At 42.5% G+C, this 130,213-nt stretch overlaps 1 protein-coding gene across 1 annotated transcript; it reads right to left on the bottom strand.

Annotated features, from left to right (window-relative positions):
- Positions 1–29,800: 29,800 nt before the first annotated feature.
- On the bottom strand, positions 29,801–79,807 carry LOC126456333 (mite allergen Der f 3-like). The gene is made up of 6 exons (XM_050092087.1): positions 79,667–79,807; positions 76,802–76,890; positions 72,985–73,120; positions 49,619–49,735; positions 35,903–36,058; positions 29,801–29,962 (listed from the first exon to the last, which is right to left on the bottom strand). Exons 1-6 carry the CDS (start codon positions 79,805–79,807, stop codon positions 29,801–29,803), a joined length of 801 nt encoding a protein of 266 aa, XP_049948044.1.
- Positions 79,808–130,213: the final 50,406 nt, after the last annotated feature.

Here is a 130,213-nt window from a genome sequence, read left to right as displayed (position 1 = left end):
AAACCAATTGAGAAAAGTTTTGACATCGTCAATGTCAGTAAACGTAAGACCAGGTGAATGAAAGAAACACGACAGGACCTACAACAATTGAAAGTTTCAGAAGAAGAAATTGAGGACAGAAAACAATCAGCCATAAAATCAAACACAAAAACCTTGAACAAGTGTGAACAAGAGTAACAACAGGGAAAAAATGGACAGACGACATGAAGAAAAAAAGACAATGAATTGATGAACAGGTTTTTGGAAGAAAAGGAAAAACAAGGAAAGGAAATGAATCTATGATTGGCGTAAGTTCAAGCTTCTCCTAAAGAAGGATAATCGAGAGTAATATATCAATCAAATGACAGGTCTTCTGAGATTAAACTGTTCTGGAAGGAACTACTAAAGTCTTGAAATGTACTAATTTATGTATTAGCATCTGCATGCTCGGTTATTCTGTGAGACTAAGAGGTTGGTACGGAATATGGAGTAACAAGAACCCCTTTAATAATGCATTAAGACTAAATTAATACACTGGAGGCTAATTCTAAGTTTTAGAAAGACAAAAGGATGCAACCGTTGCACAACTGATGTCAGTGTCTTGAGTCTGTGGGATGAGAGCTTACAGGAGTATGAGTCATTAGCAGCACTCTAAAGCACAGACTTTAAGAGCAGCTCTCCAGGTGAGAGAAACGGGCTTGTCCAGATTTACCAGAGTCTGGCGACGAGCGACGCGGAGTTGGTGGCCAAGCAATCTGACTGACAACTCCTCTGAATACAAAAAAAAAAAAAAAAAAAAAACATGGGATTTTAAAGGACTGTACCGACGCACTGTTTCTCCCTATCTATAACTGGTCCGCCAGTCCATCGGCAATTTACAGTCATTGGCTAATGTGACGTGGGTCTCTGCACCTCTCGGTGGCCTCCGGCCAACCACGTTCAGGCCCATTCCCTCCTACTACACTGTAGGTGACGATGCTTCTGATCTTTACGTTAATGAACTCCAGTTTGGTAGAAACAGCCTTCACCTGAAAGCTAAACGTCACTGCCCTTCCTACTGTGGCGTACAATACCTGTTTTCTGCTTCACTTGCCTCCCCCGGCCCCTCGCCATAACAACGCTCCTTCTCCCCCTTCGAGACCTCTAATGAGTGGTAGCCGCGGTTGCTGCACTCTTGTAACCCCACTGTCGTCTCTGTTCTCAGGATCATATATCAGGCTTGCTACCTACACTAAAACGTGCCTGTTTTGACTGTCTTTTACTGTGACTCTTTACGTCAGCGTCTAGGCGGTGAATATAGTTGCCAGTTAATTCTCTGAAGCCAAATTTCTACGGCTGTCTGGATTGTCTCCCTCATTTACCATCTTGGAGTGCTCTCGATGGCTTCCAACAGCCTTAAGGTTAACGATGTATGAGTAAATACATCGTCAGTTTGTAACAAGACACTGCGCCATCTTCAGTAAACTTCCAGACTTTCGCGGCCACTTCTTGACAGATTGCCTGAGTGCGCCTCTTTCACGTTCTTCGACCGGGGGCTGTTTGACTGACAATCTGACATTTCTCCTGGGCCAGTGACTCGCGTTCTCAAAGAATTATCCTCCGTTGCTGGACGTGGACTGCATTGTCTGTTGGTAACAGCTGTAACACAGATAAGTATTACGTGAATGAGACACTGTATCTTAGTTAAACGAGGGCAGTGATGGATGGATTTGGTAGCAACACAAATTGCTGAACGCAGTTTTCGACTCATGGATATTGATATGTTACCCGATGATGACCTATTGAGAACTTAATTATTAGAGCATATAATCAGACATTAACTTGTTCGACAGAAGCTTTCTCACGCTCTTTTAACAGTCGCTTTAGAGTGATAAGACTCCTTTTTGGAAGCAATATCGTCATCGGCTGATATCTGGCTGCAATGGTTCCCAACATTAAAGACGTTGTGTGTGCTGTAGACGCTTTGAGAACATCATGCCGAGAACACCATGCCGCTGACAGCATTGCTGGTGTTCCTCGTACTGTTGTCCGTGCAGTGCGCCCCAGCTGAAATATGCATGTGTTCACTTGTGTATCGACACTGCATTTCCCTCTTAATGTGAGAGGAAAGGGATAGTTTCAGTATTATTCTGTACATTAAAGTTATGGTGAATAAACAACTAGTCTCTGATCCAAGAGCGCAGGGGGGCTTGGTTTCTTGGGGGTCATAATCCCATCATCAATCCCCTCTTGCCACCTCAAAAATTTTACTAAATGTGTTTATATTTCTGCTTAAGCTATCTGATCAAAACTGTCCGAAAACCCCTACTTGTGGATTATTGTGTCATGGGTTGGTCAGAAGAGTTCGGCCACCTTGAACATGTGAACTAGTCATTGGATGTCTTCTGACTAGGTAATCCGGCATGAAGATTTCAACCCTTCTAAAATTTCTCGAGTGGACTGCTGTTGGTGTGATTGTGAAGTGGAAACGCGAAATCACGACAACAAATAAAGCATGACCACGCAAACCTGATGAACTGACAGACAGAGACCGTCGAACAGTGTGGAAGGTGGTTGTGACAGTTGCATGAAATCGCTGGAAGGCATCACTCTTGAGTTCCATACTGTTACTTCCAGTCCAGCAAACACAATGACTGAGCGTGAGAAATTAGAAATACGGGGTATAATGGTCGAACGTCTTCTGCAGTTAGTGATAAACTGCGCTTGAGGTGATGTGAAGAGCTACGTGACTCGCCGACAATAGGTAATTGGAAACGAGTCCTTTGGAGCGATGAATCATTCTGTACCAAGTGATAACCCAATGGAAGGGTTAAGGTTCGCGGTTAGTGTGTAATCCCCTTATTAAACTCCACAAAACGCTAAATTAAGAAGACTATGTTCACATACTGTGTACTGAGTTCAGCGGAAGAACAGTTCGGAGACGATGGTTGTACCAGCATTACAATGCACCCTGTTATAAAGCAGCATCACTGAGGCAATGATTTGTCAACAAAAACACTGCTGAAATGAACTGGCCTTCCCAGAGTCTTGAGCACAACCCAATGGAACATCTTTGGTATGAGATACGACGTCGACTTCGCTCCAGACCCCAGAATCCCTCTTCATTACAGTCTCTGTTTCGGCTCCTCCGGAAGAATGGGCAGCCACTTGTCCACAGACATTCAGACACTTTAATGAAAGTATCCCCGGCAGAGGTGAAACCACCATAAAGATGAAAGGTGGACAAACTCGTAATAATATCCACTAATATATTGCTGTCCAGACATTTTTCATCAGTGTACTATGTGAAATAAGAGGAAAAACTTAGAACATAAAAGAAATAATTGTTGGAGATAGAAATGTAAGAAAGAGACGGAAGAACCAGAATGTAAGGGCAATAAAATAAAATAGCCATTTGGATTTGTATGTATATGATAAGCTGCATGCAGTACAAAATGGAAATAGAATCACCATCGCAAAGTAACAGTTCATGGGAGATGAAAGACACTGCTTTAAATCTGCTATAATCGAAAGTATTCTCTTGGTCTGTATAAACCACTGTAGACATATCACTAGTATAAGAATGACGTTTACAATGTCATAAATAGTAGGCATCATAAATCACTAATAACGTCGTGTTCATTAGAAACTCGCTTTACTTAAGGAAGTGAGGAATGGAAGGGAAACGTATGATTGCTGGGAAAGACATACAGACATTCGACCTTAGTGATCTGAGGGATTACCTAAACCATCATGGTCGAAGTCGTTTGGTCTACATACTCCACAGAATACGGTGAATGCATCGTAGTGTGAAGATATTGCTCATTACCAGAGATTACTTTTACGTTTTTTGTGGATAAATAGGTGGGAAAGGAATTCATCATTTCATAGTACCATCAAAAAAGGTATCAGACGAAAAGAGTCAATTGTATAAAGGTTAAGAGTTAGAGAAGGGACAGGTCGAGTGAATTTCAAAGGTAGAGGTCATTACAGAGGGCGACAGCCCCAGATGGAAAATGGAGCCCCACGACAGAGAGGGCATGTGCATTCAGAAGCTAAGAGAGTGTGTACTTTTCAACAATGTGGTACAAAGGGCGAAGGACCATATCACAACATGCATAAATGTCAAAGATCCGAAGTTGTCAACCAAATGTGCAACCGTTCCATGCAAAATGTTAACATCTACATCTACATTTATAGTCCACAAGCCACCCAACGGTGTGTGGCGGAGGGCACTTTACGTGCCACTGTCATTACCCCCCCTTTCCTGTTCTAGTCGCGTATGGTTCGCGGGAAGAACGACTGCCGAAAAACCTCCGTGCGCGCTCGAATCTCTCTAATTTTACATTAGTGATCTCCACGGGAGGTATAAGTAGGGGGAACCAATATATTCGATACCTCATCCAGAAACGCACCCTCTCGATACCTGGACAGCAAGCTACACCGCGATGCAGAGTGCCTCTCTTGCAGAGTCTGCTACTTGAGTTTGCTAAACATCTCCGTAACGCTATCGCGCTTACCAAATAACCCTGTGACGAAACGCGCCGCTCTTCTTTGGATCTTCTCTATCTCCTCCGTCAACCCTATCTGATACTGATCCCACACTGATGAGCAATACTCAAGTACAGGTCGAATGAGTGTTTTGTAAGCCACCTCCTTTGTTGATGGACTACATTTTCTAAGGACTCTCCCAATGAATCTCAACCTGGTACCCGCCTTACCACCAATTAATTTTATATGATCAGTCCACTTCAAATCGTTCCGCACGCATAGTCCCAGATATTTTACAGAAGTAACTGCTACCAGTGTTTGTTCCGCTATCATATAATCATACAATAAAGGATCCTTCTTTCTATGTATTCGCAATACATTACATTTGTCTATGTTAAGGGTCAGTTGCCACTCCCTGCACCAAGTGCCTATCCGCTGAAGATCTTCCTGCATTTCGCTACAATTTTCTAGTGCTGTAACTTCTCTGTATACTACAGCATCATCCGCGAAAAGCCGCATGGAACTTCCGACACTATCTACTAGGTCATTTATATATATTGTGAAAAGCAATGGCCCCATAACACTCCCCTGTGGCACGCTAGAGGTTACTTTAACGTCTATAGACGTCTCTCCAATAAACTTAATGATTTGATAGAATTGTCAGCCATGGATTTCTATAGCCCTTTGCCAAAGATAAAAGGAGGTTCTGATTTATTTGGAGGTGTAATGGAAAGGCAACTTAGTGCATGATGTGAGAAGTTTGATAACATAATGAGACATTTAACTAGTAACTTCAGTGATCAGATTTGAGTTTTTATAGCACACTATGGAACAGTAACCTCTAAGACATATAAGTTAATGAAGATGCACGCAATGTCAGATTGTAAAGGAATTTACTGTTTCATTAGGTTAAAGTGCATTCGAGAACTTACCATAATTGGGCTGAATAGTTTTAGAGTCATATACAGACAAATTATAAAGACATTTGAAAGTTGGTAATGAAAAGTGTTATTTACTGTAGATAGAAACTATTAAAATATAGATGAAGGTTTCTCGGGTCTCCAGCCGGGTTGTAGCGTTGATATCGCGAGATATCGCGAGATATCAACGCTACCACCCGGCTGGAGACCCGGGAAACCTTCATCAATAGTTTACGCCGGGAAAGCCTACAGTCACATATCAAAATAGGGTTCAATTTAAGAGTGTAAATGTATTGTAATTACTTGTTTTTTTTCTAGATTTTTTAAACTGGAGCACATGGTACAATACTTATCGCTAATTTTGAAAACATAAAATTATTTCCTCATTTGTGGAATTCTTGAGCATAATTTCTCAGTAAGGTATTGTTTTCATTATTGTTGGGTAAATTTCATATTAATGCATGATATATTTGACAACTAACGTGTCTTGTCATGAATCGTATTTTCAGTATTCAAAATGGATGCACATAAAAAATATATGAATAAAAATAAAGTAAAATAGTATTGTCGTTCACTTGGGACTTTCTATTTATACAGCAACGATTACGTCCTACCGATCTGTGGCCAGAAGAACGCAAAGGAGGGTAATATTACTATCTACAGAAGCCTACACTAAGCAGGAGGACGTACACATGGCAATTTTATGACTAATGGAAATAAGGCAATTACGCCGCCAACATTAGCAAATCGCCTCTGTCGTCACTGCGCAACTGTCAGGGACACAAACAAGCTGCAATCGGTCTTCGCCCTGTAAAGACTTGAAGCATTTCACGTAGATACAAATGAAATTTATTTTTGCTTTGCGACGAACTTTTCTGAATATCTGCTTTTCTTAAATAAAATTAATTTTTGCAATTTGTATTTACAACTAGTGTTGACGTTGTCCCACCATAAACAGAAGTCAAAACTATTTCCAGCTTTCTTCACATTTTATTGTAGCTGTTATTGCGTGTTTTTTACGTATTCTTTAGGAGGCATTTGTTTTCAGGCATGTGTGTAGTGTTTTTATCAGACGCATTTACGTGTTTGTTGTGGCATTTGTTAGCTCGTGTAAATTGAGGGGTCCGCCATTATTTATTGAATTCCGCTCGTCCACCGTTGGTGCAAGGCACGCTATAGGTTGGAATTTTGAATCTAAAAAATGGTTCAAATGGCTCTGAGCACTATGGGACTCAACATCTTAGGTCATAAGTCCCCTAGAACTTAGAACTACTTAAACCTAACTAACCTAAGGACATCACACACACCCATGCCCGAGGCAGGATTCGAACCTGCGACCGTAGCAGTCCCGCGGTTCCGGACTGCAGCGCCAGAACCGCTAGACCACCGCGGCCGGCTTGAATCTAACACCTGTCAACTACGTAAACTGTTTTTACATTCAATAACACGACACATTACGACATTCGCATGACCAAGTGCTAGTTTATTTGGCTCTTACAGTTATAGCTGAAAAAAAATCATAGCCACTTTCTTAATTGTTTACGAATTTACTTACGGAAATTACATGTGTTAAATTTTTATGGTGTTTATTGCCAGAATCTGATTTGGTTACTTTCGTTAAGTTTGGAAGTAAAGTGAGTACTTTTTGAGTCTAAACAATAGGAATTTAAGGTCAAAATTACGCAAAGTAGATATCGGAGGAGTTTTCGTGAAATGTCACTCGGTTTGTGTCAAGACTAAGTAACACAGCAGGTTAAGGGGCATATGGCTTAATTTCGTCCCACTACTGAGTCATTTTCACAATACACACCAAAGGAGGATTTGCAAAAAAGGCGGATTCTGATGATTATGGATTATAGTGTGGAGCACTTGCAACAGTTTCGGGGAAATATTTTAAAAAAGCAGTATCCTGAGCACGACATAATTATCACTGCATAAATGGAAATTCACATAATAGAGTTGTGGTTGTTGTTGTGGTTATAAAGGCACATTTGCATGCCGAGCGTGAGTTTCCTCGGAAACGCGAGATATTAATTAAATAAATAATCAGTGACAAATAAATAAAGCCTATGGCACACAACTGCAGCGCTGTGTCGCTGATAAAACAAAAGCACAATTACGTTACTCGTATGTTTGATTAAGAGGAGAGAACTCTGGTAGAAGTGGTGCGAGAAGCACGTATTTTAGTTTATTGTCTGGCACACCGCCATATTTCATGTTATAGAAAATTACTGCGAGTTGCAACCATACTAGGCACTCGATTCTGAAAAGAATTTATATTTATAAAAGTAAGTAGGATTATGAACTGTAGGCTTATTCATTGAATATATCTGATTTAACTAACTGTGTAATTTTTTGTTTAGTAGACAATCACCTCTGTACGACGTTTTGGCATGGCTGGCAAATTATTGTAATATTGAGATTTAGATTATGAGTCCGCACCTACTGCAGCAGTCTTTGGAAACGATTTAATTACGAAGTCCGATTATTTCAGTTTTATTTCACGGTCAACTACGAGTAACATTGCCTTTACGAAAAAGCCATTGTCAAGCGTCTGATACCGAATGATTAAAACCTGGCGACTCATAGGAGAGACAATCATACAGATAAAATAATTAATATTTTATTTTATTTTATTTTATTTATTTTATTAATTTTATATGGTCTTCAGTCCTGAGACTGGTTTGATGCAGCTCTCCATGCTAATATATCCTGTGCAAGCTCCTTCATCTTCCAGTACCTACTGCAACCTACATCCTTCTGAATCTGCTTATGTATTCATCTCTTGGCCTCCCTCTACGATTTTTACCCTCCACGCTGCCCTCCAATGCTAAATTTGTGATCCCTTGATGCCTCAGGACATGTTCTACCAACCAATCCCTTCTTGTAGTCAAGTTGTGCCACAAACTTCTAAAAATGGCTTTGAGCACTAAGGGACTCAACTTCTGAGGTCATTAGTCCCCTAGAACTTAGAACTAGTTAAACCTAACTAACCTAAGGACATCACAAACATCCATGCCCGAGGCAGGATTCGAACCTGCGACCGTAGCGGTCTTGCGGTTCCAGACTGCAGCGCCTTTAACCGCATGGCCACTTCAGCCGGCCACAAACTTCTCTTCTCCCCAATCCTATTCAATACCTCCTCATTAGTTACGTGATCTACCCATCTAATCTTCAACATTCTTCTGTAGCACCACATTTCGAAAGCTTCTATTCTCTTCTTGTCCAAACTATTTATTGTCCATGTTTCACTTCCATACATGGCTACACTCCATACAAATACTTTCAGAAACGACTTCCTGACACTTAAATCTATACTCGATGTTAACAAATTTCTCTTCTTCAGAAACGCTTTCCTTGCCATCGCCAGTCTACATTTTATATCCTTTCTACTTCGACCATCATCAGTAATTTTGCTCCCCAAATAGCAAAACTCTTTCACTACTTTAAGTCTCTCAATTCCTAATCTAGTACCCTCAGCATCTCCCGACTTAATTCGACTACATTCCATTATCCTCGTTTTGCTTTTGTTGATGTTCATCTTATACCCTCCTTTCAAGACACTGTCCATTCCGTTCAACTGCTCTCCCAAGTCCTTTGCTGTCTCTGACATAATACAGAACAAATGCAAAATCTTTGTAATGAACTATGGTGCCTGTCATTGTCAGTAATACCTGTACGTTCATTATACGAAGCACACACTGTGAAACCTCGTTGGAACTCCGGTTATCTACTACAGCCTCTACAAACACTAACTTGCAGCAACCATGTCCTTCAATTTCACTTCAAGATAAGCTACTTGTAACATTAAAAAGCACGACGCCACTAACAGAATTTAATCTCTCCTTTCGGAACACCGTCAGGACCTTGGCAAAGACTTCGTCTGAACTTATCTATGGCTTTAGCCAGCTTTCAGTGCCTATAACGAAGCATCAGTGCTTTCTATTAGAGCTTGGAGCTCCAGTTCTTTCACAACACAGCTACGACAATTTGCAAATATAACACTTAGATCTACATTTGTTCTCTGTTTAATCTGCATCCTTTGAGACTGTACCCTTGTTTTTACACTTTCACAACTGTCTATCCCATCCCTTTCTTCATTGTATCTTTTTGAGCTGTAATATAGATAAAGTTGTAGCGAAAAATATATTAGTAGTGAGACGATACTCACTGGCCGATACCAGCGGCATCCTGAAGAGGGACATTAACGAACTGACATCATCAGTAACCTCAGCTAAAGCTGCTACCTGATTTAATCACTACCGTGAGAACAGCAACAGTGTAATTATTTAGCCGGCCGAAGTGGCCGTGCGGTTAAAGGCGCTGCAGTCTGGAACCGCAAGACCGCTACGGTCGCAGGTTCGAATCCTGCCTCGGGCATGGATGTTTGTGTTGTCCTTAGGTTAGTTAGGTTTAACTAATTCTAAGTTCTAGGGGACTAATGACCTCAGAAGTTGAGTCCCATAGTGCTCAGAGCCATTTGAACCACTTTTGTAATTATTTTGCAGTGGGATTGAAGTGGGCTACATTAAGTCTTTAGACCCCGCCAACAAGAGAAAGTTTTGTTATTGTTAATTTGCGGAAGACTTCGTAGTCAGGGACGCCACAGCATGGCTATATCATTCTGAAGGTAAAAAACCGCTCAGCTTTTTTATTTTTTGTCATGAGCACGTAAAGGTACAATACGCAGACTAATATAGATACAAAAACAAGGCAAAGAGATACAAAACTTACAGCTAACAAAAATACTGCACAAGTTTATAAGACATAGAAACACAGACAACATTAGAACAGGTCGTGCGTTTACGTTCTCCGTTATTAGTTGACTAGTTAAACACGTCGAGGCTAGTGGTCATCATAGAAGATACGCTACAGTTTGCAGTTCGCCGCTATCTCACACATCACAGCCGTGAATGGGAAGGAATCCTCGTTTTGTTATGAGCCACACCCGATCTGACTCTGCTGACACACTTCGATGCCTTCCATCCCTTCTCCGCGCCTCCTAGTAGCTTTTCTTAAGGTGAGATCCATCCCTGGAGGTCGTCCGAGCGTGCAGAGCGTACGTATTTGCTCCGCTGCTGTCCTGCGAATGGTGCTGGTTTCACTGACAGTACATGGAAAGCCATTTCTAGGCTCATGGCACTGCGTTACTGGCTGTTTCATTTAAGCAGATAATTTGAGCTGTATCATGCTTCTACATATTCCACGTCTAAGGCAGTGTCTCTGTGGCTAGCTGGTGGACCTGTTCCAGCCAGTACACATACACTGTCTCCAGGAGTGGCCCGTTGGCAGCTTGCCACCATGGAACAGTTAGAGTTGAGTGCTTCGTCTACTTCTTCGCTAACTGCAGAGTGACTACAGACTGGGACTGCGAATTCCGCTTCCGAATAGCATGATAGAGTGGCCGTGGTGGAGGTTTTTACAATAGTTTAAGGGGACGTGTACGTCATGGCCTCTACTTTTTACTAGTATTTTGAAAATTTAATAAATAAAAAGTTTAATAGATATTGGAATGATGCTTCAACCAAGTAGTGAGTATATTGTGGCCTCTAAGTAAAAATTTGAAAACTGTGGAGTATCTACAGGAGTGAATATTGATTTTTATCTTACGAACTAAATTAGGTGTAATTTTGGTTTTAGGTAGACGATACTTCGACGCTATTGAAAACAAAGGCCAAAACAAATTTTATTCTTTTAATCATTAACTTGTTGATACAGTAAATCAAGAGCGTTTACCAATTTGTTGTTTTGTGCATTAAAAAATGTTTTTTAGAAATCGTTTTTCTCCTAATAATTTAAGAAATTATGACATGCACCATTTCAAAACATGTAAAATATTATTGATAATGTAATTCTTTGTGCAGGCAAGCACTATATTATTCTTTGTGCATTTTTTTTGCAGCTTTAATATTGCACGTCATTTATGTCTCAATGATAACAAGTCAAAACATTCCAGCCCCATAATCTTGTTGATTCTGAGTGTTCTTTCCACCCTTTTGGTTTTCTTTTTTTCTTTGTTATTCTGGCCTCCGCTGTCAGGCTTTCAGCGTCTTTTTCAGCTACAGCGACACGCTTCCTGTCCACTCGTAGCAGCTCACTTCTCATGTTGCCCCCAGTTTTGATGCCTAGTCTTCTTAAGGTTTTTAATCTGCTTGTTACTGCACCACTAAAACACATATGATGTCCACCGCACCAACCTGAAAACCTGATATGCCAACCAAAACTCTTTTTGGCAAGCATTCCCAAATGCAACTACTGAAGCTTTCATTCGGCTTCTGTGTTTTATTGCGTAAACATTTTTCAATGAGTTTAGACTCTGAAAGATCTCTATTTACTGGATTTAGTTCTACCATAACATTTTCTGGCACGGGGTGTGCATATGTATGTTTTTGTACATTTGCTTCGCAACTACTGTGCTTGCACCACGAAGTGTTTCCTTTTGGGCAGAGGTCATGCTCTGGATCCCCGTCATTAGATATTCTGTGGAACAGGGTTACCCAAATTGCTTTTATCATCTGACTGACATTTTCGCTGTTTCTCCTGATGGCTAGACCATAACATTCTATGAGGTTTTCTATTTCTAATTTCTGATATGGTGAGTCTGTCTTGTCCACTAATTGCTTTCCCAGCAGAGAGTTTTTTTCTGTCATATCCTTGCAGAGTTTCCTAGATCTTGCCCCCCTTCTTTTCTATATATGTCCTACACATTCCATTTTTTACATTTCAGTTTACTGTTAGCAGATAACAACACTATTGAAGCCTTTAGAGCCACCATCACCAGGATAGTAAGCATATGCACACTACGTCTAATAACTGATCTACCAACAACATAGAGACTGCTCCCTTGCTTTCCATATCACCACTGAAACCTTCAAAGTTTTTGTCACAATTGTGTTCATTTACCTAATTGGACTAATCCTGGCAGTGTTTTATCAGACATTAACTGTCCAGCACCTCGCCTGTATCTACAAAGGTATCTGTGACAATAAATTCAGCGATGTACGGCCCTCTTCTGCTAGGTACCGTCCAATGCAGCAACAACATCAGTAGACTGACAAATATCTACAGATTCTTTCCCTGCCGTCTCCACAGATGCTTCTCTGACGTCTGTTAAGACATTATGCAAACGTTTACAAAACCTCTGAAATTTGACAGGTGAAGGTGGGAGATCCATCATAGCACAGAAAATATGACTGCTTTTCTTTCCTTCCCAATAAACTTTTGTGGCATAAGCAAGACGAATATTCACTTCACTTATTTTGTACATTTTACTGGAAATATTATTGTACATTTCATTATGTTACACGCTTGACATACCACTACAATTTTGTTGCATAGGCCTCTTCTGTTACTTATGTCCTCACTAAAGATATCGGATTTTTCACTATTACAATATTTACATTTAGCAACAGCCAAAGCTGCTATGAAAGCTTTCAGTTTCGAAGAGGATGAGAATTTACCCGCAATAGGAGACTGAAATGCAGTCTTTAACGGTACCACCGGCCACATTAAAATCGACGTTAACGTTATACCTCTGCGGGGAATTTTTGAGAAAGTTTGCCGTGAGATGACCTAAGGAAAACAAATCAATCAAACTGGCATTCGCTTCTGAAACAGTCCAGCATAGTACAACCAACAGTAAACGGTGGGCCAGGAACAGACTTTCTCCCATCACAAACGCATGTAGTGACATTACATATTAAAAATGGTCGCCAGCCTAATTAGGCATTCTTGTATCAAGTAAAATGATGTAGCAGAAGGCAGTGCTAAGGCTTCCTTGAGCGACACACTGAACTCTTTCCACATATCTGTTCTTACTATAACACAGTAACCTAACCATGCAGATATTTGTGCTACTAACAAACAAATGGCCAATGATATAATAAACAGTAGCATATGCCTCTCAACAACACGTACCTTAAATCAATTAGGTGTAACAGTTTATAAAACAATTACCGACGCACATGAAACTAGTAGCAATACTGAACAAGTAAAAGCTTGAAATGATTCTAAATTTGAATCAGGGGGTCTGATAATGATCTTAATCTATATCTTCATTCCATAGTACAGGGTCTCTAGGCCCGAGCATTAACCAACTTGAATTAGAATAGATGAGGCAGAAAATAGTTCTTTCTTAACTCCGTTTGAACCAACTAAACAGAATGCAAATCTAACTACACAGGCTCTGAAGGAGCCTTTGCATTGCTTCATTAATTAACTAGCCTAGTACTTGAGGCCCTTAAACTTTCATGGTTTGAAGAACCATGCTCATTAACAAAACTACAGCAGTATGTATGATAAATGGTAAGTTGCAGCTCGTGGTCGTGCGGTAGCGTTCTCGCTTCCCGCGCCCGGATTCCCGGGTTCGATTCCCGGCGGGGTCAGGGATTTTCTCTGCCTCGTGATGACTGGGTGTTGTGTGATGTGTTTACGTTAGTTAGGTTTAAGTAGTTCTAAGTTCTAGGGGACTGATGACGATAGATGTTAAGTCCCATAGTGCTCAGAGCCATTTGAACCATTTGAACCATTTGGTAAGTATTCTTACCTTTAATTATTAGTTAAGTAAAGCACAACAAACTATAACTCTTTAATATAACAAATGTGCTTTCATAAGCAGCCTTTTCACCTATTCAAAAGCATAATTGGCTGTGAAAATGACTACACAACATTAAATTCAAGTTCAAACACTTTCTCATAATAAATTAGGACACTCGGAATTAAATTTCCGAGGATAGGATTCCTGTACGGGTTTGTGAAGTGCGATAATTACGAGTGTATGATAGAGCTTTTAGCAACACCACGATTATTATTATAATCAACCAAATTTCACAAATACCTGGTCCATTTACAGAGTGTCAAAGATAAACAATTTAGTGGAAGGCTGGTGATACTGGTGGCGTCATTTGCAGAAGCTGTTAACACGATGGTGATGCAGTCATGGCAACACTAGTGGCCTCGCTCTATTACTGATCTTCTTGGCGTCGGAATTACAATTTTATAGGACCAAAAACAATGTCATGATAATAGTATCATCAAATGCAGCATCCGAGGCCCATAAATACTGTTCTCAAGCTCTTCTGTCTTCAAAACTCCAAGAATATGAGCCACAATGATCCGCTACTGCTAGCGAGTTGTTAACCAGCACTCCCCAGTCCACACAAACGTTCATTAATCAAGTTAAACCCTGCAATTGCTATCCAGGTGCTGATATTGATGTTTTGTAATCAATACTAATGAAAGAACGGTTGCAGTTCAGGAAGTCACAGGGAAAGTAGCTGACGCTTTGAAACTAAACAAGTCGAAGGGACTACAAATGTAGACTAACTTGAAAGAATATAAAACAAAGGAAATAATAGCGCTTCAAAGGATTACTGATCCGGAAAATCGATGGAATAGCTTAAAATACAGTGGAAAGAGCACTAGGATGCAAGCGGCGAAAAAGAGGTAGTGCTGAATAGCACGTGAGATACAGACGTTACTAAATTAACCTCTTAAATGTATGTTATAAGTGATAAGGAACAATATAATTCTCTTATAAAATAAATTATCGACAAATGCAGAACTGAAGGTGGAAAATTGCCATGAGATAGATACAAACTGAAAGTTGGTACCTGTAACACAGATGCTGCAGGCAGATAAATAAACAATCACTTGAGGGAACATAGAATGAGGAATGCAATGATCAGAGCTGAAAAAGTTAATTGGATGAAGGATGCAGAAAATATTATTAGAAAATGGAAACAATACTTGGAAACATCATAGCTGCTCAGGAGAAATTAGGCGTGTTGAAAATGTGGGCAAAAAGATTCGTTTTTTTTAATTTCAAATACCTTTGCACAAACTAGAAAGGAACAAATGCCTACGCATTGATAAAATTCCAGCCCAACTCTTGTGGGCATCAAATGTGTGATTCCATTTTGGTTCCGTGTTTAGCCGTAGTACTTCCATTAGGGAAAGGAAGGCAGGAAGATTAGAATTTAACGTCCTCTCGACAGCACGGTCATTAGAGGCGGAACACAAGGTCGCTTTAAGAAAGGATGGGAAAGGAAACCGGCTGTGGCATTCTCAAAGGAACCACCCCACCATTTACGTGGATAGATTTGGGCAAATCACGGAGAACCCAGATTTGGATGGCCAGATGGGTATGTAACCCGTCATCCTTCCGAATGCGAGTCCAGTGTGCTAACCACTGTGCCACCTCACGCGGCCCTTAGGAAGAGTGTGCTGATAGCTTATTGCTAAAACTAAAATTTTTCTGACATAAACGAATTTAAATTCATATGTTGAATACTCCTATGAATGTGGATTTGTGTGGGTTATCTGGATTTTTATATACGTACTGTGGGAAAGTGGTCAATTTTACATATGACAGAGGATTTCTTCAGAGAAATGTAATTATTGAGGGGCTGAGAGTATAAGTGGTACAAGTGCTTGCCGATGCAAACAGAATAAATGACTGCCGAAGTTAAACAGCTATATATGAACTACTTGAATTTCTATCGAAACATCAGACGTTTTTCCTAATGGTCAGCTAGTCCGTGTATATCTGTAGTTGTTGTGCGGGACTGTATCACTTCTCTATTCATTTTTATACTACATTGACAATACTTATGCTCCTTGCGTCTTGCAACTCTTTAGAGTAAAACAGGTGCAAGTGCTTTCTTCCGATGATTTTTTTGGTATAACGCAAATGATACTTATAGTGCAATACATGTTCGTTATGAAACAGGAATACGTGCGTAATTAATGCAAAATTAATATAACAAGCTGAAAAACAAATGTTAAATTGCAAATAAAATAAAAATACCAAAACGAAAATATATTGGTGTGATTCCAACACGTACAAGAGATTATTCACTGTCACTTTCTATAATCTCCCAACAGTCAGTACCTTAATGCAGTATCTCATGGAGAATGTCCTTCCTGGGGCAGCACTCGTCATGCAGTACTACTGTGTAGTGTATTTTTCAGTTGTCCTCGTCTTCTTCTTTGACCACGTCCTCTTCTTTCTCGACGTCCTCTTCTTGCTTTCAGGGAAACTGCTGTCTGGGAATGGGATATATTGTTGTAGAACTCATGATAAATTGGAGGGATGTCGTTCTTTACTTCCTGAAGATTTTTTCACTTCGCAATCTGTATTTCATACTCATCTTGATGCCAATGGCTGCAGAGGAGGTATTGATGGGCGGCAGTATTGTGCCTCCTAAAAGCTGCTTCAATAAACTCAAGGTCACATTGTAGTGAATACTTGAACTGCGTTGTGAGAGGATTTTATTTGCTTATTCCGAGCCTACTAACACTGCTCCATTTTATTTTATTTCCTTGAGAGCCTTCAGCAACTTGGTACTTTTTAATTGAAAGAAAGTTTTCTGTTTTCATTTCCACTACGAGAAAATTTAGTCTGACATTCTTCACTGCTTCATCCTGTCTAGGGGAAAATACATATTCCAAGTGTTTATTTTCGTGAACACATTCCACGTACGCATGGCCAGGTTCAAGGAACTATTATGTCAAAATGCCTAGTTTGCCTAACAATGTACAATCACTATTTCAAAACAGGGCTTACCTAAACTTGTATTACATATAACTATAAATAAACTTAAAAACGCCCTATTCTAGCACTTTCAAAAAAATGTGTATCTGAACTTTCATTAAAGATAGCAGCAATTGTTGTTCTGTCCACCATTTCACTTGTAGTAGTTATGTTTTAAATGGAGACCACGCATTGGTTTAGAGCCCAAACTTCATCATCACTGAGTGCAGGAAATCATTTATAATTCTGTTACTGTGAAGGAATCCTCACTTTAGGTTAAAAAATGCAAACGTAGATCATTTTCTTGTGAAACTTCTTGTACTCTCAGCCCCTTAATTGTTTGCTTGTAAACTTTTGCGCCTTGAATGAATGTCTACAAGCTTTTCTTAGTTTCTGACCGTGTCACGTTGTAAAATGATGAACCAACATAGTAGCCATTGCTGCAGCTGCCCTTCACCAGGCTATGTAATACTGCTGGGGCAATGCAACTTTGTATTTGTAGCATTACATACCCTGATGAATATCAGGGGTGGCAGAAACACTGGTACATCATTTTACTGAGTGATGTGATGTACAACCAAGGATACTATTAAGGATTTATTTATTTATTTTTACATATGCTGCGAACTCGGCAGTGTCTGCTACAGATTGTATATCTCTTACTAAAGTTATTATTGCACTTTATTATTCACATCAACTATTCTAGTGAGGCACTGAATCTTGAGAGGTCATTAAATTATGAAGTTTACTTGCAAACCTGATAATAACAGATCACTATCCCAGACCAGTATTTTCGGTACTGATGCAAACGTACCTTGTAAGATAAAGCAACAGTTACTATTTTCACACTTTCTCGTATGGTTAAGACTTTGTTGACTGAACAATGAGATTCGTGGTTTGTGGCGAAACAAGTGCTGTATCATTTGAGAGGTGCAGAGGCAAGCGAGTGTGCCGGCACTTATCACAGTTCACTGCTGCTAGCGCCAAGTCACCGTAACGTGTCCGTGCGTGGCACACAGGTATTGCACTAGAATTTAAGAATGAAATTAAAAGTTAAAGTTGCTTTTCCTCATTTTATCAGCATGTGCTTTAGTGTATTAATGTTTAAATTGTCAAATCTCAGATTGATCAGATGAATATCTTTCCCGAAATACACCATTTTAAGAAAAAAATAAATGGCGCTAAATAACAACGCTAGGAACCCAAAAATTGGTCAGAATGTGCAAAAGTATGTCAAAATTAAGTTTCAGCTTGATTAGAGCAATATTTTGGACAGAATACATGTTTTTAAGAAAAAAATTGAAGGCGCTGAATATTAGACTTAGAAATATGAAACTTTGTATGACGCTTCAGTTCAACATAAAAATAGTAACTACGTGATCCCATTAAGCGACCTCTAGTAGTTTTCTAGTAATTTACTGAAAACTACACTTGGAACTAAAACTTCCTTATTTGTAATAGATTAAGTATCTGTTATATTGATGCTTGGAAGTTCTGACTACAGCTCGTGATGAAACCTATTAAATAAGAGATCTATAACAAATTTCAAGTCCTTGGTGTTAATAACAAGAAATAAGAGATCTATAACAAATTTCAAGTCCTTGGTGTTAATAACAAGAAATAAAAGGTGTCTTAAGGTTGTAGTTCAGAGGTCATGTTCTACTGTCAGTTCCGTTCTAAAAGTTCTAGGCGGCAAAGTTTAAATGCAGGCGAGCTAAAACTTTGTCTGTGATTTTAACCAAGTCGACTATATCCATACATAAATTACAAGGATTTTAAATTGATTCATGACATTGTTATAAAATACTGTGTGTCCGAGAGAGCGGCCGTTTAGAGGCTACCACCGGGGGCATAAAGGGGATGAGAGCAGTTGTTTCCTTGGCCGTCCACTGAACCCGTATACAAATGCGGCGTGAGAGGCAAGACTAGACTTCACTTCTCACCAAGCTACCGTACGGTCCACGTCTGTCAAACGCCGGAGTACGCGTTGCCTCGGATGACGTCACACCAAGACCGGAACTAAACTTTTGTTTAAAGTACAAAAAGGAAGTGAAATCGCGAGGACTGTACACCGTCCTGGATCACTTAGTTTTCGCAGAAGTAACTGTTAGTGTGCCGCCCACAATGTTAAGAAATCCGCGTGGCAAGTGGTGCTAATTATTTTCCATTTTTGTGCTGAGAAATTATTTTGATTATCAGAAGGCAGGGCGAAAGACCATTTAATGAGAACTTACCGTAGAGTTCGCCTCTGAACTGCTCATCGTGCTGTTTAGGATAGAGACTTGATTATTAGCCTTATCGTCAGGGGTATTACTTTGTTGTGCTTGATCCCGCTGAGTAAATAGAGAATATAAACATTTCTTTCAGTGGGCTGGACAAGAATGTGGACTTGCAGACTGGAAACTGTGGTCAGTATGTTCTCGATCGCTTTCTGGCTGACCACAAAAATAGTTTCCAGGCGCTCGTAAAAGACAGCGAACAATATTCTGATATTTCCTATTACTTATGACTAATTATTATTATTAACACGCTGCCCCACAGTTTGTTTGTTTTGAGCACGCTGACAGCGAGGGAGTCGTTGAATCCGGACCTCAAATGTGGTGACTTGGTAACAGATGGTCAGAAAAAGCATACAAATCGTAGACGAACATTGTACTGTATTTTACGGTCGCGTGTCGGACGAAGCTATGCAAGATTTAATCATTCGTATACGTTGCCATTTATTTCTAATACCCCGGCATAGTTTATCTGTAATTCAATAATAGATTCAACAAATGATTAATACACCAATACTGATATCCCAGTCAACTGCACTTAATGAACTCGACCCAACTGATAATCATATTATGGTAACTAAGAAACAATCAGTAATGAACAAGGAGACAAGTAATTATAAGAATAATCAAGAGACGGGGAGCTTGCAAAGCATATTCACGATTTGGACCCTAACCAGAAACAGCGCAACGAACACTTGTAAGACAACAAAGACCCATAAGGAGTGCCTGGAAGCCCAAACAAAAGTTAGATTTTTTGAAAATTTGGCAAGTTCCTGAATTCCTACACGATGATATAATCATTGCTCAAGTAATATTAGAATTCAGTCCCTCTAAGATAAACTCGAAAGTGTTGCAATGTTGTTCTAATGCTGATATTTTCTTTCGGTTTGAATTAAAATTTAATAACTTTTACGCTCCCCATTCTGCACAAAATTTGTTGAGCAAAAGAAACGTGTGTTACTATTACAAATTTCACAGAAAGAGTTAAATGTTTCTAAACGACCTGCATGTAACTCAGAGATGATTGAGTTCACCAATCCAAATCCATCGTGCAAAAATATCTGAGTATTTTGTTCAAATTTTGGCTCACTTTATTCCATTGTATGTTTCTTGCTGCTTAAAGAATTAGAATGGTGTAATTACGTATCCATTCCACTGGATGTATGCACCGCCTTCTTACAGTCAACTCTGTTTGGAAATACAAATTTTTTGTGGTGTTCTTTCCCCGTCGAAGTCTCATACTAAATGACAGTACAGAAACAACAAATAAAACCAACAGGACGTAATTATGAAAGAAACAATAGAAACAGTTTGAGCTTTACAAGTTGTTCAGCTGCTTCAAAAATCTATTGGCTTTGGTTATTCATTAATTTCTTCTAGCTTACAGTAAAAGGGCATACATAATAATTATTATTATTATTATTACTATTATGCTGCCCGCAACATTTCAGAAGAAGAACTTTCACGCAATGAAAATAAATGGGAAAGATTTTATTTTTCTCTATTTTTTTTCTGATGATTCGTCGTAACGTTGTCTTTTTTTCTGACTATTCGTCGTAGCGTTACTAAAATCGCTGGAGAATTTTGCAGAAGGAAGTGTCAAAGTGTTTTTTTTTTCAATGCGTATGCTGGCACCACATTTGAGCTATTGATGTTCATTGTAAGCACCCATCAAGTACCGTGAAGTATGTGGCTGGTACAGCGTTAGCCAGCTCAGACTGAAGAAATCCAACTGTAAAAATTTTGTTATATTCGACAAAGGCTGTTGCAGATCTTGAAGACAATGCATTAAACTGGTACAATTGATCACTGGAATAAATATAAAGAACAGTAGTTATTTCAGGAACGAAGGTACTTCTGATACGAAGATTAGTCATAAAGATTCAATTATCATCTTGAACAGAATAAAGTTACTTAATTATGCTCTGCTCTTTGCTCTGTTCCAAAACGATGTGTAATTCATACTCTCTTCCCCTACCACCTATCCCATTGTCATTTCCACTTAAGCCTTGACCATAAGCTCCTTTATACCGGGTTTCCTTCCCCCTCCCCCCCCCCCTTCCCCCATTTCCTCTCCTCAAACCTCTCCATTTCCGATAGTCTCGTAGTAATATTTTGTTCTCCGGGTTGATCGTCATGTACTGAGTTCAGTTTCCTGCTTTTTCATCCATCTGACTCGCCCGCAACTCATGCATACACCCTCTTCCTCCTCCTATCCTCCCCCCCCCCCCCCCCCCCCGGCCCCATCGTCCCTTCCACGTTCCTTTCCTCATTTTATAAAAATAAGCTGCCCACTTTACCGTCTGTAGTTCGGTTCTAGCAATTACCATTGGTTTGTCATGAGCTACCCATCATAATTTATTGTCTTTTGTTGCCGATATACAGAGGAGCACAGATATTGATTTAAGTATGCACTGTTGCCTGTGGTGCATATGATTCCTGCTGATTGGGTAATTAGGTTTCAGTGTCTGTTATGCCTTTACGCTGCATATGTTACATTATTGCCTTGAGTGCCCACTTGACCCCTTTTTTTCGTGCTTCTTCATCTTCATGGTTTCCGTGCCCTCCATCCTCCCACTGTCTCTTCCCCTTCCCACATCCTCCCTCTACAACCCCACCACTATTCCACACACACAAGCGTGTGTATTTGCTACATCTTCCCCCAAGGATGATAAGTACATTTTTGGTGCTTTGTGGTTCAATATCTAGTCTTACCTGAGAGAAGTAAAAAAAAATTGTTTCATCTTCATGTAATTTAGTAAAGTCTGCTGTGGTAAAGATTTTATTCTTGTAAAGGACTGAAAGTGATGAAGATTTTTTAAATGTTTTATTTTAATACTAATGTTGTGGTTCACATTTAATGTTTTTTATTTGCCAATAAGGCATACAGCTTTGTCATATACGCCGTATGCGACACTGTTGTACTTTATTGTTCAATGATTTTAAGTATCTGACGCGTTTTTGGTAAAGATTTTAAAGTAGTAATTTCATTGTAGACTTCTACTGTTGTGGGATTAATTCTTGTATTTTTTGTAGTGTTGGCAGAAGAGCCAACACTGTTTTTCTAGAGGAGGCCGAAATGCACGCGTTTAATTACACGCTGACTGGCGTGAGGTCTGGAACAGGTCAGAGAAATAAGACTAGCAAAACAGGAGGTAACTGGTAGAATACTTAACTTTAATCCACAATTGTAGAACATCTCTCGTTACGGTACATGCTTCATAATATTAATTATCAAGTGAATACGGCGCCTTGCTAGGTCGTAGCAAATGTAGCTGAAGGCTATGCTAACTTGGCAAATGAGAGCGTATTTGTCAGTGAACCTTTCCTTGCAAAGTCGGCTGTACAACTGGGGCGAGTGCCAGTACGTCTCTCTAGACCTGCCGTGTGGTGGCGCTCGGCCTGCTATCACTGACAGTGGCGACACGCGGGTCCGACGTATACTAATGGACCGCGGCCGATTTAAAGGCTACAACCTAGCAAGTGTGGTGTCTGGCGGTGACACCACATTCCTCACCCGCAAATCGGCGAACGGTTGTGTTATAAGGCTTCCGCCCGCCGTGGGGTAGACCCCATGTTGACGTACGCGACGAGGTGGGGAGCCTAACAACAGGCGAGGCTGTGCCACCCGCACCCGGCCATTCGGTCCGAGGGGAGCTAGGACTGAAAACCTAGTCCAGGGTGCACGCCAACATGCGGTGTATGCGCCCGTAGAGAGACAGGAGGGGCCGAAGGGTCGACCTCCATCGCGTCGGGGTACCCGACGGGCGTAGACGACAGATGGTCCGGAGCGGGCAAGAGTTCCATGTCGGAGGGCAGCTGGTCACGGGAAGCGATCGGCAGCGCGTGACCCAGGGAGACGCCTGGCGGTTGCAGCGAAGCGTCCACTACGGGCGTCGCCGGCGGGAGAACAGGCGGCGGCGGCGGCGCGTCGCCATAGGGCAAAATGGAAGGCAGCGTCGGTAACACCTGAGGATGAGGCGAGCCAGTAGATGGGTCCCCAGGGCGCTGACCGGACGGCACCGTCGATGAAAGCAGACGGGGAGCAGCAGAACCCGTGCGACGACAGAGGCCCCCAACACCAAATACATAGCGCGGCCGAGGCAGCGAATAATGCGCCCTGCGAGCCAACGCCGTGAACCTCGATAGCTAAGATAGTGTACAACGTCGCCTGGAGCAAAAGCAGGCGTCTGCCGCTGCACAGGAACCTGATGCGGCGGATGCAGCAAAGACAGCAAGGTTCGATGAGGACGACCGTGGAGCAACTCAGCCGGCGAGCGACCATCTCGGGGCTGAGAGCGATACGAGGACAAGAAGAGCAATAACGCGTCCTCCCGAGAATGCGACTCTTTCAACTTCAACATCTGCGACTTGAAAGTCCGGACCAATCGTTCAGCGGCACCGTTTGACTGAGGCGAAAACGGCGCGGATATCAGATGTTGAATACCATTGGCCTTGCAGAATGACTAAAATTCTACGGACATGAATTGTGGGCCATTGTCGGAAACAATAGTCTGTGGAAGAGCTTCTATGCAAAAGATAGCGGATAACGCTTGGATGGTGGCTGAAGACGTCGTGGAAGACATCCTGACAACAAAAGGAAAATTACTGAAAGAATCGACCACAACCAACCATCGAGCATTCCAGAATGGACCAGCAAAATCTATGTGCAAGCGTTGCCAAGGGGAAGTGGTCTTCGGCCATGCAAAGAATTTCCGCGGTGGTGCGGATTGTTGTTCGGCACACGCCATGCAAGAAGAGCACATTTTCGTAATCGCAGCATCGATTCCGAACCAAGCACAGTGCTGACGAGCAAGTTGTTTCGTGCGCACTATACCCCAATGTCCTTGGTGGAGAAGCCATAAGACAGAGGACTGTAACGAACGTGGGACCACGACCCTGGACTGATCATTATCAGAACGCAACAGCAAAACACCACGTCGTACAAAAAGTCTCTCCTTGTGAGCAAAAAATCGGCGAACCAACGGATCCTCGATCCGTGACTTTGACAAGGGCCATTGCGTAGCAACAAAACGCAAAACGGTAGCAAGGACAGGGTCAGCAGCTGTGGCTGTAGCTACACGACGAAAATCAATCGGAAACGATTCAACCACGTCATCGGTTTCCGCATCAATGAACATGCAAGCAAGGTCGGAAGAATCGAATGCTCTATCCTCAGCAAAAGGCAAACGGGACAACGCATCGGCGCTTCCGTGCTTAGCAGTGGACCGATACAAGATATCGTAGCGGTACTGCGAGAGGAAAATAGACCAGCGAATGAATTTCTGCGCTGTACGTGGAGGTACAGGCTTGTTCGGATGAAAAAGCGGTGTCAAAGGTTTGTGGTCCGTGATGATGGTAAAGTGACGACCATACAAGAAATCATGAAACTTTGTAACACCAAATACGAGAGCCAAAGCTTCTTTCTCTATCTGGGAATAATTTCTTTGCGCAGACGAGAGCAATTTGGACGCAAAGGCAATCGGGCGATCATGCGATTCATCTTTGTGCGCAAGCACAGCACCGATCCCGAAATCTGATGCATCTACCATCAACAAAAGCGGTTTCTGGGGATCGAATGGCGTCAGGCAAGTATTGGAAAGCAACGCCGATGTCAACTGGCGAAAGGCGCGTTCGCATTCCGTCGTCCAGACGAACGGAACACATTTACGGCGTAAGGGATGAAGCGGAGCTGAAATGGAAGAGGCATTGCGCACATAGCGATGGTAGTAATTTATTTTACCCAGCACACTCTGTAGCTGCTTCAAATTCTGCGGCGAAGGCAAGTCTTGTATGGCACGGAGGTGCTCTGGACTAGGATGTATGCCTTGGGCATTGATTACATGCCCCAAATATGGTAAGTCACGAGCAAAAAACACACATTTGTCCTTCCGCAAGCGAAGACCATTTTGGCGCAAGACCTGAAATAATGTCCTGAGATTGGCTAAATGTTCTTCTTCCGTCTTTCCGGAGATCACAATATCGTCCAGATAGTTTGCTGCAGTAGGGACCGAGGCACAAACGGTTTGCAGATATTGCTGAAACAATGCAGGGGCGGATGCACACCCGAATGGCAGTTTTTTGAATCGATACAAACCAAGATGCGTGTTAACCACTAAAACTCGCTGGGATTCTTCGTCCACCGGTATTTGCAAGTACGCATCTGCTAGGTCCAACTTCGAAAAATATTTACCCGGGCACAGTTAGTCAAAAAGATCGTCCGGGCGGAGTAAAGGATAAGTTAGTTTCCGGAAGGTTTTGGCAAAATTACTAAGGGTGATGCCCAGAGAGAAGCCTGCACAAGTTCAATTACACCTTGTGATTCCAAATCGTGTAATGTTTTTGCGACCTCATCACGCAATGCGTGGGGAACATTGCGCGCTCTGAAAAATTTCGGTTGCGCGTGTACTTTCAGTTCCAAATGTGCTTTATAGTTCTTAGCGCAACCTAGGCCCGGTGCAAAAATGACTGCAAATTTTTCACATAGACGAGAAACACTGGCTGAAGGCACAGTCTGGTTCACTGAGAGGACCTGATTTACTATAGAAAAGTTAAACAGCTGAAATAAATCTAAACCAAACAAGTTTCCTGCAGAAGAAGAACGAAGGACGTAAAAAGACACAAATTTTGTTTGTCCCTTGTATGTTGCAAGAAGGCTGCACTGTCCTAACACAGGGATATTCTGACCGGAATAACGATTTAACCTAACATTTGCGGCACGCAACGGAGGTGTGCCCAGTTGTTTGTACGTGTCGTTTATTGATCAATGAAACTGCAGCTCCGGTATCGGCTTGGATTAGGATCACGTTGCCTTGAATGTCCAAGTCTACAAAAAGTTTATTGTCCTGCTGACGACAAGAGCGACTGTCTCGTGCAATGGGAACCGACACCGGTAGAGAATCACTTGCGACTTTACGTGATTTCCGTCGACGTCGACGCACACTATTTGTGGGACAAACAGAGTCACTGTTAGAGAGAGTGGCACTGGGCGGAGTGGAATGAACTACATGAATATCCATGGGCGAAGGTTCACGAGCCTGAGCATTCTTGGTTCGATTCCGGCGCGAAGCAAAGGGCCTGGAATGGTTGTGAATGTCCGATCTGAGTTTTTTCTGGCAAACACTCTGAACATGTCCTTTTTTATTACAGAAAAAGCAAATAGCTTGGCGTGACGGGAAATTTTCACGCGAATGTCTAGTAGCACACCGCGGGCATGATTTAAGCACTGCATTTGCCTGCTTACGCGGCACACGCGGCTGCGCGGATGGGCGCGAGGGCTGTTTACAGTTCCATGCAGCTCGCCCGGCGGGCCGGTTAATGTGACACACAGCTGGCGAAGTTGCAAATGATTCCTGAGCAAAGTCAAGTGTGTCTTGCCTATCCAATATGTCTATCACTTGTTGAAGGGTGGGATTGACTAGTTTCAAAATTTGCTCCCGTATACGAACATCAGAAACGTTCTGTGCAATTGCATCACACACCACAGTAACTGAATAAGGGAGTCCACATTCACACTCAAAAGCACAATCCCTAGTAAGGCCTTGCCAAGTTGCAACCCACTCCCTATTAGTTTGACCGGCCTTACGTTTTGTACAAAAGAACGTATACCTTTTTGCAACTACATTGACTGATTCTTTGAAATATGCATCTAATGCAGACAAAATTTCTTCGTAGGACAGTATTCCTGCTAAGTCGCGTCGGGGAAACAATTTCACTATCATGTGTCTGGACGCCGACACATGATAATAAGTGAGGCTGCCGCTCATTACCTTGAATTCTGTAGGCGGCGAGATGGAATCCAAATTGGCGTGACCACTCCGTCCAACTTTCCAGTGCCGCATCAACCTGACGAAAAGGTGGTGCAACTGCATGTTGTGGCCGCTGTAGCGGTGGAGCGGCGGCTGCCGCATCGGTTTGCATTGCACGTTGACCCTGGATGAGCTGTTCAAGGGCATCCAATAACGCCTGCGTCTGCTGATTCTGCAAGCGATAAAATTCGGACAGTACATCTGGAGATTGTGGCGAAGCCATGACACAAGTAATTTAGGCAAGATCAATTGGTACAAACGCGATTTAGCTCGTCGCCAATTTGTAGTGTTGGCAGAAGAGCCAACACTGTTTTTCTAGAGGAGGCCAAAATGCACACGTTTAATTACACGCTGACTGGCGTGAGGTCTGGAACAGGTCAGAGAAATAAGACTAGCAAAACAGGAGGTAACTGGTAGAATACTTAACTTTAATCCACAATTGTAGAACATCTCTCGTTACGGTACATGCTTCATAATATTAATTATCAAGTGAATACGGCGCCTTGCTAGGTCGTAGCAAATGTAGCTGAAGGCTATGCTAACTATCGTCTTGGCAAATGAGAGCGTATTTGTCAGTGAACCTTTCCTTGCAAAGTCGGCTGTACAACTGGGGCGAGTGCCAGTACGTCTCTCTAGACCTGCCGTGTGGTGGCGCTCGGCCTGCTATCACTGACAGTGGCGACACGCGGGTCCGACGTATACTAATGGACCGCGGCCGATTTAAAGGCTACAACCTAGCAAGTGTGGTGTCTGGCGGTGACACCACATTTTTTATGATGGAGAATACTGTAATAAGTACAGAAGGTTTCCTATATCTTGATAGGGCGCCCACTTCTCGAGGTTTTCTTATGGCAGTGAGAGGAGTTCTCTGCCAGTTATGCGTATGCGCCGCAACTGTGCATTTGCACTTCATAACAGGTATACATTTATCTTGAGATGGTTATTGTATTTTTGGTAGTACCGTTTTAAATGTCTGGTACTTCACTGAGGCTTTTTGCAGATGATGCTGTGGTGTATCGAGAGGTTGTAACAATGGAAAATTGTACTGAAATGCAGGAGGATCTGCAGCGAATTGACGCATGGTGCAGGGAATGGCAATTGAATCTCAATGTAGACAAGTGTAATGTGCTGCGAATACACAGAAAGATAGATCCTTTATCATTTAGCTACAAAATAGCAGGTCAGCAACTGGAAGCAGTTAATACCATAAATTATCTGGGAGTACGCATTAGGAGTGATTTAAAATTGAATGATCATATAATGTTGATCATTGGTAAAGCAGATGCCAGACTGAGATTCATTGGAAGAATCCTAACGAAATGCAATCCGAAAACAAAGGAAGTAGGTTACAGTACGCTTGTTCGCCCACTGCTTGAATACTGCTCAGCAGTGTGGGATCTGTACCAGATAGGGGTTGATAGAAGATATAGAGAAGATCCAACGGAGAGCAGCGCGCTTCGTTACAGGATCATTTAGTAATCGCGAAAGCGTTACGGAGATGATAGATAAACTCCAGTGGAAGACTCTGCAGGAGAGACGCTCAGTAGCTCGGTACGGGCTTTTGTCAAAGTTTCGAGAACATACCTTCACCGAAGAGTCAAGCAGTATATTGCTCCCTCCTACGTATATCTCGCGAAGAGACCATGAGGAAAAAATCAGAGAGATTAGAGCCCACACAGAGGCATACCGACAATCCTTCTTTCCACGAACAATACGAGACTGGAATAGAAGGGAGAACCGATAGAGGTACTCAAGGTACCCTCTGCCACACACCGTCAGGTGGCTTGCGGAGTATGGATGTAGATGAAGATGCAGATGTACTTAAATCTTGAAACGATACGTTCTGTATTTTTGGCGTGCGCTTAAAAAATTTGGTAATAGCTGTGCTGTACATGACTGTAAATTTGGTTTTCTGTCCTGTAGGGTGATTTGAATATGGTTCCCAGCCAGAAACTGGTCATCAAGTAAGTAAAATAGTGAAATTTGCAACTTTGACTGGTTTACCGTTGTACTGATTAACAGAAGGTGCTGCCCTGCAGTCATTCCAGAATGCTAGAAGTTCGTAATTTTTTAGGCACATGTCGGCAGTTGTGGTACGCATTGGAATTCCTGCGTCAAAATACCGCGTTATGATGCTAGAGGGGCCAGAACAAAATGGCGTATCCTGTTGATGAAGTCAGTTGCGGTTTGGGAAACCTCTTTCTGTATTTCAAGGTGAACAGCGCTGATTCAGTCCATGTTGAGTTGGTGGAAGTATCCAGTCATCGTACTGTTTCTTGCGGCTATCAAATTTTGCCTCAGCCTCTTCTCGGTATTCTCCCAACATGGTATCAACATGGTATTTCCCTCACTCCTCAGACGAAGAAACAGTTGTGAGACAGGTATTTTCACCGACACAATGTGTATGATTTTCAAGGAAGAATATTTCAGGTACAGTCCAAGTGTACACTTCAACAACCAAGTTCTCTTCCACGTCATCTAACGTTCGGAAAAATTGAATGGTAAATAAGTACACAGGAACTGGTGTCTTCACCATGTGTCATGATCGCAGCTTGATTTTTCGAGGTGATGACAAAGCAGACGACAGACCCTAGTAATTGGATATTTCCCAGTGTTGTGTATGTTTAGCTTTGAATGACAAATATTGTAATGCAGGGTTACGATTTCAGAATGAAAGCATCACAGACTACAAGACTGCCGACGAACAGAATTTTATTATCAGTTGTAGACATATATTGACATTGATAACTTATCGTAATAACAGTAATTTTGATCAGCATTTGAAAACTGTATTCAAATACATTTACAACGGTACTAGTGCGGCACCACTGATCCACTGGTGGTCTCGGTGATCCAGTTGACGTAGCTGGAGACTCGGGTGTTAATCGAGGGGTAGGGAGGGGTGGCACACCTGTAGCCCCACGACACCAGCCCCACAAGCTTTCCCTCGTAGACCAGCGGACCGCCTGAATCACCCTGCACAGACCGTTGGCTAAAATCAGTTGTGGTGCGTGTAGAAACTCGTATTTTAAAGGGCATAGTTCCCCCCTTTCTTATCACAACACACACTTGTTTTCCAGTTACTTAAAAATGTTCGTGATCAGACTCAACTCTAATTCGTATCCTTAAATATAAACTCTCAGTATTTTAATCTTCATTTTGAATAGGTCTACATTTTACACAACGATATTTATGGAAATAGCGTATAATGACATAATTATAAGAAACTGGCAGTTCAGTTAATACTGCAGACCAATACAGACTCACATGTAAGCTACCTTTGCTACAACACATTTTTCCAATAACATGTATTGCATTTTCTCCAACTCATCATTATTCTACTTTGTGTAGCTTGCAGATGTCCACAGTGGTCTAGGGGTAGCGTCTTTGATTATTAATCAAAACGTCGTCGGTCCTGGGTTCCAGTCCCGCCACCATATCGTGGATAAAAATCATCAGCAGTAGTGGCCGAAGACTTCCGGGGTAAGAAGTCACCCTCATTCTGTCAACGGCTTTGTCAAAGAGGGCAGAGAAGCGGACAGAGGGTCAAGGTACTCTCTTGCCCTTGGGATGGGATACTGCACCTACATCGCGGAAGAATTTACATCTACATCCATACTCCACAAGCCACCTGATGGCGTGTGGTGGAGGGTACCTTGAGTACCTCTATCGGTTCTCCCCAGCAATGATCAACAGCACCAGGATGCAGAAGTCAACGGAAACCACTGCATTTAAGGCACATAATGTATATCCACAGGACAAGTCGTCTGTAATTGAAAAGGTGCCATGATGATTTCTCCATTGGTAAAAGATTCCGGAATAGTCCACCCTTCGGATATCCGGAAGAGGACCGCCAGGGAAGAAATCGAAATGAGAAAAAGATTGAATAACCAACAAGAGGATAACGTTCTACGAGTCGCGGCGTGGAATGTCAGAAATATGGTCATGGTAGGGAACTTAGAAAATCTGAAAAGGGAAATGCAAAAACTCAATCTATATACAGTAAGGGTGAGTGAAGAGAAGTAGAAAGAAGACAAGCATTTCTGATAAGACGAGAATAGAGTAATATCAACAGCAGAAGAAAGTGGTATAACAGGAGTAGGATTCGTTATGGATAGTAAAGTTACTTAAAGGCTGAAATGTTTGCTTCAATGTGTGAAAGAATTTAAGAAGTAAAAATGTAGTTAAGTAGAAGATGCACTCATATAGACTGAAGGAAAAACAATTACAAAATCAAGACGGAGTTGTGCGGCATATACAAAAGCTGGTAGATGTCTTTCCACATGTAAAATGTGATGTCTAGTCAAATTTCGTGCCAGTCGCATACGAGTGGCGCTAGTAGAGCTACTATGAGGTTGAAAATCCTCTAAATCCTCGCGCGAACGAAAGAATGGCTGACATCGAAATAAGTGTCCAAGGAACAGAAAACCAACTGAAGTCACTCAGCAGAGGAAAGTCCACTGGACCTGACGGTATACCAATTCGATTCTACACGGAATACGCGAAAGAACTTGCCCCCCTTCTAACAGCCGTGTACCGCAAGTCTCTAGAGGAACGGAAGGTTCCAAATGATTGGAAAAGAGCGCAGGTAGTTCCAGTTTTCAAGAACGGACGTCGAGCAGATGCACATAACTATATACCCATATCTCTGACATCGATCTGTTGTAGAATTTTAGAACATGTTTTTGCTCGCATATCATGTCATTTCTGGAAACCCAGCATCTACTCTGTAGGAATCAACATGGATTCCAGAAACAGCGATCGTGTGAGAGCCAACTCGCTTTATTTGTTCATGAGACCCAGAAAATATTAGATACAGGCTCCCAGGTAAATGCCATTTTCCTTGACTTCCGGAAGGCGTACGATACAGTTCCGCACTCTCGCCTGATAAACAAAGTAAGAGCCTACGGAATATCAGACGAGCTGTGTGGCTGGATTGAAGAGTTTTTAGCAAACAGAATACAGCATGTTGTCCTCAATAGAGAGACGTCTACAGACGTTAAAGTAAACTCTGGTGTGCCACAGGGGAGTGTTATGGGACCATTGCTTTCCACAATATATATAAATGACCTAGTAGATAGTGTCGGAAGTTCCATGCGGCTTTTCGCGGATGATGCTGTAGTATGCAGAGAAGTTGCAGCATTAGAAAATTGCAGCGAAATGAAGGAAGATCTGCAGTGGATAGGCACTTGGTGCAGGGAGTGGCAACTGACCCTTAACATAGACAAATGTAATGTATTGCGAATACATAGAAAGAAGGATCCTTCATTGTATGATTATATGATAGCGGAACAGACACTGGTAGCAGTTACTTCTGTAAAATATCTGGGAGTATGCGTACGGAACGATTTGAAGTGGAATGATCATATAAAATTAATTGTTGGTAAGGCATGTGCGAGGCTGAGATTCATTGGGAGAGTCCTTAGAAAATGTAGTCCATCAACAAAGGAGGTGGCTTACAAAACACTCGCTCGATCTGTACTTGAGTATTGCTCATCAGTGTGGTATCCGTACCAGATCGGGTTGACGGAGGAGATAGAGAAGATCCAAAGAAGAGCGGCGCCTTTCGTCACAGGGTTATTTGGTAACCGTGATAGCGTTACGGAGATGTTTAACAAACTCGAGTGGCAGACTCTGCAAGAGAGGCGCTCTGCATCGCGGTGTCCAGGTTTCGAGAGGGTGCGTTTCTGGAGGAGGTATCGAATATATTGCTTCCCCCTACTTATACCTCCCGTGGAGATCACGAATGTAAAATTAGAGAGATTCGAGCGCGCATCGAGGCTTTTCGGCAGTCGTTCTTCCCGCGAACCATACGCGACTGGAACAGGAAAGGGAGGTAATGACAGTGGCACGTAAAGTGCCCTCCGCCACACACCGTTGGGTGGCTTGCGGAGCATAAATGTAGATGTAGATGAAATCAAGTTTGTTTCAAATAAACGTTGTAAAGCACGTGAGCTTTGGTTACCTTTGAGATTGGACGTCGTGAGTTGATGTTACTCAAAGAAGCCATTATCAACATCTCACTGAGTTTGAACAAGGTCGCCTAACAGGGCTACAAACGGTGGTCACGAGAACGTACGGCGAGAAGAAGAGCGGGCTCCGGACGACCACGTGGCACTACCAAGAGGGAAGACCACCGTGCTCGCCATATGGCTCTGTGGCTCTGGCGCATTGTATTGCATCTGCACCAGCAACTGAAGCAGCAGTTGGTACCAGAGTGACACAAAGAACTGTTACAAATCGGTTACTTCAAGGACAGCTCCGAGCCAGACGCCTTGTAGCGTGCATTCCATTGACCCCAAACCACCGCCATTTAGACTGAACTGGTGTCAAGAGAGAGCTCATTGGAGAGTAGGCTGGAGATCTATTGTGTTTTTTGATGAAATCTGGTTCTTCCTCTGTGGCAGTGACGGCCGTGTGTTGGTTAGAAGGAGACCAGTTGAAGGCCTGCAACCAACCAGTCTGCCTGATAGACACACTGGAGTTATGGTCTGGGGTGCGATTTCGCATGACACAAGGAGCACTCACGTGGCTATCCCACGCACCCTGACCGCATATTTGTACGACAGTCTGGTGATGCAGCCTGTTGTGCTGCCATTCATGAACAGCATTCTACGGAGTGTTTTCCACCAGGAGACCACTGGACCACATACCGCTGTTGTAACCCAACATGTCTTATAGGGTATCGACATGTTGCCTGGGCTTGCTCGTTCATCAGATCTGTCTGCAGTCGAGCACATATGAGACATCATAGGACGAGAACTCCTGCGTCATCCTAAAACAGCATTAACCTCCCCTGTATTGACCAAAAAGTGCAAACCGCGTGGAAACCCATCCCACAAACAGACAACCGTCACCTGTACAACACATTGCATGCACGTCTGCATGCTTGCATTCAACATATTGGCCTTTACACCGGTTATTAACGTTCCAGCATTTCACATTTGCAACAGATTATCTCACGATTACATTAACTTGTAATCTTTTAATGTTAATCGGTTACCTAGACAAATGAATTCCCAAAATTTCATTACTCTACATTAATTATTTTTTGGTGTTCTGACTTTTTCCGTCTTTGTATTACAATATTTTTTGGGTATTTATTAAAATCATATAACAAAATTCATAAAAAATGAAGGTCTCTTTATGTCCTAGAAAAAGTGTCAAACTAAAGGGGGCTATCCATCTTGTAGACGCAGGAGAAAGGGCAATACTTCTTCACCGAGAATATTTATAAAAAGTCCTGGCTGATGTTGACAGTAAACTGAATGAATGGACGCACTTAATGGTACGAAAAATACTCCCGAAACATCACACAGCCATCCCTCCGCACAATGCGGCTTAAGTGCGTCATCAGGTTGTTGGACACGCTTGTCAATTAGCATCTTTTTAGAATCATTGTTCCTTCCAAATACGATAGCTAATTTCTGCCATTCTGTCACGTCTCCACTTCACTAACGTGATTTACGTTAGCAGAGGAATGTCACACGACATTCTGGTACGGCCTAAACCATTTACAGTGGTCCTAATCAACCACGGTGCTCTTACAAGGATAGAGACTATTGTACTGTCCACTCACACTCAGCTTATTTAAACGTTGCGACCTAATTTAACGGTATAATCAGTAAGAAGTCAATCGTCACAGACAAAAAGGCACACACTGAGGAGACGAAAGTCATGCGATGCCTCCTGATATCGCGTCGGATCTCCTTTTGCCAGGAGTACCGCGGCAACTCGACGTAGCATGGACTCAACAAGTCGTTGGAAGCCCCCTGCAGAAATACTCAGCCCTGCTGCCTCTACGGCTGTTCATAATTGCCAAAGTGTTGCCGGTGCAGGATTTTGTACGCGAGTTGGCCTCTCGATTACGTCCCATAAGTGTTCCATGGGATTCGCGTAGGGCGATCTGGGTAGCCAAATAATTCACTGGAATTGTTCAGAATTATCGTCAAACCAACGTCGAATAGTTGTGATTCGGCGACTTGACATCTTTGTTTGGCAACAGGAAGTCCACGAAAGGCTGCGAATACTCTCCAAGTAGCCGAACATAATCAGTTCTGGTCAATGATCAGTTCAGATGGACCAAAGGGCACAGTTCATTCCATGTAAAAACAGCCCACACAATTATCGAACCATCACCAGCTTACACAATGACTTGTTGACAACTTGGATCCTTGGCTTCGTAGGGTCTGCGCCGCACTGGAACCGAACCATCAGCTCTTACCAACTGAAATCGAGACGCATCTGATCAGACCACGGTTTTCCGGTCGACTAGGTTCTAGCCGATATGGTCACGAGCCCAGGCGATGCCGTGCTGTTAGTAAAGGCCCTTGCGTAGTCGTTTACTGCCGTTGCCATTAAGGCGAAATTTTGCCGCACTGTCCTAAAGGATACGTTCGTCATATGTCCCACATTGATTTCTGCGGTTATGTCAAGCGCGGTTGCTTGTCTGTTAGCACTGACAACTACACAAGCGCCATTAACTTTGATTATCAGGTGAAAGCCGTCAATCACTGCGCTGTCGGTGGCGAGAGGTAATGCCTGAAATTTCTAGCTCGGCACACTCCTGACACTGTGGATTTCGCAATATTGAATTCCCTAACGATTTCCGAAGTGGAAGGTCTCATGCTTCTAGCTCCAACTACTATTCCACCTGCAAAATCTGTTAATTCTCGTCGTGAGGCCATAATCAGGTCGGAAACCTTATCACATGAATCACCTGAGTACAAATGATAGCTCTGTCAGTTCACTGTCCTTTTATACCTTGTATACGCGATGCTACTTCCATCTGTATATTACATACCGCTATCCCGTGACTTTTGTCACCTCCGCGTATTTCTGCATCGGACCTAGCGCTGTGCAATGTGTGCTCCTCTCCCAGACAGTCTTTTCACCACCAGCTTGCTCTGTACTTACGGTGCAGGAGTCGTAGTTTATGTCTTCAAAACGAGCAACGCATAACTGCGTATCGTAGATGGGGTCGTTCTCTGTGGCCCACACCGCCTGGCACTCCTCTTGGTTGACTGTTGTTAAGTCCACTTTTCGCAGGGAATATGGATGCGGCCCTCCAGCCTGCGAAAAAAAAAAAATCATTTCCTTATACCAAAGCAATGCTAACATGTTCCAGTTTTCAAAACCTCTGATTTAACAAATGGAAAAGCAGGGATTAGACAAAAATATAGACACACCGAGAACACAACACACTGCCGTGCCTTGTACGGTATAGGAAAACCATTGCCATTCAAAAAGAATTTCCAGTCGTTTAGGAATGGAAAATTACAAGTCCTGGATGGTTTTGAAAGGAATCTTGTATCATCCTTCTCGCAATATAATGTCAAATCAAGGTAGCGACAACCTTCTGCCCAAAGTAGACTGCAAAGGTTCGTTGGTACTGAGATCTTGTGACTGTGGTAGCCAGAAGATACGATAAAATTCATCATTGTGCTCATAAAGCCAGTCCTGGTTGATGTAAACTGTGTAAAAGGGGCCCTGTCTTCTTGGACACAGAATCACCATTGGTTAACAAACGTTGTACCATGGCATTTTGGAATTTTACCGGTATTTTATCACACGGGGTGTTCAAAAAGTCTCCCCACAGTGCCGTAAGATAGTTAGCCGCGCGTGCCGTATGCCGCAGTAAATATACCGAAATTAAACTCAGCGAAATACAAGTTATTAATTTATTGAATATTCATTTTTACTTAAAAATTTTCACATTGAATGTTGAAAGTGTCCCCCCTGTGGTTGAATACACAATTCAATTCGTCTAATCATGTTTCCAAACACAAGCTGAAACATTTCTTCTGTAACAGAAGCACTGAAAGTGGATACTGCAATTTTCAATTCATCGATGGATTTTGGACGGTTTTTATAGACAGTTACTTTCGCTGCACCCCAGGAGAAAAAGTCAAGAGGTGTTGGGTCAGGCGATCGTAGAGGCCAAAGTACATGTGAAATTATGCGGTCACCAAAAACATACGAGCTGTATGCGCGGTTGCACCATCTTGTTGAAAATAGCCGTTCAGTATTTCACTTAACACAAGTTCTCCTATGAATGGGTGCAGAATATCACTGCAGTATCGTTGTGCGTTTATTGTTTCGTTGAAAAATATTGGACCCACAATCCGACGTCTAGAAATTGCGATCCAAACTCCTATTTTCACAGAATGAAGTGGTTTCTCATGAACACGCAATGGATTTGCAGTACTCCACATACGATAATTTTGCGAGTTCATGTACCCGGATAAATGAAACCACGCTTCATCAGTGAGAAACGTTTCATTAAGACTATCCCTTCCATTTGGTTGAACGAAATTTTTGAACCATTGACAGTAATGTAGTCTCTTTCCCTGATCAGTATTTTTCAGTTCTTGCACGACTGTCGCTTTGTATGGGAAAAGTTCTAATTTTTTCCTTACAGCTGTGTGGGCCGTACCGACACTATCATCGATTTCCTGGGCGATTTTTCATACTGACTTGTTCGGACTCATGGACATTTTATCGGAAAAAACGAGTAGTTTATCCTCAGACAGACCGCTAGGACGACCACTTCTCGGTGCATCTGTCACTGAACCCGTACTTCGAAATTTGTTAGATCTCGCACAGTATCGCGATGTGGGAGTGTTGTCTCCGGGAAAACTGAATTAAATGTCTGACGAACTCCCAGCTTTGAACACTTCTTCGACGAAAAACACACGTTCTTTAATGGTTAGCATTTTAACAGTGACAAAAACGAAACAAACGAACAAAGGAATCAAATTTAAACGTTCACGTCAACACGTAACGACACACACCAACGATACTACTAACGCTGGCTGAGATAAACCAAACAGTGGAATGTTGGTAGAGTCCACTTGAAGGGAATTAACCCAGGCAGGCGAACAATCATACGGCACGCGCGGCTAACAATCATACGGCACTGCGGAGAGACTTTTTGAACACCCCGTATATGTGTTTCCAAATGTTATTGCACAATCTTTGTATATGACGTGAGTCACCTGTAACGACCACTCTTTTACACGTGCCACAAATTTTAACACAGTATAGACAGAAATAATATATAATATCATGAATTACAGTCTATTTTAAATCAGATATCATCTGACATTCAAGGTCTGAATTTGGAACGTTGTCGCAGTGAGTATCATCTGCAGGCAACCACTTCTGAACTCAGTTCTACAAGCGACAGAAAGTAGATTTTCAGGTTCCACAAATATAAATTGAAAAATCTGTAATTCAAATATGGAATACTTGCCTATAATGCCTCTAAGCGTGCCAGATACCTATTACTAGTTAGTTATATTAATGTTTTTGAAACACATGGAAATTTTCCTATCTGGATACCATTAAAAAATTATAACGTCAGAATCTCGAAAACTAGTGAAATAACTGAAATAGTTAGTTTCATTGAGTACCAAATACCTCACTCGACGACAGATTTATCCGGGATTACAGATTGCATTCCCTTTGCTGTGTATAAGCTTCGGAAAATGGACTTTTTCCAATGTTTTCAATTTTCTCGTACATGTATGAATTTTGAGATCTGTATCTCCTACAGTAATATCGTAGAAATTATGCAATTGACATATCGTGTGTGTCTCTAGGCGTATCAAATGTCTGTTCCTAGCAGAAAGAGCTAAGTTTTATTCTTGAAACATGGGAACTTTTCGCGCCTGGAAAGTGTACTATACGCAATCTGACAGGCACAATGATTTGCACAGAGGACGTGGCAACACGGTGGCAGTCAACAATGCCATTGGTACACTGTGGCGGGAGGAGTTCATTCCGCTCGCTGTCAAATGCCAGTTACTTTAAATAGGACTGTTAAGCAATTGAGGACAAGCGTATCGTAATACTACCTGGGAGTTCACCAGTGGTCTTCAATAATAATCATAGGTCGTCAAATATTCGTCGTTGTGTGAACTTCCTCTACGTTGTTCCCGTGGAGCACGTATCAGAACAGTAAAACAGCGCTTGTCAAGACCATCTGTATGATGTTAGAAGTAGATTGACAAAATTAAACCGTGTAACTCAATACCCAGCTGCCCCTACTGATCTTCTAGATACATCAGTATCTGTTGCTATTAAGTTCCATTTTCTGCAATACGCTACAAGTTACCCGCGATTAAACACTCATGTTTTTTTTTAAAAAAAAAGAGAGAGAGAGTTTTAGAACTACTAGAGTTAGGACGTTCGGATCAACGGGACATGTACATTAATATGTCCTGCAGAAATGGTATGAACGATGTCAGCCGGCGAGTTCGAGAGCAACACCGATATCGTGGAGCAACACCACCTAACTGTAAAATATGGCTGAGGCTCTCGTTGTCGCTGTAAATCAAAGGTAATGAATCAGTGTGACTTGAGCAGACGAGCAGGATACTTCGTATGCGCGAACCGTATCGTCAAATCACTGAGTTTGAAAGAGGGCGCTTTATTAACGTGTGAGACATCCATCGGGGGTGTGCTACTCGTCTGGGATGAAGTGTTTCGGCAGTGCAACGGCTGTATGCATAATGGTTCATTGAAGACCATAGAACACGACGAGATGGGTCAAGTCGCACCGCCGGCCGGGGTGGCCGAGCGGTTCTAGGCGCTACAGTCTGGAACCGCGCGACCGCTACGGTCCTGCCTCGGGTATGGATATGTGTGTGATGTCCTTAGGATAGGTTTAAGTAGTTATAAGTTCTAGGGGACTGATGACCTTAGAGGTTAAGTTCCATAGTGCTGAGAGCCATTTGAGCCAAGTCGCACCACCAAGACCACACGCCAATAAGATCGACACCTCATCCGAATGGCATTGCTGGAGATATCTGCATCCTCCTCGGCTCCGGCGGAACAGTGGAATAGCTTAACACACCGTTCAGGGGTGAAGTCCGTCGCCGTTTACTACGGCATGGGCTACGTCCGCGTCATCCACTTGTCCGCCTACCTTTGACGAATGTGTAGCAACATATTAGACGGAGCAATGGTACATGGAACGACTTTAATGTGGACAAGAAAGTGATAGCCTCATTTCGGTTCGGCGCAGCCAGGGTGAGCGGCACCACTGTGAGCGCATTCGCACAAGACATACAGCGCCAGCTCAACGCCTTATGGTGTGGTGTGCTATTGGTTACAACCACAATGACAACTGGTGCCTGTGACCAGTGTGACCTATGTGAATGACATTCTGCGATGCTTTCTGCACGACATCCGAGACCCCATTTTTCAGCAAGACAATGCACGACGACATGTTACTGCACGAGCACGTACCTTCTTGGTGTCACAGGATATTAGCCTATTATGAAACTTCCTGGCAGATTAAAACTGTGTGGCGGACCGAGACTCGAGCTCGGGACCTTTGCCTTTCGCGGGCAAGTGCTCTACCAACTGAGCTACCCAAGCACGACTCACGCCCCGTCCTCACAGCTTTACTTCTGCCAGTACCTCGTCTCCTACCTTCCAAACTTTACAGAAGCTCTCCTGCGAGCCTTGCAGTTTTAATCTGCCAGGAAGTTTCGTATCAGCGCACACTCCGCTGCAGAGTGAAAATCTCATTCTGAAAACATCCCCCAGGCTGTGGCGAAGCCATGTCTCCGCAGTATCCTTTCTTTCAGGAGTGCTAGTTCTGCAAGGTTCGCAGGAGAGTTTCTGTAAAGTTTGGAAGGTAGGAGACGAGGTACTGGCAGAAGTAAAGCTGTGAGGACGGGGCGTGAGTCGTGCTTGGGTAGCTCAGTTGGTAGAGCACTTGCCCGCGAAAGACAAAGGTCCCGAGTTCGAGTCTCGGTCCGGCACACAGTTTTAACCTGCCAGGAAGTTTCATATCAGCGCACACTCCGCTGCAGAGTGAAAATCTCATTATGTTAGCCTTTTGCCCTGGCCCGCTAGATCACCAGACTCGCCACCAATCGAAAGTGTGTGGGACATGGCGAAATGCCGGGTGCCGTCCTGTGACTTAATGCCTGTCGCCACAGATTAATTGTGGAAACAGGTGAAAGGAGCATGGATGGCTATACTACAGAGGACGCCATTCGCGCCTTATACGCGTCGATGCCATCAGGTAAGGAACAAGTTACCAGGGCGAAATGGCAGACCGTGTCCTACCATGCAACGGGACACATACCGAACCGAGGTGACTGAAATGCTAACCATTGCTGCAGAACGTACTAATGTACACGTCCTGTGAATATGAACGCCGTATCTCTAGTCGGTCAGGGTGTTCTATTTTATCTGAGCATGAGTGTACTTCAATAGCAGTTGCTTCTGAGATTGCCAGCTGCTCTATTTTTCGCGGAGAGTAAGTTCACAATATTGAAGTTCCTGAAAGAGTTGTGAATATCTAACTCCTTGTCATTACTCATAGTTACCTCATTCGTCTGCTTAGGTTGTATATCTTGACAGCAACATCTGAACACTTGTTTCTTCCCACTTTTTCTGTAACAATGGTCCCCAATCATTGTGCTATAATGTTCCAGCCATTATCGAAGTAGTTTCAGTATACAGCCTTTCTAGATTTCTGCTCATGGAGGCGACCAAATAATTTTTCTCTATCTCAAATACCTTCTGCTGCGCACCTCACGTGGTTTGCAAAGTATAGATGTAGATGTATACGGTGACCGAAACAAGGATGCAAAGAAATAAAGGAGAATGATAAAAAAAAGTGAAATGATGGTGTGGCCCCTATCCGGGGATGTTCGGCTACCGAGTGCGAATCTTATTACAGTCGACGCCACACTGGGCGATTTGCCTGCCGGTGAAGGGGATGAGGACTACACAGCACTCAGTCCACGAGCGGAGAAAATCTCCAACCCGGCCGGGAATCGGACCCGGGCCCGCTGCATGGTAGGCAAGCACGTAAGTACCTTTTTTAATCTCATTTTGTTTCTTATTGTTCGTTGCATTTGTACGGAGCGGACGTCCCATGACATCCGTTGAAGTTCATCGTTGATCCATCTACTCGGTCTTTTGTTGCAGAGGGCGACTAACCCTCTGACAGAACACGCTGAGCTACTGTGCCGGCACCACTCAGCTAAGCAGGCCGACAGGAAGGCTTTTGACACTGCGCCACACAAGCGGCTCGTAGTGAAATTGCGTACTTACGGAATATCGTCTCAGTTATGTGACTGGATTTGTAATTTCTTGTCAGAGAGGTCACTTTTCATAATACACTCCTGGAAATGGAAAAAAGAACACATTGACACCGGTGTGTCAGACCCACCATACTTGCTCCGGACACTGCGAGAGGGCTGTACAAGCAATGATCACACGCACGGCACAGCGGACACACCAGGAACCGCGGTGTTGGCCGTCGAATGGCGCTAGCTGCGCGGCATTTGTGCACCGCCGCCGTCAGTGTCAGCCAGTTTGCCGTGGCATACGGAGCTCCATCGCAGTCTTTAACACTGGTAGCATGCCGCGACAGCGTGGACGTGAACCGTATGTGCAGTTGACGGACTTTGAGCGAGGGCGTATAGTGGGCATGCGGGAGGCCGGGTGGACGTACCGCCGAATTGCTCAACACGTGGGGCGTGAGGTCTCCACAGTACATCGATGTTGTCGCCAGTGGTCGGCGGAAGGTGCACGTGCCCGTCGACCTGGGACCGGACCGCAACGACGCACGGATGCACGCCAAGACCGTAGGATCCTACGCAGTGCCGTAGGGGACCGCACCGCCACTTCCCAGCAAATTAGGGACACTGTTGCTCCTGGGGTATCGGCGAGGACCATTCGCAACCGTCTCCATGAAGCTGGGCTACGGTCCCGCACACCGTTAGGCCGTCTTCCGCTCACGCCCCAACATCGTGCAGCCCGCCTCCAGTGGTGTCGCGACAGGCGTGAATGGAGGGACGAATGGAGACGTGTCGTCTTCAGCAATGAGAGTCGCTTCTGCCTTGGTGCCAATGATGGTCGTATGCGTGTTTGGCGCCGTGCAGGTGAGCGCCACAATCAGGACTGCATACGACCGAGGCACACAGGGCCAACACCCGGCATCATGGTGTGGGGAGCGATCTCCTACACTGGCCGTACACCACTGGTGATCGTCGAGGACACACTGAATAGTGCACGGTACATCCAAACCGTCATCGAACCCATCGTTCTACCATTCCTAGACCGGCAAGGGAACTTGCTGTTCCAACAGGACAATGCACGTCCGCATGTATCCCGTGCCACCCAACGTGCTCTAGAAGGTGTAAGTCAACTACCCTGGCCAGCAAGATCTCCGGATCTGTCCCCCATTGAGCATGTTTGGGACTGGATGAAGCGTCGTCTCACGCGGTCTGCACGTCCAGCACGAACGCTGGTCCAACTGAGGCGCCAGGTGGAAATGGCATGGCAAGCCGTTCCACAGGACTACATCCAGCATCTCCACGATTGTCTCCATGGGAGAATAGCAGCCTGCATTGCTGCGAAAGGTGGATATACACTGTACTAGTGCCGACATTGTGCACGCTCTGTTGCCTGTGTCTATGTGCCTGTGGTTCTGTCACTGTGTTCATGTGATGTATCTGACCCCAGGAATGTGTCAATAAAGTTTCCCCTTCCTGGGACAATGAATTCACGGTGTTCTTATTTCACTTTCCAGGAGTGTAATTGACGGAAAGTCATCGAGTAAAACAGATGTGATTTCTGACGTTGCCCAACGTAGGCTCTTTGCTGTTCCTTCTCAATATAAACGATTTGGGAGACAATCTGAGCAGACGTCTTGCGTTGTTTGCAGATGACGCTGTCGTTTACCGACTAATAAAGTCATCAGAAGATCAAAACAAACTGCAAAATGATTTAGAAAAAAATATCTGAATGGTGCGGAAAGTGGCAGTTGACCCTAAATAACGAAACGTTTGAGGTCATCCACATGAGTGCTAAAAGAAACTCGTTAAACTTCGGTTACACAATAAATCAGTCTAATCTAAAAGCCGTAAATTCAACTAAATACCTAGGTATTACAATTACGAACAACTTAAATTGGAAGGAACACATAGAAAATGTTATGGGCACGGCTAACCAAAGACTACGGTTTATTGGCAGGACACTTAAAAATGTAATAGACTTACTAAGGAGACTGCCTACACTACGCTTGTCCGTCCTCGTTTAGAATACTGCTGCGCGGTGTGGGATCCTTACCAGATACGACTGACGGAGTACATCGAAAAAGTTCAAGGAAAGGCAGCACGTTTTGTATTATCGCGAAATATGGGACAGAGTGTCACAGTAATGATACAAGATTTGGGCTGGACATCATTAAAAGAAGGGCGTTTTTCGTTGCGACGGAATCTTCTCACGAAATTCCAATCACCAACTTCCTCGTCCGAAAGCGAAAATATTTTGTTGACTCCAACCTACATAGGGAGGAACGATCACCACGATAAAATAAGGGAAATCAGAGCTCGTACGGAAAGATATAGGTGTTCATTCTTTCCGCGCGCTATACGAGATTGGAATAATAGGGACTTGTGAAGGTGGTTCGATGAACCCTCTGCCAGGCACTTAAATGTGATTTGCAGGGATGTAGATGTAGCTATACGAACACGTACAATAGTGACAGAAATATTCGTTTTCCTAATAGAACATAATAAATATGTGTGTGACATCAGAACGGCAATAGCGGAAGAGATAAGTGTTCCACTGTGTAAAAATAAAGGAACCGATTGAACAGCATAAAAGTCCGTAGGCAACACACTAATTAGCGGGATATTATATAAAGGTTTCCAGTCTCAAGTGGACGAAGAGCAGAAAAATAGAATATGTTTCATTGTATGCAGATGACAAATCGTTAAAGGAGTCGTAAATATTAAACTACCGGCATAAATATCTAACAGTGTTACATGGGTTATGTAAACAACTGTATAGCTATTTTTTTTCGAAATTAGCATTGTAGGCCTAATTTTCAATGGAGCATAGCTGTATAACATATACTGAGGCAACTCTTGACAAGTGTCTTTAGTAAAATGTGTAACTACCATAACATTTGACGTCTAGTTATCGGTCCTTTGTATATGTAAATAGCTTTAAGCCAAAATTCATATAATCTCCACAAAATGTTAATGTGTAATAATAATTCAGGTCTATTTCTATCAGAAAACTGCATGCCGCACGAGAGCATTTATGAGGTCCAAAATAGGACGAATTTTTTTCTCTCTCGCTCAGTAAGCGAATGGAGCCAGACAGAAGATCACTAAATTGACCTGCCATTCTCGCCAGTGGTTCGCGAAGTGTATTTATAGATATAGATATAACTATGAAGGTCTAGTTGCTTAATCAAACCATGTCGTTGGAAACACATGTATTTCCACATCCGCCAAATTTTAAGCAACAGGAAAAGCAGCAGATATAGTGTGCAACATTAGAGAAAAATTCCACCGTTTTATTATTATTTTTTTACCCAAACACTTTTCACTGATTTCTGTGCTTTCGTCAGCTGATTTCGATTATTTTCATTCATTTTTAATCTTTTATTGCTGGTCGTTTTCAACTAGGTCGTTTCCAACTACTGTGTAGCTATCTTCAGAGCACTTATATCCGAAATCATTGTGACTCACTGTAAATACAATCGCACGTGGAACCACATTGCCATTACAAATAACAAACGGTTGAGTTTAACTGTGAGTTTAACTGTGAGTTTAAATGTTTGTTATAATCGGCCGACAGCCTGGTCATAGTGCATCCGATCTCCTTCGTCCGTTTATGGCGGGATCAAGGAGGTTAGGTTAGCTTAGGTTAGAATCTATTCCATGTATAAAGTAGGTTCGATTTTAACCTCTTAGGATGGGATGCATACCACTAAGTCTGTGTGCTTAGAAACGAGTGTTGCACATCGGCTTTTGATATTAAAAAGAAGCGGACTGCGTGTGAATCAGCTTTTCTGCCTCGAAGAAAACATGGCGAGTACTGTACACTCTGTCCTCAGTTGCCGGAATAACCAGATGGGTTTTACGAATATATGAGATGACGGGAGAAACGTTCTGTTACATACTCGAGATAGTTCTTGGTGACCTTGAAATGCAGGTTACAAACACTCTGCTTCGCTGTATTTATTGAAGGTTGTGAAGACATACGTCAAGTTAACTTGAATGATTGTCAGTCAGCATACGTGTGAAAGGCAAGCATAAGGTATCCTGAACTCCTAAACTCAACAGAACTAGCGCCAGTAAGCATTACTAATAATCTGTAGACAACTAAAGCCAATCTACCACCAAAAAAAAAAAAAAAAAAAAAAAAATCCAGTTTAGTAGCTGTAAGCATATAACATACACCATCAGTCTCACTTCAACAAATTATTTTTTGAATTTGTAATCTCTGTCTAAGATTTCCAATAAAGATTTTGCCTGCTTGTGGTTTTCAGCAAACCTGTGATTTTAGTCCATAGATTCCGAAGTATGTCCCGGTTATGATATTTTCGTTCTCAAGATGCCACAAATACACTCTTTCTTCGACTAAACTTATCAGTTTCTCACACTCCATATTTTTCGTGTTACAACGTCGGTCGATTTGAATGGGCTCTAGGCACTATGGGACTTAACATCTGAGGTCATCAGTGCCCTAGACTTGGAACTACGTAAACCTAACTAACCTAAGCACATCACACACATCCATGCCCGAGGCAGGATTCGAACCTGCGACCGTAGCAACTGCGTGGTTCCAGACTGAAGCGCCTGGAACCGCTCGACCACGGCGGCCGGCCCTCGGTGGATTTGAACGAAGAAAACAAACTGATATGAATTTCACCGATTGTTGTCCGCAGTCTGTATGTTCTGACTATAAGATCGGTTACAGTGTGGCTGCGGAAGTAATGGAGTACTGATTCGAAAAGATCGGCGGTCTTCGACCGATGTCGGTCGTCGCCGGAATCCAGCGATATCGGTGCTACTGCGACAGCAGCCTTAAGCTACCAGCGAAACATTCGTCGCATCGTCGCTCTGTCGAGTTTATGGCGGACTTGTGTTTTCAGTGCGTTCAGTTGTGTGTAACGGAGAGTGTTTGTAGTAAATGCACTTAAACCTCTCGAGTGCAAGACCTACAGGTATGCCTTAACATACAGCTCAGAGTCTTCGATTGCTTCTGTGTTTACATTGGAAATAAAGAGTTATACTGGTACAAAATTCCAGGGTCACAGCAGGGGACAGCTCTAAAGATATGTGTCATTAAGAACTAAATAAAGACTTGTTTTATCTGACTGTGGTTGTTAATCGAGTGTTCTCCTTTCCACCTGGGTATTGTAATGAATCCTGCCTCCTCATAACTTCCGTACTTCAATTGAAATGTTCGATTCCGTATAAATTTCGGCCTGACTAAATGAGTCAAAAGGCACTTTACACAGAAACTAATATTATTGTGCTTTATTTTTCATGTAAAAATTTCTCTTTTCATTTCTATTTTGTCTAATTTTATTGTCGATAGTTCAATCAACTATTATACAAGGACTGAAAGCTGATAATCATATAAATAATTATTTCCAGACAACATTATGCAAATTTTACCTGAAAAGTAATTTCAGATAAGACTTTCATCTGGAACGCATGTACTTAATACTTACAGAAATTTTAGGAGCCATAATACACTCCTGGAAATTGAAATAAGAACACCGTGAATTCATTGTCCCAGGAAAGGGAAATTTTATTGACACATTCCTGGGGTCAGATACATCACATGATCACACTGACAGAACCACAAGCACATAGACACAGGCAACAGAGCATGCACAATGTCGGCACTAGTACAGTGTATATCCACCTTTCGCAGCAATGCAGGCTGCTATTCTCCCATGGAGACGATCGTAGAGATGCTGGATGTAGTCCTGTGGAACGGCTTGCCATGCCATTTCCACCTGGCGCCTCAGTTGGACCAGCGTTCGTGCTGGACGTGCAGACCGCGTGAGACGACGCTTCATCCAGTCCCAAACATGCTCAATGGGGGACAGATCCGGAGATCTTGCTGGCCAGGGTAGTTGACTTACACCTTCTAGAGCACGTTGGGTGGCACGGGATACATGCGGACGTGCATTGTCCTGTTGGAACAGCAAGTTCCCTTGCCGGTCTAGGAATGGTAGAACGATGGGTTCGATGACGGTTTGGATGTACCGTGCACTATTCAGTGTCCCCTCGACGATCACCAGTGGTGTACGGCCAGTGTAGGAGATCGCTCCCCACACCATGATGCCGGGTGTTGGCCCTGTGTGCCTCGGTCGTATGCAGTCCTGATTGTGGCGCTCACGTGCACGGCGCCAAACACGCATACGACCATCATTGGCACCAAGGCAGAAGCGACTCTCATCGCTGAAGACGACACGTCTCCATTCGTCCCTCCATTCACGCCTGTCGCGACACCACTGGAGGCGGGCTGCACGATGTTGGGACGTGAGCGGAAGACGGCCTAACGGTGTGCGGGACCGTAGCCCAGCTTCATGGAGACGGTTGCGAATGGTCCTCGCCGATACCCCAGGAGCAACAGTGTCCCTAATTTGCTGGGAAGTGGCGGTGCGGTCCCCTACGGCACTGCGTAGGATCCTACGGTCTTGGCGTGCATCCGTGCGTCGCTGCGGTCCGGTCCCAGGTCGACGGGCACGTGCACCTTCCGCCGACCACTGGCGACAGCATCGATGTACTGTGTAGACCTCACGCCCCACGTGTTGAGCAATTCGGCGGTACGTCCACCCGGCCTCCCGCATGCCCACTATACGCCCTCGCTCAAAGTCCGTCAACTGCACATACGGTTCACGTCCACGCTGTCGCGGCATGCTACCAGTGTTAAAGACTGCGATGGAGCTCCGTATGCCACGGCAAACTGGCTGACACTGACGGCGGCGGTGCACAAATGCTGCGCAGCTAGCGCCATTCGACGGCCAACACCGCGGTTCCTGGTGTGTCCGCTGTGCCGTGCGTGTGATCATTGCTTGTACAGCCCTCTCGCAGTGTCCGGAGCAAGTATGGTGGGTCTGACACACCGGTATCAATGTGTTCTTTTTTCCATTTCCAGGAGTGTAGTTTCAGTTAGTGTCGCCATTGGTCAACGTAACTGTCAAGTTCCTTGTGTTGTGTTGTAATGTTGCAAAATTCATTCTCTTAACAGGCGCTGTTGTAGAAAGTGGCTGGCCGCGGTGGCCAAGCGGTTCTAGGCGCTGCAGTCCGGAACCGCGCGACTGGTGCGGTCGTAGGTTCCAATCCTGCCTCGGGCATGGATGTGTTCTTAGGTTAGTTAGGTTTAAGTAGTTCTACGTTCTAGGGGACTGATGACCTCCGATGTTTAGTCCCATAGTGCTCAGAGCCGTTTGAACCATTGTAGAAAGTGTCAAGAATTTATGATGACGTGAAAAATCAATAATTTACGTGGGGCTTTTACTGAGACAAAAACCTCCTACCGAATTGTTTGGAAATCATCAACAGAAACCGGTAACATAGACAACAAGGCAGCCGTAGGAAGATAAGTAACATTTGTCTGCTAATATGTGTAATGTTTCTGCCCTTATGAAAGTATATGAACGTTGAAAACACTAGAGTAGTTAGTTCAATGCAGGATATTTACTTTCTGTACTGCTACGAACATTTTGATAGTAAGGGATACGTAATATTATAGCATGTAAAGGAGAAGACAACAGAAAATATTGGATATTATGAGAAGTTGATAGCAGAAAATATAGATTTGGTAGACGGTACTTACCCAGAGATCTCCCCAGCCCATGACAGTGATGTTGACGCCATCTGGAAGCAGTTCCCCCTGCTCTGGCAGCGGTATTGGCGCCACTGTCTCGCCATCAAATTGAAAATCTGGCGTCACCTGCAAAAGCATGAACAATAATACTTAGTTGAAAAGGGATTTTTGTAAATAAACGTAACGAAATGCACTTGTATTAAATCAGGCAATTAGTTTAGAAAAGAAGACACTAGGAACAGTAGACGAGTTTTACTATTTGGGCAGCAAAATTACTGGCTGTAGCGGTGTAAGTAGGCTGTTTATGTTTTCTCTATGTAAGTAGGCTGTTTATGTTTTCTCTATGTAAGTAGGCTGTTTATGTTTTCTCTATGTAAGTAGGCTGTTTAGGTTTTTTATTGGTAACGCCACCTCTGTATGAAAATCACTGGCTGTGTTGTGTGCAGTCTGTGGCTAGTTTGCATTGTTGTCTGCCATTGTAGTGTTGGGCAGCGGCAGCTGGGCTGTTAACAGCGCGTAGCGTTGCACAGTTGGAGGTGAGCCGCCAGCAGTGGTGGATGTGGGGAGAGAGATGGCGGAGGTTTCTAATTTGTCATGAACTGATATATATATTATGACTTGTGATGATATTAAGGTAAATACATTGTTTGCTCTCTATTAATATCTTTCATTTGCTAACTATCCCTATCAGTAGTTAGTGCCTTCAGTAGTTTGAATCTTCTATTTAGCTGGCAGTAGTGGCGCTCGCTGTATTGCAGTAGCTTGAGCAGCGAAGATTTTTGTGAGGTAAGTGATTTGTGAAAGGTATAGTTTAATGTTTGTCAGGCCCATTCTTTAGTAGGGAATTTTGAAAGTCAGATTGCGTTGCGCTAAAAATATTGTGTGTCAGGTTAAGCACAGTCATGTATAATTGTTCAAAAGGGGACGTTTCATATGGCGACCCTGCCAGGATTCGAACCTGGAATCTTCTGATTTTTCTTGTAGTTTGTGTATTTAGTGTAGCTTTTGTTTATTGCTAGCGCGTAATTGTAGAGAGAATCTCCTTTGTAGTTGTAGCCTTTCATTGTTGTACAGTAAAACAGTTGTGGCATGCATATACACTCCTGGAAATTGAAATAAGAACACCGTGAATTCATTGTCCCAGGAAGGGGAAACTTTATTGACACATTCCTGGGGTCAGATACATCACATGATCACACTGACAGAATCACAGGCACATAGACACAGGCAACAGACCATGCACAATGTCGGCACTAGTACAGTGTATATCCACCTTTCGCAGCAATGCAGGCTGCTATTCTCCCATGGAGACGATCGTAGAGATGCTGGATGTAGTCCTGTGGAACGGCTTGCCATGCCATTTCCACCTGGCGCCTCAGTTGGACCAGCGTTCGTGCTGGACGTGCAGACCGCGTGAGACGACGCTTCATCCAGTCCCAAACATGCTCAATGGGGGACAGATCCGGAGATCTTGCTGGCCAGGGTAGTTGACTTACACCTTCTAGAGCACGTTGGGTGGCACGGGATACATGCGGACGTGCATTGTCCTGTTGGAACAGCAAGTTCCCTTGCCGGTCTAGGAATGGTAGAACGATGGGTTCGATGACGGTTTGGATGTACCGTGCACTATTCAGTGTCCCCTCGACGATCACCAGTGGTGTACGGCCAGTGTAGGAGATCGCTCCCCACACCATGATGCCGGGTGTTGGCCCTGTGTGCCTCGGTCGTATGCAGTCCTGATTGTGGCGCTCACCTGCACGGCGCCAAACACGCATACGACCATCATTGGCACCAAGGCAGAAGCGACTCTCATTGCTGAAGACGACACGTCTCCATTCGTCCCTCCATTCACGCCTGTTGCGACACCACTGGAGGCGGGCTGCACGATGTTGGGGCGTGAGCGGAAGACGGCCTAACGGTGTGCGGGACCGTAGCCCAGCTTCATGGAGACGGTTGCGAATGGTCCTCGCCGATACCCCAGGAGCAACAGTGTCCCTAATTTGCTGGGAAGTGGCGGTGCGGTCCCCTACGGCACTGCGTAGGATCCTACGGTCTTGGCGTGCATCCGTGCATCGCTGCGGTCCAGTCCCAGGTCGACGGGCACGTGCACCTTCCGCCGACCACTGGCGACAACATCGATGTACTGTGGAGACCTCACGCCCCACGTGTTGAGCAATTCGGCGGTACGTCCACCCGGCCTCCCGCATGCCCACTATACGCCCTCGCTCAAAGTCCGTCAACTGCACATACAGTTCACGTCCACGCTGTCGCGGCATGCTACCAGTGTTAAAGACTGCGATGGAGCTCCGTATGCCATGGCAAACTGGCTGACACTGACAGCGGCGGTGCACAAATGCTGCGCAGCTAGCGCCATTCGATGGCCAACACCGCGGTTCCTGGTGTGTCCACTGTGCCGTGCGTGTGATCATTGCTTGTACAGCCCTCTCGCAGTGTCCGGAGCAACTATGGTGGGTCTGACACACCGGTGTCAATGTGTTCTGTTTTCCATTTCCAGGAGTGTAGATTTGCACCAAGTATTTCGCAGCTGAAATTAACTAGATATTATTTTCAGTGTTATGTTAATGTGTTCTCTTATTTTTGCTCTTCAAATTGTGTTTTTCTGTGTTGTCGTGTGAAATACTGTGACAATAATGGCGTGTGAAAAACGTAACACTAGGCTCCAAAGTAAACTGAGAAATGACAGTGAAAATGAAAGCAGTGTGTTAGCGCCACCGAGTAATGAATTAACTGATGTTCAAAGTAGTAATTTGGTAATCGTGCATAGGGAAATGGAGCGGGCTGCAAACAATGGTGTAGACAGTGAAACAGGTAGTGAACAGGGAAGCATTATCGATCGATCGGTCGGCAACAGCTCGCCTCAGGAATCCGAAATGACAGGACACAATTTCGCAAATACTGTAGATTCAGGTTTTGGGTCATCACCGTTTTCTCAAATAAGTCAAGACACATTTTCTGCTTGTCAAAATGTGAATGTTGCCGGTGCAAATGCACTGCCGAAAAGCGTAGAGAAACAGATTCCAGACACTAATACATTATTATTGCAATTAATGCAACAAATGGAACAAAATCAGAGACAAACACAGCAAAAGCTTGAAAAGTTAGACACAATGGAACAAAATCTTCAAAAGTTAGACGCAATGGAACAACACCAGAGACAAACACAGCAACAGTTAGACACAATGGAACAAAATCTTCAAAAGTTAGACACCACACTTGAACAAACACGTGAAGATTTAACTATTGAGTTGCATAAAATCGAATCGAAATGTCAAAAAGTCTGTAACGACGTAAAAACACAAATTTGTGAGCATTTTCAACCTATTTTTTCGCGGCATGAAAATGCATTACAGAATCACGAAGCAGCCATAAAAGAACTGCAAATTATTGTTCATGAAAATCATGAGACCTTGCAAGCTAAAATTGACTCAGTTGCATCTACCGATTCGGTTACGCAACTTGCAAAAACTCAGGAAAACTTAAAGGACACAGTAGAAAGACACATGGAGGAAATTAGTTCATTATCAGAGAAAGTAGTTGAACTTTCGGATCAGCTAAATAATTTATCTACGAAGGTAGATGATAATCTGAATGACACAAAACCGGTAGTCTTTAATAACACAGAAGAGAGCGAACAAATTAGGAAACTGAAACAAAATCTGAATCAAATTGATACGCAACACCAAAGAGAAATCCGGGAAGTACAAGATCAGCTAACACAGGTAATACAAGAATTACGTATTTCAGAGGACACTCGCGCTCCAACACGGGAAGAGGGACTTAGAAACACGGAAAAGCTGCAAAATAATAACACAGGGCATTTCGGAAGTAATGAAAGAAATTGGGAATGTGCACCGAATTTTGAGATGGAACCGCCGAAGCGACGTAACAATGACCGACATGCGACTCGCCGACATGATGATTTTGACTATAAGCTGTTCATTACTACACGTAAATTCAAAACGTTTAAGAATTCTGCCAACGACATTCATCCACAAGCATGGCTCCATCAATTCTCTCATTGTTTTCCTCCCAACTGGTCGTTGGAACACAGATTAGAATTTATGTGTGGCTACTTAGAGAATGAACCAGCTGTAAGAATGCGATCGGTAATTCACGATTGCCACAGTGAAGGAGAGTTTTACCATGCCTTCCTCTCAGCATATTGGTCTCAAGCCACACAAGACCGTGTAAAACATAGCATCATAATGATGAAACGTTTCGAACAATCTGAATTTTCCAGTCTTATGAAATATTTTGAAGACATGTTGCATAAGAATCAGTATCTTTCAAACCCATACAGCCCCTCAGAACTCATCCGCATTTGCTTAATCAAACTGCCTGAACATTTACGACATATTATTTTGGCAGGACGTTGCAAAGACGACATTGAAGCATTTCAGGGACTGTTACAAGAATTAGAAATTGACACTGACAATCGCGGAACGCGAAACCAGGAACACAGCAATTACAGGTCACATCCGTCGCAATTCCGCGATGAAAGAAGTAATAACTTTACACGACAAGGCTATTCTCACAACACAAATCGTGACCAAAACAGACACCACCCGTATGACAACCGTTGGCAGAGTAGTAATAACTACAGGGAAAGATCACCTCTCCGTGGTAATGACTATCACAGAGACAATAAGATAAACAGACAATACGGGAACCAAAATAAATACTATCAAGGGAGACAGAATAACTTTAGACGCAACGGACCAGCGCGCAGTTACGATTCAGGGAGAGATTCTCCACCATGTGACCGACAAGAAAGAAACTATGGAATCTACCGACATGACGACAGACGATATGATCGTAACGACAGACCTGAATTGCATCAGAACTGGCGGGATTCAAACAGAGCAGGGCCCTCTCGTCACGGTGAATTTGTAGACGTTAGGTCTCCAAATCCCAATAACGACGCGCGCCAACAAAGAGACAATAGGCAATGACTCATACCGCAGGCAGCCACAAAACGCACGTATGAAACTAACGACGCAGCTGCCGTAGCTAGTAATTACGTAAAAATGGAAGACATTAGGGACATTTTACTCCAAGAACACGACGTAAAACATAACAACATTGCATATCCTGTGATTCACATTACAGTAAATGACGTAAAATTTACGGCAGTACTTGACTCTGGCAGTCCCATTTCAGTAATCAGTGAAACAGCCTTTAGCAAATGCAACAAATCGAACGATTGCCCCACACTTCCGTTACGTAAGATTAAATTACAAGGTGCAATCTTTGGAAAAAGTGTAGATGTACGCCAACAAACCAATTTAGAATTCTTTTGTCAAAGCCACAGCTTCTCTATGAACTTTCTCATTGTTCCATTATTGTCGACGGAAATTATATTGGGAGTAGACTTTTTGAATGAATACAAAGCAATCTTAAACTTTCACGATGCTGAAATAAGTTTAGAGAAAGAAGGTAAGTCAATAGCTTTGAAATTTGAAGATTGGCTCTCAAACCATGACGAGGAAATTAATCGGCTTTACGTTCTGTTAGACAACAGTTCGGACTTTTCTACGGAACTAGACACTAACAATCACTCTGCAAGTACTGACAGGGACGATATCGACGGCGCATTTGACACTAATAAGTTAATTCAGAATAAAATTCAAACAATTGAGAATTGTAATGACAATGATAGGCAAGACCTTTTTGAGATTTTACAAGCACATTCCACAGTTTTTACTCACAAAACAGGAACAATCAAGGGATTTCAATACCAATTTCGTGTTCGTGAGCATACTAAATTTTGTGTTAGACCATACGTAATTCCGGCGCATTATAGGGACCGTGTTAGAACAGAAATACAATCTATGCTTAATGAGGGCATTATTGAGCCTGCAGTAAGCTCATACAACAATCCATTACATGTTGTTGAGAAGAAAAATGGATCGATCAGGCTTGTCTTAGATTCGAGACAAATCAATACGATCATTATTCCTGAAACAGACAGGCCGCAAACGTTAGAAGAACTTCTTCAAAATTTTAATGGTGTAAAAGTGTTGTCTTCCATTGATCTCAGATCCAGCTTTTATCAGATCGAACTTCATCCAGAATGTAGAAAATACACAGCTTTCCTTTGTTTCGGCGTTTGTTATCAGTTTCGGAAACTTCCCTTTGGTTTGAACATTTCTTCGGCAGCATTCATTCGCGGGCTAAATTCCATATTACCTGAGTTCTTAAAACGTCACATCACCTTATATGTAGACGATATTCTGATAGCAGAAGCCTCATGGGAACAACACAATCGCATCCTCAACAGCGTGTTACATATTTTTGCAGAATCTGGAATTACAGTTAACTTGGAAAAGTCTGAATTCGGTAGGTCAAAGGTGAGGTTTTTGGGACATATTATTTCTTCTGAAGGCATTCAGCCGGATCCTGAAAAGTTAGAAGCAATCAGAGCCATTCCAGTGCCATCCACAAAAAGACAAGTCCGCAGTTTTCTAGGTCTCGTAAATTTTTACCGTCGTTTTCTGAATATGCAAATTCTAGCTACACCAAAACTTTGTTCTCTCACTGGAAAAAATACTATTTGGAACTGGGACGAACAAGCACAGTTGGAATTCAATTCTTTGAAAGAAGCGTTACTTCACGCGCCAATCTTAGCTCATCCAGATCTGTCACAAGATTTCTGCCTTAGCACGGATTCTTCTAAAGTCGGTCTTGGTGCCCATTTATTTCAAGAAGCCATAGAAAATGACACTACCATTCAGAAAACCATTGCTTTTGCTAGCCGAGTGCTAACAAAATCTGAAAAAAATTATTCCGTTACTGAATTAGAAGCTTTAGCTATCGTTTGGGCATTTCACAAATTCCGTTTCTTTCTTTCTGGTAAGCACGTAAAAGTATACAGTGATCATCGTGCATTACAATTTCTTATGTCTTCAAAATTAAATCATGACAGGTTAAAACGTTGGGCATTGTTTCTGCAAGAATTCCGCTTCACAATAGTCTACATTCCCGGCAAGGAGAACATTGTTGCGGACGCACTGTCACGCGCACCGGCTGGGCTTGAGAAAAGTACCACAGAAGGCAACCTCCAGAAAAATTTCAGTATTCTTTACATTCAGAAAGTCGCCTTTGAAAACTTCATCACCACATCTTTAAAGGACATTGCTCATGAACAAGATAAAGATCCGATTTGGAAGGACATCAAGAGCAAATGGCATGAAAAGACACACACACAGATTCGGCATTATTACCTGGTTAGAAACAACATACTCTTCAAACGCTGCACTGTTGATGACAAGCTATGGGTACTTTGCATTCCAGACGACTTTGTTAATAAGCTCATTTGGTACATTCATTTCAGCTACGCACATTTTGGTCCACGAAAATGTTATCATATTCTTCGAACGACTTGTTATTTTAACAATATGGAAAAAAGAATTCGAAGAGTCTTGTCTATTTGTAAACTTTGTCAAAAGGCGAAGCCATCTACTGTCTCACAACGTGCTCCGTTGTTTCCTATTATTCCTGCTAAATTAAAAGAATTTGCTGCTGTTGATCTCTTGGGACCGCTTGTCAGAACATCCAATGGATTTTCGTACGTTCTAGTCGCTGTTGAACTTACTTCAAAATTTGTTTCTTTCACTCCGTTACGTAAAGCCACTGGACGGTCTGTATCCAACGCCTTTGTTAAAAATTTCTTACGTGAAGTTGGACACGTTAGTAAAGTCATTTCAGATAACGGACCGCAATTCAGATCTGCTGTTTGGTCACGCATGCTTCGCAACCATAAAATCAAACCTGTTTTTATTTCATTGTACTCACCACATTGCAACCCGTCTGAACGGATTATGAAAGAAATCAATAAGCTTTGCAGACTTTATTGTCACAGAAAGCATCAGCATTGGGACAGATATTTACACTTATTTCAAAACGTGCTGAATGAAATGCCTCACGACTCCACTGCTTTACCACCTACTCTTGTACTGAAGAATGAAGAACCACCGAACAGAATCAGAGAGCTTGTACCTTTCCCGAATACACGTAAACTTCGACACAAAGACATAATTGATTTGGCTCTTAAAAATATAAAATCTGCAGCAGACAAAAGGAGAAAACTACACGGTAAAGCAAATGCAAAGAAATTGTATATTGGTCAGAAAGTTCTCATTAAAGCTCATTCATTGTCACATAAGAAGAAACACTTGAGTCACAAATTCTTTCTAGTTTACAATGGACCTTACAGAATCCGACGTATACCACATGATAATTGCGTTGAAGTTGAAACTCTGCGTACTAGGAAGAGTAAAGGTTTACACCACATTTCTCATGTAAAACCATTTATTGACAGATAATCTGCCTTTTAACTTTGTCTTTGCCATAAAACTATTCGCTTCACATTACTTAAATGCTTTGTCAGACTTAAGAAACTGTTAACATACAACAATGTTTGAAGTACAATATCCAGTCTAGAACCTAGGGAACATTTTAAACAGAAATTACGAATGCATTGTTATAGTGAACAGACGACACAGTATTGTATTTGTACATTCTTGCTTGTTTGTTGCACGATTACGTAACGACTATAAGGCTCACATACTTAGAACATTTACCAGTACTGCTAATGAGATTTTAAGGCAACATTTTGGTTGACCTGAAAATGTATTCTGGATTTAAAGTACTTTCTGTGAGATACCAGATGACACAGTGTTAGTTTATGTAACAGTTACACGATTTTATCACGACGCTACTAATGAGTGACAATTTACAATGTTGCTTTTGCAGTGTTTCTGTTTTATATCCGCACAGTTTTTCTGAATTTCTTCTGGAAAGCAAAACATGTTTTAGTAGTAAGCTACAATGTGAGGCCCTTTTCTTAGCACAACAATACTTTACAGTATAGTATTTTCTTGATCACAGTAATGTGCATAATAATTATGATATCTATACACAAAGCATTTCACTTTCGTTTCTGATGGGGTAAGTACATTGACTTCTGCAGAACTTAGCTTTCGGAGGACGATAATTACGACACTTCCACAGAATTATCTTACAGCAAGACGCACATTTAGCGCTACAGGACACGCATTTGAGAGATTTTGTACTTAAAACATTTATTTTTAAAGATTTTTTAATTACAAAGAAAGTTTTCCGTGATATATTTCATTTCATTGCTGTAATCTGTAACACCTGAGGGTATAATTACATAAATCCTCAGGGGGGTACACGCCTACTTTGTGTACCATGTGTATGGCAACCACAAGGAACCCTAGCTAATATGGTATTTGCTTATACAACTTTACACATCGGTACCATATTTCTCTAACACACAAATTACACAGCTATCTGATCATTTAACTGAGAGATAAACATTTTTTTATTACATCAGTGACAGATGTTTACGCAATACACAGTTGGGTAACTTTATACTTATGAAACTGTATTTTGTCTGTGCATTGTAAACTGTTCATATTTTTTCGGAACCATTGTGATACTATGAGAGCTTTGAATGATGTATTTGGTAAAGGGATTATGATTTTTAAAGTACGTTTGAGGCAGATGACACTTTTGACATGAGCAGAGAATTTTTTTAATTATTGGAGGAAGTTACGACGATTTTAAGATTTGACTGAAGTGTTATGAGGTTATTTTTACGACGACGATGTGAATTATGCTGCTGAGGTATGTTTATGATTAATAGGCTGAGGCTATACGAGTTATTTGAATATGCTTCATATTTATAATGACGAAATATTGACGAGTGTCGATGGATACGTATATGTGTAATAAGGTAAGGAGTAATGAATAGTGGGTAGGGACTCTTGACTTGTGAAACAGGATGTTGGAAACCAAAGTCACCACCTGCACATAATGCGTCGCGGGCACCCAGCTGTGTCAGACGCCTGGAGAAAAAGCCATTATTGCGAGCCCTTTTCAGCGGCACAGGTAGAAAAAAAAAAGAAAGGGAAGGCCATTGTCCGCGCTACTGACATCTCCTTGTTGAAAGCATACTGTGGAGCTCGTAATTTATGATATTTACTGAAATGCCTAATGAAACGATGAGAAACATCTCACAGCTATTGCCTTGCTAGTTAAGAAAAATGCCATATGGCTTGCTTAATGTATTTATTTACACATTTTGTTTAATATCAAGTTTCTAGCTGCACTGCAGCATTGGTTAAAATAAAATTTAATATATGTACTAATATAAATATTTTATGCCTACAGATCCAGTAAATAATTTTATGATCTATCCAAAACAAATGAGGGAGCACAAAAAAAAAAAAAACATTTCCCTTCACAGGAATTGCATAAATAATTTTTTTACGATTTGGTAACTTATCTACTAGCGTAAGTTTTTGTGATGCATCACTCTAATGTTAAGATGTGACATAGGTATTAGACATGGCCATTTTAGTGTAATATTTTTTCTGCTTGCGCTATGTCATGTTTAGGTATAAGTTGCTGCTGTTTGCCAGGCATAGTGTTATTGAATTTGACTTTTGCTCATTTATGCTGCTAGCTTTGCCAATTTGCATTTTTTGCATTGCTGTTGGTGTTGATTTGTTATGTGATGCTGCATTGCCTCGTCCCTTAGTTTAGCATCTGAGCTCAGTAGATTTAAGTTAGCTTAAGAGGGGGTAGCCTCTAAGAGAATGAGTTGCGATGAATTGGAAGAAATGCATTGAGAAAACAGGTTTAGGTAGGATTTTCTTGGAAATAAATGATGAGGTAAGATAATGGAAAATAAAAATGAGGTAAGAAATGTGTGAACATATAAACACAGAAAGCATGCTTAGTTAGAATTTTTTTTGGTGGAAACAAAGGATGAAATAAGAGGAAAGATATATGAAGTTTTGGGTTGGACTGCAGTACCAAATGTTACACTGAAAACAAACCCTGTCCTTTCCTATTGGTGTTATCCCACTATGTGTGTGTGTACCCTTGTGTATTTGTTTTCTTCCTGTCTCTGTGTAGTTTCATAGAATTTTTTCTTCTTTTAATATTAAGCTACATTCACTATGATGAGGAATACTGTTATCCTCGAATATAATTGGCATTAATAATATGTTATTTACTTTGTAAAGATGTTAGACATTAATTCCGTTCTGTTTAATGCTCATGTGTGAAGTTGATGTTTCGAAAGTTATTCTGATCTTTTATGTATTTACTAATGTCATAATTCCTGGAACACTGATGTATATGTTATATCGATTCTTTTGTAAAGCCTGTAATACAATTGTTATCAATATTGTTATGTTCTTTAATGATGAATTTTGTACCTTTGTTATTGTATTCTTCTGTTATAAAATTGTAATTGTCACCAGTTCATGATATCAGTAACTTGTAAGTTCCATTTCACTGCACACATTTCTGTTGGTCATAGTATATGGACAATATGTGAGAAGTAGGGACTGATAGTGTTTGCACGTGTGTTGGTAATTCAGCAAGGGACTGGATAACGGCATTGCTGGTTCTAAGGACAATTCCAAAAACTTTGTGAGTGCACAAGTGGTGGTTATGGACTTGCTATATTATCCGCAAGACTCTTCAATGGTGATTGTGCACCTGCACAGTCACAACAGATGGCTGCTGGCTATCTCTACAAGGACTACAGTGGGTCTGCATCTTTGATGGCCCACCATTACCATTATCTCTACAAGGACTACAGTGGGTCTGCACCTCTGGTGGCCCACCAATACCGTAATCTCTACCAGGACTACAGTGGGTCTGCTCTGTGATGACCTACCTACCAATATTCTTCCAAACTTCGAATGACTCTGCTGTGGGTTTGCTCTGTTGTGGCCCATTACCTGTCTGCATGTCGAGAGTCAGCACTGTCTTTCCGTTGGAAGGTCAACACTACTTCTTCAAGACTGCATGGAAATCCACTACTTCTATGTGCATTTTCTTTTACTGCTTGGACTTTGAGAAAAGCTCTGCATTTTTGCTGTGATGAACAATGTGGACTGTCTTTATGGACTGTGAGAAATTTTGATCTTTTGACCAACATAATATTAATAAGTGTGTGCATTTTATATCTTTGTTACTGTAATTGTGAAAAATTTTTGTCAAATCTGTATTGGCCAGTGCCCAACACCATTTGTAAAAATTTTTGTGGGGAGCATGGGGGCTATGTAAGTAGGCTGTTTATGTTTTCTCTATGTAAGTAGGCTGTTTATGTTTTCTCTATGTAAGTAGGCTGTTTATGTTTTCTCTATGTAAGTAGGCTGTTTAGGTTTTTTATTGGTAACGCCACCTCTGTATGAAAATCACTGGCTGTGTTGTGTGCAGTCTGTGGCTAGTTTGCATTGTTGTCTGCCATTGTAGTGTTGGGCAGCGGCAGCTGGGCTGTTAACAGCGCGTAGCGTTGCACAGTTGGAGGTGAGCCGCCAGCAGTGGTGGATGTGGGGAGAGAGATGGCGGAGGTTTCTAATTTGTCATGAACTGATATATATATTATGACTTGTGATGATATTAAGGTAAATACATTGTTTGCTCTCTATTAATATCTTTCATTTGCTAACTATCCCTATCAGTAGTTAGTGCCTTCAGTAGTTTGAATCTTCTATTTAGCTGGCAGTAGTGGCGCTCGCTGTATTGCAGTAGCTTGAGCAGCGAAGATTTTTGTGAGGTAAGTGATTTGTGAAAGGTATAGTTTAATGTTTGTCAGGCCCATTCTTTAGTAGGGAATTTTGAAAGTCAGATTGCGTTGCGCTAAAAATATTGTGTGTCAGGTTAAGCACAGTCATGTATAATTGTTCAAAAGGGGACGTTTCAGCGGAAGTGGAGAGGATATAAGGTGTATATTGACAATAGCAAAAAAGAAGTTTTTGATTAAAAAAGAAAATATCTTGTTAATGTAAGAGAAATGTAAATGTTCGGAAGTGAATTCTGAAAGTATTTGTCTTGTGCAGAGATGCCCATAACATTCGTTATTGTAATTGTTTTATTTCGTTCCCTCCCAGAAAGAAGAGGATGGGTCCTTGTAGAACTTAGTTCTTTTGAGAATGCAGTGTTTCAGCTGTATGTGTGGAAAAAAGTGAATATTTCGGAAACAAATAATTCGAAGTAATTGTACACTACTTCCCTCACATAGTCATAGTAAGGGCTTTGCGGCCCTTTGTACCAGCTAGTCTATACTGTAGCAGTTCTGGTACTTAAATGTAACTGGGTTTTCTCTTTTGATGCTAGTCAATTGTCAGGTTAAGCATTACTGCAATGGGCATTTAATTCTAAAGCATTATGTAAGGGTGAAAATACTAAATTAATTACTTTTCTCTCTTAACAACATGTGGGCAGTGTGGTTTCTTCCTTGGCTCGGGTATGAGGTCGAATGAAACATCATTTTTACATAAGATAACTTTTATTGAAGATTTGTACAACTGTTTCCTTACTCGATGTTCTGGCTCGGAGAGCGGCAGCTGTGTCGTTTGCGAAGCCTTCTGCTGCAGCATCGGCGGCGTCTGATTACGCGTGGCAGTGTGTATCTCGTGTCGCCGTCTTGCCAAGCTGACTGGAGACGCGCAGCGCGAGGTGGCCCGTTTAATTATTGCGAGAGAAGTCGTGCATCGGATGGTGATACCTTGGATGTGGCGTCCCAGTGTTTCTTTTCTCTAAGTGGCCGCGTGTGTTGTGCGTCGGCCAGCGGAGCGGCGCGGCGGGGCAAGGCCAGTGTCCCGGACTCGAACAACGGACTCCCGCTTGCCAGTCTTCGGCTGTCAGATCTTCATCCCAGCTCACAGGTGACCCGTCCTCACAAGTCACCCGGGTACATAAAAATCAGACTTCAAATACCTTTTAGCTTCTGTCTTCTGGCGCCGAGGCTGCTGATTGCTATTCCATTACAGCGGCGGACTTGGTGCGTCTGTGCATGATGTAGTCTCTTCTTGCATGACGGTCTTCAGCACCGAAACTGACTGAAAACTACTGCTACTCTTCTCTTCTTTCTTCGTCTTCTTCGTCTGTCGGGCCCACTGCGTCTCGCGTATTTACTCACTTCAGTTTACTGGAGGTGAACGACTTCACGGTCATTGCCTCTTCTCTCACGTTGAAAAGCTTCTCGAAGAATCTTCTAAACGTCGGTCATTGGCTCTTGGAATGTAGGCAAGGGCCTTTGATCACATGTGACGACTGAGAAACACGTGAGCCGGTCATTGCCTCTTCTGTCACGTTGAAAAGCTTCTCGAAGAATCTTCTTAACGTCGGTCATTGGCTCTTCGAATGTAGGCGAGGGCCTTTGCTCACTCATACGTGAAAACTGAGAAACACGTGAGCCGGTCAGGCGATGCCCTGACAGCTGAATCGACAGCGTCCACTTATGTGGAACTTGCTGACTTCATGGTCATTGTCTCTTCTGCTCTGCTGTTCTGCCTGCTATTTGCCAGTATGTAACTCTCTAAACTAAACCAAGTTTTTCATTTGTGTTCTAATTTCTCTAATTTTTTTACTTATCTTAAGTACCACTCAACAATACGGCCCTGTCTAGAGTATAGTGTTATATGGAAGTGAAAATTGGACGGTAAAAGCATAGACAGTAGTAAAATATAAGCTTGTGATATATGATGCCACAGCAAAGTGCTCAAGATTAGATGGGTAGGTCGGGTAACTCATGAACAGGTACTGAATACAGAAAATAAGCGGGAGAACTTGAATAAAAGGAAGGATTGCTTGATGAGACACATTCTGAGACATTAAGAAATGTCGAGGCAAAAATTGTAGGCATCATTAAGTGGTCGATTGTTGTGAGGTGTCTCATGAATGGAGATGCAGGGGTGCTTGAGAAATATCATGAAAAGCCAGGATCACCAACAAATCGGACACTGTCATTGTAGTAACAGCAATTTTATTCCGTTTCTCAAAAACAAATAAATATAATTTTTTGGAAATTTGTGGTAAGGACTATGGGACCAAACTGCTGACCTCATCGGTCCCTTGACTTACGCACTACTTATACTAACTTAAACTAGCTTACGCTAAGGGCGACACGCACACCCATGCCCGAGGGAGGACTCGAACCTCCGACGAGGGGGAGTCGCGCGAACGGTGGTAAGACGCCTCAGATCGCACAGCTACCCCGCGCAGCGAAATAAATAAAAGAAGTAGTGTAGTCACATGAAGATAGAGAAAAAAGGGCAATACTGCATCATTTAGAATGTTGATAGAAACAGCAAACTTCATGTTAACGGTACTCTGAGTGAGCGAAGTCATAGTCCAAAAGATCACAGACCGCATCCAGTGTGAACAACATCATCCACACACTGCGCGTTAATTGATGAACTCGCCGCCCAATCCGAACTTGCACTTTACACTAAACTATTATGATTGGAGCCTATGCAGTTAGTGAAGATGAACCAGATGATATCAAATATACCTTCTTCAACAAATTTAATGACATAGTAGAAGACATAGGAAACAACAGAGAAATTTTATTGTTGATTTAAATAGTAGAGCAGGCAGGTAAGTATGAAACAGTCAACGGCCGTGCTGGGGTGGGCAGTAGGGTTTCCGTCAGTTCACCGACATTAAGCATCATCGAGCGTCGCCAGTACTTGGATGGTGACCCTCCAGGTATGCCACGTCCTGTTGCCATTTGCCCCTTTTCCATTGTGGTAGAGGTGGCAGGAGGGGTTGTGGCGTGGAATCCCTGATTTGCGCCAGATGTCCTGGATTAAATTCCAAACCTCTCCACAGAGATTCATGAAGTGAGAGTATGCGATCTGTTGACGATGATCCGTCTGTTGGATGGGGAAGTTAATCTCTGTGAACCCCTTGGTGCTATTCGAGAGGAGTAGGTCAAGTCCCAGCAGTGGGTTTCACCTTCTCCCTTCTCCCATCGCCTCCAGTATGAACATGACACTAGATTACACACACACACACACACACACACACACACACACACACACACACACACACACACACACAAACCTGCCATAATCACCTACCCTTACCAGATATGTACGTAGCTCTCATGTTTCATGAAGAAAGGTGTCTACAAATGTGAAGGATAGGGAAAAACTTTCCAAATAGACGGCTTAATCTGCCCTTCACGGTCTTCCAGTCATTCACGCCATATGACTTCCCTTTACTTTAGATGGAAATAAAACAGAAAGACCTCATAGAGAAAATACGAGGGCTATTCGGAAAATAAGTTTCGATCGGTCGCGTGATGGATACCTCAGATAAATCTGATGAAACTTTGCACAGATGTGTTGGGCAGTGTCTCCAGTATGCTCATTGATCACGTCAAATCGCTCTTTTCAGTTCGGAGCCTACAGTGAGCACGTAAAGATGCTTAGAACAGTAGTGTCTCCCGCCAAGTACGAGGGGATGCTGAGAAATTTCGGTGGAAGCTATGCAGCCCACATAACGTAACTGTCATGCGTTTCCTTCTTCAAGACGATTCTCAGCCGCATTCTGCAGGGGAAGTGAAGATGCTCCTGCAGCGTTCTCGATGGGAAGTGTTTCATCACTCACATTACAGTCCCTAAATGGCTCCATCCACACCTCGTCTGTGTTCACATGAGCCGCTGGCTATGAAGACAACATTTTGGCACAGGCAACGAACTGTAGACCAGCGTAGAGAACTGGCAGAAAGCACAAGCGGCCGCCGTGACGAGGGTGTTGAAAGTTGGTACAACGCTACGAAAAATGGCTAAGGCAGATCAGCGACTATGTAAATAAGTAGCTGGAAGTTGTAGCTAACTGTTGGAAATAAAACATTTTTCACAGTGGTTTTCATTTCGCGGCCGATCGGAATTTACTATCCGAATACTCCTTGTATAATAAATGTAATGGCGTTGGATCAATTAATATAAATGAACAAAGCAGACCATTATTGTTAAATCCCTATAAATATCAGTAATAACCTCTATAGAAAATGAATGAAATGTGGATTTTCGAGGTTACATGTTTTTAGTTTCAACAAAATTGTTATGTACAGAAAGTAGTCAGGTGACGATCGCTGATTTGGTATTTTAGTGACAAGTGTGCAGCGAATTGGAATATTGTTGCTGCTAGACACAGAAAAATCGCTAGCATGTGTGATAGGAATAAATTTGAGACTTTGTGGCAGATTAAAACTGTGTGCCGGATCGAGACTCGAACTCGGGAGCTTTACCTTTCGCGTGCAAGTTCTCTACCATCTGAGATACCAAAGCACGACGACGTACTGGCAGAATTAATAGCAGTGAGAAGAGGTCGTGAGTCGTGCTTGGGTATCTCAGATGGTAGAGCACTTGCCAGCAAAAGGTAAAGGTCCCGAGTTCGAGTCTCGGTCCGGCAAACAGTTTTAATCTGTCAGGAAGTTTCATATCAGCGCACACTCCTCTGTAGAGTGAAAATCGCATTCAGGAATAAAATTATTTGATACATTTACATCGACGATTAAGGAGATAACTGGCCAGTAGTCTTTAATAACCATCAGCATTTAGGTCCCGTGACATGTTTATGTAATATATCGAATAAATATTTACTGTGGTAGTAACATTCTCTTAGCAGGTAAGGACACAAAGCTTTGCTGTTGTGGCATGTTGAGTTCACTTTGCTTACAGCTTGTGCGAGATAACCTGGCCCCTGCACAGAAACACACTCTCGTTCTCAGCGGTCGTTGAGTCCACCCCTCTTTTCTGAAGGGGTGGCAGCTTAAGTTTGCCGTCGCCTTCTGATATGTCTACTTCATCTGCTAAGACCCAGACAGTCCCTTTCTGCCTTGGCTACAGTGTGGGAACGGAGGGGTGTGCACAGCGGCTACAGTGCAGCATTTCTTACACGGTTTCAAGAAACTATTCAGTATGAAATTTTGACTCTCTCACATATCATAGCCTCATTCACCAGCTTCAGGAGGAACCACGTATCACTTCGTTAATGGTCATATTTACTGTGATATTTCTATATTAAGCAAGGCACTGCGCGACATTCGAGTAGTTTGCAGTGAAAAATTGGGGCTGCTATGATTTTACGCTTGATAGATAATAAGTAATACATTTCAGCATACGGAGTGTAGATAACCTATTAAATTTCTCTTTGAACTTGAGACGAGATCTATATCTATCTTCAGTCTTGAGAAACTGGATCATATGTAGTGCACTCACTTGAAATCCCTTACGCAGACGATACAGTGAGAGTAAAATGTATGTAACATTCTTCATGTCCAAAAGAACACATACCATTTTGATTCAGCAGTCACTATGAGTTAAGACAAAAATGAATTACACACATTAGCTACGAGCTCACATTGATTTAAATCAGTGAGGAAAGTTGAAGATTTGTGCCGGACGGTATTCGAATCCAGGTCTCCTGTATGCAGATGCGCTGACTAATGGGCCATCTGAACACAGTGACCATCCCAACTGCACGGACTATCCTGGCGCCCCTAACGTCAGACCCAAAGTCTAAACTTATCCACACAATACTAATGTAGGGCCCTTCTCCACTATTATCATTACTCGTCGCATTTGACCAATCCCCCTAAGAGTTCGATGTTCGATCCGGATGAACATCTGCTCTGGAGAGATCATTGACTCCAGGCTTTATATATATATATATATATATATATATATATATATATATATATATGTGTGTGTGTGTGTGTGTGTTGTGTATGGCGGTGGGAAAGTTGAAAATCTGTGATCAGTAGTGTGTGGATAAGGTGAGAATTTGGGTCTGATAGGAGGCGTGCTACAATAGTTCGTGCAGATGCGATGATAACTGTATCCCACAGTGGTCGTGAATCTGCCCAGTAAGCAGGAGACCTGGGTTCGAATCTCGGTCTGGCAGAAATTTTCAACTTCCTTCGCTGACTTAAGCCAATATCTGTATTTCCTTTATGTCATATTTTATATCTCGCAAATGGTTAGAGGTACCGAAACGAGTTTTTGTCAACTGATAGCATGTAAAGTGGAGAGTATTTTTCCATGTAATTAATATGCAGAACTTTCATACCTACTGTGATACACAACGAATTACAATTGTCTCAATGAAATAATGTCATTATTTTAAAGGTCATCGACAGGTAGGGGAATGAAAGTTAGTATGGATTTGTAATAATGTAAGTGAATGAATTATACTTTTATTTTTATACCGAGCATGTGATTTTCATAAGCTATTGACTTGACTTCTCCTCTATAGTCTATTTAATATTTGGCTGTTCCAGGAGTCTGTCACAATTCCAGTTGCTTTAGCAAGCTACCTGGCTGAAATTGAGTAATCCCCACAATACCTTTTTTTTTTTTTTTTTTTTTTTTTTTTTTTTTTTTTTTTTTGCAAGGCAAGCAAATTTAACATGGCAACAAAAGGAAAAAAGTTTGCAAATCAGGAGAAAAAAATTGCTCCTTCTCTCCCGTTTCAGAGTAATTAAATTAGCCATTGCGTTTTCAATAACACACAGTTGACTAGTCGATTTGCCCACCGGAGTGACCGTGCGGTTCTAGGCGCTGCAGTCTGCAGTCTGGAACCGAGCGACCGCTACGGTCGCAGGTTCGAATCCTGCCTCGGGCATGGATGTGTTTGATGTCCTTAGGTTAGTTAGGTTTAAGTAGTTCTAAGTTCTAGGGGACTGATGACCTCAGAAGTTAAGTCGCATAGTGCTCAGAGCATTTGAACCATTTGAACATTTGAACTTGTCGAATTATTGGTCATTTTGCCGTAACCTGTTAATATTATCGTTTGCAGACTCGCTAGCTGTAGCTTAGAAGGCGTTTGTGTGAGGGCTCAAGATATAGAACTACACCTCCCCAACCGCGCTGTTCTGTCGGCAAGGGCGCCCGCAGTACTTCCGTTGTCCGCTCCCCTACCGCGCCACCTTCGCAACTAGGCGCCAGGTAATATACATGCACTCTACTAGAAGTTCTTTTTTAGAGTCAGCAGTCTTCTGACTGGTTTCATGGGGCCGCCACGAATTCCTCTTCTGTGTCAATCTCTTAATCTCTGTGTAGGACTTGAAGCCTACGTCCTAAGTTATTCGCTGGATGTATTCTAGTTTCTATCTTCTTCTACATTTACCCTCTAAAGCTCCCTCTAGTACAATGAAAGTTAGTCCCTCATGTCTTAGCAGATGTCTTGGTGTCCTGTCCCTTCTTCTTGTCAGTCTTTTCCATATATTCCTTTCCTCACCGACTCTCTGGAGAACCTCCTCATTCTTTACCTTATCAGTCCACCTTTTTCACACTGCTTGGAACTGGCATCCAAACTCTCGCCTTCCTCGTGTGGATGGGTAGACGCTAACACATTCGCAACAAGTGATCTTTGCAAACGCGAAACCACCGTGAAACAACAAGACAACTTCCAACAACTGCCGGGCGCTCAAGTGCAGCGCATCAATACAAAGGGCTCGAGGACCACCGTCAATCTAACTGGAAAGGAACTGGACGAAGCAGCAACATCTGTGCTGTCAAAAGCATTAAATGACATTACCTAAATGGGAGGTCATCAGTAGCGTCGACCACGCCACCAGCGGGTTTCCCTCTGACACCACCAAAGACGTCAGAAGGGAGACATGCAGACTCATGGAAAAAGCAAAAACGCGGGAAACCAACACCTCCATAGTAGAACGCAGGGCAATGCACAACCTACGACAAGACGAAGATACGGTCGCCCTAGTGGCGGACAAAGGCAGAGCGACGATACTGTTGTGATCAGTTGACTACTGGCAGAAGATAGATGCCTTTCTAAGATCCAAATGAAATACGATCCTACATCAGCTGTGACGAGTAAGACCATCTCACTGCTAAAGAACTCAGGAATGGACAAGGATATTGTTCGAATGCTGAACCCCAGAGCACTGATACCACCAAACTTTCATGGACATCCGAAGTCACGCAAGAAGGGAGTTTCATTACATGCAATAGAGGACGCAAAACATTTGTCAACTTATGGAGTAGTCAGACACCTGGTGCAGCTATTGAACCTCTCGTGGGTCATTGTCCTCACCCTGTGAAAAACAGTACGGACTTTGTGAAGATACTTCGAGGGACATCTTTGATGTTACGTCCTTCTTCACACAGCTACCTTCTGAGGACTCCTTGAATTTACTAAGGGACCACTTCGACGAAGAAACAGCGGAACTCTTCCGCCACGCAGTGACTACCACTTACTTCCAATGTGGTAGTAAATTCTACCGAGTGGTAGACGGAGTTACCACGAAGAAGTTTGACAGAAGAGAGGAATTCATGGCAGACTGCAATGAACCACTCATATGATTCATGACTCAAAGAAAAGCAACCTAAAGTTTCATCAGTCAATTTTATTTCTGTTTTCCCTGTAGTTCCTTTCTCCTGCAGCGCTTCTCATTAGTCAATTTTTTGTCAGTATGGATTTCTGGTTGACATATCTGAGGAATTTGTCTTGGAACTTAACTGATTTGTTTTATTTATGGAAAATATATTTCAGTCGTTCCGTGTATGTTAAAAATTTTTGTTGAAGTCTTGTTGATGGAAGTCTCTGGAGATGTCCATAAAATTTAAATATAATAATGTCTAATTTAAATATAATAATGTCTAACAAGAGGTGGGAAAATTTTTCTGTTGTTTCTAGGGTTTTAGTTTGCAGCCATCTTCTGTTCTATTTGAACCAAAAATCTTTCTCATTATCTTGCGTTCTTCTTTTAGAATATTTTACATGTCACCTTTTATGTGAAGTGTGATAGGTTCATTATCTTACAAGGCTTCTGGTTCGAGTAGCTACCGTTGGTATGGCAGTCTCTCGATTTCATCATACTTGTGGACAGTTTTTTATTGTCGTGTTCTGCACACATGAATTGAGTAATAAGGATAAAATTTGAAATGATAATGTTATTACTGTAGGTTTAATTATTTTGATGTGCTTTCATATCTGCCCGTAGCTGTCTCCTACGTCTTACAGGCTTCTGGAGTCCTTTCAGTAGTTTGACCATCCTTAAGGCAGCTGTCTCCAGTGGGGGACCATGGCCGCCTTTGCGGCGGCGCGGTTCCTTTCGTCCCTTTACGACGAACCTGCACCTGCCTGTGAACATTATCTCAGCAGATCATCAGTAGGGAAGCCGAGCGAAACCTACTGTGCTTCGACGTGAACCAGGTTGCAATTAAAGTCACTAAATCTACGTTTAGGGAGAAAGTTTTCACACTAAACGAAAGGTTGGAAATTTTGTCCTTAATTAATATGTTCTGAAACTTAGGTGAACAAGTATCACTGCCAAGCCCGTGCTAGTCTTAACACAGTCACTCATAATCCATTTCACTCACGTTAGCAAGTTTATGGTGTTGCGTTTCCAGAAAACGTAATAGCTACAAAAATGCGGATTGTTTTTGACTGAGAATGCTCGACAAATATCAAGTCTGTCGGTACCTAATGCAGTCACAGTTTTTAGCCACCGACCTACTCAATACACGACGCGGAATTTATGTCTTTCTCGTCCAAAATTCACTTAAAAATTCCGAAATTTCTACACACCCATCGGAATAATTATGCCGTCACTTTACAACACTTTTGATGTATGAAACACCTCTAGATCCGGCAACTTATCATTTCCATCGGAACTACCACTACACACGTCCGAACTGTTTCATGGCTAGGCTCCGACTCCTCTCTAGAATACTCTAAGTCTTCTCTACCAGCAGAGAAAGGGGCGCGAAGAATACTGCTTTACCATTGGTCAGTTTACTCAACAGCCAATAGCAAAACAACATTCTGCCGCGTCAGTCCGCGCTTTTCATCAATAACCAATCGCAAAATAGTAAACCTAACGACTGCACTTTTTACCGACGTAATTATCTAATATGCTGAAGTTTTGTTTATTCATAAAGTTATTTACTATTGTTATTTATACCTGAATTAACTTTCCCTTTACCACAAACTTACTTTACAAATCTATTCTGCAAAAACCCCCTTTGTCCACATCCATACTTCTTCGAAATGTTCCCACACTAAATCCAACTACGTAACTCGTTAAACAGTTATCTTCAGATTAACCTTAAACCACACTCACTCATCATTCATTCTGCTAAAACACATTTAGAACATTTTACCTACACAAAAAGACATAATAACACTTTATGAAAATACTAGAACAATTTATGAAAAACATTCTATTACTTTTGTGCACTCTAGTGGGCACAATCGAAACTAAATGACAGTCTCCTATTCAGTGTTGCCCTCTATCGGCTGATACATAAACTACGTGCGCGTCCAGTTTCGCGTCACCGTCTGTCACTATCCAGCTCTGAAACACATTTCCCACTTAACCACCCCCAAGGCAGGATCGGTATACGGCGCTACGCCTCACCTTCTCAGTTTCACATTTTTCTACGTCTCTGTGTGCTGAATCTTTGAATCTGTCCAGTTTGAATATTTTCGAAATTTATTGAGCACTTATGACATGAATCACACTACAAAAAATGTGTAGTACTTACCCTGAATACCCCTATATCATTGACATAGGAATCAGAGGCGTTATAATCCGCATGAATGTAGATCTCTGTCACGTTGTGTCTCGTGCCCCCTTCTTTCAGTTGGATGGTACCAGCCAGCACCCCATATGGGTTGACCCTATAGCCATAAGAAAACAAAACTATATCAGAAATATTCAGAATAGAAATAGGTGCAACCTGTTACCGTTACATAGAGCTATTCCAAGTGTATAATATAACATACAGTATTTCATGTAAGTATTTCATACAAATAGCCACTAAAACTAAATCTGTTAACCAGAAGGTTCGTTTGAACACTACAGACATTTACCAAGTACTAGCGCATACGCTCTTGACTCACTGCGAGTATTAACATTTACCTCGTCACTGTTCGGAAGTGTAATATTCAATTTAATCTTTCACTAGATGCACATAACTTCTCCTATTGGGACTTGTAATTAATTGTGGGGACTATACTAGCCAGTTTCATTGGCTGTGAATAGTATAAATGTGCAGTTTTATTTGATGTGGTTGGCAAAAATTTATTACAGGTTGCAAAAGGTAAGATTGTGATTACTCATGGTCTCTGTTCTACAGAAGAAGCGAATTATTGTTAAGTGCGTTCACTGTTGCTCATATCTGAGATCTCATTTGTTACTTGTATTGCTGCGCGTGGTTATATTGTGCTAAAGTTTTGTTTCTTCATTCAGTGATCTTGAGAGAACTTCGGACACAGTGTACTCTAATCAGTGTAAACGCAATCAGTTGATTTCTTGTGTTGATCTGACGTTGAGAGAAGAGTGGAGAGTTTGGTCAGTAATTATTAATACTGAAAATAATAGAATCAACCATTTTTTTGTGTGCTTGCAAAGTTAATGCCTCTGTCTCTAGTAGTCCATGTAGGAACTGGAATTGTTCTCGGAACAGTTGAATGGTTAATTTTAATTTCATTTGTGTGGTACAATGGAGTTAATCCTCCATTAATTCCATGCAAGTATTGTGATTTGAGGCTTCACAGCTGAGTGAATTAACACATTCTCTTATTTATTAGATCTTTCGATCTGAAATTAAGGCTGAAATAAATGAAACTGTAATTTGAGAATTAGGTTATGATATCTTAATGCTTTATTATAATTTTGAATGTATAAAAAAAGGAATAATACTTGTCTGTTGCTGCTCTTATACACTCAGTTGCTATTGAATTTTGAAAAGCAGAGTTGAGACTGTTTGAAACACCTCTGCAGTTTGTTTTTTCAGTGTGAAGGTTATGAAGTGTGACTGGATTAGTATACAGGGTGCCCCATTTATCTTGACCACCATAAATAACTGTTTATCGAGATGTAAATTACAAACTTTTTCAAGCAAATGTTCTTTATCTGTCAGGGGGACATCAATCAGCATGATTGCCTTCGTTGTAGCTTTGTTTTTACAAAGATATGAACAGCGGTATGACTTTTTTATATGGCACCAGCCCTAACGTCGGTATGCAGCAAGATTTTGGAACATATATTGTGTTCGAACGTTATGAATTACCTGGAAGAGAACGGTCTATTGACACTTAGTCAACATGGATTTAGAAAACATCATTCTTGTGAAACACAACAAGCTCTTTACACACACGAAGTGGTGAGTGCTCTTTAGAAGGGATTTCAAATCGATTCCTTATTTCCATCCATTTCTAAAATTTATTCCAAAATGTATCACTTAAGACGCTTGTGGAATATGCAATATAGTTTCAATTATGTGACTGTATTCGTGATTTCCTGTCAGAGATGTCACGGTTCGTATTAAGTGATGGAAAGTCATCGAATAAAACAGAAGTGGTTTCTGGCGTTGGCAATGGTAGTGTTATAGGCCCTTTGCTGTTCCTTATCTATTTAAACGATTCAGTAGACGGTCTGAGCAGTCGTCATAGGCTGTTTGGAGACGATGCTGTCGTTTATCATCCAGTAAAGTCATCAGAAGATCAAAACGAATTGCAAAACGATTAGGAAAGATATCTGTATGGTGCAAAAATTGGCAATTGACCCTAAATAACGGAAAGTGTGAGGTCATCCACGTGAGTGCTAAAACGAATTCGTTAAACTTCGGTTACATGACAAATCTGTCGAATTTCAAGGCCGCAAACTCAACTAAATACCTAGGAATTAGAATCATGAAAAATTCTAAATTGGACAGTACACATAGAAAATATTGTGGGTGAAGCAAACCAAAGACTGTTCTATTGTCAGAATCATTAGTAAATGTAACAGAGCTACTAAAGAGACTACGCTAGTCCGTCCTCTTTTGGAGTATTGTACTCGGTATGGGATCCTTATCAGTTAGGATAAACAGAGTACATCGAGAAAATTCAAAGAACACCAAAACGTTCTGTACTATCGTGAAATAGGGGAGTGAGTGTCATGGACATGATAGTGGGTTTGGGGTGGACATAATTAAAACAAAGGCGTTTTTCATTGCGGCGGAATCCTCTCACGAAATTTCAGTCACCAACTTTCTCCTCCGAAAGCGAAAATATTTTGGCGACGCCGACCTACATAGGGAGAAATGATCATCATATTAAAGTAAGGGAAAGCAGAGATCGCATAGAAAGATACACGTGTTCGTTTTTTACGCCCCCTGTAAATAATAGAGAATTATTGTAAAGGTGTTTCGATGAAATCTTTGCCAGGCATTTATGTTTAATCCATTTAGATATAGATGTAGATGAGTTGTTAATGGGATATGAAGTGAATGACATTGATTTACCTATTTTAAAGTCGAAAACAGTGATGTTCTTCAGTATTCAAATGATTGTGTTGTGAGATTACTGTTGATTAAGACCCTGAATGTTTCGTGTACTTTTTCCCTTTACGTTGATGTATTCACGAATTGATGTAAACTATTAACTAATTTCTTTTTTAACTAGTAAATCGATGTATTTACGTGTTAGAACTAAGATTAATATAGTCATGGTTAATATATAATAACTCTTCTTCCAGAGGTGTTGCCTTGGTGACTGTTGTATTATATTTGTATACCCCAGTAACATCTTTTTTTTATTGTGTTTGTAATAGATGATGAAGATGTATCGAAGAGGTGCCCAGGATAAGTTATTGTACTTTGTAATTGCTAATCGCCTTATAACTTCTATTTGACAGTAAGTTTTGAATGATATATACTGTGAATTAATACACAGGATGTGACATTTTGTAACTGTTTCTTTCCTTCCGTCAGATGGAACTGTTTATTGTTTCTTTGCTTGTATTTTTCGCTACATAAAGCAGATGTAACACATATTGCCTCACTGATAAATGTTTACAGATTGCTGGTTTGAAGTAGACATGTTCGAAAACAATGATCCTTTCTGTTTAACTTGAGCTAATGCTTTTCTCAACAGATTGAGGAATGGTTTATGTTTGATGACCTATGTAAGATGGCATGAACTTGTGTTTCAGGTCGAATGTTTGACGAATAATAAGTGCATCACATGAAGAGTAGTACTCGAAATTCACGCCAAAAGAGTGGCCTAGATCAGTCGTACTGTGGCATACTGCAGTTGGTCTTGTGTAGTTTGAGTATTTTCAATAGCATTCAGTAGCTTCGTTGTTTATCAGTGATGGATATGGGTTACTGTGGAAAAAAGTGGATGTTGCGTGCCAGACATTTCTGAAATGGCAACAAAAGGTCCGCTCGTGTATCTATGGAGAAACATTAACATAACATGACACCATATCAATTGTCGTACCCAATCTGTCGTTATTGTATCGTCTTACTTAGACGTGTTAACTAACTAGTTCTATCATCTGCCACAGACGACTGTAATGACAGAGTTACTCACTGTTTGAGACAGTGGGCTGCGGTGATCCCCCACTGCTCGTTCAAGATGGAGGCGCCGCACCAGTGAGCCTCGCCCTGCTGCAGCGACAACTGAAACACGACAAAGTACTGCTGAGTCCCAACTGCTGCGGACATCCAAAAACTCGTCTGATCTACATCATTACTCAGCAAGCTACCTAACAGTGTGTGGCGGAAGGTTTCCTCCCCCTATACTGTGAGCCATACGGTCTGCGTCTGCTATTAATTTCACCCATAGTTGACAATCTTTGTCTGAATAACTGTAGAAGTGTGCATGTGGCGTCATCGTTGGGGACAACAGTCACTAAGCGACAAAGCTTTGGTCAGTGAGTGTGTGGTGTGCGGAGGGAGTCGGCTGGGGGAACAAGATGTTTGGAGTTCTGGACGGTACACGAAAGAGCGAATCGGCTCCTCTGAAGGCATCGAGCCTGATTCTGACTGTGGGTTATCGCCTGCCCAGCGCGTCGGTTTCCTTGATTGGGCATGATATTTAGGGAAACACACCAGCGACTGGGAGGTTATACGGCCTGTTCGACGCTAGTGAGGGTCTCTTCCAGGATTAAGGAGTGGACGGAGAGCGGCCATCCTGTCCAATGTAAGTAACTTCCATGTATGTACTTACATCTGGCTCTTCCCCCCCACCCGACCCCCCACCCCCACCCCCTGTGGGGCATATGCAACCACCATTTATAATTAATAGCAGCTGTTTAAAGGTCATTTGGTTAAAAACTGATCAGTGTGTTGTGGATACCTATAGCTGCCTGTTCAATGATTGTTAATTGTTTTGATAATTCTGTAATTAGAATTTGTACAGAAAGACAGGGTTTCAAAAATAATAGCAACTCTTTTTTAAACAATTATTTGTATAATCTGATCAGTGAATTTTTCATAACTTTAGTTACTTATTCAGTGACTGTTAATTGTTTTTTTTAATTCTGTGTTTTGATGTCTACTGAATGACAGCCGGTTTATAATTAATAACAGCTATTTAAAAATCACTTGCTTAAAATCTGATCAGGGAATTTTGGTTAACTGTAGCTAACTATTCAGTGACTGCTAATTGTTTTGATAACGCTATAATTAGCATAATAATAAATGAAAAGCATCAAACAATATTACTTTTATTGTTAACCGGTTTTCGGCTTACGAAGCCATCTTCAGCCATTTACTATAATCAGCCTGTGTACAGAATGATGGTGGCTTCAAACTTAATAGCAGCTGTTCGATAATGCTTGAAATGTGATCAGGGAACTTCTGTTAACTGTAGCTAACTATTCGATGACTGTTAATTGTTTTTAGGATTCTGTAATTTTGGTGTATAGCCCAAGGATATTAAAGGCTATGAACGCTGAAGCAGCTATGTGTGAACCCCAGTCCTTCCATTAGTGTTACCATATCCGAAACCCTTCCACCTAAATTCCTAGTTATCAACTGCTAACCCAGAGCGTAGTTGTTTTTCTTTTTCTAGAAAGGTGCAGGGGGAGGGCGGGGTCGCCATCCTTTCCTTCAGACCAGCTGGTGCCATGCTCACAGCAACAGCTTTGCCAACTGCCGCATCACCTGAGACGAGATGCAGTGCTCTACCCTTCCAACTGCCCGCTGCTGACATCAGCACGCCTCACCAGCTGAGACCACCAACGTCACAGAGGGCACTGGCCGCCTACTCAGTTCTTCCTTCGCCGATGTACTTGTTATGAAATAAACGGATTATTCAACCAGTACTGTTTCCATGAAGGCTCACCGTCCGATACCTGCCACTACACCACTGCAGTCAGTCGTCAGGTACTGAACTGCAAGACATACTGACCTAATTCAGCCAGCCTCACCTCCTCGTAGCGTCGAGGTCACACTCCAGGCCTCTACATCTTATAACATAGGTATACATTAATTTTATCATACCTTTATGGTCGCTGAAACCCTCCTCCACGATAGCGAATCCGAAATGTTGACCTAATGAGTTAGTTCTCTCTCTTCTCGAAATAATAATCGGACAAAACATTCAGAATAATATCAGAAAAATCACTCTCCCATTCTATAGCTCGTAATATTTCAATATAATGATCGGGAAATTTGTTCATGTTCCACTACAAAGTTTCCCTGTAATGCTCCGCCAGTGACGATTCTCAGCCGGCCCTCCTGTTGACACTGTATGAAGCGTAACGTATGCTTCTGCACAGATAGTGTGACTGTGACGGGCGGTTTTTCTTGTCTCGCTATGGAGAAATATGGAAGGCAGAGAAAGGGAGAGCCTTGAACTCGGTGCTGGATCATAGCCAGCTTCTCTCAAATAAGACTAATGGCGTCTGTATTTGGCGCCTCCATCCGATGGCTGAACCACCATAAACAATTACACATATCCTAACTCCATGAAATTCTGCCGCGTGGATGATACGCCCTCGACTGCCTGAGAGTATGCCGTTGTACACAGGTTCTCGTAGCGTGTACACCTACATTAAGAATAACCTCTAAAAGTATTAGGAGTTCTTTGTGAACCTCTGCTAACATCTATAAATAGGATAAAATTTCTGGTCCCTTGAACTCTCACTTTTCATGGTTTGCCTGTATTGGATACGAGTCCATACCAATGATTTCCTGTTATTTTGTTACTTCAGAGTGTATAAACAAGGAAAACAATACTGAAGTTCCAGAGATATCTTACTGTAAAATACCTACAGCAATAGGCAGGTACCTGAAGAATCCCTTTCTCCTTTCCCCTGTAAAGGAGAGACTCATTAATGTGTAGAGAGTTATTGGAGGGCAAAATAACTAAACCTGATCGCCACCATATGATTTTCCTCTTTTTAGTGAGTGAAATTTACACCGTCAAGCTTTCTTTTGTAGTACTTACCATGAAAGGAAATTCACCTGGTTCCGCTTCTTCGCCGTTGACTATGCGTCCCTGTGGTACCAGCATCTTTCGCTGCACTGCGCCACCTATAAAAGGTCGTATATTTACCGTGGATGCTTCATACAATGATCCTACAGGCATTGTTGATAGTCATAGGAACCAGGATTTATCACTAAGAATCAGCAACACTTATTCTGTATTATACGGCGGTTACCATGTCACATCAGTGAAACCTGTTTTTGGAAAATGTTTCCGCGACACTGTTGTCACTGCTCTGCTCTGTGAGATATCTGGTACCAGATCAAGGTAATCAGAGCCTCACTTTTACATTCCTTCTTCAGTGTATGCTAACCACCCACTTTATGTTGCGGAAAATCCCTGTAAAGATACGCTTGATTCTTCCTACTCTTTCCCTTCTTAACTAAAACCTGACCCTAACGATTTCCATGTTTCTAGTACTTCACAGTGTCTGGTGACGTTCACAGCATCGTCGTCCCACGAGAAAATGGATTCACGTGTGGTCTCCTCCGTCAGAAAAATCAATCACTTGGCGGTTGCTCCAGCAAAAAAAAAAAAAAAAAAAAAGCATTTTGCTAAAGCAAATTTAAACGTTGGGAAGCTTCCCTCTCCTTTTCCGCTATAATTTTCGGTTCAAGATCTCGTTGCAGCCATCACTGTGAGATGTGACAATGTGCTGTGCACGAATGACCACGTTTCAAATAGGCAATAGTTTTAACAACTTCATTCGATAGCTAAGAATATGGGTTGGCTACAGAAAGAAACCCGGTTGCTGTACGGGCAATGAAACTAAAGTTCTAGCCTTTTTAATTAAGCGAACGCCGATTAGAATGCAGCGGGATGGCAGACAGACGGATGGCAAGAGTACAGGTAGCGTGCCGAAGGGTTACGATAAGAGCCGAGTCGGGCGCGATAAGCCAGCACGGTGACTTGCAAGGACGCGAAGGCGGAAGGACACAGAAAAGCCGGGGGTAGCTTAGAAATACGACGCAGCATCCACAGGCGGGCACCCCTTGGGAATGGAGAAGGTGGACTGGTCCAACGAGAGGCTGCCAAAGGGTAAAAAAGTAATTCGTTTGAAAAAAAACTTTAAATTAGAGCAGAGGGCCAGGGTGTAATTTGCAGAAGAGGGTAATTCAAAAGTATATATGCTCAGAATGCAACAGTGACAGTATAAGGTCAAAAGAGTCTGTTTTAAGGGAAAAGATGGTGCTGATGTCACAAGCAGTTTAGTGGGGGAGAAGGGGCTCACAGCACACCGTTGTTGAGGACTAGCTGTTCGACAGGGGAGCAGTACCGATGGCCGGCAGTTGCGCTCCCGCAAGATTACTAACTGAGCTTTGATTTTTGGCTAAATCTGCATAAGACCGTGACAAAGTAGCTTTCGCGTAGGTGGTGAAGTTATTTTGAACGTGAATGAATATTTATCTTAATATGTGGCAATTACTGAGACACAGACGCAAATAGTTAATTGAGCAAAATTTAGTGCATGGAACAACACGACAGTCATTGAACACGGTAAGTCAGCTGCTGTACTCGCTCCCGCTGTTGCAATTCTGTTTTTGTTTTCTGTCAATAATCATTATGACCAGTTGGTTATGACCATGATTATTTTTTATGTGGTGTATCAAGTGTAAGGAAACACTGAGTTCCGTGGCATCCAGTAATACAAGATCCTGGCCTTGTGCATTAAAAGACCCACGTGGCAGCTGAGAGAATTATATTAATACGATCACAGCTGAGATTAGCCTGATTGATACAACCACCAAATGAAATTAGTATCCGACAGCGGTCTTAAACCCACCTAGAGGGGCATTTCCGTCTGACCGCTCTCTGGCTGGATTTTGGCGTGAAAATTACAATTTTGCAATTTGTTTGTAATAAATTGTATCAAAGGATTTTGAGGTCAATGTGTCTCTAGAATATAATTACTTTTATCAGAGCTGCGTTGCGTTATTACGTAGCACCGGAATTCCTCTCCAAAACCTTAGTTCTACGTATTTACTAAGTCCAGAATCCACAGGCTGGCGAATAACGTACGAGCTGCTGAACTGCAGGTAAGGGCAGGTAAGATAATAGGTCGAGGAAGAGCAGAGGCTGACTACGCTGCCACTGTGCAGGTAAATCACAAAGAGGACCTGCCACACACCCCTGTAAATCTACCGCTTACCGTACCAGACAGTCAGAGGGGTCCATTACGTTATACGTTAGGGTTTGTCATTCTCCAGGGGGGATGTTACAAGGTGGTATATCGGTCTCAGAATGTTCGACCTTTAGGAGTGTGATGAATCAGGATTGGACATTTAATATCCCAAAGTACCGTCATCATCGTCTTCCTTGGAGAAGTTAGGCTTCTGAATTTCTGCTGTAGGTGAAGATGAATAGATGAATGTTTCTAAGCCATGATTTTCCGCCATATTTATAATTTGTGCTGACGCATGAACATGTCATCACCCGCCAGGTTAGCCGAGAGCGCTATTGCGCTGCTTCCTGGACTCGGGTAGGCGCGCCGGCCCCGGATCGAATCCGCCCGGCGGATTAACGACATGGGCCTGTGTGTCGGCCAGCCTGGATGTGGTTTTTAGGCGGTTTTCCACATCCGCTAGATGAATACCGGGCTGGTCCCCACATCCCACCTCAGTTACACGACACGCCGACATCTGTAACACTTCCGCACTATTTCATGGTTTACAGTGGATGCAGACAGCTGGGGTACACTGATACCATCCTGGGGGGTATGGGGCGGCGGCAGGAAGGGCATCCGGCCACCCCTTTCAATTAACCTTCCCAAATCCGTTGTAACCACGCCGACCCAGCGACCATTGCGGGACGAAGGCGCAAGTGAAAGAAAGAAAGAAAGAAAGCGTGCACATGTCCTCAGCGGTTGCTATTGTTGTGTATGACTCTGTACACAACAGTAAGGAGAGGTGGGCTACAGAGTGACGTGGCAACTGTCGTCGTAGAAAAGCTGGACTGGATCAGAAATGCTTAGTGATCTTCTTAACTTTTATTTCTTCAAACATACGAAGACTAATTACAAATGACGCAACAAGAAATAGAGTCCAGCTGGAAGAGTGTTACAAGGAAGATGCTCCAAGCGCGAGTGGGGCTGAGTCGCTGCTGCCGGGCCTCCTGTGTTGTAGGGGCAGAGGGCGCTCGTGGTACAGAGCAGCCAGGGGTTTGGCCCAGTGGGCATGCTCCATTGGGTCCGTTGGATCCCCCACCACCACTCCACCGCTATCGGCGTCTCAAGGAAACTTGCAAGTCCGTTGCTACGACGCCCATGGGATGGTATCGACATGTGATACCACAATTAAGCGAGTAAGAAAGTCTTCACCTCTCTCTTCAAAATGTTTTAAATCTGATTTTGTCCGCCCTGATAGCTGAGTGGTCAGCGCGGCGGTCTGTCACGCCAAGAGGCTCAGGTTTGATTCCCAGCTGGGTCGGTGATTTTCTCCGCTCAGGGACTGGGTGTTGTGATGTCCTCATTATCATTTCATCACAATCAGTGGAAGGCAACGGCAAACCACCATTGGAATCACTTCCCTAGACGCTCATGCTGTGGACCGTTCTGACGAAGCTTCGCCCATGACAAGACCTGCCGTAAGGCAGAACACAAAGTTAATTTTAATCTGATTATGGGTTTCAAAATGTTCCTGTGTGTGTTTGTTTGTCAGTTGATGTGATACATGATGAGGACAAACTTTGGGGTTATTTAGAAATTCAAGGATATTGCAAATTCTGAAACCGTGGCTACATCTACATCCTTGCTATATTAGCCACCATGAACTGGTCGGCAGAGGGTACTTCCCATTGCACCAGCTGTCAGGGCTTCTTCCCATTCGATTCTCGTATGCAGCGTGGGGGATGATTGCTTAGATGCCTCTGTGGGAGCTGTCATTTTATAATCTTGTTTTCTCGATCCATGCAGGAGCGATATCTGGGGCATTGTAGTATAGTCTGGGATTCATCACTTAAAGCTGCTCCCTTATTGTGTTTTTCACACGGTTGTTTCCGTCTGTCTTCAGCCATTTGCCCGTTCAGTTTTTTTGGCGTCTCCATGACGCTCCCTTACATGTCAAAAAAATCTGCGCTATCCTCTACATACGTTCAATATACCCTGTTACTCCTATCTTGTAGGAGTATCACACATTTAGCAATATTCTTGGTCGTGCGAGTCTTACATAAGCAATCTTCTTTGTAGACTGATTGCATTTCCTTAGCGTTTTCCAACGAATCAAAGTTTACCATCTGATTTACCTACGACTGAATCTACGTGATTGCTCTATTTGCTATTCATACGAACTGTTACACCCGGTTTTTGGATGAGTTGACCGATTACAACTATCATTCATTGATATCGTAGATATAATTTCGTTTTTTTCCTTTTTTGGTAATGAGCTAAATTTTTCATCTATGGACATTTAATGTAAGTTGCCAGTCTTTCCACCACTTCGAAATCTTATCTGGGATGGACTGAAAATTGATGTCGTTTCTTTCAGACTCTAGTTAATAATGGATAAATGCAGGTACAGAGGTTCGAAGCAACCTTATTTGTACCGTAACATGTACACGAAAAATCGGATGTGAGCAGAAAGCTAAATAATAAATAACCGCAGAAAATCGCTCAAATTATGATGGTATGCGAGTATTCTCTAGGTATTTATCTAGAAGTGTCATCTTCCAGTTTTCAAAATTTTTATCTCTAATCGAGAAACACCTCAAAAACAGGTTTTGGGTACTAAAATGGAGTCACGGATTTCAAGCCAGCTATTCTCAGCAAATGACTGTAACATTTAAGATCTATTCCTAAATTCCCGATCTCGAACAATGCTGAAAATTTTTCTTCGTATGCTTATCCGTTCCCGAGATACAGAGGTTCAAATTTACCCTACTTGCACACTTAAAATACGCTCTTAAATTCCCGTGTGAAGCGAAAACGTAGTTTATGAAGTGACGTAGCACAGAGCAATACGTTGTAAAGTTTTTCTAGCATAGATTAGATTAGTACTTGTTCCATAGATCACGAATACAACACTTCGTAATGACATGGAACGTGTCAGATTAAGAAAATATGTCTATACAAGATATTACATTTACACAAAATATTACATGATACTTACTACTTTCTTGTGGGGGTTGGGGAAATTACAAACTTACTATATCCAAAAATTCATCTAATGAGTAGAAGGAATTGGCATTAAGAAATTCTTTTAATTTCCTTTTAAATGCTATACGGCTATCTGTCAGACTTTTGATGCTATTAGATAAGTGACCAAAGACTTTTGTGGCAGCATAATTTACCCCCTTCTGAGCCAAAGTTAGATTTAAGCTCGAGTAGTGAAGAACATCCTTTCTCCTAGTGGCCGGCCGCAGTGGTTTAGCGGTTCTAAGCGCTCAGTCCGGAGCCGCCCGACTGCTACGGTCGCAGGTTCGAATCCTGCCTCGGGCGTGGATGTGTGTGATGCCTATCGGTTGGTTAGGTTTAAGTAGTTCTAAGTTCTAGGGGACTGATGACCATAGATGTTAAGTCCCATAGTGCTCAGAGCCATTTTTTGAACTTTCTCCTAGTGTTGTAGCCATGTGCACTGCTATTACTTTTGAATTCGTTCGGATTGTTAATAAGGAATTTCGTAAGTGAATATATATATTGTGAGGCTACAGTGAAGATCCCTAGCTCTTTAAATAAGTGTCTGCAGGATGATCTTGGATGAGCTCCAGTAATTATTCTGATTACACGCTTTTGTGCAATGAACACTCTTTTACTCAATGATGAGTTACCCCAGACTATGATGACATACGAAAGCAGAGAATGAAAATAGGCGTGGTAAGCTAATTTACTGAGATGTATATCGCGAAAATTTTCAATGACCCTAATAGCATAAGTGGCCGAACTCAAACGTTTCAGCATATCCTCAGTGTGTTTTTTCCACTTCAACCCCTCATCAATGCATACACCTAGAAATTTTGAATATTCTACCTTAGCTACCGATTTCTGATCGAAGTCTATATTTATTAATGGCGTCATTCTATTTACTGTGTGTAACTGTATATACTGTGATTTGTCAGAGTTTAAGTCTATTATCATCAGAAGGGTTCCGGGAAGCCCATGTTGTGCTACTGAAACAAATCCAAAATTTTTGTGCACGTGAAACCTGGTCTGTGGTGTAAAATTAGTTTACGCTATTTCAGTGTCATGTAAGTAAACTATCAACGTATTACTAGAAGAGACAGAAGTAGTGGGAAGAAAGGACTGTGGCAGTAGCAATGACAGAGAGCGAGAGGAACACAGTGGCAGTGGGGGGAGACAGTAGTGGTGGGGCAGAACGATGGAGACTGTTGCTGTGAGACAGGGGATAGACACACAAATGAATGAGTGACTAAGATTGAGCAAATGGGAGTGGATGGGTATGAGAGAGTTACAGGGACTGACTACTGCGTAAGGGAAGCTTATGGGAATGAGAGAGCCGGCCGCGGTGGTCTAGCGGTTGTAGGCGCTCAGTCCGGAACCACGCGACTGCTACGGTCGCAGGTTCGAATCCTGCCTCGGGCATGGATGTATGTGATGTTTTTATGTTAGGTTTAAGTAGTTCTAAGTTCTAGGGGACTGATGACCACAGATGTTAAGTCCCATAGTGCTCAGAGCCATTTGAACCATTTTTTTTGGGAATGAGAGATGAGCTGCAAGTTAAACACATCGCGAATATGTTCGTATGACAAAATTTTTGGGAAAACTTAAAAAAGGTACTGAGGACGGTAGAATGAAACAGCTGATACCCGATTTTGCAGTCAATCTTTTAAACAGAAGGATATTCGCCCTTTTTTGAGCTCCGATAGCAGCATTTTCCCCAGGTTTATACAAATGTCGAATAAACAAGAATATGCGAACATCACTGAGAGAAAGAACTTTCGAGAACCTCCCAGATACGGTAAATACTTAGTAACTGTCGGTGTTCGGGTTGGAACTAGCGACCCGCGGCACACCAACAAGCGACGCCAGCCGCCACTCCACAAGACAAGCAACACAACTAGCTGCGCCGCTCCCTCTGCTGGAGAAACAGCAGTAAGCTTTCCCGGAATTTCTTACTGTGGATCTGGGTGTTGTCAATAGCCCATTTTGTCGCAGAGCTAGCGGATCCACGCGTTCCGGTCGTGGTTCAAATGGCTCTGAGCACTATGGGACTTAACATCTATGGTCATCAGTCCCCTAGAACTTAGAACTACTTAAACCTAGCTAACCTAAGAACATCACACAACACCCAGTCATCACGAGGCAGAGAAAATCCCTGACCCCGCCGGGAATCGAACCCGGGAACCCGGGCGCGGGAAGTGAGAACGCTACCGCACGAGCACGAGCTGCGGACGCGTTCTGGTCGTGTTCAGACTTGCTCTATACTGTCATGAACGTCGAACGTAGGCCATCCCGTCGAAACTTCGCGATTCTTGAGAAGGCTCTGGCTCTGAGCACTATGGGACTCAACATCTTAGGTCATAAGTCCCCTAGAACTTAGAACTACTTAAACCTAACTAACCTAAGGACATCACACACACCCATGCCCGAGGCAGGATTCGAACCTGCGACCGTAGCAGTCCCGCGATTCCGGACTGCAGCGCCAGAACCGCTAGACCACCGCGGCCGGCTCTTGAGAAGGCCCCGTCGTCGATTTGCACCTCAGGACTGTAGTAGGTCTACTGATGAAGCGCCTTAATCCTCGACTTCGTTTGTGATACCCGACAAGCGACGAAAGGTACGATACGCCCCAGAGCAAGGGTTTAGTAACGTTTCCCACAGTTAAAATTTCGCTCGGGTGTAAAAATCCATACCAGGCTGAATCTCAGGGGCCAGTGCTTCGTGTTATGCACTCTCGGTACTTCTCCTGGGCTACCAGGGTCTATATGAGTGCCATATTTGTTTCTTCGATCCATGATGATGAGGTGTTTCATCTTAAGTATTGCCCGATTGAAACGGTACCAGTACAACCCCTGCCTTTTTTGACTTGTGACTGTGGAGGAAAAGAATCAGTGTGAAGTTTGTACAATCTTGCTTCACTGCATTATATGTGGATGTCACGATGGACAGCATTTTGTCCCAATTTCTTTGTTAAACTTCAACGTACTTGGAGAACACATCAGGTAACGTCTTCTTAAAGCGTTCGGTGAGACCATTCGAATGTGAGTGGTAGGCAGCTGCCACCCTGGAGGAGATACCACAACGTGAAATTATCTCTGATACTATTTTCGACTGGAAATGTTTTTGAGCCGTGTGCCGAGTTTCATAGCTCGCGCCGGCCTTTTCAGCACCGTGTATTGGCCGGTTAGAGGGTCTTTGGTTTCGTCTCTGGTGGAAGACGAGACATGGGTTGAACGAAAAGAAAGGGTCAGTTGAAAGTCGGCGGTTATTGTGGGTGGTGTTACGGTGGAACGTGAGCAACTGATCAGCATTGCCGGCACACCGTTTCTCTGGTGTGAGCGTTGGCAGTCGGCGCTCTCCGTAGAAAGCGTCGCGGCTGTTGACGTAACGTGCCTAGTCCTGCCCTGCCCGTACTCGCTCGCACAGTACCCCAGTTCCATTCGGAGAATTTGGTGTGATTCGACGAAGCCCACCGGCCGTGTCCCCTTCTGCACTAGACGACACGACAAGAACCCCTTCACCACAGGATTCTTCCGGGCACCGAGTCAACGCCTTCTTCGGGTTCTTTGATCGAGGAAAGATCCCGGTTCCGCTTTCTTATGTTTACGGCGAGTGTCATTTGTATGTTCTCCAGAGACTTGTCTCCATTGGCTGCTGTTGGCTGTGTTTGGAGCAATTTGTGATCTACTCCCTCATATCCATTTAACGTGATTCTGAAAAGGTTTGCAGGACGTACTCAACTCTCTCCCGTCGGGAAATTGGCTTACGTTTAACGTAAACATTTTTTATAAATTTTGGGCCCCCAATTTTAAGTAAAGTAAAGTGCAGACTATTGTTTTTGTTATTTAATTTTGAAACAAAGAGGCTTGTGTTTAATTCTAAGTCACGTCTTTTCACTATGTTGGCCTTTGGAAAAGGGATCTGCTTTATTTAGTGGCACCCAACTTGTTTCTAGCGTCCAGTAAGTCTTCTTCTTTCCCCCTGGATACGACAACAATAAAAATAAATTAAACTTTTTGAATGATGCTTAAATGATGCCTGCCTCTGTTAAATTATATTTAAGTCGTGCTACAAACAAATGAGGACAACTGAAGTTTTTAAGCTTCTGATTTGATCTTTAAGCTGCTTATAGGTCACTGGCATACCTTGGGTTGTGGATGCTAGTATGAAGACTGCTTCTGCATTTTAAGATACTAGTAATTTCGATCCTTGGTCCATAGCAATTACGGCTTTAAGTACGTATCTCGCTCATACCTGTTCACTTCAGCTAACATCACTAGACGAGCAAACATTCAGTGGCGTTTTAATCTTAATATTAGTTATTGAATTTCTTTTAGAGCCGGGGCAAAGGCGATTATTTTATTTAACCTGTTCACTGCTCAACAGAGGTTTGCTATGTATTTTGCAGTGCACTATCTACCTTCTGTTGGCTTGCTGTCGCTGGGGAATGGGCCCAGATGTCCACATCTCGGGTCTGTTGTGTCGTTTGTGGGTTTTTGCCCTATCCTGACATGGCTCGCTCTTTTGCTAGATTCCAGTTTTCGAGTTAATGTGTTCCTCGGCATGACTTGTGTCGAAACATGTCTGGGGAAATATAAAAATAACCTAATTGTATTTGCGTAAGGCTGATTTCCAAAATAACCCAGTTTGTAAATTATTAAAATTTAATGTTTTGAAGAGTTGTAGCTTTTTGTGAAGAAAGTTGAAAAGAATATCTAATTTGTTTGCTTCTGTTTTTTTCACATTTAATGCCTTTTTTAAGCTCAATTTTAATTTTTAACGATCTTTTTTGAGCCTTGCATTGTTGGTTAATAAACTGTTTTAAAGAGTACTTGGTAACAAATGACGTTAATAGTTTTCCCCAGCCCCTCCTCCAGGATCTGTCTGGTTGGTGACCTCCTAAGATACAAGCTCTTGTTGCCTGTGTCAGTTCCCACTATCCGAAATCATCTCATGGGGTGCTCTATGCTTCAAAATGATGTCTTCTACAACTATCCTCGCAATTTCTGGATATTCGGCAATTGGCACAAGTTTGTTGACAGTGTAGGGGCTAAGATAATCAGTACATACCATCATCCATTTGGTTCCCCCATTCAGTTTTTTCATGACTACATCTCACATTTCCCGGAAACACAAAAGACATTTACAGTTAAACGAATTTTGTCCAGCATACTCCAACAAGAGAACGACACATTTCTGTTCATTGGTGTTTTCGATATCGTCTCATGTACACTTTCTTTACCGCATACGCTTTGTCCTTTTGTACGTGCGTCACGTAGCTGCTCACATCGCATTCCTAGGCATAGCTGCTTAATCATTTGCGGGTTAATTACTCACCTACGCCTTCACAACCATAAATTTGTTTCACGACTCCTGTCAGACGAGTAGCAATATCACCTTCAGAATCTTTTTCAGGGTTATAGCCGTTGCACTTTCCTTCCCCGAGAGAGTTGTTGTAATTGTCTTCACTTTGTTTCAAATCTTACACAAATTGTGAATTGTCTCGAGCACTTAATGTTGTTTTACAGCGGAGATCACAACCTATTCCGTTGGCTGTATGAGTGGCATGGCACTAAGCACCCTCAAAAATAATTTCATCGCCCGAAGCTCTAGCAGAAAGACAATGTGCATTCTCCAGTAAAAGAGCAGCTATTTCGGGTAAACCTTTTACTTCTAAATACGTACTCATGGCACTAACAAACAAAGGACGGAATTCTTCCGTCCAACAGGTTAAGCTGTGTGCGGGCGCAACCTTGGAGTACATTCCAGTTTCATTAGCGTTGGAAATATGGCCCGACAGAAAAATTGCTCTGTTTAATGGAACTGGAAAATTCATCACACTTTAATGAACTCTCCTAGTTTCTTCATGGATATTACATCTGATGCGAGAACTTCTGCTGCTCTCTTCTGCTGGAAAAACAAGCGAATTGCTTTATCCAGGTTCGGATAAGCTCTTACACTTTGACGGCAGAGCTGCTGCGAACAGTTTAGTGATAGTAGGACGAGGAACTCCGCCTTATGCAAGACATCCTTTTTTCTATTTTGTTTCACGCATATGTGTTTCAGCACTTGTTGTTCTATCTTCAGTGGGTTATTTTTTATTTTCTAACTTACATGATGCTATTGGACATTTATTTTGGTAGTTATTCTGCTACACAATCTACAACTTCTCATGGTTTTGATATCGTGGTGCTTTCTCACATGTTGCTGGCAAAGTGAATAGGCTCATTTCGTGACCTATGGTCACGAAAAAGTGCAGTGTCAAGCGACCATAGGTTACGAAATCTGCCTATTCACTTCGCCAGCAACATATGAGAAAGTACCACGATATCAAAATCATGAGAATCTGTAGATTGTGTAGCAGAGTAGCTACCAAAATAAATGTCCAATAGCATCATGTAACTTAGAAAATAAAAAATAACCCACTGAAGACAGCACAAAAAGTGGTGAAACATATATGGGTGAAACAAAACAGAAAAAAAGGTGTCTTGCATAAGTCGGAATTCTTCGAGCTATTTTCGGAGCAAGCACGGACACAAAAAGAAGAGCTGCAACACCACAGGATGATTATTAGTTTAGTGATAGGGTTGGTCTCTTCGGAATCGAAAGGAAACTAATGCTGACAACAGTAGTTTATACCTGCCAACGTCACAAGCAGAAGATGAAGGGAATGTATATGAGCATACTGAACGGGTACTTCAGAATGTGAAGGGAGATGAAAATCTAATAATGATCTGGGATTCGCATTAAGGGGAGGCGTAGGATAATATAGAAGGTGGAATTGCCGGAGAATATTGTTTTGTTCGCAGGAACGAGAGAGAAGAAGAAGAATTGAGTTCTGTAATGTATTTCAGTTGGTAATAGCGAATATAAGGTTCAAATATCATGAGTGGAAGAGGTACGCTTGGGAAAGGCTTCTAGATACCTTGTATTACAGTTGATTACATCATGGTCAAACAGAGATTTCTAAATCAGATATTGGACTGTAAGTTATCTGCAGGCGCAAATAAGTCTCGGATTGCAATTAATTAATGATGAAGAGTGAGTTGAAGCCCAGAAGGTTCAACGTGCAAGGAGTGAGGCACTGTGGCACTGAGTAATGATGAGATGCGCTTTATACTCTTGAAGACTGTGTAAGTGGGCTGCTTCCGTGTTGGCAGCTCTTTGCATTGGATATCTGACTGCGCTTTCTTTGTAAGAGACTCTGTGGCTGGTCGGTCTCGTTGGAAGTTAATCGCCAGTACTGTTGGGCCGTTGAAAGTTAGTCGCCAGCAGTGATGGAAGTACTGTTGGGCAGTTGAAGGTGAACAGCCAGCAGTGATGGATGTTAGATGTGAGAAGTTAGCATTGTTGGAGGCTAGAGGTCTGAAATGTTAGCGTAGGCTAACGATCTGTACATGTTCGACTTGGATATTGAATATTATTCATGACTATATACCTTTGTGCTCGATGTCAATGACGATTTATATTCGTGTTTGAACTGAATGTCACATTAATAAGTTAAAAAAATACATTATTTGGTTTGCAACAAAATTTTTCCTTTGCTAACCACAAGCCTCTTAGTTGTTAGTGGCTTTAGTAGTTAGAATCTTTTATTTAGCTGGCAGTATCGACGCTCGCTGTATTGCAGTAATTCGCGTAATGAAGATATTTGTGAGATAAGTGCTTAATGTATAGGTTATTGTTAGGATTTCTTTTTAGTCAGGGCCATTCTTTTGAATTAATTATTTGAAGTCAGGTTGTATTTTTTTGAGCAGTAAGACTGCGTTGAGCTAGAATATTTTGGGTCAGTGTTGACATGATAAGAAAAAGTAAAGAGAAAGTAGGCTAAGTACGTTCAGTTTTACTCAGCTGTTTCAGAATCAAATAACGTAGAAGTTTCATCTTCTCAGTCATTCTGCAATTTAGGTGCAGATTCACACAGTTAAATAATCAAGTATCAACTGTAGGTACTGCGGTAGTGGATAACACAGTTGGCAGGTTGGTTGATGAGAAATGGCCATCTCTAAAAAGGACAATCACGGAAGTTGGAGAGAGCTGGATGGTTTGGCCATGAACCACCCCCCTCCCTCCCCCACGCCAACCTTGTTGGATCCCCACCTGATTCTTCATGCCCCAAGCGTAAATTAAAGAAAACTTAATACATGGCAGAATAAAGAAACGATTCTCTTCCACTCACTTTAAGAAAGAATCTCAGAGCATACCTACACGTACAAACAGATGCAGGTCTCACCTGGGGCGCACCGCACGGACGCTGCTAGGAGCAACAGAAGCAACTCTGTCAGTGACATGGTGTCCTTGATGCGCCTACAACAGAGACCGCACACACGGCGTCTTTTATAACGGCAACCATCCACGCTAGAATCCTGCAGACGGCGATATCGCTCCATTAGGGTGCTTATCACCGTTAATTGAGTGATACAATGACGTTCGTTCAAGCTAATATCTAAGAATTACCTCTAATAATTAAGTTTTCAAGAGGTCTTTATGAGCTAACATATCAACGTCCATGGGTCGAAAACTGCGTCCACCGATTTGTTCTGATATCAGGTCAGCCAGTGAGTTAAACAGACCGCCAGTAATTTCCCTTCCATATTTAGTTGAGACACATCGTATCATCCGCGTGACACTTCGCTGTGTTTCAGTTGTTATCGACAGATGACGCAGTCCACGAGTACAAACGGTGAAGCCACCGATGCCGCAGAAATGCTGGATTGTCAGTCAGACAACTGCCAATCGAAGATGCGAAACGCATGTTGGAAGCAAAAGTCCGATCGTTTATTTAAGACGACGAAGTGTCTGGTCAGGTAAAAAAGTAAAATTACACAGAAGACTTCTGGGGAATCCAGAGGCAATGCCAGTCGATATACAGATCTCATCTCTCTTAAATTTCGTGCGTATCTTTCTACTGACATGATTTACTCGAGAGATTTTTAAGTGCAAGCGTCTTTCAGACACTCTCTAGCTCACCAATAATGCATGTGATTGTTTTGAAGAGGTAATAAGTCAGGCCCAAACTGTCGCCTGGTACATACCTGCAGATCGGCAAGTTACGTATTCAGCTTTCAATTTTTTTTCTCAGTAGCACATTTCTTAAATTTCGTGTCTGTTCCTCTATTTAAGAGGCGAATCTCGGGTATTTATGACTGGAAAGTGAAGGGTCAAGCAGACAGTAGCACAGCGTCTCTTCTGAACAGCAAGCTATGCAACTCATAAGGTGAAAGTTTGATGGTATATTGCCAGTCTCATACATTCTACACACGAAAGTGGTAGACCTTTTTGTTGCTACTTCCCCCCAATGATTTTACAAATTCCGTAGGCTTCAATGTACGCTTTCCACCTATCCGCTCTATCCTCTACATTTCATAGTGGAATTCCCATTTCACTCTTAATGTTATCCCTCGTTGCTTTCAATTTCACCGAAGGCTGTTAAAATTTCCTGTTTGCTGACTCAGTCCTTCCAACAAACATTTCTTTTTAGATTTCTTAATTTTTTTCATGTAGCCACCTTAGCTTCCCTACTCTTTCTATATATTTCATTCCTAAGTGACTTGTATTTCTGCATATCTGAATCTCACCGAACATTTTTGTATTTCTTTCTTTCGTCGATATACTGAAGCAGTTACCCTCCTTCTATCTACGTTTTTCTCTCCTACTTCTGTTATTACCCTTTTTAGAGATGTCCATTCCTCTTCAACTGAACTGCATACTCAACTATTCATTATCTCCTTATAGCCTCAGAGAGCTTCAAGCGTAACTCTACACTCCTTATTACTTTCGTATCCCATTTCTTAGAGTAATGATTCTTCCTGACTAGTCTCTTACACACCAGCTTGCTCTGTTACCAAATTGTGATCTGAGTCTATATCTGTTCCTGGGCTTTACAATCCGATACATGATTTCGAAATCTCTGCCTGACAATGATGTAAAATAACTGAAATCTTCATGTATCTTCCAGCCTTTCCAAGTATACCTCCTCCACTTGCGATTTTGGAATAGAATATTCGCTATAATAATCTGAAATTAATTGCAGAACTCAACTAGTTCCTCTCCTCTCTCATTCCTATTGTCAAATCCATATTTTCCCGTAGCCCATTCTTCTACCCCCTCCCCTACAACCATATTCCAAAATCCCACGACTAATAGATTTTTATCTCCATTTACGTACTGAATTACCAGTTACATATCGTAATATACTTTCACTTCAGCTTCTGCTTGCAATGTCGACATGTACACTTGAACCAGTGTTGGGAGCGTTGGCTTGCTGTCGATTCTCATGAGAAGAACCCTATCACTGAACTGTTCACAGTAACTCACTCTCTGTCCTACCGTCCTGTTCAGAACGAATCGTGCTCCCGTTGTACGATTTTCTGCTGCTGTTGATATTATCTTATACGCGTCTGACCCGAAGTCTTCTTCTTTCCATTTCACTTTACCGATCCCCACTATATCTACATTGAGCCTTAAAATTTCCCTTCTCAGATTTTCTAACTTCTCTACCATGTTTTTATTTCTGACATTCCACGCCCCGACACTTAAGACGTTAAACTTTCCATGGTTATTCAATATTTTTCTCATTGTCACCTCATGGAGAGTTCGTCATGACTTCTTTTCAGTCACAGGCCACATGTCCTGCGGATACACATTATGTGTATTTAATGCACTGGTTCTCATTGCCTTCTGCAGCTTCATGTCATTGATCATTGCTGATTCTTCTTCCTTTAAGGGCAGTTTCCCACCCCAAGGACAAGAGAGTCGCTTGAATCTCTGTCCGCTCCCCGGTCCTCTTTGACGAGGCTGTTGGGAGAATGAGGGTGGATTCTTATGCTGGAAGTTCTTCGCCCGCCATTGCTGATAATTTTTACTCAAAATTTTAGTTGGTGGCGCTGTTCGAATTCGTGACCAATAACGTTTTGGTTACTAATCAAAGACGCTACCCCTACACCATAGTGCGTTTTCTTTGATTCTTTTTTTATTTTTGTACGTATATTAGTGTACGTCGGGGTAGTGAGCCGTCTGCTACATATTTCATGTGTGCGGAATGCACTGTAAACATTCTGATTCTCCGCCCAGCCTCTGAGCTAAAAACAAAAGATGTACAGGAAAGCTCTTAGCAAACATACGATTATTTGTTGTAATAAACTGTTACGTTGCGTGCTTCAATAAACTGCACTTTCGTACGATATGTGGTGACCCAGAGTTTCCGAGTCGCTTGATGGAACGATCTCGTTTCACGTCAGAAAGACAGAATCATGCGCCAGCACTATGAAACGCACCTTCCAAAGTTTTCGCGTCAACGGCGATGCGCAGAAACACTTAAGAACAACCGGGTCGAGTAACAACTTCTACCATGACAAACAAGCAGAATCCTTCAAGCTCTGATTCGCCAGCAGCAATTGGTATCCTTACTCTGACTACAGTTAAGTCACCACTCTACTGGTCGAATAACCCAGTACTGTGGTATGCACAACTTGAGAATCCATATGTCTTGTCCACATCTCGTGGGATGAAACTAAACATACACTACTGGCCATTAAAATTGCTACACCACGAAGATGACGTGCTACAGACGCGAAATTTAACCGACAGGAAGAAGATGCTGTGATATTCAAATGATTAGCTTCTCGGAGCATTCACTCAAGGATGGAGACGGTGGCGACACCTACAACGTGCTGACATGAGGAAAGTTTCCAATCGATTTCTTATGGTTCAAATGGTTCAAATGGCTCTGAGCACTATGGGACTCAACTGCTGGGGTCATTAGTCCCCTAGAACTTAGAACTAGTTAAACCTAACTAACCTAAGGACATCACACACATCCATGCCCGAGGCAGGATTCGAACCTGCGACCGTAGCGGTCTTGCGGTTCCAGACTGCAGCGCCTTTAACCGCACGGCCACTTCGGCCGGCAATCGATTTCTTACACACAAACAGCAGTTGACCATTGTTACCTGGTGAAACGTTGTTGTGATGCCTCGTGTAAGAAGCAGAAATGCGTACCATCACGTTTCCGACTTTGATAAAGGTCGGATTGTAGCCTATCGCGATTGCGGTTTACCATATCGCGACATTGCTGCTCGCATTGGTCGAGATCCAATGACTGTTAGCAGAATAAGGAATCGGTGGATTCAGGAGGGTAATACGGAACGCCGTGCTGGATCCCAACGGCCTCGTATCACTAGCAGTCGAGACGACAGGCATCTTCTCCGCTAGGCTGTAACGGATCGTGCAGCCACGTCTCGATCCCTGTGTCAACAGATGGGGACGTTTGCAAGAGAACAACCATCTGCACGAACAGTTCGACGACGTTTGCAGCAGCATGGACTATCAGCTCGGAGACCATGGGTGGGGTTATCCTTGACGCTGAATCACAGAAAGGAGCACTTGCGATGGTGTACTCGACGACGAACATGGGTTCACGAATGGCAAAACGTCATTTTTGCGGATGAATCCAGGTTCTGTTTACAGCATCATGATGGTCGCATCCGTGTTTGGCGACATCGCGGTGAACGTACATTTGAAGCGTCTATTCGTCATCGCCACACTGGCGTATCACCCGGCGTGATGGTATGGGATGCCAGTGGTTACACGTCTCGGTCACCTCTTGTTCGCATTGACGGCACTTTGAACAGTGGACGTTACATTTCATTTCAGATGTGTTACGACCCGTAGCTCTACCCTTCATTCGATCCCTGCGAAACCCTACATTTCAACAGGATAATGCACGACCTCATGTTGTAGGTCCTGTACGGGCCTTTCTGGATACAGAAAATGTTCGACTGCTGCCCTGGCCATCGCATTCTCCAGATCTCTCACCAACTGGAAACGTCTGGTAAATAGTGGCCGAGCAACTGGCTCGTCACAATATGCCGGTCACTACTCTTGATGAACTGTGGTATCGTGTTGAAGCTGCATGGGCAGCTGTACCTGTATACGCCATCCAACCTCTGTTTGACTCAATGCCCAGGCGTATCAAGGCCGTTATTACGGCCTGAAGTGGTTGTTTTGGGTACTGATTTCTCAGGATCTGTACACCCAAATTGAGTGAAAATGTAATCACATGTCAGTTCTAGTGTAATATATTTGTCCAGTGAATATCATCTGCATTTCTTCTTGATGTAGCAATTTTAATGGCCAGTAGTGTAGTTATCTAGTGCACTTCAAGAGAAAATGGCTACGGAAGTACAACACCTCCTAGCTCTGCCGCCAAGCACTGATAAAATGCCGTCCATCAAGCAAGCACTTGTAATGCGCTTGTTGCTAAGCGTCTGGAAAAAGTGTAACTTTATGAAGAACTCGTCTAATGCGCACCATCTCAACTACTTCGAAGTCTTCGCACGCTGGCAGGTATCGCAGTTAACAACGATATTCTGCGGAATATATGGCCGTCACAATTGAAAATACTCATAGGTTACGCTCGTGTTCTCGAAGGTCTTGCTCAAACTGCAGACTGAATAATCTAGATGTATCATCGACTGGCGGCACAACCCTCGTCGTCAGAACGCCTACTGCTCTGGAACCACTACAAGAACAAGCAGATTAACTGTAAGCAAATAGCTGCCGTAGTATACGATGATTCAAACGTGACTCGTGAAGGCGATGGGCTTCCAGCAGAAATAGACATTTGTCCACCACAGAGAATATCTGTTGGTTTCACACAAAATTTGGACCTGGAATGCGGCAGTATAGACCACACCGTGACAAGGGAAATGCCGCGGAAATCAATAGTGGCGGCGAGTGATATCAAACTGGACATGCAGTGTGGAGAGCATACAGGGGATGCTCAGTGACTTCAGCGGATCTCGGATCTTGGGGCAGTTCTGAAATATAAGTTTGATTCCCCCGTGACGCAGAACCTTGCCTTCAAGTTGGCTGACGTCTCTCATATAAGGCCTTTCTCTGTTTTGTCTTGACTGTACCTCAGAGCCCATTGCATGTCGCTGGTTGTATCCATTCCCACGGAATTAGCTCATTAAGTTGCTGTTGTAAGTGGTTTGCGTCACTAATTTGGAGTGATTAAAGTCCAGAATGAAGGCTCTCCTCAGAGATCAGTTGTCAATGGTGTTAACACGCCCACATATTATCTATCAGAATACTTGGCCCGCAAATTACGCAGCTTGATTGGCCATATGGAGTCTTGTGTTCATGATTCCTCGCATTTCATCCAGCTCATACGGAGACAGCAAATAGTAGCTACGGATGTGATAGTCAGCTACTACATAAGACATCCGTTTACCAACGTGAATGTGGTTGAAACATCCTACACGAGCAAATACTGACAGATATCTGTGACCTGGTACAGATGTGTTGTCATCAACGTATTTTAGTTGGCAGGGCAAATTTTATGAGCAGACGAACGGAAAGGCTACGGGCTCCAAATCGCACCTGTAGCAGCTGACATGTTCATGGATGTTTTCGAACAAACCACGCTAAATCCCGCACCACTGCGCCAACTCTAGTGGATGAGGTACGCAGACGAAATTTTCGTCATATGGCCGTATGGGAAGTCTACTCGGATATCATGAGCACCTCAACAGCTTACATAAGAACATACAGTTCACGCTAGAAATGGAAATCAAGAGAGTGATTCCTTTGTGGAAGTCTACAGAAGATCTAGAGGTGAACTAGGTTACAAAGACTACAGGAATCAGATGCTCATTAACGGATACCTACATGCAAATTTGCGCACCAATCCAGCACAAAAGAACACCAAGCAACGCACGCTGACAGCCCACGCGTGCCGGATTAGTGAGCAGACCTTATAGAACAGAAACTTAACAAGCTCGTTCCGACCGATGTAAACAGATGTAAACAGTAATGAAATTCTAAACTCAGATTGGAATGTATACCGCAGAGACAGGCTGGACGGTGAAGGGGGAGGCGTGTTTATAGCGATAAAAAGTGCAATAGTATCGAAGGAAATTGACGGAGATCCGAAATTTCCTACGAAAATACTGCAGGCAGATTCCTGATGAATCGACACTAAGAAAAAATTATTTATAACTTTTGGTAGCCAGCAGGCTCTAAAAATTGTTCGATCATACACAAGGAATCACTAAACGGATAGTCGTCGACAAAACGACAGACGTATTTAGTCGTTTCATCGGTGATCTCATTGTTGGTATACTCGGAGAAGAAGAGCCCTCAAAACCGTTATAGGTTTCCGTCAAAGTGTTGGAACACACAAATCATTCGACAGCTGCTCGTTTTGTGAATGAAATTCGTTCTATGGTCTACGGGAATTCAAGATGAAAAAGCTCTTGTGCATTAAGGATGCTGCAGGACATACCTTCCATCTATGTTGTCCGGATTTAATGCACTTCGTCAGAATCCTGAACAACAAACTTCTGTAGCGCCTTTTGTAGCGCTAGACGTGCAGAAAGAGTGTCAGTGAGGTACTGGATCATACCAAGAGGGAGGTGGAGCCATGTCGCATCAGGTGCCGTTGCCAGTTGCGCAAATTTCCGGGATGACGATCCACAGCGCTAGCAACCTGGTCGATGTGATATCACAGATCCTCGAGGGGGTTTAAATCTGTGGAGTTTGGTGGCCAGGAAGGTAGGGTAAACGCATCCTGGTGCTCTTCGAACCATGCACTAAGAACTGTGTGACACGATGCATTGCCCTGCTGGTAGATGCCATTTTGCCGAGGAAAAGCAAATTGCATGTAAGGGTTGACGTGGTCACCAAAGACAGCTGCATATTTGTGTTTGATACATTGTGCCTTCCAGAATGACGCGATCACCCCGAAAATCTCACGTAAATATTCTCCAAGCTAAACTCTCCCTCCTGGTTTCAGTGTGTTTGCTTTCGAACGTTTCACCCCATACACGCCAATGGCCATCTGTCCAACGGAACATACAACGTGAGTCATCTGAAAAGGCCACCTGTCGCTACTCAGTGGACGTCAAATGCGCTATTATCGATGAAATTGCAGCGTTCATCAACAATGAACAGTAGTCAGTATTGGTGCTTGAACCAAGTGCTTGCTGCAGAGGTCTATGTGCAGCAACGTTCACTGATAGCTTGTTGAGGAGACCCTGTCGGTAGCCCTTTGGTTCAACTGGGAGGTCAGTTGCTCAACAGTTGCTGGTCTAGCCGCCTGTACACACCTCCACAGCCATCGTTCACCCTTGTCACCTGTGGCCTGTGGTACACTACACTTGCTTCGGCGCCCATTTTGGATAGCGCCATTTCACCATGTGCGGTGTACTTCAACCAAGCGGCGTGCAAGCAGTTTAGAAACCTATCTGTTTCGGAAATACTTCCGCCCTTGGCCCAAAGGCCAATGATCATGCCCTTTTGGACATTAATCACTCTGTTTCTGGATTATGACAACGACTACACTGTTTTCTGAGTCCCACTGACATACTTTGTAAACCCTCCGCTGCTGCTGCTGCCACCTGCAGGTTTAAGTAGTGACTGAACTTTAACGTGGAACATGGAAGGTTTTCACTTTAATGTGAGTGGATCACGTAGTATGTTAAAGTGTGTTTAAGAAGTTGAGATCAGTAGAAATTACTGTTTTGTGTTAAATATTTAATAAAATATTTGCTTAATATTACAAATATGTAATGTATTTTCATTAATATTTTGCTTGTTGACTGGGCTCTAACAGTAGCTCTTGTGTAATCTGCAGAGAGAAAAATGTTTGAGTTATCTACCGTGTTCACTGGCAGATCATACACATGAATAAAGAAAAGCAACAGACCCTGAACAGAACCCTGCGACATCCCTCTTTACATGACCCAAGGTCATCGTGGTAGATATGGGGTGATTCAAATTCCTATTACAGGCTTCTAGGGGCTATAGAGCGGACTTCATAGATGAAGTTTTAATAGAGAACCCTTGTCTGGAAATGTACCTTTTGGATGTAAAATCAATTTGACTGTCATATCACTTTCATTTCTCCAACTTCAAGGTAATCACGTAATGGAGACAATGAACTCTGACCTTCGTCCTGTAGGAGCGCATGGCGTGGACAGTATTTCAGGTATTTGTCTTTGGATTCTCTTCTACCTGTCGAAGGACATCCGTTTCAAAGCCCAGCGTGCACTGTCTCGAATGCACCAATGTCTCGCTGCATCTGTGTAGTCAGATGAAGGTGTCACCTGATGTCACGATTAACAGGTACTTAGGACAGCGCCCTCTTCTCAGCTTGTATGCACACTGCAAAGTCTTCAAACTTATTTTAAATCCAAATGATACGTATCAAGGCATAGGTTCCTTATCAAATCTCAATCCACTAAGTACCCTTTACAGCCCCTAGAAAATTGCAAACAGAACTTTTACAACCGCCCATTATAGTCCAGAGGGAGAGTGAGCATTCTTTTGTGCTGGATGTCAGTAACTTTGCTGTGCTATCTGCTACAGTTAACATAAATGCTTTCAGCCTTTTATTCGTACATATTTCAGCATACATTTTTATCTCTTTTGTCGAACACTTGCTTGGGTGCTCATTTTTTAAGAATATTACATTCAAAAAACCAAGTTTTCTTTCAGATTTCTAATTCCCAGACTGCACTGGATGCTCAGTGGAACATATAGGGTGCTTACCTAAGACATATGGTTTATCCTTGCTGACCCTATGCCTTCTGTCTAGCCCACCATCACTGTGATGGTTAAAAAATAGGTAGTAACGCTTTCTTCATCTTCTTCTCAGCCTCTTCTGCTTCCGTCTGTGGTGTGTAAGAGCTTTTACAGACTTCCGGTTGTTGGTTTTAATGTTTGGCTTGGCTCTGAGCACTATGGTCATCAGTCGCCTAGAACTTAGAACTACTTAAACCTAACTAACCTAAGGACATCACACACATCCATGCCCGAGGCAGGATTCGAACCTGCGACCGTAGCACTCGCACGGTCCCGGACTGCGCGCCTAGAACCGCGAGACCACCGCGGCCGGCGGTTTTAATGTTTGCAAGAGAGAATGATCTCGTTGCAGTGTCCTTATTTGAGCAACTGTAATTTATGGAGAATAGCCTTCCATGTCTTGGTAACTTTATATTTTGTTGGCATGTTGTTATGTACTAAACGAGTTTTGAAACAGCATACTATTTACATATATGCTGAAACTATTGGTGGTGATGGGACATAACAGCCACATCTATTGCGCTGATATAACTGAGAGTATCCATTAGTGTTGCATTGACTAATTTGATTTTCCGATCGATATGTAGCTCAACTTTCTGGATTCTGTCTTTCAAAATTTCACCTTTTCTAACTACTGCATTTTGTGTTGATCGCCTCTATTATTTTTATCGATATATAGATGTATATTTGACTTTTGCTTCACACCCTCAGAATGGGTGTATGAAATTCATGTGTGTTTATCCAATTTCCTTTATTTTGTGCTGATTGCCTCGCTTCCTTGTCAGTGTATAGATACATCTCTGATCTACGCTTCACACCATCAGAATGAGTGCACGACGTGCATGTTAATTTTTCCATGCCCTACAGTACACTAACACAGTTACATATTGGTACACTATCTTTTAAGCTGAAGCTCTTCGAAGTTTCTTCTGTATCGCATTCAACTTCCTCATTTTAGTGATAACAAGAGAACTGTTCTGCATGTGATTGCAGCAACCCTGGTACACGTTAATAAATTCATTGAATGTCATGTCAGTTCCTACATGCACTTAGTAAATATGTTTTAAGTTCATATTTTCCTGTCTGAAAGTGATAAGGTTCGCATTATCCCTTACCAACTTCTTTTGTATTCTGTGTAATAGCTGGTATCTGGGCTGATATAGTGTCTTTGAAAATATATATACATCCTCGAAGAGCATCCTCTCAGAATATGTTAACAGTGGCAGTACAAGATTAGTCTTGCTGCAGCCATATGCTCCAACAGTCCATCATTGCAAGACCAGTCACTTGCTACAAGATGCACGCGATGAAAGTAAATCCCCCTTTATATTACTATAAAGGGGGATTTACAGAAAAAAATGTAAAGCACACACTAGACTCTTTGGTTTTTATTTATAAACGATTACATATGGTAGAGTATAAGGAGCTACTTAAGTGAGATCGTTTTGTGCCTACATCTGGCATAGCTAGTTCATACATTTCTACTTTCATCGATGGACAACGTGAATTGTGAAGTTAATTGATGGTTTCTGTTGGGTAAAGGGTTTCATGCGCCATCTCCAACAGATTGCTCCACATTCTGTCATAGAATCGACAGACATCTGCTTGCAAACGTTTTCGGCAGTCTAGAGCATACTGGATTACATAACGGGCATACATTAGATTTTTAAAAAGTGTGTGTTTAGATGAGTACACTCTCTCTCATTATATAGTTCAACGGTTCGTGAGAAGTCACCTCCTACGATCGTACGTCCACCCACTACCACTGAGGGAGGGTGAGAATTTCTGTGGAATAAAGCAGCAATCAACACTGGAGCACCACATAGATGAACCAATTATCCAGTGTTAATATTACTTCGACGTCACTATATCAAATTTTCAATTAGCACAACCAGATAGAACTGATGTTCCGACATCGTTCCCACACTGGTACGTTCACAGTCACCCTTGTTTAAACTATAGGTCGTGTTAAACAGTGTTATTTGCATATCAAATGGCTGTCACTGCAGTGAAAAAAAAAGAAATGTTTGCGAAATCTTATGGGACTTAATTGCCAAGGTCATCCGTCCCTAAGCTTACACACTACTTAACCTAAGTTATCCTAAGGACAAACACATACACCTATGCCCGTGGGAGGACTCGAACCTATGCCGGAACTCACTGCAGTCAGTTCACCACACCTATAAGGAAAACGAAAATAGACAATTATTACTTAAGTTTATATGGTTGGTTTTTAGGAATCAAACACATTACTCACTAAGTCCAGTGGCTACTTCTTTATGTTTCTTTTATTTTTTTCTTTTTTTTCTTTTTTTTTTTTTTTACTCTTGATTGACACCTGAACACTGAAGATTGGGACAGAATGAAGAAAGATGAACAATTTATTTTTTTTACCTATATATATATATATATATATATATATATATATATATATATATATATATATATATATGCACTCCTGGAAATTGAAATAAGAACACCGTGAATTCATTGTCCCAGGAAGGGGAAACTTTATTGACACATTCCTGGGGTCAGATACATCACATGATCACACTGACAGAACCACAGGCACATAGACACAGGCAACAGAGCATGCACAATGTCGGCACTAGTACAGTGTATATCCACCTTTCGCAGCAATGCAGGCTGCTATTCTCCCATGGAGACGATCGTAGAGATGCTGGATGTAGTCCTGTGGAACGGCTTGCCATGCCATTTCCACCTGGCGCCTCAGTTGGACCAGCGTTCGTGCTGGACGTGCAGACTGCGTGAGACGACGCTTCCTCCAGTCCCAAACATGCTCAATGAGGGACAGATCCGGAGATCTTGCTGGCCAGGGTAGTTGACTTACACCTTCTAGAGCACGTTGGGTGGCACGGGATACATGCGGACGTGCATTGTCCTGTTGGAACAGCAAGTTCCCTTGCCGGTCTAGGAATGGTAGAACGATGGGTTCGATGACGGTTTGGATGTACCGTGCACTATTCAGTGTCCCCTCGACGATCACCAGTGGTGTACGGCCAGTGTAGGAGATCGCTCCCCACACCATGATGCCGGGTGTTGGCCCTGTGTGCCTCGGTCGTATGCAGTCCTGATTGTGGCGCTCACCTGCACGGCGCGAAACACGCATACGACCATCATTGGCACCAAGGCAGAAGCGACTCTCATCGCTGAAGACGACACGTCTCCATTCGTCCCTCCATTCACGCCTGTCGCGACACCACTGGAGGCAGGCTGCACGATGTTGGGGCGTGAGCGGAAGACGGCCTAACGGTGTGCGGGACCGTAGCCCAGCTTCATGGAGACGGTTGCGAATGGTCCTCGGCGATACCCCAGGAGCAACAGTGTCCCTAATTTGCTGGGAAGTGGCGGTGCGGTCCCCTACGGCACTGCGTAGGATCCTACGGTCTTGGCGTGCATCCGTGCGTCGCTGCGGTCCGGTCCCAGGTCGACGGGCACGTGCACCTTCCGCCGACCACTGGCGACAACATCGATGTACTGTGGAGACCTCACGCCCCACGTGTTGAGCAATTCGGCGGTACGTCCACCCGGCCTCCCGCATGCCCACTATACGCCCTCGCTCAAAGTCCGTCAACTGCACATACGGTTCACGTCCACGCTGTCGTGGCATGCTACCAGTGTTAAAGACTGCGATGGAGCTCCGTATGCCACGGCAAACTGGCTGACACTGACGGCAGCGGTGCACAAATGCTGCGCAGCTAGCGCCATTCGACGGCCAACACCGCGGTTCCTGGTGTGTCCGCTGTGCCGTGCGTGTGATCATTGCTTGTACAGCCCTCTCGCAGAGTCCGGAGCAAGTATGGTGGGTCTGACACACCGGTGTCAATGTGTTCTTTTTTCCATTTCCAGGAGTGTATAGCGTTAAAACATTCACTCCTGCAATATTAAGTAAATAAATGCTTCGTATAAACATTAAATTCAGCCTGTATAGCATTCAAACCTATAGACTCAATATATAGGCGTAACGTCAATGAACTCACCTTCTACACTTTCACAGTTTTCTGCTAGGCGAAAACTAACATTTAACACTCTTCTAATTGGATCATATTGACACAGTCCTCGCACAAATAGGTCACAAACTCGTGTATGCACTTCTGACGTACAAGCGGCAGGAGCTAGTCTGTCTACATAAATCGTTAATACACAGTATAGACTACTCTGATTCAAAACGTTCATATGTTTTGTGTAAATGTGTATGTACCCTGAAGTTAATTCAGGCATAGCACCTCCTTACATACCCACTACTGGAACCTCCCTCGAAAATGTATAGTTGTTATTTGGTGTATGGGATGGATCGTACGTAGACGTCATCTTCTTCTCTGTGTAGTCCATTATGCTCCACATATACTCCCGTTCGTACCACAAATATTGCACTCTGCTAACAACATGTTGATCGTTTTCTATTTCAGTCACAACGTCAAAGTCAGTGTGGGCAGCAAGGCCAACAGTCATACATTGGACACACTAGCAATAAAATTACAATGAGGTGACAAGAGTCATGTGATACCTTCTAATATAGCGTCGACCTCCTTTTGCCTAATGTAGTGTACCAATTCGATGTGACATAGACTCAACAAGTCGCTGGGAGTCTCCTACAGAAACATTGAGCCATGCTCCCTCTACAGCCGTCCATAATTGCGAAACTGTTGCCAGTGCACCATTTTGCGCACGAACTGCCCTCTCGACTATGTCCCATAAGTGTTCGATGGGTGGCCAGATCTGTAGCTCAAATTGTCCAGAATGACCTTCAAACCAACCACGAACAATTGTGGCCTGGTGATATGGCGCATTGTCATCCATAAACGCTGCATCGCTGTTTGGTGGTTATATGAAGACCATGAGTAGCTGAAAGTGACCTCTAAGTAACCGAACATAAACATTTCCAGTCAATGGTCGGTTAAGTTAGACCAGATGGATAAGTTCATTCTATGTAAACACAGCTGACACCTTCGCACAGTGCCTTGTTAACAAGTTGGGTCCATGGCGTCGTGGGGTCTGTGCCGCACTCGAATCCTACCATCAGCTCTTAACAACCGAAATCGGGAGTCATCTGATCAGGCCACGGTTTTCCAGTAGTGTGGGGTCCAACCAGTACGGCCACGAGCCAAAGAGAGGCGTTGCAGGCGATGTCGTGCTGTTAGCAGAGGCACTCGCGTCTGTCGTTTGCTGCCATAGCCCTCGGTCGTTAAGTGAAGGCCATCGGCCACTGCGTTGCCTCTGGTAAGAGGTAATACCTAAAATTTGAAAAATCTCGGCACACTCGTGGCAGTTTTGATCTCGGAATATTAAATTCCTTAACGAGTTCCGAAATGCAATGTCCCATGCATCTAGCTCCAACTACTATTCCGCGCTCCAGGTCTGTTAATTCCCATTGAACGCCCGAAATCATGTTGGAAACCTTTTCACATGAATCATCTAACTACAAATGACAGCCCATCAACGCACTGCCGTATTTATGTCCTGTGTACGCGGTTTTGCTTTCATTTGTATATGTGCATGTCGCTATACCATGACTTTTTACGTAAGTGGGTACATGTTGGGTCTCGTGAACTGACAAAACGGGCGGGAGAGCGGTGTGCTGACCACATGCCACTTCGTATCAGCATACAGTGACGCCTGTGGGCAGAGGATGACACGGTGGCCGGTCGGTACCGTTGCACCTTCATGGCCTGTTAGGGCGGAGTTTAGTTCTTTTTTTTTTCCCCCATGTTGGTGAACAGTAAGCTGGCACTTAACTGAGACTGAGCGAGTTGAGGAACCGCCAGCACCTGCTGCTGTGGCTGTTGCTGTTGTGGCGGTATGAACAGTAGAACTGCAGGTCCAATAAATATGGACTGTTGCTGTTGCTGTGGTGGCACTGACATTCACATCCGTGAACTCTCGTCCTGCAATTCAGCTAGTACTGAATCAGTGGCGTTTCGCGTAACTGTAAAAGTGTAAATAATTAAAACTTAAGTATAACTGGATATATTAACAACAGTATTACTATTATTAATATTGATGAGCAACTATGTACTTTCAAATCTAACAGCCTTCGTCTCCCTTCCGTTCTGGATGGATGTAGTGGGTGCTTCCTGCTGATGATACTTCAAGCGATGCATCAACTATGACATACAAAGCTCGAATGAGTAGCAGTTGGATTTCGATAACAAATATGGGGAGGGCAGGGGGAACTTATTTACTATTAGACCAGAGAAAATTGCCCGATAGTAGTGGAGCCTCGATGGCGATTCCCTGTGAGCATGATGACGTCGATGAGGAGGCAGGGGTGGTCAGCTACATTGAATATAACAAGTACAATTGTCTCAGCACACCGGAAATGCCGACACCCAAATTTGGGGGCAGCGCCGTTTCCTGGATCACCCAAACGTGTTGACCTTTGCGTAGTTCTTGGAGTGCTGACTCTGAATAGTGCTGACATCATTGACTTTTGTCCCACACATTTACACGTCGTAGCTTTGTGTGTTCCTGATACGAAACAAATAAATAAATGATAACAAAACTTTCTCTTCATAACAGAGAACGCAAAATGAATGTAGTGTACTCCACCCCCAGACAAAAATATAAAGTCATCAATATCAACAGAGAAGATGCCTACAAACTCCCGGCGTCCTGGCTGCCGGCCATCCCAGTCCAACGGGCCGCGAGTGGTCGCGGGGCAGGAGCTACACGGGACACGGACGTATCTGTACAAACAGCTGTAGAGCAACTGTCAGTCCATTTCCGCACACAGCAGGAGGAAAACTTGCCGACCAGGAGCCGAACGCTGATTGGCGGACAGCTACTAATCGTTGACGACATGGACATCCACGAATAGCCTCTTTCCTTCCATCTTCCCTTACGTCATGACTAGCCAATCATATTAGAGGGCCAATTAAAAGTTTTGCAACAGTGACGTCAGACATCGATAATCTGTAATAAATAGAAGCAACTATCCCCATGCAAAACCAGTCGTGCCCTGAGGAAGGCCGTTGCAATTCGGCCGAAACGTCGGTTTTAGTTTATTATTTTTGTTAGTTTTTAGCGATGACGAGGCATAATACCCAGAAGAATTTTAACCACCAAAAATATAAAGTACTTTCCTCGAAAACTAGTAATACAAGGGCTCACTCAAACCTCCCTGATTTCAAGGATCCAGGAGATAAAAACTGCAGTAGATACGACAGTGAAAATGCATCACGTTTTAGTGCATCTCAAAGAATTTATATTCCTGCATCATAAGTGCCAAGTATCGTCAACAGAGTGCACCATGGTTGCATGAAGTGAAAATGGCGACTCCACAGCAACACGCGCAAGCAGTAGTGTAGTTTCCAGAAACAAAATCGCCGACTACTGTGCAAAGAAATTATCGTTGTGTGTATGAATGTGATCCACCTCATGTGAAAACAATGAAGGAATGATATAGGAAGTTTCTGGCAACAGGAAGTGTTCTGAAACATTCTGGCGCCGCACGTTACGGAGTTTCAGAAGAGACAGTGGAGGACATCAGACAAAGGTTTCTCAGAAGCCCACGTAAGTCAATTCGTCAAGCATCTAGACTACTTGATGTACCTCGATCAACACTGCATCACGTAGTTCACCAGCGTCTTCGCATGTCTCCTTGCAAAGTGCAAATTCGACATCTGACGCCAAACTACAAACCACGCCGACAACAATTTGTTGCAGATATGTTGCAGCCTATTGATATGGATGCCAGCTTCCTGGAAAGATTTTTTTTCTCAGATGAGGCAACCTTTCATCCATCAGGAAGGGTTAATAGGCATAATGTTCGGAATTGGGTTTCCCAAAACCTGTACATTGTCATTGAACATGTTCGTGATAGCCCTAAAATAAACGTGTGGTGCGGGCTAATGCACGACAGGATTGTTGGACCGTTCTTCTTTTTTCGGAACAAACAGTGTATGGGTCAGTGTATCTGGACATGTTGGAGCAGTTTGTGTACCCTCAGATACGAGACTTGTAACCCAACATTGTTTTTCAACAAGATGGAGCTCCGCCGCATTGGTGAACGGCTGTTCGCAAGTTCCTGGGTAGGAAATTTCCCAATTGTTGGTCGGACGCGGAGGACCCATTGCCTGGCCCCCACGATCACCCGACAATACGCTGCTTGATTTTTTCATGTGGGGATTCGTGAAGGACCGCGTGTATGCGACCAAAGTAGACGATATTCCTATGTTGCGACATTGTATCACTAATGCGACTGCAACAATAACAGAGGAAATGTTACAAAGAATTTGGCAAGAAACTGAATATAGACTCGATATTCTTCGTGCTACAAATGGTTCACACGTAGAGGTGTATTGATGATAAATAAATAAATTCTTTCAGATACTCTACAATGTGGAGCATTTTTCATTGTCGTATCTACTGTTTTTTTTTTCCTGGGTCTTTGAAATCAGGGAGGTTTGAATGGGACACCCTGTATTATTCACGTTCGACAAGCAGACGACCCAGCAAGCACCAAACACATACACACACACGCACACACACACACATATATATATATATATATATATATATATATATATATATATATATATAGAGAGAGAGAGAGAGAGAGAGAGAGAGAGAGAGAGAGAGACAAACAATACATACATACATCTAAGAAAAATTTAAAAGGATATCAAAGTACACAAAGCGACAGCTTCAGATCCGAACCTGGTTGTCTGAAACAGAGCTGAATGAAGTTGTGTGATCCAGAAAATGAAGGAGAGGCCCTGGACTGAATGAACTCAGCGCTAATTTCGTTGTTTTTCTATCATTTCCGCAAATAAGCATAACTAAAGCAAACAGCAATCAGTGATGGGAATTTACCCTTCTTCAGGATAACATTTTCTCATAATGTGAGAAATGGTTGCTTATCTAATAAAAAAATATCAAGAGGTCACATTTTTCCTAACGTTTAGAGAATTGTGTTTAAGACGAATGCTAAAAATAATCTCATCACTTTCTTGCTTATCACACTTTGGCCTGCACTCAAGATAATAGAGTCTGGCCCAAAAGTACATTAAAAATAAGACAACACTTGTGGCCGTTAATAGGGGCACTCTGAAGACAAAAACACGTGTGTGAATCTTATGACGATGGTATTTTACTCTCATATCGGCCATTTGATATCATTATGCTCATTACAGTGTTCTTGAATGAGGAGCTGCTGTGTACGATGACCTGGATGCAGGGTCCAGGTGAACTTAGCACCAGTAATTGTAGTCATTTAAAATAACAGTGAAAACACAACGATCACTTGTCGGGTGCCCTAATAACAAGTGGATACCGAGCGATTTTTATACTAGTATAAAGGATTTTTGTAGACAGAAACTGACGTTTACATGCTAAGGTGATATATGTATAATCTACGTAAAACTTAAAAAAACTGCAAATAACTTTATTTAAATGAAATTCTTCTTATATGTTATACCTCTGGTTAAGTAATAAAATTTTAGCTGGAGAAACAAATTATTGGATTTCTCAAACAGTTCAGCTCCGCAACTTTTTTCTCTTCACATAATTAATAGTTTTAGAAACAAATAAATCAAAGTCCTAATATGTCTTGCACAATGGCTCGTCATTAATGTTTTATAATATTCTGGTGTAGCTCATCATTTGCGAAAAACATTTATTACGCTCAATCGATCAGTGGCAATAGTATGTTGAGTTCAACCAGCCCTCTTGGAGACACTATTGAAGAAGTAAGGCATTTTTTTTATATCTAGGAATGCAGTAAATAACTCCCTTCGTCCATTTTCCATCCATTCGAATAACTACACGTCCCCTTGTCTTACGTGAAAGTGAACAAGAATTACAGGTCCTGTTGAATGGGACGGAGAGTGTACTAAGAAATAAATGTGGGTTGATAGAAAACCAAAGAAAGATGATAGGACGAAGGAGTAGCAGAAAATATATTAGAGCCAAACTTAACATCAGAATTGGGGACCAAATAGTAAATGGACTAAGGAGGTTTGCTACACCGAAAGGAAAACATGGCATAATGGACCATCGCAGTGAAAGAGAAAATTCCTCACTGAAAGTGGTATGTTAGCGTCGTGATCCACAACATCAGCTACTGGTGTTAGCATAGGAGAAACCGGGAGGCAAAATGAGGAGAAGTAGCTGACTCAGCGTACGTACACTTTAAATAGAGTCACATTGAGGGGATGGTAACACATTTGTATCAGACCCTACCAAACTCCGTATAGGCGAGAACTGTAACCATTATTTGTACCAAACTAGTCAACCACATATGAAGTGAGACGAGCAGATTTCGGCTCGTTCCGCGATACATTCGGAGCTCTGTCACACAAGATTGGCCGACGATACCCACCAGAAGAGCAGAACACAGATCTTAGCATATAAAACCCCATGTTTTCTAGAGCAAAGGGTCTCTCGGCGTGTAACGCAGACACCGAATCTTTGACGTGATGTAGAACTTTGCATTAATCGCCTCTCGCATTTTCGCAGTTAAACTGCTGAACTTTAGTGTGCAAGTCCAATACAAGACACAACCGTAAAACACTTTGCCACCTCAGTATATGGCGTTAACCTGCCAGGAGACTCTCGCCCTCTCCCTTTCATACCTACACTGGAATCTTCATTGCTCTCCTAGTGTTTACGTGTTGTTTTTCTAAATAGTACAGTTGCTGCCGAGAGTGTTTTATATTGTATTGGAGACACATGCCAGATGATTAATGCGGCAAAATATGAGCTCATAAAACTGTATTGAGCAACGCAGAAACTACCAGCAGTAAATGTATCCAGTGTGGACGACTCACATACAGAGTGAGATGAGAATGTGGTCCTCCCATCAGAGTCCAGTGAACTCATGTGTTTTCGTTGAGGGGAAGTGGCAGTTCAGGACTTACGTTAGCCACCAGATGAGACAGAAGATTAAATGTAACCAAAAGTGTATGTTAAATAAATAAATGTATGTAAAGCTTTAATGAATAACATTTACATTAACCATGGGAAGTAGTAAGAGAAAATATATAAATCAAATCTTGACATACATGTATACATGAGTGTGTGTATTTCTCCTAGATGTTTATGTAGCCATTGTAAAATAGTGTCTAATAAACTTTTATGACAGTCTCAGCACACAGTCATGTAAAACAGGTAACATTTTTGATTTAATAAAGTGATAAAGAAATTGGAACATTAAAGAAAAAATAAGAAACAGAAAAAAGTATGTTTGCAACCAATAGTGTGTGTGCAGCCAAAGAAAAGTGTGTAACTTCTTTTTCATATAAGTGGAAACATGGTAAGTGTGTGCAACTATGTTTAGCAAATGTAGAATGCCAATTTTGTAAGAGTAGTCAGATTATTACAACTCGTGTTTCAGCAAACATTTGTCCGCCACCAGTAGCTGAGTGGTCATCGCGAAAGCACGTCAATCCTAAGGGCCCCGGTTCGATTCCCACCTAGGTCGGAGATTTTCTCCACTCAGGGACTGGTTGTTTTGTTGTCCTAATCATCATCATTTCATCCCCATCGACGCGCAAGTCGCCGAAGTGGCGTCAAATCGAAAGACTTGCACCAGGCGCACGGTCTACCTGACGGGAGGCTCTAGTCACACGACATTTATTTAGCAGATATTTGCAATTTCGTTTCGCTATGAATAGCTTGTGTCAACCCAGACAAATACTGCTCATCTCGTCTTTTATACGACGCCCAGTGTCGAGGGATAGCGTCGGTTTGTTTCCCATTACGAACAAAATGGTTTTTAAAGAGGAATTTGAAGTGTTTAGTCGATAGAGCGGTTCCAAACTAATCTAGTGCGATAGCTGTCATATCGATATGAATTAACAGGGACATTAAAACACGAAGAATAATCAGTACTCCAGGAACGACTACAAATGGAAGATCCCATCGCACCCACCTCAGATTTTAGTGGTAAGAGGCCCCGTGGAGAGCCCGTCAAAAGCTTAAAACAGACCAATCATGAAAACAGGATGAAGGTGTACTGAACTGTGGAAAAAAGAAGCCAAGCAGAAACATTGAATGATCCACGAACGAGAAGTGTAATATAGAGCAACACGGAAGACAAGTGGCTTCGTAGATTAGTGGTCTGCCTGCACGGTAGCTCAGCGTGCTCGGTCAGAGGGTTAGGTACCCTCTGAAAAAAAAAAAAAGGGGTTACGCTGTTAGGCTACCAAGCGGGCGAACCACGTTCAAACCTCCCCCATGCCATTTTTTTTCGCTCTTCCCTTTATTCCAATTTCTCCCTGTGCAGTGGTGTAACGTCCGTTTCCAGCAGCGAGGTGTAAGGGAGGGACCTATGATGGCAGTTGATTCTGTACAATCACTCTATTAGCAGCCGAAAGGAAACGGCTTTAGAATGAGAAAGGTTTGATGACGAGGCGACAAGTCAACCGAATCCTGAGTCGGGAAACACGTGTGACTTGTGACTTGTTATACATGGCATTAGTGACAGTACCTGTGTCGTATCATAGGAATCTATTACCGAGACACGTAATTTGTACGAATGGAAAGTGAGTGAGATATGCCTCCTTGCCCGATATGGGTGTTCTCATGAATGTGATTGTGATCACCCCCATGAAAACGATGAAATCATAATAGTTTGTCACATAAACTGCAAGAGTTTCACAGTCACACACTTTCTCTGTGCTCTGTCAAAACATATGTTTTCAACGTTTTGTGAAGTTGCGTACTGTTTGGGAAGTCTTCACTCTTGAATTCCTTCGTTGGAACATACCGGTAGTTCACATCCGTCTATTTGTTGTTTACATTCTGTGAGAGGTTTATGTGGTATCTCGCCTGCTCTGACTATTCATCACATTTACATGCGACGGTATCGTATTCTTACCCACGACTCATATTCTATAACCAGTGTATAGTATGACTACCGAAAGAGAACAAACATTTCGAAGACAGAACGGATTGTTCACATTGTTGTGAAAAAAAAGATTGTATTTGCACGAGTGAATCTTGAACACTGCTCGCCCGCGTGGCAATCCAACACCACCACCACTTACCCGTGATGCCGCTCCTGTATCAGTCTGATCTTTATTCCGCTTCTTGTTCTTCGACCGTTCACTGTTTCTATTTTGCTACAAACGCGTAAAACTCCTCCTACAAATCATTTTGTTTGTAATGGGAAACAAACTAGCTCCTTACTACGACGGTGGATGTCGTATGAAAGACGTGTTCAGCAGTATTTGTTTCCGTTGACTCCAGCTGCATACTTCAAAAACTAAATTACAAATATTTCCATCGAAACATAAGAAAGAATTCGTCCGAGTGCGACATAAACGAAAGTCAGTAGGTGTGTTTCTATTCAAATTTAGTGCCACTTGCGTAAGAGTGGGGGTAGTAGTGCTTCTATGACGATGAAAATCGGATTTCCTTATAATAAGCGCCGTAATGGTCATTAGCGTTACTTACGTTTGAGACTGAACGTGGTGAGTAGATGTCAGTCGAGAAAGCCTCTAAGGCGACAAAGACGCCATTATCAGCACCCCACTGAGTTTGAAAGAGGTCGTGTAACAAGGCTATGAGAAGCTGGATGTTCCTTCTGTGATATTGCAGAACGACTTGGCAGGAATGAAGCCACTGTACGTGATTGCTGGCAGCGGTGGTCGCGAGAATGGACGGTCGCAAGAAGACCGGGCTCCGGACGGCCACGTGGCACTACAGAAAAGGAAGAGTGTCGCGTTCTGAGCATTATACTGCATCTGCAGCAGCAATATGAGCAGCATTTGTTGCAAATCGTTAACTTCAAGGACAGCTCCGAACCAGACGCCCCGCAGTATGTGTACCATTGGCCCCAAACCGCCGCTATTTGCAGCATATATACAGGGTGTTTCAAAAATGACCGGTATATTTGAAACGGCAATAAAAACTAAACAAGCAGCGATAGAAATACACCGTTTGTTGCAATATGCTTGGGACAACAGTACATTTTCAGGCAGACAAACTTTCGAAATTACAGTAGTTACAATTTTCAACAACAGATGGCGCTGCGGTCTGGGAAACTCTATAGTACGATATTTTCCACATATCCACCATGCGTAGCAATAATATGGCGTAGTCTCTGAATGAAATTACCCGAAACCTTTGACAACGTGTCTGGCGGAATGGCTTCACATGCAGATGAGATGTACTGCTTCAGCTGTTCAATTGTTTCTGGATTCTGGCGGTACACCTGGTCTTTCAAGTGTCCCCATAGAAAGAAGTCACAGGGGTTCATGTCTGGCAAATAGGGAGGCCAATCCACGCCGCCTCCTGTATGTTTCGGATAGCCCAAAGCAATCACACGATCATCGAAATATTCATTCAGGAAATTAAAGACGTCGGCCGTGCGATGTGGCCGGGCACCATCTTGCATAAACCACGAGGTGTTCGCAGTGTCGTCTAAGGCAGTTCGTACCGCCACAAATTCACGAAGAATGTCCAGATAGCGTGATGCAGTAATCGTTTCGGATCTGAAAAATGGGCCAATGATTCCTTTGGAAGAAATGGCGGCCCAGACCAGTACTTTTTGAGGATGCAGGGACGATGGGACTGCAACATGGGGCTTTTCGCTTCCCCATATGCACCAGTTCTGTTTATTGACGAAGCCGTCCAGGTAAAAATAAGCTTCGTCAGTAAACCAAATGCTGCCCACGTGCATATCGCCGTCATCAATCCTGTGCACTATATCGTTAGCGAATGTCTCTCGTGCAGCAATGGTAGCGGCGCTGAGGGGTTGCCGCGTTTGAATTTTGTATGGATAGAGGTGTAAACTCTGGCGCATGAGACGATACGTGGACGTTGGCGTCATTTGGACCACAGCTGCAACACGGCGAACGGAAACCCGAGGCCGCTGTTGGATCACCTGCTGCTCTAGCTGTGCGTTGCCCTCTGTGGTTGCCGTACGCGGTCGCCCAACCTTTCCAGCACGTTCATCCGTCACGTTCCCAGTCCGTTGAAATTTTTCAAACAGATCCTTTATTGTATCGCTTTTCGGTTCTTTGGTTACATTAAACCTCTGTTGGAAACTTCGTCTTGTTGCAACAACACTGTGTTCTAGGCGGTGGAATTCCAACACCAGAAAAATCCTCTGTTCTAAGGAATAAACCATGTTGTCTACAGCACACTTGCACGTTGTCAACAGCACACGCTTACAGCAGAAAGACGACGTACAGAATGGCGCACCCACAGACTGCGTTGTCTTCTATATCGTTCACATCACTTGCAGCGCCATCTGTTGTTGAAAATTGTTACTACTCTAATTTCGAAAGTTTGTCCGCCTGAAAATGTACTGTTGTCCCAAGCATATTGTAACAAACGGTGTATTTCTATCGCTGCTCGTTTAGTTTTTATTGCCGTTTCAAATATACCGGTCATTTTTGAAACACCCTGTATATATATATATATATATATATATATATATATATATATATATATATATATATATATATATATATATGCTGGGGAGATTTTCATATTCCTCGACAACAGCTACCAGTGTTAACGTAAGATACACCGACAGGCGAAATCAGAACAGCTAGCTGGCACAGTGCAGTGCAGTTACCGTCCGAACAGAGATATGCAGTGGGCACAGTCTCCTCCTTAGAATTGATAATGGCGGTCGTCCAGACCGACGCCGTCTAGGATAGCGATTACACTGCCCGAGGGACCTTGAATGATCAATCGTTCGTGTGTACTGTTATACACGTTTTCTATCTGGTCTGCTGTAAGTACGTGGTTTCTAACTAGCCCTCGTGCATAACTGAATATGCAGCCTATGCATGAGAACGATGAATGAATGCCTTTGATCAGCAAAGAAATGTAACAATGCTCATCCCAGCCCCACCTAATGCCATACAGGCAATAATTGTTATTATTCTTTATACCAAAGGAATAGTCACAGATGTCTGTGAATCGTTGTCGTTAGTTAAAAAGTCGCGTGCCATGCATATTTAGGTACAATTATTTCTTCTCTATTGTGGTTTGATCCCCTGGTGGCCAGGAAGTAGGTTGGCAGCGGTACATTCAACCTGCTCTTCAGCCAGGAGATTATGCACACTTTGGCATAATGACCATGATTTTAAAATAGTGACGAAATATGAGGATTATGGAAGACTAAAGAAATACGTAGTACAAGTTTATATGCCAACTAGCCCCGCACACGACAAAGAGATTGAAGAAATTTACGATTAGATAAAAGAAATTATTCAGATAGTGAAGGGAGACGAAAATTTAATAGTCATGGAGGACTGGAATTCGATAGTAGGAAAACGAAGAGAAGGAAAAGTTGTAGGCGAATATGGAATGCGGATAAGGAATAAAAGAGGAAACCGCCTGGTAGAATTTTGCACAGAGCATAACTTAATCATAGCTAACACTTGGTTTAAAAATCATGAAAGAAGGACGTATACATGGAAGAGGCCTGGACACACTAGAAGGTTTCAGATAGATTGTATAATGGTAAGACAGAAATTTGGAACCAGGTTTTAAATTGTAAGACATTTTCAGGGACAGATGTGGACTCTGACACAATTTATTGGTTATGAACTGTAGGTTAAAACAGAAGAAACTGCGAAAAGTTGGGAATTTAAGGAGATGGGACCTGGATAAAATGAAAGAACCACAGGCATTAGGGAACTATTGACAAAAACGGAGGAAAGAAATAAGTAGAAGAAGAATGGGAAGCTTTGAGGGATGAAGTAGCGAAGGCTGCAGAGGATCAAGTAGGTAAAAAGACAAGGGCTAGTAGAAATCCTTGGGTAACAGAAGAAATATTGAATTTAATTGATGAAAGGAGAAAATATAAAAATGCAGTAAATGAAGTAGGCAAAAAGGAATACAAACGTCTCAAAAATGAGATCGACAGAAAGTGTAAAATGGCGAAACAGGGATGGCTAGAGGACAAATGTAAGGATGTAGAGGCATATATCACAAGGGGTAATATAGGTACTGCCTACAGGAAAATTAAAGAGACCTTTGGAGAAAAGAGAACCACTTGTATGAATATCAAGAGCTCAGAAGAAGAACCAGTTCTAGGCAAAGAAGGGAAAGCAGAAAGAAGGAAGGAGTACATAGAGAGTCTATACAAGGGCGATGTACTTGAGGGCGAGATTATGGAAATGGAAGAGGACGTAGATGACGTTGAAATGAGAGATATGATACTGAGTGAAGAATTTGACAGAGCACTGAAAGACCTAAGTAGAAACAAGGGCCCACGAGTAGGGTACATTCCATCAGAGCTACTGATAGCTTTGGGAGAGCCAGTCCTGACAAACCACTGTTATCTGATGAGTAAGATGTATGAGACAGGCGAAATACCCTCAGACTTCAAGAAGAATATAATAATTTCAATCCCAAAGAATGCAGGTGTTGAGAGTTGTGAAAATTACCGAACTCTCAGTTTAATAAGTCGCGGCTGCAAAATACTAAATCGAATTCCTTACAGACTAACGACAAAACTGGTATAAACCAACCTCTGGGAGGACCAGTTTGGATTCCGTAGAAATGTTGGAACACGTGAGGCAACACTGACCCTACGACTTATCTTAGAAAATAGATTAAGGAAAGGCAGACCTACGTTTCTGGTATTTGTAGGCTTAGAGAGAGATTTTGACAATGTTGACTGGAATACTCTCTTTCAAATTCTGAAGGTGGCAGGGGTCAAATACAGGGAGCGAATGGCTATTTAGAATTTGTACAGAAACCAGATGGCAGTTATAAGAGTCGAAGGGCATCAAAGGGAAGCAGTGGTTGGGAAGGGAGTAACACAGGATTGTAGCCAATCCCCGATGTTATTCAATCTGTATATTGAGCAAGCAGTAAAGGAAACAAAAGAAAAATTCGGAGTAGGAATTAAAATACATGGAAAAGAAATAAAAACTTTAAGGTTAGCCGATGACATTGTAATTCTGTCAGAGACAGCAAAGGACCTAGAAGAGCAACTGAATAGAATGGACAATGTCTTGAAAGGAGGATATAAGATGAACATCGACATGAGCAAAACGAAGATAATGGAATGTCGTCGAATTAAATTTGGTGATGCCGACGGAATTAGATTAGGAAATGAGACGCTTAAAGTAGTAAATGAGTTTTGCTATTTGGGGAGCAAAGTAACTGCTGATGGTCGAAGTAGAGAGGATATAAAATGTAGGCTGGGAATGGCAAGAATAGCGTTTTTGAAAAGAGAAATTTGTTTACATTGAGTATAGATTTAAGTGTAAGGAAGTCGTTTCTGAAAGTATTTGTATGGAGTGGAGCCATGTATGGAAGTGGAACATGGACGATAACTGGTTTGGACAAGAACAGAATAGAAGCTTTCGAAATGTGGTGCTGCAGAAGAATGCTGAAGATTAGATGGGTAGATCGCATAACTAATGAGGAGGTACTGAAGAAAATTGAGAAGACGAGGAATTTGTGGAACAACGTGTCTAGAAGATGGGATCGGTTAGTAGAACATGTTCTGAGGCATCAAGGTCTCACCAATGTAGTATTGGTGGGCAGTGTGGAGGGCAAAAATCGTAGAGGGAGACCAAGAGATGAATACACTAAGCAGATTCAGAAGGATGTAGGTTGCAGTAGGTACTGGGAGATGGAGAAGCTTGCGTAGGATAGAGTGGCATGGAGGGCTGCATCAAACCAGTCTCTGGACTGAAGACCAGAACACAATAAAGTAATAAGGCTGTCTGAATAGTTTAACAGCAAAGATAAAAATATGACCAGAGAGCACAGCTTAAGAAACACATGAAGGACTCTAAAAATACTGGAAGAACACCGAAGAACGCAGATGAGACACTGGCCATTAAAACTTTCACTAAAACTCGGAAGGACCTGCCCTGGGATAGTTGACGAAGGGAAAAGTAGATGCCAAGGTAGATAGGAGAGTGTTGAGGATGAGAACTGAGGGCTAGTGAGAAGTGGCAATGAGATAGGGTTGGATGTTGGGGGGGGGGGGGGGGGCAGGAAGGGAAGGGTATCTGGCAGTGAGACCTGTGAATTTTAAAGGGAGAGAGAATGGGGAGCGACTGAGAGAGGACCGGAGGAGTTGTGGGAGATGGGAGAGGTAGGTGAGGGAGCCCCTTCGTGGGCTGGAGAGTTTGTGGTGTATTCAGAGTCGGTAGGAGGGATATATTTTTGGACGGAGTTCGTGATCTGAGAGAATGTGGGAGAATGCAGAGGGTGTGCAAGTGAAGTGTTAGTGGAAAGTGCAGCCAGAGGCGAAGCAGGATTGGAGACGACAGGGGACACCATAGAATTGTTGGAGTCGAGTTTGCAGGAGGTGTAGATTATCAGGCGGTGTTCTATGTGAGTGAGGAGTCGTGGGAATGTGATGAATTAGTATTTAGGCACAACAGTCATCATCTAAAAATAGGGTGCACCATATGAAAGTGCTATATAGAACAGTAGCATTATTACGTTGTTAAAATGTCACATGTCCCCAGAACTACCTAAGTCTCCATCAAAATTGTTTGTACGACAGAGATATATTCTGCAATCGTAACGGTAGTACAGCAAGATCCCTGTTTTTTCATTCGCTGACGGACAATTAAAATTTTACCACACTGTCACGCACCATGTAGTTGGTAGGAAGAAATCGAAAAAGAAATAATTGTTGGAAAGTCTTACTCAGATTATTGGAAAGTCAAAACAACTTTCGGTGAAATTAAAAACAAGAGTGGTAACAGTAAGAGTGCAACGAGAATTCCACTGTTCAATGCAGAGCAGAGAGCGGGTAAGTGGAAAGAGTACATTGAAGGTCTCTATGATGGGAAGATTTGTCTGATGAGATAGAAGAGGAAACAAAAGTCGATTTAGAAGAGACAAGGGACCCAGTAATAGAATCAGAATTTAAAAGAGTTTTGGACGACATAAGATCAAATAATGCAGATAACATTCCATTAGAATTTCTAAAATTGTTGGGAAAAGTGGCAACAAAACGACTATTCACGTTGGTGCGTACAATGTATGAGTCTGACGGGATACCATCTGAGTTTCGGAAAATATCATCCATACTATTCCGAAAACTGGAAGAGCGGAAAAGTGCGAGCGTTATCGCACAGTCAACTTAACAGTTCATGCATCCAAGTTGCTGACAGGAATATTATACACAAGAATGGAAAAGAAAATTGAGGATGTATTAGATATCGATCAGTTTGGCTTTAGGAAAGGTAAAGGCACCAGAGGGGCAATTCTGACATTGAGGTTGATAATGGAAGCAAGAGTAAAGAAAAAAGCAAGACACAATACAATTCGTCGACCTGGAAAAAGGGTTCGACAATGTTCAAAATTCGGAGAAAAATAGAGGTGAGATATATGGAGAGACGGGTAATATGCGATATGTTCAAGAACCGAGAGGGAATAATGAGAGTGGAAGACCAAGATTGAAGAGCTCGAATTAAAAATATTGTAAGGCAGAGATGTAATCTTTCACCGCTATTGTTCAAACTCTACATCGAAGAAGCAATGATGGAAGCAAAAGAAAGGTTCAGGAGTGGAATTAAAATTCAAGATGAAAGGATATCAATGATACGATTCGCTGATGACATTGTCATCTTGAGTGAAAGTGAAGAAGAATTACGTGATTTGCTGAATGGAATGAACAATCTAATGAGTACAGAATATGGATTGAAAGCAAATCGAAGAAAGACGAAAGTAATGAGAAGTAGCAGTAATGAGAACAGTGAGAAACTTAACGTTCGGCATTGTTGGTCACGAAGCAGACGAATTTCAGAAAGTCTATTACCTTGGCAGCAAAATAACCACAGATAGACAGAGAAAGGAGGACATCAAAGGCAGACTAGCACTGGCAAAAAGGGCATTCCTGCCCAAGAGAAATCTACTAATATCAAACGTAGGTCTTAATTTGCGGAACAAATTTCTGAGAATGTACTTTTGGAGCAGCATTGCATGGTAGTGAAACATGAACTGTGGGAAAACTGGAACAGAGGAGAATGGAAGCGTTTGAGATGTGGTGCTTGTAACGAGTTATCCTCCTCTAGCATTACTTTTCTTCAACAGCAGTTGTTGATACCAGTATTATTTTTCGAATTTTGGACAGATGAGTATTTTCTCAATTGCTTTTCTGAACACTTTCATATAATTTTATACACAGTATGTTACATTTAAAGCTAAAATTTACGAAAATCAATTACTTTATAAAATATTTTAGTCTCGATGTTATAATCGATAAATACTAGTTTTGAATGTACAGTTAAAATATTTTTTTAGAATCATTTGAAATTACGAACTATGGGCAAACTTAAAATTTCTATTATTAATTGCGCAATACTGTCCTGGTTACTATGTTTATTTCTGGATTCATTTATGAAATAATAGTTGAAATTAATAATTTAATGGAACTAGTGGAAAGTCATTTGTTAATAAAAATTGTAAACGCATTGTAATATGGTTATTTCCGCAGAGTGAGAGAGTCGTAAGCACGCCTCTGATGTGAGCGGATGTATTTTTGTATTTTGTGCAAACAATGTGAAAAATCAAAAGACTGTGTGATATACTAAACTGTGAGAAAGAAGATTTACGTAAAAACAAAAATCTGCAACAACAATCTTCAAATTTATTTAGATCAATCCAACCGTGAGGATCTAAAATGTGACATTTTCAGGCTCAAGAATTAGACACCTAGACAGGAAGAACTGGAGTCAGCTCAGTATGACAAGCTAAGTAAACTAGAAAGTTTATTGTAATCTTCGCTCCTCTCAAATTTTTCATAAAAGACTTTACTTATTGTGGACAATAGCTGCAAGCAGGAAGGAGGGGGGGGGGAAGGGGGGAGGATTACATGCTGCAGACGAATATTGAAAATTAGGTGGACTGATAAGGTAAGGAATGAGGAGCTTTAGCGCAGAATCGGAGAGGAAAGGAATATGTGGAAAAAACTGGCAAGGAGAAGGGACAGGATGGTAGGACATCTGTTAAGACATCAGGAAATGACTTCCATGATACTAGAACGAGCTGTAGAGAGCAAAAACTGTAGAGGAAGACAGATATTGAAATACATCCAGCAAATAATTGAAAACGTAGGCTGCAAGGACTACTCTGAGATGAAGAGGTTGGCACAGGAGAGAAATTCATGATGAGCCGCATCAAACCAGTTAGAAGACTGATGACCTAAAAACAGAAATGCAGCTGCTGTTAAAAGCACTTTCACGTCATGCAACTTATATTTTAGATGATGGCCGCTAACAACCAGGTTGTGCACAAATACGCATGGCATACAATTTATAATGCAACAACAAAGTTGTATCGCGATCTGTTACTGTAAGTAAGTTTACGTCTGTGCAACGCTATCTGCATCTAATTGACTTTAGCGTTGTTGTTCCTTTAGTATTGTGCGTTGTAATGTTTTTAGATGCACTCGAGAATGGGCAGTGCGCGAAATTAGTAGTGCAAATAAACTATTTAAATTCACATGCTGCGACATGGTCGCGAATTGAAAAGTGACACGAATACAGAATAAATTTCCTTTACTTCACGCCTATGGTCACAATGTTTTTGTCCTCAAACTACAGTTCATTGGTACATGTAAACACAAAGAACTCTTGAAATCTGGTGTTTCGAGACAACCATACCAGATGTGGTTGCAGGAAACAAGAAAAGATGAAGTTGAATCGGCTATTACATTTGAAGGGAGATATTATGCCACCAGTCTGTGTTTAAAACTATTAAAATTCCTTTACTTCACGTCTATGGTCACAAATTTTTTGTCATCAGGCTACCGGTTTCGGTCTATAATGACCATCTTCAGATCTGTTTTATAAAACATGTCACGGCTCCAGTATATTAGAACACGTTTTTACAAAACAGATCTGAAGATTATCAATATAGACCGAAACCGGTAGCCTGATGACAAAAAATTTGTGACCATAGACGTGAAGTAAAGGAATTTTAAAATTTTTAAACACAGACTGGTGGCATAATATCTCCCTTTAAATGTAATAGCCGATTCAACTTCATCTTTTTTCTTGTTTCCTGCAACCACATCTGGTATGGTTGTCTCGAAACACCAGATTTCAAGAGTTCTTTGTGTTTACATGTACCAATGAACTTTTGATTTCAGTTATCATTACCTATTTTCTTCCCAATGTGACCGTGGTGGTCTGGTACTGGATGTCTCGGGTTCTAATCGAGATAGTGGTGGGAATTTTTTCTGTTCCTATCCATCCAGGGCGAACACAGTTGTACTTACGCTTCTGTCATATTACGTTCCGTATATATGCCTTTAATTTTGATTAGTAAAGAGCTATCAAAGAAAATAATAAAAATTTGAAGAAATATGTTATATTTGTCGTTCAAGTTGTATGCAATGGAGACATCTTGTCACGGGTGACTTACGAGATTGGCTTTAAATACCTACAGTGGAAGTGGACTCATATCTTTAATTGTTTTTTCACTACTTTGGTGTACAAATTTGCTATGATGCCATTAAATATTATTATCAGTGCGTGATGATATGAGGGACCAGAACCTATCTTCTTCCCAATGTGACCCACAACCAGAGAACTATTACTGGAGATGTCTACGAGCGTACTGTTGTTTCGCTGAACTCTAGTGGGGAACTCTACTGTCTGTACGAGTTTGTAAGATTCAAGTAAATCCATTGATACCGTTTTCTCTGGAGAACCTTCCGACTTCATGTCTTTCTAGCCTTACTTAGTGTCAAGTCTGGCGAGGAAAATCCTGTAATCTGTAACCTGTAATGAAACGTTTTTCTTTTAAAATGCAAACTCTCCTGCATTAATTTCAGATACTGACTTTACAATGCTTTGATGCACCAACTCGTTTGAATGAATGATTATATTTGACATAAATGGTCATTCCTCCCTTCTGTAACGAACTCCTTACAGAGAAATCAGATAAGATACCCATCCATAGGAGACCTTAAGGTCCTTCTCTAAAGAAATGATAGTCCGAGATACTAATAATATCAGCATAGAAATTCTCTACACTATCTCTAATTCCCCTAATCTTTTGATGAAATAAGTTTCCTGCATCTTCTCATCTCCATTTAGCATTTATTGAACGAACTTTAAGACTATTCCCAGCTTCTCCCACTGTCACTACCTAATCCTGTTTAAAACCCTTACACAAAACCCCCAAGTCCTCCATCACCTCATAGGGCACAGCATTTGTTTTAAAAATACTGACGACTTGGTACTCCTCACCCATGTCTCCTGCAACAGTGGGGCTACACCGTGCCCATGACTTCTGCCTAGCAGCCCTAGCAGCAGAATTCACTTGCTTCAAACGCTGCTGTCTGTCTTAGGCTCCTAACAAAACTGGCTGCCTGTTGCATCTTTCGTGCTCCTACGACTACTGGAAGTCTTTCTCCACATGACTGCCAGCTGGCCAGACCTATTCTCAGCATTCAAAATGAAATTAACGGAACGTATTTGCTTCCCATTGGCCTTATTGTCAACTGGCCATTTCGTATTTCTTCAGACTCTCTCTCCGTAGCTTCTCCACCTCTAGTCTGTGATCCACTAAGTGTGACAAATTCTTACCTACTTTCCACCATCAGTCTGTTCCTGCTACAAGTCCTGCAGCCCAAGGAGAGAGCCTCGCTAGATACCTCACTAGCTTCCCCGCTACGTTCACCTCAGTGAAACCACATGCTACGCAACTTCCAACATATCTCATAAGTCACTAACCTCACGGTCGAATTTTATCTTCCTTGAACTACTAGTAGAATACACGGAACATTCCGTACAGAAACACACGCTGTCAATCACCAGTTAAAAAGTACTGGAAATAACATGAAAGTTACATACAATAAAGAAAGATGTTTTTTCTGTTACTATTTATTTATATCTTATGGCCTTCATTGGACCAGTCTAGTCAGTTAAACAAACAATTTTCTCATACAGTTCTGTGTTTTGAAGCTTTATATACATTTCAGCAGGATAATGCACGACTGCATGTTGCAGGTCCTGTGCGGGCCTTTCTGGATACAGAAAATGTTCCACTGCTGCCCTGGCCAGCACATTCTCCAGATCTCTCACCAATTGAAAACATCTGGTCAATGGTGGCCGAGCAACTGGCTCGTCACAATACGCCAGTCACTACTCTTGATGAACTGTGGTATCGTGTTGAAGCTGCATGGGCAGCTGTACCTGCACACGCCATCCAAGCTCTGTTTGACTCAATGCCCAGGCGTATCAAGGCCGTTATGACGGCCAGAGGTGGTTGTTCCGGGTACATTACATGTCAGTTCTATTATAATATATCTGTCCAAGCAATACCCGTTTATCATTTGCATTTATTCTTGGTGTAGCAATTTTAATGACCAGTAGTGTATATTGGTTGACTACAATTCGAGTGCACCAGCGGAATTTTCTGCCTTGTGGCCGTTAGTGTTCTGGTTGCCTGCCCTGGCCACTAACGTAATTTCAGGCAGCGTTCTTTCCTCATATGTTGTCGCTTTCTAACATGGTGTGTAATTTTGACAGCTAATACATACATCATTGTGGATTATTACATTCGTAACCTTTTGTGTTTGGGTTCTCATCTACTGATTGATGGCAAGCAAGTCGTTGTGTCAGTCCGTCCTTGGCTGTCCCCTGGTTGAGTTCCAATGGAGCAAGTATAATTGGGCTCACCACCTGCCTCACCTACGTGAACGAGGGCAGACCGGCCTCCATGGAGGCTCTGAGTGCCGTTGTCTTTATTGACTTTTCCCACCGGTGTTATCCGTTTTTAGCTATTTAAAATTTAAGGCTTATATATATATATATATATATATATATATATATATATATATATATATATATATATATATTAATTGGAAAAATTAATTGTGGGCTTTCAGCCTTGCAACTTCTTCTTAAAATTATCTTTCAAGCTTAAACATTGCGGAATTCTGCCTTTAAAAGATTATGGTAATCTATTTTAAAATTTTGAAATTTAATTGTGGCCTTCAGCCATTTGTATTGCACCTTGCATATGTTTGTTCTATCTGCTTTGCCTTGAGGCTTTCCACCTAGCTGTGATACATGTTTTTTTAATTATGTTATTTGCTATTTTAATTGAATTTTTGTCTTGTTGATTTTTAAGATTTCTTGTTTGGAGGCCTTCAGCGTGAAAGAGCTGCATTTGGTAAAGGTTCGGCTATGTGCCGCTTTGGCTGTAAATGTCTTATTAAATTACAATAAAGTACAATTAGAAGGTCTTCAGTGACTGAAATGTACTGAAAGAAACTACTAAACAGTTGAAACAGAACTTGTCCAACGGTGATCTGCATTTGCAGTCATTCTGTAACAAGCAGGGCTTTGCAAAATAGATAAAGTAACAAGACGCTCTTTAACCTGACTGGCATCTATTATGAGTTACAGTTCAATAGTTTTACAATGAGATGCGCATTTCGAGATGCATCACGACCTGATTCGCCAAAAAGTTAGTGTTTGAATTATCTGCTTTTAGTTTTGAGCTCGAACGGGCGGTGCGTCGTCTTTAATAAATGATCAGACTTTCGCAGCCACTTCTTGTTATATTGCCCCGGAGGAGCTTTTTCGCATTCATCAACCGGTGACTGCATGATTGACAAAAAAATGGTTCAATAGGCTCTAAGCACCATGGGACTAAACATCTGAGGTCATAAGTCCCCTAGACTTAGAACTACTTAAACCTAACTAACCTACGGACAGCACACACATCCATGCCCGAGGCAAGGTTCGAACCTACGACCGTAGCAGCAGCGCGGTTCCAGACTGAAGCGCCTAGAACCGCTCGGCCACAGCGGCCAGCGCATGATTGACAATCTGACATTTCTCCAGCACCATTGGATGGCGTTCTCAAACAATTATCTTCCGTTGTTGGTCGTGGACGGTGTTATCTGTCAGTAACAGCGTAAGCACAGATAAGCATTACGGCAGTGTTACGATGTGTCTCAGTTAAACGTGGAAAGGGGAATCACTGGCTGTCTGTAGGACTGGCTAATTAATCTGATAACAGAACAAACCGACGAACGCTGTTTTCAACCGATGGACGTTGATATCGTACGTCATAACGACCTCTCGAAATCTTAATTACTCGAGCTAATAATTACACATTAGCTTGATCACACGAGAACTTTGTCAGACCCTTGTAACAATCAATTAACAGTGATAACAGCGTTAATGGAGAATTATTGCCATTTGTTGCCATCCAGCTACGATGGTTGTGCGTTATAAAAGACGATGTGTATGTGTGTCTGTTGTAGGCGCATTAAGGACACCATGCTGCAGGCAGCGTTGCTTCTGTTGCTCCTGGCAGCGTCCGTGAGGTGCGCCCCAGGTGAGATCTGCGTCTGTTTATATACTACACGCTGCGACTATTAATGTGAATGGAAAAGAATCGTTTCTTTATTCTGCCGTATATTAAGGTTTCTTTAATTGACGTATGGGGCGTGAAGAATCAAGTGGAGATCGAAGAGGGAGTGAGAGTGGTGAAGATTGTCATGGCGGTAGTCATTCCCTCCCTCCACCACCCCACCCCACCCACGCATATAAAATCATTTTAATAATACGTTCACGATTTTATTTATATTTTCTAAGATTATCTTAGCGAAGTTTCGGAGAATAAAGTACCATGAAAGCTAAGGACATCAGGAAGTTACAGGTCGTGTTTAGCACAGGATAGCCGCTCGCTTGAGCGCCTGCTCAAGCGGATAGGCGTTCAAACATGTGACTTTACTGATTTGGGTGATTATATAGTACAATAAACCATTGTAGTCGAACGGGCTTGACCTTCAGTATCTATATTCGCTGACGTGACATAAGTCATGGTACAACAATATACACATATGCAGATGGTAGTCGTATCGACTACACAAG

This window comes from Schistocerca serialis, chromosome 1 (assembly GCF_023864345.2).
Source record: "Schistocerca serialis cubense isolate TAMUIC-IGC-003099 chromosome 1, iqSchSeri2.2, whole genome shotgun sequence".
NCBI classification, from domain to species: Eukaryota; Metazoa; Arthropoda; class Insecta; order Orthoptera; family Acrididae; genus Schistocerca; species Schistocerca serialis.
The sequence above is the reverse complement of the archived record's forward strand: the minus strand, read 5'-3'. Positions and strand labels throughout refer to the sequence as shown.

Excerpts from the sequence above, each read along its gene's own strand:
- LOC126456333 (XM_050092087.1), bottom strand. The coding sequence starts at position 79,807 with ATGCCTGTAGGATCATTGTATGAAGCATCCACGGTAAATATACGACCT. Across the intron at positions 76,891-79,666 it reads CAGGTGAATTTCCTTTCATG|TTGTCGCTGCAGCAGGGCGA; the intron begins GTAAGTACTACA and ends GTCGTGTTTCAG. Across the intron at positions 36,059-49,618 it reads TGGGCTGGGGAGATCTCTGG|GCTGGAGGGCCGCATCCATA; the intron begins GTAAGTACCGTC and ends TTTTTTTCGCAG.